At 47.2% G+C, this 143,436-nt stretch overlaps 4 protein-coding genes across 9 annotated transcripts in view; 2 read left to right on the forward strand and 2 right to left on the reverse strand.

The window, feature by feature from the left end:
* The window catches only part of MYMK (myomaker, myoblast fusion factor), a 12,550-nt gene extending 11,624 nt beyond the window's left edge, over positions 1–926 (reverse strand). The window contains exon 1 of the mRNA XM_030535311.1: positions 660–926. Coding sequence (XP_030391171.1) covers positions 660–794 — 135 coding nt within the window. The 5' untranslated portion in view covers positions 795–926. The remainder of the gene's footprint in view (positions 1–659) is intronic.
* Positions 927–7,343: 6,417 nt separating this feature from the next.
* ADAMTSL2 (ADAMTS like 2) lies at positions 7,344–63,269 on the forward strand. Of its 5 annotated transcripts, none has more exons than XM_030536051.1 (19): positions 7,344–7,982; positions 16,566–16,680; positions 19,280–19,422; positions 20,560–20,635; positions 21,373–21,475; positions 23,867–24,012; positions 24,115–24,238; positions 26,254–26,334; positions 27,745–27,920; positions 30,258–30,600; positions 33,744–34,125; positions 40,955–41,058; positions 43,389–43,515; positions 46,311–46,524; positions 50,056–50,211; positions 56,419–56,589; positions 57,121–57,297; positions 59,982–60,126; positions 62,415–63,269. In XM_030536051.1, the coding sequence occupies exons 2-19, from the start codon at positions 16,567–16,569 to the stop codon at positions 62,531–62,533; spliced, it is 2,901 nt and encodes a 966-aa protein (XP_030391911.1). In that variant the 5' UTR covers positions 7,344–7,982; position 16,566; the 3' UTR covers positions 62,534–63,269. The 5 variants fall into 5 exon arrangements, with proteins under 5 accessions (XP_030391911.1, XP_030391910.1, XP_030391912.1 ...); XM_030536050.1 differs by lacking the exon at positions 7,344–7,982 and adding an exon at positions 14,402–14,631; XM_030536052.1 differs by lacking the exon at positions 7,344–7,982 and adding an exon at positions 14,402–14,631 and having other exon boundaries at positions 20,563–20,635.
* A 745-nt stretch (positions 63,270–64,014) lies between these two features.
* Positions 64,015–112,828, reverse strand: FAM163B (family with sequence similarity 163 member B). 2 transcript variants are annotated; one of them, XM_030536080.1, is made up of 3 exons: positions 112,244–112,828; positions 67,543–67,658; positions 64,015–66,757 (listed from the first exon to the last, which is right to left on the reverse strand). In XM_030536080.1, the coding sequence occupies exons 2-3, from the start codon at positions 67,633–67,635 to the stop codon at positions 66,365–66,367; spliced, it is 486 nt and encodes a 161-aa protein (XP_030391940.1). In that variant the 5' UTR covers positions 67,636–67,658; positions 112,244–112,828; the 3' UTR covers positions 64,015–66,364. The 2 variants fall into 2 exon arrangements, with proteins under 2 accessions (XP_030391940.1, XP_030391941.1); XM_030536081.1 differs by lacking the exon at positions 112,244–112,828 and adding an exon at positions 111,231–111,349.
* A 20,035-nt stretch (positions 112,829–132,863) lies between these two features.
* DBH (dopamine beta-hydroxylase) overlaps positions 132,864–143,436 on the forward strand; it is a 23,909-nt gene continuing 13,336 nt past the window's right edge. The window contains exons 1-5 of the mRNA XM_030535590.1: positions 132,864–133,205; positions 134,620–134,766; positions 137,515–137,772; positions 138,587–138,763; positions 139,253–139,355. Of these exons, the coding sequence (XP_030391450.1) occupies positions 132,864–133,205; positions 134,620–134,766; positions 137,515–137,772; positions 138,587–138,763; positions 139,253–139,355 (1,027 nt within the window). The remainder of the gene's footprint in view (positions 133,206–134,619; positions 134,767–137,514; positions 137,773–138,586; positions 138,764–139,252; positions 139,356–143,436) is intronic.

Genomic DNA, 143,436 nt, shown 5'->3' on the forward strand with positions numbered 1-143,436 from the left:
TATTATCATGGGAAGGAACGGCAAATAGGTTTTCAGTCTAGGCTGGTACAATTTCAAGACTGTTCTGCCAGACTGGGAGGTTAATAATCATCTTTCTTGATATTTCTGTGGCATCTCCCTCAATCTTTCCTCTGCTGCTCCATGAATCCCACCCCCCTCTTTCCAGCATTAATTTACACCATAATTCAGCTACTGTAAAATCAGTAATTCCACCTCATGCTTTGCCTAAAATTACAAAACATCAACTTACTTTAAATACAGTTTAAAACCAAAAGACAGGATGGCCCCTTACTAACTGTAATGGACAAACTGACAGACACTACCACACCCTAAATGTGCAATTACGAGAAAGGATTCAAATATATTTCCCTATGATCACTGCTCCGGGTTACCATAAACTGAAGAATCTCATTCAGGACACTCAGGGCAATACCCAGTGGGAAATGCATCCAATAGTGGATATTTTTCAGATACGCGATACGTTATGTTCCCTCCCAGTGTATGGTGTTTTCATCACATACACATTAGTATTTCATAAGATTCCTGTTTGTTTGTTTTTAAATCTTTCAGCCGCTCGTATGTTTATTTCCCTGTGGAGCCTCTGCAGAAAAGGGGTAAAATAGCACATTGCCCACAAAACAAACAGAAGGAATTCTTACCGCAACAAAGAACATAGTGAAGAAATAAACCATGGCTTCCATGTGGAATCTTCGCTTGGCTGCAATACTGATGGTCGGGAGGAAGACCAGGCTGCTGATCGTTGGGAGAAGAAGCTTGGCAACTAAGGAACCCATTGGGGAATGGGTGAAAAATCACAGGAAAACGCGGAGTAATATTATTATTCGGAGGAATAAAACCTTTAAAAAAATCAGTAACAAAGCTGGTTAGAGAGGACTCGGAAGGACAGCATGGAGCAGCTCTAAGTGGGACTACAGAGCGTTGTGAAAACAGCTGTGGCAAGTGTGCTTTAAAATTTAAATGCCCTGATGCTGGGTTCGTTCTGGGTGATGTCAGCAGATGACACGTGCCAGCAGCTGAAGCGGACGATGGCACAGCTGCTGGTGGCTTGCCCTTTAAATGGTCTTACATTCTCTCTCTCTCTTTTTTAACATTCCTGAAATGCATGGTGCTCAATGGGGACAAATGTCCTGTACCGCCAAGCAAAACACCCTTTGACACGTCTCACCCTTGCCCAGCATTTTTGTAAACAGGCTGTTATGGTGTCAAGAGAGGAGCAACATATATGGATCAAGTTTTTAGTTCCCACTGAAAGTAGCAGAGTGTACATATGTGTATTGGAAAGGAGAATAGGCCTCATCTGGGCCAGCTAGTGACACAGATTACATGCTGGCACAAGGGGGTAAAGGGGCATAGGAATTCGGTTGTACCCATGCATGGACCTTGAATCCAGGAGCCCAGAAGTAAGCAGACTGCAGGTTTGCTTTTCTCCACCACCTCCCAGTTTGGCTGGGAATGGATGGATTAGCTCCACCTTCTCAACTCATTGGCCAGGCAGAGGTGTCAGCCTATGTGTATATGCTGCCGGGATAGCCCAAGAGTAAATTACTCCCCCTTGCAGCTAGGAGGAAGCAAGGGAAGACTTCTGACTCAGAGGGGTTTCAGGGAGTCACAGCACACCCCAGGGTTACTCTTGTTCATTGTCACTTTGTGGATTTTTTAGGTTTGCCATCATTTTTCAGTTAGTGAAAACCAAAAAAACATTATTTTTGGTCTTCAAATAAACAAACCAATTTTTTTTGACAAAAATGAAAAGTTTGGTGAGAAAATTTCCATTAGCTCAAAATGCCATTTTTCCATTAAAAAAAAAAGTTTTAAAGAAAAAATTGGGACCAGCTCTGGGAGGTGCGGTTTACATGCCACCCCTGCTCTAGCCCGTTGCGTGTTAACATTCTGAGTACCTTTCCATGGAAACCACTTACTTTAAACGTATGGGTCACTTTTACTCAATCTTCGTAGTAATTCCTTTCAGCTGAAATCATTGGAACTGCTCTTGGAGTCAGGTAGACGCTTGACAGAAGAAAGAGTGGCCAAAGTTGGCCCTATGAGATGGTACTAGACCAGCTGTTTGTAATGGTTCTATCTGACCTTAAAATCTATGAACCTTAAATGGACGCGGTCCGTGGAAAAACAATACACATGGGAGTTTTTGTTGCTGACCTGCAGCTTGTGTCCTTTTACTTATCTGAAGCTATTTAAGTTCTAGACTTAACAGTGGCCATGAGGGTATGATGATCCACCACCTAGAAAAGAACGTACCAGCTGCAAAGTCTCCTTCATTATTTTCCTGCAACAAGCAGAGACCTAGGATTGGCTGTAATCCTTCCATAATTTCTCAGGTAGGGTGTTAAGGCGCACTAGTCATTCAATGGGAAAACCACACAGGATTCCAGCAGGTAACAATCCGTTACATGTTCTTGTCTTGTCGTGTGTGTTCTGACACAGTTAAAATTCATCCTGTTTCTTAGTAATGCCCTAAAGCTTTGCACCGTGGACCATACAGCATTTTAACTGCTGGAGATCTGTCTTAAATAGTGGAGCAGTAGAACTTTTCTGAAGGTAAAGAACTTCCCCGGATTCCGGTATGTTGCATAAAGCTGTATGAAAGGAAACCAAAAGCCAAACAAACGTTGTGCTGCTAATCTACTCAGTGGCCTCTCTCGTTTATTATGGCTTTTTATTATAGCCCTGTGGCTCCCCTCCTAGCTTAATATCTTTTCCTTGGAACCTTGGAGAGATTCTCAGCATCTTTTCAGTCCAGCTGTTCTTGTGAAGCAGGGAATAGGAATGTAATGCTTGAGCAATAGTCCTGTGGTTGTGGGCTTAAGTAGAAGATTGTGGGTCATGCTATGAGCTACCGTCTGTTTCTTGTACTGATAGGACAGGCTTGTTATCTCCCTGGAAGAGATCTCGCTGAAAGGGATGCTTGGAATGAGAGTCTTCTCTCTAAGGGTACAAGTGGAATGAGTTTGCTGGGTTTCATCCCAGTCCCCTCTTTGTTTGCATCACAGTAACCAGCACCCAGCTTATCCTGACTGGCCATTTCTGTTCTGGAAAGGTGTTGGGGTGGCAGAGCAGCAGGCAATGCAATCTGGGACTGACGTGCATTTGCAGGGCTGTGCGGGGCCAGAGACTAGCATGGCAAGGGGTATTGTGGTCAGGTTTGAAGTGCATTGGGGGCCCAGGGAATGCTTTGGCAGAACTGTTTTCGGGAAGCTTGTTCAAAGTCTACCCACACAATGCATGTGAATCCCCTGCTTTTATAAGTAATAAACTCACCACAAACATTTTAAAACTTACTAAATCTTCTCCAGTGTTCTCCTACCAGCCAAGAAGGCAAAGCTGTAGGGTCGCTCAAGCCACGTGGTATTTCTGTTCCCTGAGATGGATGAGCATAATCCTGATAATCCTCTATCTAATCTCTCCATCCTGTTTTCATCACCATAGTTCCTAAATTGGAATGGTGTGAACACTCCTAGAAAATGAATTTCACCACAAGGATCTGGATGAATTTTTGCCACGAGTATTTGGGCATGCCAGCTACAATTGTGTTCTCCACGAACATTTGTACTAGTGCCATCACACGAATGTTAGTGGGAAGCAAATTGTGCACCTGACCAAAGTGAATTTGTTTAAAAATACGACTGAATATTTGTAGAATTATTTTTCTCCCCACAGTAGTCTTTTCCCAAGCTCTACTTGGAACCTATTGGAAAGGAAACCCAGTTGGCTGATGGATGCTGTAGGTGCCAGCCATGGAAAATGTTCTACTGAGTAATAAAAAGTACTATAGTTCTCAGAAGCAAGAAAACATTCCACAGGTTGTTGAATTTTTTTTTTTCACAGCTGCAAACCCCGGGCCTGGTGTTTGGTTTGAAGCCAGTGCTTTAGGCACCAATGGGGAAAAAAACACATCAGGTTGCACATGTGTTCCGGCGATTAACAAAAAAAAAAAAAAAGAACACCAAAGAAAACAGCAGGGCTGGGAAGGGCAGGTGGCTGGGTAACATCAGTAGTTGTAGCCCTGGGACTGCTGCTTAAAAGATCTTTGTTCAAACTACAGCCAATATCAGACAATGTGTTGGACACACAGGCCTTTGTTCCACATGATAGAGGCTACATTTTTTCTCTTTCTTAAACAAGTAGGAAATCTCAATGGATAAGCAAGTTTTCAGCTCATACATTTAATACTCATGGAAAGCAAATTTTAGATTCATTTTCTGTGAGCATTTGCACCTCTTAAACTCAGATACTAACGTGATGAAAGCAAGATGGAGTGATAGACCCTGAAATAACATGGGATAGGCATGAGAATAAAATAGGGCAGTGGTTTTCCACCTGTGGTCTGTGGACCCCTGCAGACTATGTCTAAGATTTCCAAAGGGGTGTGCACCTCCATTTGAATTTTTTAGGGATCCACAAACGAAAAAAGGTTGAAACCACTGGAATAGAGGATAATTCCTGTGCAGGAAAGGCCTCAAACTCAGCTTAGGACCAAAATATTTATTAGATCAGCGATATCAGAGGCTTAAGAGCAGTAAGTGGTTCTTTAATGTGCCTCCTGTGGCTCTGTGCAGCATATGATATTAAAACTATCAGGATGCTTTTGCTATGTTATCAAACAATTGTCACTGATAAAATAATAACACTTGGTCAGTCATTTTTCTGTAAAAATTATGTACCCCTCTACCTTGATATAACGCTGTCCTCGGGAGCCAAAAAATCTTACCACGTTATAGAGGAAACCATATTATATCGAACTTGCTTTGATCCACTGGAGTGCGCAGACCTGCCCCCCTGGAGCACTGCTTTACCATATCCGAATTCGTGTTATATCGAGTCGCGTTATATTGAGGTAGAGGTGTATATATATAATATATAATGAATTCACACGGTTGTGGCTCTGACTTCTGAACCACTGAGGGCCGAGTATCACTGACTTAGACTGTAAGCTCATTGTGGCAGGGACTATGTATATAGAATAGCATTCTGATTTTGGTTGGAGCCTCTAGGCCCTACCATGCTGCAAATAATGTAATATGATGATGATAGTGAGAGAACCACAGAGGGGCCTTTGTTGTAGAGCGTTCATCTAGATTTTAGAGTAGCAGCTGTGTTAGTCTGTGCATCCGAAGAAGTGGGCTGTAGCCCACAAAGCGTATGCTCAAATCAATTTGTTAGTCTCTAAGGTGCCACAAGTACTCCTATTCTTTTTGCATCTAGATTTGAACACCTCTACAATAGGGGATGCTGGGATCTGAATTTGGTTCAGCCCAGATTGGACCCAGTTGTTCACATCCAAGCTCTCCCCAACATTTCCGGGCATTTGAGTTCTGGAGTCTGGGCTCAGGCTCATCTATTAAGAACTACAATGTAACCATCCATGGGGCCAGTTGCTCAAACTGGCTGAGAACCCACCCCTTTGGATTCCATGGGACTCCACATGTAATTGCATGGGAGTATGGTGCTTTCGGGGAGGCCCTTAGTAACTTGCCCTGCATAGCAGAATCTGGCAGACACCATTGCTAAGGTTTTATTAAGCCTTGTTGTTGCTCAATGTATTGTGCCAAGCATAACTAACTAACTTCGGGCTGATGGGTGCAGGGCCTCAGAGCAGAAGGTGAACAGCTACCCTTCCACCAGTAGGTGGGGCTCTAAGCAACAGGAATTACTGTGGGTGATTCCTTTTGGTCTGCTACAGAGAACCACGTAGCAGCTGAATGCTTTGTGTTGAGATGCAGTCCTGCTGTACTGCATGGACTCAACCACATTTTGGGTTTATTTTGCAGTGTCTTTGTTTCCAGTACATCTTTCTTCTGTGTCCCCCCCACCTGTCAATCAGGCAGAAGATCAATGTTATTTTGCAATATGGATAGATACGTTTGGAATTTCTCTAGACTGTCCTCTGTCTTTGCAAGACAGTTGTCTGGCTTTTCCATTTCTTCTCAACTCCAGCTGTCACATCTGTTTTCTTGGAATTTTGAAGCTTTGGTGTTCCAGTGAAATTGAATCTCCGGTTGTTCCTTAGGGAATGGAGCTCACTCTCATTCTGCTTCTGTTGTTATGCGTATCACATCTTCATAAACAAAGCATTGAGGTTTATTGGGCTTGCATCGTCAATCAGAAGTATTTCCACTCAGCCAATCAGCTAAGTAGTAATTTTCTCTTTGGCTTAACTTATATTAGAAAATAATCTTTTCCTGCCTCCCTGGAGAGGGAAACCATAACAGTATCTGATTAAAAAATCTCTCATACATACATCGCTCTTCGGGGCTCAGAGCCATTGAAAGCACCAAGGTGTTTGTGGTACTTAATAAAATATAATTTACATGCATGCTCCAGCATAAGAATCACCAGAAATACACAAGCTGACAGGTGTGCCTACAATGCATTCAGAGATCCTTTTTGCAGGCACAACTGTGAGCTAATGAACCTTGACTTCTGCTCTTGCCAGTTTCTCTTACATAGCTCTGCCAATGCACCTGTGTCCTTCTTTTTTTTTATTAGTGGAATAAATTGCCACTTAAAACCTACATACCCTGGAAGGTCTGGCCTCACTCTAGGTAGCTTTAGCTGAATATCTGCCCTTTAAATCCTCCCTCTTCCCAATTCAATATGCCTATTATGCAGTCTGCTTTGTTTCCCCTTCTTAGGCACAGACCTTTTCCTGGTTCACTTTCCCCAACCCCATTCAGTGTCCTTTGTAACCATGGCAATTTGTCCAGGGGAGAGGGCTTTTTTGAGTCACAAAAGTTTTCTGTCATCAGACACAGGGTCCTTGCAATGTCCTACCCCCACCCCCCAGCAAACATCATTAAACAATAATACTCTGTGCAAACAGTACTCCCCACCTTAATAATGATTCCACGTCATCCCCCAGATTTCCACATCCTTTGGCCATTGTTCAATACGCTTGACAGCCGCTACCCAGGACAGACTGGCACTGGGAAAGCAGAGGCGCAGCATCACAGTTATGCGAGGATCCAGGAACAGGATAGGGCAGGAGACAGGAGCGAGGTGAAAGGGCAGAGCTGGGTTGCTGGGGGTGATTGGAAGGCAAGATGCATTGGCAGAGCTGTGAAAGGGTGATCGGGACTGGGTTGCAAAGGGTATTAAAAGATTAGGATTACCTACCCATGCTTTTAATCACTCATTTTCAGGAGCCCCAAATCTACCCCACAATCCTAAGGGCTAAACTGTTCATTAGCATGCCTACATGTTCCTGTCAGAGCCCTACATGTACATAGGGTGACCAGACAGCAAATGTGAAAAATCGGGACTGGGTGGGGGGTAATAGGAGCCTATATAAGAAAAAGACCCAAAAATCGGGACTGTCCCTATAAAATTGGGACATCTGGTCACCCTACATGTACAAACCACTTCCGCACAAGGCTGAAGCCACCATCGTTTTAGATTGAACTCACCATCCAGGGCCCATCGGCACTGCTTCTCTGTCAGCTGCAGGGGCACGGGACCCTCACGCACAGGTTAGGGATCCAGCTTCTCCAGAGGACAAAAGATCAGAAGCACAAATGTCTATTGTGTTATGACCCCTTTGGCACTGTTGTGCCACCCCTCCCCTGTCCTCCTTTTGAAACCCCTGTCAGGGCACCATTGCATCCTGTCTCTTCCCAGCTGCCAGAGCAGCTCATTGTGAGAGACCCTGAGGCTGCCCGGGGTAACACCACAGGCCCAGAATAGGAGAGGAGCAAAGGTGGCAGTTGAAAGCCCCCTGAATAGTGACACGAGAGTCAAGTCCCTCTGACAAGCCTATTACAAAGGCTTAGCATCTAGGTATCCCGTTCCATCCTCAAAACACCTCTCATGCATTAACTCATCAACTCTTTCAGACACCCCTGTGGTGAGGGAAGGATCATGAACCCCATTTTACAGACAGGGAAATGGAGGCACCCAAAAGCCACAGAATGAGTTGGTGCCAGAGCTGAGGAGCTGCAGGCTTTCAGGTGGGTAGGCTTTTTCTATCATTCCCTTTGCTTTGCATGGTGGAGGGAGGGATACTGTCGCCCATGATGGTGTGGCTGGTAGACACTCTTCCTGCCTGGGTCTGGGTTATGGTATGCTGCCTCTCCTGAGATAAGTAAACTCACTCAAGCCAAGAGTAACGCTTGCCAGCTGTCCACATGCCCAACACTGTGGCTGATACATCATGCTTGTTCCTGTGCTCTCGCTAATTATGCACAGCCAGAGGTAATGAACTAACATGGGGCTACTTTGACCATGCGTGGCCATTGTTCAGGAGCCTGAGTCTGTGAAGATGGAAGGACGTCTGGGCTGAGGGAGGTTGGCTGCCTCCCCACTGGACACTGAATCTGTATGAAAAGGTGTGTTTCCAAAGCATGTATGCCAGTGAGGTTGGTCTTGCTCTTGATGAATTTGCGGAGTTTTGTAGATGAAAGTCTGTTTGTGGTCTCCTCAGAGTAGGTTTATAAGCACTTGGGCGCATGCGCTCGCTTCCTCACATGTGCTCACACACACTTCTATCCTCTCTCATGCACTCACACGCTCTTTCCCCACTCTGCTCTAAGCTACTCGAAGGTAGGTGACCCAGGCCAGCACAGTGACCAAAGGCAACTTACTTTTAGTTACATTTATAGCGGAAGGGTGCATTGGCCATGCTGATAAACATATTGGAGAGCTACCTATACCAGACCTTTTCTTAAGGTCCTGTGGTTTGATTTTAAGCCTATAATTACCTTGACAGTGTTCCATTGGTCCTGTACAAATGAGGGTCGAGGCTGACCTGCGAGTGCCGTATTCATGTTATCCAAGGAGATCTTTTTTTGTCACTAGGTTTCTGTTGTTTGTACCCTTCTGGACATTGCGGCTCCTTTGAGTGTCCATCTTAGCTGCTAGATTCTGAAGTTCTCTTAGCACAGAGAGCAAAGAGAGAGCTGACACTAGCCTTTGAGAAAGGGAGATAGGCGGGCGGAGGCTGGCCTTGTGGGGGTGCCCTGGATCCTTCAGAAGAAAGACCTTCCACTCTCCTGAAAATGCATCTCTCTCTCCTCCCCTTTGCCTCACTAGTAACAGGTAAGAGCAGGTTCCTATACTGAGATATAGAAAAGTCAGCTTTGCCCAGGGCTCCTTGGGACAATCCAGGGTAGGTCTGAAACAGTGTCCCCAAAAGAAAGTGCGAACTTGTAAGAGCCCCTTAGCCTCTTTGCTAACGAAGATGCTGAAGGTAAAAAATAATGAAGGATCCTACACTGGGACCCAAGGGCCTAGCTTTAGCCTCTACCCGCCCCAGCAAAGATGAGAGATCCTATCCCCATTGTCACTTTCATCTGAGCCCTTAAGCCTTTCATACTGATGGCAGGTGGTATTTCACTATGTAGATTGAGGGCTTCTGATGTTCTCCGCTAATCTCCTATTAGCCCCTGCTTGCCTGGTGGTGAGCCCCCATGTCAGTCTCTGGGCTAGTTAGACACCACCTGACATCTGGCACTTGTGGATGCTGCATATATGTTACCAGTGTGCCACCCTGGCCCTGTTTCATTAAAAGAAAAGGCCAGGAACTTTGTCATTTTCACAGCAATAAGACAACCCTGAGCAAACTATGGTTCACAAGGGAGTTCCTCTCAATTTTGTGTAGGAATATGTAATATTTGGGAGCAAGTAAAATGAACCAGAAAAATCTGCCATAGAAAAGTGGCCTTTAAAGCCAACGGAAATATGTGGACATGCCTATAGTATACACCAAAGATCAAGGTGGCCAACTTGTGGCTTTTGATGTGTTCAGAGATACTTTTAATATAAGGCTTGTGATGATAGCAACTTAGTTGCACTGGCTTATTTGATTTGACTAAGCACATTGCAAACATTAATGACTAAAAGTATCATACGAATGTGAGGTAGGTTACTATTGTCCCCACTTTACAGACAAATAAACCAAGGCACATAGCTATTGGGACAGTGGCAGAACTGGAAAGAGTATCAAGTGTTTTGACACTTAGGGTTTAGTTGAAACATTACTATTTATTATTTGTATTGAAGTACTAGCAAGAAGCCTGAGTCATAGACCAGGACCCTAATGTGCTTGGTGCTGTACAGATATAGAACAACAAGACAGTCCCTGTCCCAAAACCTCACTCTGTCTTGATTGAGGCGTGAGTGTGTAGAGCAGCTTGACAAAGAATGTTTTTAGGGAGCACACTGATCTTCCATCCCATCTCTCTCCTTTGGAGTATTAAGCCCATGGCTCAGATTCTGGGGAGCCCGGTACTGGTTATTGACAAAGGACACAACCACAGACAATGAGAAAGATAGAGTTTGTTTCCAGAGCCCTTTGTTATGCTGGTTTCATCTCATCCCATCTTAAGTCCCTGGGCAGTGTATTCTCTGTGCCAGAAACAGGAGTTGCATGACAGGTCAAAGCTTCCTGGGAAGTGGATGGGTTACTATGAACACCTGTACAGACTGAGCATCTTAGTCACCCCCTGTATATGTGCCTTTTTTTTTAAACCCTTGAATCTTCAAATGCCCAGCTGAGCAGGAAGCTGCCATGTGGTTCTGAGCTGACAGAATCCATTGCATAACCCTGCTTTTCTGCAATACTACGTGCCTACTGCTGGGCTAAAGCCAGCATTTTGTCATGGGCCACTTATCACATCCTGGAAACCAAAACCAGTGCCTAAGTCAGATGTGTGTTAGGCATGGTCCTGAGTCATGGACTTCAAATCCGAATTGACCTTCCTCCAAGCTCAGGGGTGCTTGGATCTTGAGTTCAGCTTGAATATAGGGACTGACCTGAGACACAGCATTTGGTCCTAGCGAGCAGTTCTCCAAAGTTCACTGGGTATGTTCCAATTCTGTGTCTTGATCAGAGCTGATAGCTGCTCTGTGTGCTTCAAAGTCACAGGGAGATGGGATGCTAAGGGCTCGATTCAGCCCCTTTACATATACAGAGCACCTTGGGTAGTGTGACAGTGTGTTACAGAGCTGGAATCAGTCCCTAAGGGTCTGTCTACACAGCAACTAGACACCCGTGGCTGGCCTGTGCCAACTGACTCAGGCGTGCGGGCCTCGGGCTGCCGGGCTGTTTCATTGCTGTGTAGACTTCCCGGCTCAGGCTGGAGCCCAAGCTCTGGGACCCTCCCACCTTGCAGGGTCCTAGAACCCAGGCGCCAGCGAGTGTCTAGTTGCTGTGCAGACATACTCTAAATGACCAAAATGCTGAGCACCCCCGCCCATTGCTGAGCACCCTCAACTCACATTGAGAGTAGAGGATGCTCAATTCAAGTCCTTAGTGGGGTTAACTTCAGTTAAGGCATTTTTAAACCCATTGCCTCTGCCGGCAATGCACACGGTTGTCTTTTGCTGTCATTGGGCAGGATAGGAGATGATTTCTTAGTGTCTGCCTTTGCCTTTGTTTGCATTCTAATTATGCACAGCACCGTTTTGGAATGGAAATGCTGACAGGCTGTATAATGTACAATTTCAGAATTTTCCCTCAGAGCCGTAGTCAGCATAAATGCTATTATTAATATTGATGTGACGGGCTCATATTGCTGCGGAGACATGACATCATGTTGACAGCTATGTGGCTTGTTTACAATATGGGAAGGTAACCAGCAGACTCTCAGAGATGGCTTGTTTAAGGAGACTTACTAATAGTCACTTAAAAAACTCAGTAAGTGTCAGGCCATGAGCTGGAAGCTACACATTGCAGTAGGTCGGGAGGCTACATACCCACTTATTCTCTTGTTAGGGTCTCCCCAGGCTGTGAATTTTTCTCCATGTGATAGAATCAAGTTGCATAATCTTGATTTGGATTTCAAACATGGAAAGAACCCATCACCTTGGGACGCCACAGGGGACTGATTCCTAGACCTTCAGAGCTAAGAGTATGAGTTGCTACAGCTTCACCTAAAGACTGGCTGGGACTGGTAGTTGGCTTATATCTGTGTGGACCATGTGCAGAGGGGGAGCCTAACTCATACTGAACAACAGGGTGCATCCATCCAAAGTTGAAGGTGTTTGGAGTTGGTTCATTATGCAGGTGCAGGCCACTGTCAGAATTAGAATCTGGATCCAGGTTCACCAGGTGGTACTTCTTCCCTGGTGCCTGGGGTACTTGGATAGAAGTTCTAGTTCTAGAAACCACCACTCAATTTGTTCGCCCCTACTGAGATGCTAAGAGTTCCGTGGACTTTCGTAGAAGTGACTTGAAGTTCATTGGTGGCAGGCCAAGGGAGCTTGGACTGCCACTGTCTGTGCTGTGCATGTCCAGTGGATACAGGGAGGATTCCAGTCTTGAGCGCTATCAACCCGACACTTTTCAGAAGCCCTATATTTACTTTCAAAGTAAAACAACAGCAAACACACACCCTCCAAACATGTATGCATCAGAAAATCTGTCTCACTATTTCGTACAGATGCATCGTTGTCTCAGTTTGAGCATTGCATTTACTATACTCTCTCTAGTGGTAAATAACATCTGGTGCTTTTGTTCAAGCCCCAATCAATGGAGCTTTGCAGATTTATAACAACTGAGAATCTGGCCATGGTATATAATTAAACCCGTTATTAATTCATATTAAATGGATTATATGTTTGGGTTTTTCTTGCACACACAGAGAAAGCTAATGGACCATCTCTATTCTCCACCAATACACAACAGTCACAAACAGCCCCAGCGTGATAGAGAAAAGTCTGAGATCCTCAGCCTACCTAGATCTGTTTAGCTCCTTTTGAGGATCTGGTCCTTCATGTCTGTGAATGAAAGTTTCTTCCACTTTAATAAAAATAATTATCAAGGTTTGGTCTACACACAAATTTTGTAGGATTTCAGCTAGGAGGGTGATTTTTTTTACCAATATACTTATACCTGTACAACCCCTAGTGTGGAGGCAGTTATACTGGTATAAAGTCACTGTACATTTTGTCTTTATGGGGAAATTGACTGGCATACCATAGCTGAACAACTTTTCTGCCATAGCTATTCTGGAATAACGTACACACTGTATTTCAAAATGAAACTGACTTTATTCTGGAATAATCACTCCACTTAGGAGGCAGAGGAAATATTCTGGAATGAAAGTGATTTTATTCTGGAATAGAGGGCTCTCGCTGGGGGTGTGGTCTCTGGGATGGGGCTAGGGATGAGGGTTTGGGGTGCAGGAGGGGGCTCAGGGCTGGGGGTTGAGGTGCAGGAGGGGGTTTCGGGTGCGGGGTCCCAGCGGCACTTTCTGCGGCTCCCAGGAAGCCGCCAGGCCCCTGCATCCCTAAGATGCATGGGCAGCCAGGGAGACTCTGCGCGCTGCCCTTGCATCTGCAGGTGCTGTCCCCGCAGCCCCCGTTGATTGTAGTTCCCAGCCAATGGGAGCTGCAGAGCAGGCACTAGGGGTGGGAGTAGCACGCGGAGCCTCCCTGGCCGCCCATGTGCCTAGGGGCTGCTAGGACCTGGCTGCCACTTCTGGGATTGGCGCAGAGCTAGGGTAGGCAGGGAGCCTGCCTTAGCCCCAGGTCCCACTGCGCCGCTAACCGGACTTTTAATGGCCCGGTCAGTGGTGCCGACCGGAGCCACCAGGGTCCCTTTTTGACTGGGCGGTAGGAAGGCTTGCATGTTCCAGTGACCCTGAAAGCAGTGCCGGCGAGAGACTGAACTCCTAGTAGGGCCACCCAAGCTGGACTGCTCAAGGGGCTGTAAGCTGGCAAAGAGCAGTCCACTGGCCCGCTGGGCTGGGGGCTGAACGACAGGCCAATGGCCTATCCTCATGACAAAGCTGAGTTGAGCAACCCAGCACGGTGACGGGACGGCAGAGCCTTGTTCGTGTCCCGAGTGACGTCTGACGGCTCGGGGTAGGATTCACTTTCCGACGGCCTCAGATGCCCTTTGCTTCCCTCTGGCTGTGCTATAAATCTGCGCGCCTGGCTGTGTGTCTTGCTTCGAGAGAAGAATGTGGCTGTGCTCTCGGACAGTGTCGCCCGCCCGGCCCTCTCCTGGCGGTGGTGGGGCCGTTATTGTAGAATAGTGTAGTCCTTTCTGTCGGCCCCACCGGCAAGCCTGTGCGGCTGTCTCGCTCGGCCTGGCCTGGCCTGGCCTGGCCTGCCTTCTTCCCCGCTAGACTCCAGGGGTGAACGCTTGGCTCTGCTGGCTCTGTGTATGTGTGTGTCTGTCTCTCTCTTGGTGAGGAGAAACGCATGCGTACAGCTCCTCGCTCCACTCCTCCACCAGCCTCGCTGCAGGAAACCAGCTGGCTGCTGCTGGCCTGCATCAGGGGAGCTGAGCGGGTTAAACCCTGGGCTTGGGGAGGGGAGAGACATCTCAGGGTGAGAAGTGTGAATTCCTCACAGTCTGTCTGACAGCTATAAAACCGACTAAAGCTGACTTGGGAAAGCCACTAGGCAGCTCCTCCTCGCTGGAAACCCAGGCTCTTTGGCTGCCCTTTGAAGTTTGAGGAGAGAGAGAGAGGGAGGGAGAGAGAGAGAGAGAGAGAGAGAGTTTGTGTGTCTGCAGCTCCTGCTCCTCCTTTTGCTGCTGCTGCTACTCACTCTTCCCCCCACACACAAGCCTTTGCACCTGGTGTCTGGAGCATCTTCAGCCTTAAAACAAACCCCTTGCACCTTGCTGGCACTTCCCAGGTTTTCAAGGTATGGCTTATTTATTGTACTTTCATGGCAATGATACACAAGTTTTTAAATATATTGATTTAGAGGAAGAAGAAGAAAAAAAAAGAAACCAAAATATGAAAAGACAACCCTCTTCCCCCGCAAACCAAGCAAAAACTTGTTGAAGTGCCAGAAAAGTAACCAGCCCCTTTAGGTTCAGAGAGGCTGGTTTCCCCACCTTGATTCCTAGTTTTGGAGCTAGGTTAGACTTAGTTGGAGTCATGTTATGTGTCAGGAGACAGTTATATAACCTTGTAGAATTATTGGATGGGAAAGATGTTAAAGCTGTCTCTCTCTGCTTTGCCATTAGGACACTGGATTTCTCTCCTGTCCATAGAATCATTGATTGCGCTTCAGTTTTTGATAGGTTTTTATTTTAGCTGGGGTTTTCTCTCCTACTCTGCTCCCCTAAAGATTTGGTTTATTTTTTTGACTGAACAAAGGATAACCCCATAGCAAGTTGTTGTATTGGCTTTGGACCAGCAGTGTCTGGAAGTCTTAATGAAAACCAAGTGTAAGGCAAGTCTCAGCCACCTGTCCCCGGGACACACAGCCAAGAACTCTGGGCTTCAATTAATCAGTGGACTCAGCTTTGGAAACCATCTTCAGAATATTAAGTCAATACATGGGAGGGGGGAGCAGGAGTAAGAAAACTGATGATCCCGATAAATCAGCCACCAGCCAAATTTGTGGTGACTTTACCCCTAGGGCCACCTTCCCAAAACTGCTACAAAAGCTCAGATGGGGAAATGGGGAGAGTATTCAAGGAGTGGAAGAGACACTTTTATGCTCCAGACCTGATTGCAGTCTTTTCCCTCGTCTCCCCATGGGCAGTCTGGGTCTCACTTACCTTCCCACTTTATTGAATATTTACTTTTTAAGGGAAGTCTAGTGTAGGAGAGAGGTTTTTCCTTTCGAACATGTGGTGCTTTGATTGCCTTGAAACATGATTTCCTGAACTTGCTCATCCCTGTCTCCCACAGTGGAGCTTCCACTTCACTTTAAAATGGAATAGGGTATTGCACTGCGTTTTCTTTAAAGTCATGTCATTCTGGGTTGCTGGGTTTTCTTTTACCCTTCCTTCCAGAGATGCTGTAGGGAACAGAAAGGAAAGGCTGACATTTATGAGTTTGACTTTGGAGGATTTCTTTGCTATAGGAACAGCCTTTTTCATCTGCAGGAACTAGTGTAGAACAAGAGGAACTGCTATTGAAAAAAGGAAAAATAAGGGCTGTCAATTGTAATCCCTTTTTTATTTTAATTACTGAGTGACAATAGCAGAAAATATTCATATATTCTTGCTTTTTAAATGTCCAGCCATTTCTTCTTCTTCAATGTTTCCTGCACAGCGTTTGCAACTCTTCACTCAACTTTTAAAAGCACCAACATGCTCTACATTTTGGCTAATTCTCTTGCTGTCAAGTGCTTTCATGCAATTTTTTCAGAGCCAGATCCTCAGCTGGTGTAAATCGATGTGACTCCATTGTCTTCAGTGGACACAAGCTGGTGATGGAGGGACCAAGAAGTGAAAATCAATTAGACTGACTGCCACATTGAGAGGAGACATTGATCTCAAATGGAGCTACGTCGATTTACGCCCATTCAACATCTGCCCCTATATTTTCTTTTAATTAATTAACTGTATAGCAATTGTGGCCATTGTAAAAGTCCATCAGTCCTTTTTACAAGGTAGTGGTTCTTGCTAGTAAACAAATCCTTATTCTTGTTTATGATCATGGTTATTTTGCCTTTTGGTGATGACGCAATAAAACAGGACAGCTGATGCTGTGCCTTCTATCTGTCCCAAAGGGCAGTGGCTCTGACACTGTAGTATGGATCTCATCTCTAAAACTCTGCTGCTAATGAAATTACACCAGCATTTTGAATGGCATACATTTGGGCCTGTTGCTTTACAGAATGAAAATAATCAAATGGCTTTGGAGCAGCATCTTCATCTGTGAAAGTTCTCACCTGAAGGGGACTCTGGCCATTGTCCTCTTTGTGGGAAACATTGCCTTTGTGATATCTCAGGTAAGTGTACCAACTTGGCAGGTAAAATGCTGGTGCTGAAAGGATAGCTCCATGTTTACCTGGCAGGCTGGTTTCTGAGCTCTCAAAGGGAAATAGGTATGTCCCATGAGCCAAGGTATTCTCCAGCACACACATCTTATTTTGATGCTGTGATTTAGAACCTGCAAGCAAAGACTTTTGAACGTATGCGTTAGTTATTCCATTGGTAGGTTTTCCTTCTGCAACTTGGCTCTCATTAAGAGGGAATCTCACCTTATCCACAGCATTTACATAAAATGATACATAATTTTGCATGTTCGTTAGGTGCAACAGTTCATTCTCCCCGGTTCTTGGTCAGTTGCCAGATTTTTGGATTCCTTTTCATAGAACGTCCTTTTCCTTTCTCAAGAAACACAGAATTTATTGAGCTCCATAGCCAGGAGAGTGGTTGGAACCCTACCCCCCCAATGAAAAATTAATCTTCTAGCCCCACGGAGATGATAAATCCTATGTTTATTGAGAGAGACACTTGCTATGCATGTGTGGGTGTAGAGTGGCAATCCATTCAGATCCCAGAGCCAGCATAGGGATGAGTGTGGATGAGCGGGAATGGTGGCAGAGCCATAGATAGCATTCCCTACTGCTGCTCCCCGATGGAAGCAGTGGGCATCATCCCTGCACCTGTTAGCAGCAGTGTCATCAAAGGAAAGCTGGGGCCTGGGAACATCTCCCAGAGTGTCAGGCCATGCACCTAAACAGGATGCATTAAGTGCACCCACAGCCTTTGGAGCATCCAGGGAGATGGTTGGGAAGAGATTTTCTGTTCTCTCTTCCACTTCACCACCCATGTGTCCACGCAAGGCAGGCGAGGGTTTTGCTTTGGGTTTGAGAGGTGCTGTTTCCATTGCTTTTGTTATTAAACTGAAGAATTGCTATATTGGGTCAGACCAATGGTCCAGCTAGCTCAGTACCCGGTTCCCGACAGGGGCCAGTACTGGAACTTCACGGGAAGTGTACACAACAGGCCAGTTGGAGTGATCCACCCCTGTCTTCCACTCACAGCTTCTGGTAATCAGAGGTTTAGGGTTGCCCTGGAGCATAGGGTCCCATTCTTATCATCTTAGCTAATAGCCATTGGTGGACCTATCCTCCATGAACTTACCTATTCTTTTTTGAACCCAGTTATGCTTTTGACCTTCACCACATCCCATGGCAATGAGTTCCACAGGTTAGTTGTGCGTTGTGTGTAAAAATACTTCCTCTTGTTTATTTTGTACCTGCTGCCTATTCATGTCAGTGGGTGACCCCTGGTTTTTGTATTGTGGGAAAGAGTAAATAAAGAGTAAATAACACTTCTTCCTCACATCATTCATGATTTTGTAGATCTCTGGCGTATCCCCCTTTACTGGTCTCTTTTCAAAGATGAACAACCCTAATCCTTTTAGTCTCTCCTCAACATCCTGCGTTTGAATTCAGTATGGCCCAAGGATCAGAATATACTGAAGAGTTAAGGGTACTGTCTTCATCTGGGAGGTTTTGGGGCCCTCCTGACTCCATCAGACCTCCCATTTTAAGTTAATGGGAATTCTGACTGAGTGAGGACTGAAGGGGAAAACCTATGCCTCTGGGAAATGAGTGGGGGAGGTGTAGAAGTTGCATAAGGCCCTGGATTAGAGCTCGTTGAAAATTTTCTGACAGAATAGTTTTCCACTGGAAAATGCTGATTCAACAAAAATGTTTTGCAGGAATGCGTCGATTTCAATGAAATTTCATTAAAAAAAATCAAAATGATTCATGTTAATGGGGTCAAAACATTGAATTTCAATCTTACTGAAATGTTTCATTTTGATTTTTTGTTTCAAAATTACTTTTGCATTATATTATATTATATATTATATTATATTTATTATATTATATTATAAAGTAAAAATCAAAATGAAATGGTTAGACTGACCTGAAACATATTTTTTCAGAAAATAGCATGTCACGGGAGTTTCTGAATGTTGACATTTTGTTCCAATTTGGAACAAAAACACATTTTGAAATTGTGGAATTTCCCATGAGACGGCACTTCCAGTTCCTGCACAGATCTACCCCAAGTGTAGTGGGAAATGCTGTGTCTCTTCTGTGTATAGGGATCCATGCCATGGAGAAGCCACTCAGGTAGACTCCTCATCCCCTCTACACTGTGACTCTGTGCACGAGTGTGCAGCATGGGGCGTGTTGTGGAGAACATGGCCTGTGAGCTGCATGGATCCACCACATGGCGGAGCAGCGTGGCAGGCTGCAGTTACGGCTACCATTATGCTTGGATACTATGGTGATGGGTGCTATAGAAAACCCCAAGAGAGAGAAGTTCTACAGGCAGACTGTTCAGGGTCTCCATGCCCTGTTCCGCAGTCCGAGGGTGATCCCGTTCCCCTAATATGCTCACCTTTCCCACACTCAAAGCCCTCTCACTTGGGCTTTGCCCCAGAGGATCCAGTTTTGGCCCTGAGTAGGGTCTGCTGTCTTGCGGCCTGGTATCTCTGAGTGCAGAACTCCTAGTCATGCTAGCTTGGCAGTGTAAATGTTTAACGCCTCTTCTCTTCTGAACATGAATGCCCGGCATTGTGAATAGGATAATGCGCAGACGTCAAACAGCCTCGAAGAAGGAGCAGATGTCACGGCATACTGGTGGGGGGAGTGGACCAAATGGACAGCATGCACAAGAACCTGTGGGGGAGGTGTCAAATCCCAGGAGAGGCATTGCCTCCGGCAGAGGTACTGTCAGAATAATTAAGTGACACACGTGTACTCCATGCGCAGAAAATTGTAACACTAGCTACCTGACCTGTTAGGCAAACTGTACAAAATTCTGCTCTTGGTCACATTCTGGCAACCCCACTGAAATCTATGGTCGTTAGCCTTCGTATCCCAGAGGTGAATTTGGTCCAGTAAATTACACCATAGTAAATATGTCATGGGTGAAATGTGCTGGATTGAAAGCCCTGGATAATGAACATCTATGTCTGTCCATAGGACAGGGACACACAAGCTTGCTGTTGTGCTCCAGTCCTGAGCAGGAAAGGCCCCCTCCGAGGGTGAGAAGGCTGTCACCTTGCTCTTTCCATTCAATGAACCTGCGGCCTTTCTGCTCATGCAACCAAATAGAGTGTCTGTCAGGGCCAGTGAGACTGGGTGTTTTTATGATGTGGCTGGGCTAAAACCACCATCTCATTCCTCTCAAGCCACTAAATTAATAGAGCCATAAATTTTAGAGCCATAAGTGACCATTAGATCATCTAATCTCACCCCCTGTATAACATAAGTCATGGAAGTTCATGAAGTTATTCCTGTATTTGCCCGATAACTTGTGATTGACTAAAGCATATAATCCTGAAAAAGATCTATCTATCTATCTATCTATCTATCTATCTATCTATCTATCTATCTATCTATCTATCTATCTATCTATCACATTTCCTGTTTAAATAGAGTAATTAACAAAAATTCTGTGAAAAGAACAGGAGTACTTGTGGCACCTTGGAGACTAACAAGTACTCCTGTTCTTTTTGCAGATATAGACTAACACGGCTGCTACTCTGAAACCTGTCAAAAATTCTGTGGTGGCTTGAACTGTAACTTAGCAGTTAAATAGAAGCCTGCTCCTGCACCCACTGAACTAGATTGCCTTTGGGGCAAGGACTGGCTGTCGTATGTTCATAGCACCTAGCACAGTGGGGCCCTAGCAGACTGAAGCCTCTGGGTGCTACCGTAGTAAACTTAATAAGCAATGATAGTAATTGAAGTAAATGGCATCCAGTTTAAGGCATTGCCACTATTTACGGGAACCCCTACAAAAGACAGGGAATGTAGATTTTATTTGTCAAAGATTCTAACCATCATTTCTTTATTCAGAAGAAAGTCAGTGAGTGGGCTTGCTAACAAAACTTGCACTGGGACATCCAAAAGATACCAGCTCTGCAAAGTACAAGTAAGAATATTCTTTTCTCATGGGAAATGTTCCAAATAATATATTTTTAATCCGGGTCCCTTAATACAACAGTATTTCTGGGTAGCTGGGAAACTGACAGGCATTTATCTTGTCACATGTCCAAAACCAAGTGACTGTATTTTGATTCTTGGCTTTTCGATGGCTCCCATCACTGCATTATTTGAACACCTCACAGGACTACTTTGTGGTAAGGAAGTGGCATTGTCCCCCAGTTGACAGATAAGGGATTGAGGCACAGAAAGATGAAGTGACTAGGCCTCATTTGCAGAGTAAACCTGTAGAATAGCTGGAAATAGAACCCAGCTCAGCATCTTAGCCAGTTGTAGCTCGTGGTTGGTGGTAGCAGCTGCACCCCATAAGTGAGGATTTTGGTTGGCGGAACGGCCTCTTTCCTTGTCCCCGGGTTGTGGGACCACAGAGAAAGTTTCAAGCAGTGTCTGCACAGCCTCACAACTCCCCCGCAGCAGAACTGCCCCAGCACCGCCATGTGTCAGGTGCTCTGATGACGACTCCGGTGGGAGCAGGAGGAGTGGAGCTACCTTGCAGAAGGCACTCAGCACTTTGCAGAACTAGGCCCTTTAAGACATAGGTAACAGCCAGGCTCCATGGACTGGAGCAGGCCATGAAATGCTAATTGTGGAAGCGACCAGTTGAGGTATGCCAGAAACCTTTCCTGCATCTTGTTTTCATCAGGATATTAATGTATCCCATTCTAGGAGTGCCCTCCTACCGGAAGGAGCTTTCGAGAGGAACAGTGTTCATCATTTAACTCCCATGTGTATAATGGAAGAACGTATCAATGGAAACCTTTATATCCTGGTAACAAGACATTCTTTGTGTGTTCTATAACGCTTAGCCAAAATATTTTGATAGTTACAATGCTATATCCTTCAGGAAGACTCAGGGACACCACCTGCCCAGGCTCAAAGCAGCATTCTGCAGCCACAAAGCACTTTTTAAAAAAAAATTACAAATTAGCTCAAAGGCTGGACCCTGCAGTCCTTTCTCGGGCATTGACTTCGGTGACTCTGGACTTGCAGCTTGAGAGTTAAAGAGCTAATAGATGAGAGAACATGGAGAGATTGACTGTTTCAGCAATTAGAAGCTGGTTTGCCCAAGCAAAATGTCCAGTGAAGAGTTCAGTGTGGTCACGGAACTGACTCATTTCATTTCAGTGACCTTTGATCACATAGACACACATCACCGCTGTAAATAGCTCTCTGTTTTATCCAGTGTCACTGAAGTGAAATGAGTCAATTCAATGGTTACATAGGATAAAACTTTTTAAATTGCCTATGTGACCTTGGAGCCTACATCCCATATTCAGAAATGACTCAGGCACTGAGCTATAGATTTTTTCCATCAGACTTTGGCTCCTAAGGACCAGATTTTTAAAGGTATTTAGGCACCTAGAGATGCAGATAGGACTAAGTGGGATTTTCAGACGCATCTAGGCATTAACTCCCATTAACTTCAGTGAGAGTTAGGCACTTCTGAAAATTCCATAAAGTCCCTATCTGCAGCTTTAGTTGCCTGGATAGCTTTGAAAATGATCTTTGACCATCTGGCCCTGAGTGCGTAAGGCTCAGATTTTTAAAGGTATTTAGTTGTTGTCGCGCTCAGCATTGCAATGCCCAACTGATTTAGGAGTCTAAATCTTATTTTCAAAATAAGAGTTAGGCTCCTAAATCAGTGAGGCATTGCAACACTGAACACGGCAAAACCTAAATACCTTTAACAATCTGGGTCTAAGTCTCTTGAAAATGGGAGTTTATGTCCGAAGGTGCTTTTGAAAATTTTACCCATCATGACTGGGCCTTGTCTGGGGGTGACAGGAGAACCCTTATGTCACTGTGCAAGAGCCAGGGACATTCAGGGGAGCATTGGGAGCGCTTGCATCACCCTAACGGGGACAGGGAGGAGGTGGAGCCAGGAACCTGCCATTCCTTTTACATTAAGAGTGGAGCAAGATGCACCATCCAAAAAGAAGGTGCTGCCTGCAGACCTGTATATATCAGGGAGCACTTGTGCCTCATGCCTTCTCTTTGTCCCTCCTGCAGTGATACAAGTCCATGGAGCACCCCAACCCCTGTCCAGGTTAGGCCTGTCTGGTAGAATGTGGCCCATAATGGGTGGATAAATGATTTATAATCAATAATTTCTTTGGCCAATTTTGCCTCTTTTCTGTGGCCAGGTAGAAATTTCCACAAATATATTCACTATTGGAAATTATTCACTGGAGAGTTTCAGTGAATAATTCTTGATCTGTAGCTGGTATGTGAGATTCTGAAAAAGGCTATTTTGAAATTCATGCTGTTTTAATGGGACGTATAGGTCAGCTGGTATATTTCTGTTCCCTGACTAGTTGAGAGTAACTCTTAGAATCAGGTTTCTGGAGCAAACTTGAATTTGCATTTTGCTTTCTGTGAATATTCTTCAATAGTCACTTAAAATTCACTGTTTCAGTGAATGTTCCTGCCAGTGGATTTAGCCACCTGAATATCTGTGGAAAGCAAATGCAGTTGGGGGAGGGAGTGGAGGTGCACACAGCCCAAATGAGTTCATTAACAAATTCAAATTAAAACATGTCGAGGAGTTTGCAGTGCTTGTCCATATACAGCTGTAAATCTTATTTTATCTCTGTGTTAGTCTACCTATTTAATCTCCATAGATATTAAAGTATATATTAATATATATAGTTATTAGATATATAACATTGTGTGTACATATGACGTAGCTATATATCATGTATATTTAAGCACACATTTGTATTATACTGCAACACCTTACACAGGTGAGTAGTCTTTACTCCTGCAAGTAATCCCATGGATTGATGTTATCACTATAGTTTATAAATACACAGATTTTTCAAAGCTGCCTTGGAGATGCCTATCTGCTAAGCAGCTTTGAAAATTCTCAGACATAATGTATATATAATTGTTGATGTTTGTGCATGGTATGATTTGCAGGAGGTAAGGACCACTTTCCAGTGCAAGGATTTGCAATGCTGGGCCTGTCATGCTATCAGAACTGCAATTCCTAATCTGGCTTCCAAACCCTGTTGATGGGAGCTCCTGAAATGTGGCTAACCATGCAGTTCATCGTACCATTGATGTTGTTATCTCGCTTAGCAGACATTAGTTGACATTGGTAGGATGAATGATTGTGTTTCTCCTGTTTTGAATCTATGTTTATATCCTTTCCCCTTAGATGACTATGTTCACATTTCTAGCAAGCCCTGTGACCTCCATTGCACCACTGTGGATGGTCAGAGACAGTTAATGGTTCAGGCTCGGGATGGAACATCCTGCAAATACACTGATTTCCGAGGGGTTTGCGTGTCTGGAAAATGTGAGGTTGTTAAACATTATAGCAAAAATATTGTCAGTAGCATTCAGAAAATTACAATGGGTGCAATATTTGCCTGGCCCTCAATACTCTATTTACCATTTTTCTAGCCAATTGGATGTGATGGGATTCTATTTTCCACCCACATGTTGGATAAATGTGGAGTTTGCCAAGGGGATGGGAGTAGCTGCACTCATGTAACTGGGAGTTACAGAAAAGGAAATTCTCATCTCGGTAAGACTTTACATTACCCTTTCCCATATTTATAGCGTATGCCTTTTAACATAGCTTTTTTGGTACATTAGTTTCAGTTTCAAAATGCCCTGTTGTTTTCTGGGTTTCTTTCCCTTTTTCATGTTCTGTCTTTTTTTAAGACTGTCACTCTTATGTTTTAGGACAGGGGAAACCCTTCTTTTAAAGGATACAGGTAACCTAGCAAGGATTGAGAATTACACTGATCCAAAATCTGAGCCTCATTACACTGAATCTTGGAATTATACAGCAGAGTTATATAATGGACCAATCTCAGTTTTAAAGTTTTATTTCTAGCTACCACTAAAGCTAGGAATACATGATTTACAGCAATGGGAAGCTAGGATATCTTTGAAGAACGAGGATTCCCAGAATTAGCACAGCATAAAGCATTAGAGCCTATTTCTTCTTTCACTTATGCTGTTGCAAATTAGGAATAACTCCATTAAAATCAATGGTTGACGTCCTCAGCACAGCTCTGTTGACTTCAGTGGAGCTACACCAATTTACACCTGCTGAGGATGTAGTCCGGTAGTTACACTGGTATCAAATCAATGTAAGAGAGAGGAGAATCAGGCTTGTCATCCCAAACAATGGTGGCTCCTGAGTGACCAGCCAAGAAATGCACCGATGTCCAACTACCAGGCTAGCTTTCAAATAGCCCTTCTTACAACAGTTCCTTGTATTTGATCTGCAACTTACAGACTTTAGATGCAGTTATGAAGATCTCAAACCCTCATATATTACCCTTAATACTTTTAAGGCTTTCCGCCTTTGAATCTACCTTTCCCTTGTCCTTCTCCACATCTCAGGGTAGCAGTTCTGTACTTCTGAGGCCGTTTTCAAGATCATATTTCAGACTATTTCAAGAAAATAATTCTAGGAACCTAGGATTTTTTCCATACTGGATCTGATAACTAGTTCATTTAGCCCAATATCCTGATTCCAGTAGTGGTCAGCAGGAGTGTCTTTTCAGAAGAATTCTGGAGGGTCGCAAAGTTGTGTTAGCATGGAGAACTTTACATGGGGTTGTATTCTAGCCTGGAAAGTGAGTGTGGGAGGGTGGAACATACAGATTTATGAAAAGTCTGGGGTGGTAGAAACCAAGGGCTGTGGGGGGCAACTGCTGCCCTAATCCCACAGCAAATGGCAGCCCTAATGATCAGTACTTGATGCTTTTAAATAAGGTATAAGGCCCCCACCCCCATAATATTCATAGACAAGTGTGCCTGGATCTATATGGAAAAATAATTTCTTCCTGCCCAATATGAGGATCATTTTACACATTGATGAATGTGATTTGATTTTCCTTTTCTTAGTGTGTATAACTGTAAATCTTATTAATGGTCATAACATTATTCTGATTTAATTGCATGAGAAATATAAATGAGGTGAACAGTAGGACACAAACTATGGGTTCAGAAATACTGTTAGTATTTTTCTTAGTGCAATCAACACAACTGAAGCTACATTATAAGGCAAACGGATGCTGGTTTACAAATAGTTTTCAAGATCAGTCTCAGTGTGCAAAGGTCCAGTAAAATGTGCCTCTGGGTCTGTCTCCGCTGCAGCCTTGTCTTCATTGCTATTGTTATTAAAGCCAACTAGACCAAAGATAGCTTGCATGTGTGTACATGTGCTGCAGTCGCATCTCTGATTGCAGCGGAGACAGACTCTTAATCAGAGATTATGGGCGAGATCCTCAACTGGTGCAAACTGATGTCGCTCTGTTGACGTTGATGAAGTAACTTCAGCTTACTGCTACGGAAGTTTTCACCCCTGGAAAAGAAGCAGTAAAGCTACCTTATATGGATGGATGTTATGAGTAATATGATGGTTATTAACATCTATCATTTAAAAAAATGTAATTGGAAAGATGAAATGTTCAGAAAGACATCGTTCCTGAAAAGTGCCCAATCTTGATTGTTGAATTCATTATCTTTGTTCATATTATCGGTTACAAGGTTTTCCTTTCATTAATGTATAGTTTTCCATAGGCTATTCTCTGGTTACGCACATTCCTGCTGGAGCCAGAGATATCCAGATAGTAGAACGGAAAAAGTCGGCAGATGTTTTGGGTGTGTATAACCTCTTAGTACTTAGCTAAAAATTGTGTGTATGTGTTTGTGTTCATTTTTTCTTTGCAAGTAAACGCATTTGTTGAGAATACATTTGCAGACATGGACCAAATGCTCAACAGGTGTAACTCGTCATAGCTCTGTTGAAGTTAATAGTGCTTCACTGATTTACACGTGCTGAGAATCTGACCCAGGCAGTTGCTTTAACTCTGAACCGTTGAACAAATTATATTACTGTTGTTGCAGAGAATTGTAACAGATGCACTTTCTTGATCTCAAATAATTGCTGTGCACCTTCATTCTTTTTTGATCCCATGGAACTTCTGCATTTCAGTGAAAATACATTGGCTACAACATGCACTCAGTAAAAAGCAACCATGACTTAGATGTTTGCCTCGTTGATATTGTGGTGGAAGGTGGCTAATGCCCATGACTGAATGCGGGTTTCAGATAGGTACAGGAATTGAATGGTGTGGGCAAATTGACTCTGCTCAAGTGACTCACACATATGCTTCAGCTAGCGTCAAGTTCTGATGCTGCCTTCAAGCTCCGTGGTTATTAGAACCATGGCTTAGGTGGCAAGATTTCCATGTGCCAAGAGAAGGATAATCTGTTTTATTTTCTAAAAAATGGAACTCCTGGTGCACAGAATCACGAAACACAACCAGTTTGTCTACAGCATGTGAAACCTTTATTATTTTAACATGTATATTGGGGCCAAAGGGCTACATTCAGGTTGGGCCCCATTGTGCGAGGCCCTGTACAAACATACAATAAATGACTGTCCCTGCTTTTTACAGTCTTGCACACATGTGCACAAAATACTGATGTGGAAATAAAGTAACAATGGCAATAAATGTATTATGATATTAATGATACTGACCTTTGTAAAGCACTTTGAGGTCTATGGATGAAAAGCACTTTATATGAGATAGGTATTATTATTACTTATTATTATAAATGTTCATTATGATATTAATGATGTTTTAGGATATTATTATAAAACAAATATAATAACCTAAGTAAATGTCAGATATTATAATCATCCAGGAAGTAAAGATACTTGAACTTTGTATATGAAGCAAATAGCAATGATTAACACATAATCAGCTTAATCTGAAGCAAGAGAGATTTAGGTTAGATAGTAGGAAAAACTTTCTAACTATAAAGATAGTTAAGTACTGGAAATAGGTCACAACAGAGGTTGTAGAATCCCTGTCCTTGGGAAGTTTTTAAGAACAGGTTAGACAAACACCCATCAGGGATTATCTAGGTACACTTGGTCCTGCCTCAGCACAGGGGACTGGACTAGATGACCTCTTGAGGTCCTTTCCAACCCAACATTTCTGTGGTTGCATAGTTCTTTTTCATTAGATGAAGCTGATTACCTGCTCTCTCTGTCTTTTTAAGCTGTTGCAGATGAAGCTGGATACTATTTTTTCAATGGAAATTACAAAGTCGACAGCCCAAAGAACTTCAACATTGCAGGCACGGTGTTCAAGTACAGGAGACCTATGGATGTTTACGAAACTGGCATAGAATATATCGTCGCTCAGGGGCCGACTAATCAAGGCTTGAATATAATGGTGTGCTCTGGCTTTTTATATTTGCAGGGATAGGAATTACAGGAAGAGAAAAGTTGAATCCTACTGATTTCTTTCCTCTTGTGTGTTTCTTAACCACATTCGTACCGGTGGTCAAATCCTCTGGATGCAGCCCCAGTAGCTGAACTACATGCTGGGGATCTTTACAGGTGGTGCTTGAATTACAGGTGGGAGTGGGAAGCACCCCTACTTCTCACAAATGTTGAAATTAAAGCAAGCCACTTGACAGTCAAGGCCCTCCTATTTCCCCCCTGTAATTTGAACACTGGGCTTGGGAGGAAGTTTACGTCTCCCCAGGCCATAAAACAGCAGCTACTCCATGACTGCAGAGAGGCTGCTTCGCTGCTAATGCAGATATTTCCCCACTGAGTTTTCTAGCTGTGGCAAAACACGCAATTCAGGGAGGAGACTGTTTGAACATGACAAGCAAGGAGAGGTAAGGCAGGTCAGAACCAGATTCTCCCCCAGTATTGGATTGATAAGGCAGGGATGCCCAGAGGATTCAGGGGGCCTAGGGTCTCCGAATTGCCGCCGAAGACCTGGCACTTCAGTGGCGGGTCCTGGGGTGGAAGGACCCCCCCCCCACCATGGGTCTTCAGGGCACTTCGGTGGCGGGTCCCGGAGCAGAAGGACCCTCCGCTGCCGAATTGCTGCTGAAGACTTGGAGCGGAAGAAGCTACAGGGGCCAAGGCCCCGTGAGAGTTTTCTGGGGGGCCCGGAGCGAGTGAAGGACCCCGCTCCAGGGCCCCCAAAAAACACTCAGGGGGCCCCTACAGGGCCCGGGGCCTGGGGCATATTGCCCCACTTGCTCCCCCCCCCCACCCCCGGGCGGCCCTGTGATAAGGCCATAGGGAGAAGAGGTACAAGCAGCCTGCAGCTTGCACTTTACATGGCAGCCCCCAAAGTGGGCAGAGCAGGTCCTTGATGGGGTGGGGTCAGGACAGCTGAAAGTTGCATTGATTCGGTGGCTCCCTGGGGCAGACCCCTAAGGAATTTGTAAAGTTTCCCCTTCCCGTGTATAAACACCCCACTCAGTAAACCTACTCCCCACAGGGAAAGAGGATCTTTGGGGTGAGCCTGGCCCCGTGTTGCTGACTGACACATTGTTTTACTGGCATCACCAGTTCAGAGAGAGCACGGGAGCCTTTCAGAGGCAGATCTGGCTTGAATGAATGCTGGTTTATTAAAGTATCATTTTGGATGGATGACAAGCCTGGGCATTGGGGGTCGGGGTGGGGGTTGTCTATTCTTCTCCTTGGCATTAGTATCTCAGTCAACTGAAAATGGGAAGACAATTGGGCCATCAAACAAAAAACTGCCCAAATCTTAAACACAATATTACTGCTATTATGGGTTCCACTGCAAGGAAAGGAAAGAAATTCATCCCTATGCAGAGACCCTGCACACGGGCCATCCATCCCTTAAATAGTGCATGGGCCTCTTTACGGGGTGAATTTCACCCCCTGCACCAAATTCTGTCCTGGGTTCCCTGTACATGGCTTGCATTGAGGACACTGGAAGCCCCTTTATATCTCAGGGAAATGATTAGCAAATAGCCATGGGATTGCTGGTGCCTTGAGAATTTTCTCCAGCACCGCATTACCGGATGTTTCTTTTCTTTTCTTTTTTTCCAGAACGGATGATGGTAATAGTAATGATGGATTTCAAGGTCTGTGCAGCTTTTTATTCAGTCCCTCAGGGTTTAAGTGAGACTTAAATGGTGCACTGCCTTTGTACCAGCCCTCTGCACAGGGGTGAATTCCCCCCACCTCCGTGGGTTTTACAGTTATCAGAATTGCTGGATGACTAATTCATAGCACCTAATTCACTGGGCAAACTGAGCTTTGTTTTCTGTTGGCCAGTTGTCTGTGGGCAGCTGACAATTTTTTCAGAATGATTCATTATTACCAAAGTCTTTCCCCACACCTTTCATGCAAAGATCTCCAAGCACATGAGAGAAAAAATTGTAAAGTATCATTATTCTCAGACTGGATGAATGAGGCACAGAGGGGATAAGTGGCTTGCCCAAGTCCTTACGATCAGTCGGTGGAAGAGCTAGGACTAGGCTCTAGATTTCCCAATCTAGTGCTGTATCCACTGGGCAACACTGCCAAATAATTTATGATAACTTTCTGTGGTGCCAGTTACAATAGATATATGATCTTAACTCATTCCCTAATGATATGGCAAAAGGGCCATTAAAAACGGATAAATAGGTACTAACCAGCAGCCATTTTGAGACAATAAGGCAAAATGTAGAATTCTATGCCAAAAATACATTACATCTTGGTTAACAGTAATTTAATTTGCGTTGTTTAGGTATGGAACCAAAATGGCAAGAACCCATCTATAACATTTGAATATACTCTTCTAAGGAAGCCACATTCAAAAATTATTCAGCCTATTTATTACACCTTTTCTGAATCCGAGAGTGAGGAAAGCAGAGAGTTTGATGGAGAAGTGCCTTTGGGGTTTAGCCAGCGCAATGCAAGCTACTTCGGGAAACTCTCCAGGGAAAGGATAGATCTGGCGAACCAGGTGTTTGGGAGGCAGGACACTGAGGAAGACCTGAACTTGAGCAAAGGTCAGGAAACCAATGAAGTTTATGAAAGATCAGAAGCAATTGACTGTGAACCAAAACTGAAGGGCAAACAACCCAAAGGTAAGGAGGAGACCTGGACCTTGCAATGCTGCTCTTTTGAGTTTTTGATGAGACAAGTTCTGCTTCCTTGGTTAATTTTTTTGGAATCCTGGGAGAACTCATACAAATATCTCTGGTTATCCATCCTCTTTGCCCGGAGGGGTCTGGTTTCTGGCTGGGCTGTAAGGATGGCTGCAGTTGCACATCCTAGCTGCAGGAGGCCATGGCAGTGTTTGCCTTTCTATCTCCCTCTTCCCAATGTCAGGAGGCTGCTGCACTAGGTTCTGTGCCCAGCCCTTTCCCCAGAACCCCCCACCCCCACACAGAACCCCTCTACCCCCACCCAACCCAGCACCCCTCACCTCCCACCCAACTCACCCGCCCCAGCACCCCTTACACACTAGTACCCTCCTGCACCCGCCCAGTACCCCCCACCCCCACCCAGAACCCCCCTACACCCACCCAGTACCCCCCTACCCCCACCCAGAACCCCCCTACCCCCACCCAACCCAGCACCCCTCACCTCCCGCCCAACTCACCCGCCTCAGCACCCCTTACACACTAGTACCCTCCTGCACCCACCCAGTACCCCCCACCCCCACCCAACCCAGCACCCCTTTCACACTAGTACTCTCCTACACCCACCCAGAACCCCCCTACACCCACCCAACCCAGCACCCCTCACCTCCCACCCAACTCACCCGCCCCAGCACCCCTTTCACACTAGTACCCTCCTACACCCACCCAGTACCCCCTACCCCCACCCAGAACCCCCCTACACCCACCCAGTAACCCCAACCCCCACCCAGAACCCCCCTACCCCCACCCAACCCAGCACCCCTCACCTCCCACCCAACTCACCCGCCCCAGCACCTCTTACACACTAGTACCCTCCTGCACCCACCCAGTACCCCCCACCCCCACCCAGAACCCCCCTACACCCACCCAGTACCCCCCACCCCCACCCAACCCAGCACCCCTTTCACACTAGTACCCTCCTACACCCACCCAGAACCCCCCTACACCCACCCAACCCAGCACCCCTCATCTCCCGCCCAACTCATCCGCCCCAGCACCTCTTACACACTAGTACCCTCGTACACCCACCCAGTACCCCCCTACCCCCACCCAGAACCCCTTACACCCACCCAACCCAGCACCCCTCACCTCCCGCCCAACTCAACCGCCCCAGCACCCCTTACACACTAGTACCCTCCTACACCCACCCAGTACCCCCTACACCCACCCAGAAACCCCCTACACCCACCCAACCCAGCACCCCTCACCTCCCGCCCAACTCACCCGCCCCAGCACCCCTTTCACACTAGTACCCTCCTACACCCACCCAGTACCCCCTACCCCCACCCAGAACCCCCCTACACCCACCCAGTAACCCCAACCCCCACCCAGAACCCCCCTACACCCACCCAACCCAGCACCCCTCACCTCCCGCCCAACTCACCCGCCCCAGCACCCCTTACACACTAGTACCCTCCTGCACCCGCCCAGTACCCCCAACCCCCACCCAGAACCCCCCTACACCCATCCAACCCAGCACCCCTCACCTCCCACCCAACTCACCCACCCCAGCACCCCCTACTCCCTAGTACCCTCCTATACCCACCCAACCCAGCACCCCTCACCTCCCACTAAACTCACCTCCACACAGAACCCCCTACCCCCACCCAGCACCCAAATCTCCTCCATTCAACCCAGCACCTCCCTACACCCACCCAACCCAGCACCCCTCACCTCCCACCCAACTCACCCGCCCCAGCACCCCTTACACACTAGTACCCTCCTGCACCCGCCCAGTACCCCCCACCCCCACCCAGAACCCCCCCTACACCCACCCAGTACCCCCCTACCTCCACCCAGAACCTCCCTACCCCCACCCAACCCAGCACCCCTCACCTCCCGCCCAACTCACCCGCCCCAGCACCCCCAACTCCCTAGTACCCCCCTACATCCACCCAACCCAGCACTCCTCACCTCCCACCCAACTTCCCCAGTACCCTCTACACTCTAGTACCCTCCTTCACCCACTCAGAACCCCCCTAACCCAACCAGCGCAGCACCCCTCACCTCCCACCCAACTCACCTCCACACAGAACCCCCTATCCCCACCCAGCACCCAAACCTCCTTTCCATTCAACCCAGCACCTCCCTACATCCACCCAACCCAGGACTCCTCTTCTCCCATCAAATCCACTCCCTAGTACCCTCCTACACTCACCCAGCACAGCTCCCGTCACCTCCCACTCAACTTCCCCAGCACCCCCTACACTCTAGTACTCTCCTTCACCCACCCAGAACCCCCCTACACGCAGCCAATGCAGCACCCCTCACTTCCCACTCAACTCACCTGCCCCAGCACCCCCTACACTCTAGTACCCTCCTTCACCCACCAGAACCCCCCTACACCCAACCAATGCAGCACCCCTCACCTCCCACTCAACTCAACTGCCCCAGAACCCCCTACCCCCAGACCCTCCCTACACCCATCCTACCCAGCACCCCTTACCTCCCACTCAACTCACCTCCACACAGAATCCCCTACTCCCACCCAGCACCCAAACCTCTTCCACTCAACCCAGCACCTCCCTACACCGTCCAACCCAGCATTCCTCATCCGCTATCCAACCCAGCAGCCCCCATCCAGCACCTACACTCACCCCAGCCTGGCATCCCCCATCCCTACCCAACCCACCTCCACCCAGCTCCCCTCTACACCCTCCCAGCCTGCCCCCACCGAACCCAGCACCGTCTCCTGGCATTCCCACTACCCCAGTGCCTCACCCAACCCAGCCCCCAGCCCCTGGTTGTGGTAGGACAGGGAGCGCTGTGGCTTATTCTGTGTTCTCAGCGCTGGATAGAACGTTTGCAGCAGTGGGGAGTGGAGCAAAAGCACGATTTTCCCTTAACAAAAGCTTGCTCCTGTGACACATGTAACTGAAGAAGCTCTTCAGAACCTGCCAGCTATGAACTCCCAGTCCTCCAGTGTGAGTAAGTGTGGTCCACAAGGCTTAACTGCCTGCAAACTACTCCCATGGTCCCTTGATGCAGCTGCACAGACCCATCGCCTGTACTTTCTGCTTCTCCCATCTCCTGTGTTGAGTTTATTTTGTGGTTGTTGTTCTGTCCCCCGCTTTGCTCCAATCCAGATTCAAATGCAACCAGGTCTGCTTACCTGACAGACAGAGATGACAGAGACTTTGACTCACAATTCACCTCCAAGGAGTTCCTGTCAGAAAACGCAATCACCGACAAGCTTCTGGACAAAACCTCGGACTCGAAAGAATTAGTCCGGAACATGACCACAAACAGCATCTTTGCCCAAGGGGACCCAATCAACTCTGTGGGGTCGCACATAGACAGCCTTTACGTCGACTACGAAGACAACGAAGGGGCTGTGACGTACAGCATCAACGGCACCTACATGGAGCTGAGCAGCGACAAAATAATCAACACTTCCTCGGAGACTCCATTTTCGAACGCTACCATTACTCTGACCAGCCCCCAAGGGAACAGAACCCACAAAGCAAGGTAGGGGACACGTTTTTAATAATATTCAATCCCACTGATTTCTGTGCTGTTCTTTTACATGCATTGCACGTAGGGCAGTGCAAGTTACACATTTTGATCTGTAAGGTAAGTGGGATGAAGACATCATAACAGGTTTCTGCTAGAGGTTAGTTTGCAAAGAAAATTAAAAACTGCTGTCCCGGGAGGGAAAAGAATTGACACCTTAACAAGATGATAAAATCACTATCCTCATTAAAGGGACATTGGCCAGTGTATTTTTATAGCTTATTGTTCTCTGTCCATTGTAGCATTTCATTAGAGGACTGAATATAATAAAACCTCTTTTCCTACTAATTTTGACTGCTCTTATTTGACCCAACACTTATTTTCCCCTCTCCCCTTTCCTTATATTTCTAATGCAGCAGAAGTTGGTATGGCTCCTTTTTGTGTACTTGTGGTCAATTGTCATCCACCAGCATTGTCATTGATGTCAGCAGGGATGTGCATACAGCAGCTTCGGGGAATAACCTGTGTTAGTTAACGATTGCTCGAGAGCCAGAGGGGGGGAGGGTAACAGCTTTTGTGCAGGTCCTACAAAAATAGGTTGGTTTGTTTCTTTTATTTAATTTATTGCTGAAGAAGCACTGGTGTTTGGTTGATATTTATTAAGAATACGAAAACACTCCCTACCGGCTGCTTGTTTTGAGCTAGGTCAAATATGGGGCATGAACTACAAAGCCCCTTGAGTTGGTGTTTCCTATTGACTGTGCTGTGAAATGTTACTGGTTTTTAAACAAGGCATAGAGTGGATTTAACAATTATATGTACAGACAGGCAGGGCATGGATTAAGGGGCATTTGGGGACACACGGTTCCCCCTGTTAAGTTGTTTATTAAGAGAGCAGTTCCCCATAAGGACTAAATTATCAGCTAGTTCTCTTTGGGGCTAACAATACAGAGAAATGGTACAATTTACTGTAAAACTGGCACCAATCTTAGTGAGCACACTGCCTTCTTTACAGTTACTTTATGTGCTGGGAGATCTGGCAGCAGATGCTGTCCCCTGCTGTAGGGATGCACTGGGGCTGGGACTGTAGAGCAAGGGGCCAAAGGGGTGAATTCCTTGATCATAAAGACACCATAAGGCACTCATAAGAGGTCCTGCATTCCCCCTCACAACCACTGTTGCAGAAGCTGCTGCAGGTGGGGTCAGGGACACAAGAGGGTATGTTGGAACAGGAGATGGTGTCTGCAGCATACGCAACAAGGGAGATTCTGGGCTATTCTGGACTGCAAAGCAGCCGATAGGCAGCGCTTAGGATGCTGCCATCAATTAGAGCACCTCCAGGACAGTTCAGATTTATCCCAGAGGCTATTTGGCTCCTGGAGCAGTCCAGAATCCCCAGGCAAGAAGTGGATTCAAATGACCTTTGCCTGCCCTCCTCCTCAATTGTGCTGTCTGTGCTGCGCCCTTGGGAGACACAGGGTACAGTCGGTCTGGATGTCTGTTCTTGGTTCGGCCACTGATTTACTGTTTGACTTTGGGCAAGTTACTTCATCTCTCTCTGCCTCAGTTTCCCCACCTGTAAATTGGGGCTAGTGATGCTGACCTTTCAAAGTGGCTGTAGGTCTGTGGATTGAAGGCACAGTTGAAGTGCTCTGTGGAATTGCAATCTTCATGTCAATATATTTAGGCCCAAGAAATAACCATTAAAACAAACACACATGCTAGCGAGCTCCCTGCTAAGAGCTTTACAACACTGCTGAGTTACGTTAGGTGTTAAGTCTATCAGCTTTATTCAGTCCTTGGCGTAGAAAAGGTTTTGCAAGGACTTTCTCTTGTGCTGCCTAGGAAAACGCTGTGTGTTTCGGGAGCACTTTCTGCAAAACCGGACTAGCGTCACTTAGCGTCAGCGGCCTATAATTTAAAGATGAATGATTTGGAGTGAGCAGATGGCCCAGTGGTTATGGTGCACATCTGCAACTTGAGAGATCTGGTGCCGTTCCCCGGTCTACTGATGACTTTTTGTGTGACCTGGGGCCAGTCTCTTAGTCTCTCTGTGCCTCAGTTCCCCATCTGTAAAATGGGGATGATAGCCCTGCCCGGCCCTCACAAGGGTGCTGTGAATTTTAAACACATTCAGACAGGGGGCCATATAGGCACCTAAAATAAAGAATTCTGCATATCAGCTGTGAAAGCCCCCAGTGACCTGTGGAACTTAAAACACACTGTCTGTTCTCCCCTCCCTGCCCCAAAGACAGCATTAGTAAGGGTTAATCCTGTTGAACAGGGTGCCCCACATCACTTGTTTTCCTAGAAGGTCCTTTATTAATGTTCTCTTTTCCCCCACTCCCACTGAACTGAAGCAAAATGCTAATTTTCAGATCAAAATAGTCACTGATGGTTTAAATGAGTTACTGTTTTCTCAGATTGAGTGTTTCTACCTGGGCGTTGAAAGGCTTTGATTCTGGGTGGCGGCTGAACTGGGCTCGGCACATGCTGGGAGTGTAGAAAGATATCATTCGCACCCGCCCCGCTAATCATTGGCTGGCTCTGCACTGGGCTGACTTTCAACTGTGCCAGTTACTCGTGGTCCCCTAGGGCCATTCTGACAGCCGTAGATTGTCAGGGCACAGGGATGTCACAGCCATGCCAAATGTTCACGAGCCACACCGTGTGCTGGCAGCGAGGGGTGGCTTCGGAGTGCCACAGAGGCCCAGCTAGGCCAGAGGTAGGGCAGCTTTGTGCCACCAGGGCAGTGCAGAGCTGAATACACACAGCTAGGCTCTGGCCCCAAGCAGTCTCCTTAGGAAGCAGGCAGTGAAAAAAAAGTGAGTGCTTCATTTAAAAAATATTTTCACACATTTCACTGAAACATGGTTCTCCGGCATGCTTGTTCAAAGGGTACTTATGACATAATCGGCAACTTGGTCTTCCAACTATAGCATGTGTGTGTGCGTACCCGAGCGAGCTCTGCCAGAAAAGGCCAGACCACACTCCAGTGCATCTCAGCACATCATGTACTGCATAAATCCACTGTCCAGAGGACGGTGGACCGAACAGATAAAGAGTATAATTGATGGGGACAGTTTCTGGAGATGCTAAGGAAAGCTGGCAGAAGGCAAATTGGAATTTTGTTGTTGTAAAACTGCTGGAGCCTTGAAAGCTTTGCCTCACTTGGGTACAGACAGGAGCAGAATGTGGAGGGATTGGCCCCAAACCTGCCTTGGATGGAGATCTACAGCTATGCTGGAGAGTCACTGGCAATTGGGAGCCACTCCCCAGGGCTCCACAGTAGAGGACAGTGACAAGAGGAAGCGGGAAGCAGTGACTCTATGCAGCCTGCTCCCTTCAGATCCAGGCAGAATTGTAATCAATTGACCCAGTACTGACTACTCCTTAGGGGGAGTTGTGATCCCTGGATTGCGTGATGTCATGGCTTGCTTAGGAAGGGTGCAGCTATAGCGGAGGAAGGGAACAACTGTGTTCTATGTTTGTCCTCAGATCTTGGTTCAGCTGCAGGCTCAGGGGATAGAGACCTCTGCCAATTCCATGTGGGTTAGGAAATTCACTCTCCCGACAGAGCAAAGCAGAGGGAACTCTGTGGCCATGCTTACACTCAGAGAAGAAGTGTATTTTTAACATGTTCACTAGACCATATGTTCACATATAGACCAGACAACTGTAGTTTTAATAGGTGTTGCTGGTCCAGGTAAACCCAGCCTCCCTCTGGGTGTTGACCTCCACCAGTTAATGTGTTAAACTACAACTGCCTTATTTGTATGAGGGTTTTAACACATGTTAAAACCACACTTCTTTCCTAGCGAAGTCTGCAAGTGAAAACACAGGTTATTGGCAAACCTTATGTATATTTTCCCAGGGGCAAAGTGTGTCCCTCTTCACTGAATTCTGCTCTCTGCTGAAGCTGAAAGGGTTACGCAGTTGGAGCTGAGAACAGAATTTGGTCAGTTACTGTTCTGATTTTCTTTTGGAAGAGAAGGTAAAAAAATATGGACCTAATCCATATTAATCCTTTAGTACCAATAAAATATACAGGTATCTGATTCTCAATGAGCCCTATCTCATTAACTTCAGCGGCAGCAGGATCAGACCCATATCTGCTGGCTGATAACATCTTGGGCCTGAATCCCCACTGATCTGCTTCTTGTACAGTCGAGTTCACAAGTGCAAAGTAGGTGCAAAATGCTGTTAAATCGGAATGGTTAATCTACTTCACACTCACTTTGCACTGGTGTAAAAATCTGGACTAGAAAGCAAAAAATATGAGTCCAAATTCTTTGAATATTAAGCCTCTGCATTCACTTGTAGTTGTGGGGGGTTATTCTTCTGCTGCAGAGACCCTTGCTTGAATCCGGCAGCCAAAACAATAACAGATTCCAGGATGGTAATTTCTGCCAGAAAGAGATGTTTGCTTCTGTGGCCCCAGGAAAGCAGCTCATATGGGTGCGCCTGGCCTGTTGCAGAAAGGGGGTGGTGCTAATTTTTGTTGTTGCTTGATTCAGAAACCTGGACACAAAAGCTCTGAGGCGGAGGAAAATGAGTGACCGTAGTGCAACCCATAATATTCATCATAATTTAGAAAAAACACCAGCCTGGTTGTATAACGACTCACTGCTGTTGGCATTTAGAAGAAAACAAAACAATAGTTATGTCTGTGTTCTAAATGGGAAGGGAATTAACTGTTACCATATGACGAACTGTCGAATTTGTCTAGAAGTTGTTTCTGCAACATCGTTACTTGTAGAAGAAGCTCTTTGAGTTCCGATCACATACATTAAAGGGACACTGTTGAGGGGGGGTTCTAGTCTCCAAATGTGATACCAGCCTATTTTGTGCATGCGTGTGTGTAGGAGGAAGACGAGAGTAATGCCATACATATTCCAAACGTCAAATTCTGCACTCAGTTATTCCAGTTTCAGTCTAGAGCAGTGGTTCTCAAACTGTGGGTTGGGACCCTGTTTTAATGAGGTCACCAGAGCTGGCATTAAACTTGCTGCAGCTTGGGGCCACAAGCAAAGCCTGAGGGTTTCAGCCCTGGGTGGCAGGGATTAGGTTACAGGCCCCCTTCCTGGGGCTGAAGACCTCAGGATTTGGCTTTGGTTCCCCTGCCCGGAGCAGTGGGGCTCAACCTTTGCCCCCCTCTCCTCTGCTGCCCAAGGCAGCAGGGATCGGGCGGGCTCAGGATTCAGTCTTCCCAGTCTTCCTGGGGTTGTGTAATAATTTTTGTTGTCAGAAAAGGGTTGCAGCGCAATGAAGTTTGAGAACTGCTGGTAGGGTAACCCTTTTGAAGTCAATGAATTCAGCGACACGGGTGAAAATCCAAAGGGATCCCCAGTCACTGGAGTTATTTTGGAATCACACTGGTGTGACTGAGAAAAGAATATGGCCTGAAGAATATAGGCGGTGCTATCTTTCTCCAGATACATTATAAAAACGTAAAAGGACAGACACTGGCCACCATTTTTATAAGTCCTACCAAAAATCATCATTTTATGCTCCCTCCCCGTCCTCCCTCACCCCTCTGGCTGGCTCAACAAGCAGTAGTTAGTGAGAAGACAGTTGTTGGGACTGCGTTGACATCAATGGGTGATGCTGGTCGGCGATAAAAGCTGTTTGGGCCAGATAAAGCATTATTTATAGCAAGCCAAGGTTGTGATTTTTAAACAAAAATAGCCATGTTAATTTCAGCTCCATTTCAAACACAGGAAGCGACTGTTTGCCAAAATGACAGAGGCAAAATCAATGGGGAAAATGAGATTGTTTTTAATTCTTCTAAGAGGTCATTACTAACAATGAAAGGAGGATACGTCTAAAAGGGAGACTATAAAAATACTCAACAGTGTCCTTTTAAAGCTTTTATGTGACAGAATGGACATGAACTTTTCTCATGAATGCATAAATAAGGCAATTTCAGAGCTTCTGCTGCCTAGAAATCACACAAGCTGCATATCTTGCTAGGCCCGAGACAGCTGGAGATCAGGATATAACCGTATATACAATTTTAAAACACGCTAGCAATTTCAAGGGTTTAAACAAAGTTATGAGTGCAGTATTTAAGATTTGATTGTTGTAAAGGTGCAGTATCCCTGATGCATTATAATGTTACATTATATACCTATGCAATGAGGTTGTGATTCTTGGTTTTGTAAATGCTTGTATGTATACCAGGAGAAATTTATGATTCCTTTACCAGTAACATTACATTTGTGAATATCGTGTCCTAAGAGATGTACATTATATAAATAATTGAGCAAGCGTGACATAGAGGCAAATATGAACTTGGAATGCCTGTATGTTTAACAACCAAGGTTTGTTTTGAAAAGCAATCTGAGCGAAGTACTATTCAGCATTTAGGTTTCTGAAAACAGTAAATTTGTGGGATTTGAAAATCTCAAGTCTGTATAGGGATTGTTTGCGGTACCATATCTGAGCAGTAGTAATGAGCATGGCATAGTTGTATTTCATGTCGATATCACCAGGAAGGAGATACTGCACCTTTAATTACTGTATATTTAGGTCAGGTGTATTTGAGCAGAAAATGCAAAACTTTGTTAAATTCTGAACTGTTTCTACTTGTGGGTATTTTTATCCCATTCTCTCTATTTCTAGACAGTGGAAGCTCTGCCTCTAACCAGGCTGGGGATTCTACTTGGGGATCAGGACAGGTATGTTGTAAAAAACAAAAAACAACCAACCAAACCAAACCAAACCGAAACAAAATCCCCCCAAACCCAACCAAACCGCAACCGAATCAGTTTGAGTGTTTGATGTGACATATGAGGCTCTCCTTGTAAACGCTTTTTTTTTTTTTTTTTTTGCTTATTGCTAGAAACAGATTGAAGTTGTTAAGAAAGGGCCAAGGTGTGAGTGCTGCTGACATGTACAGGTGGAAGCTTTCCTCCCACGAACCCTGCAGCTCTACATGCACCACAGGTAGTTATCAGAAGCAGCCAAATTCAACCTCTGCAGAAGTACTGAGATCACCCGCCGAGTGAGTCGCTTTTGTGTTTGTTAGAGATGGGGAGAACCTGGTAATGTTTAGGGGCCTGATCCGAGGCCCACTGGAGTGAATGGCCTTTGCATCAGACCTCAGGTGAAGTTGCCCTGATCTGCTAAAGCCCAGACCCTGCAATCAGATCTGCGCAGAGGAACCCCGTGTCCATGGGGAGCCGCTTTCTGACCTGATAGTACTTTTAGTTCACTCTGCACAGGTGTAAATGCAGGGGAGAGGAAAATCAGGCCCTGTCAGGAACCAGCAGGCAACATTTTCAAAAAGTGCATCGGTGACTTAGGAGCCTCATTCCCATTGACACCTAGGCTTCTGAGTCATTTAGGGATTTTTGAAAATAGTACCCATCTCCACTCCACTGTCAGCTCATTCCTTGCAATGTGTCACTTATTTTAAAACCAATCCTAACAATATGCTTTTAACACTTCTAAATAGATACAGGCAGAGTCCGCACAGCACGTTTTATATGAAACATTTGTATGATTTTTTTAAAAGTTCCCTTTCACGTACTGATTAAACATTTTCTTAATTTACTAGCCCAGCAGGGCTACACTGCAGAATATGGTGCCCTGCAGGATCATAAAGCTTGCACCAAGTTTTCGCATACTGGTTTCTTGAATTGAGCCACTCTGCCAGTGAAATGATTGAAACCCATGTGCCTGGCTTTTTTTTTTCTTTTTAAACTCTAAGGCTCCGTTTCTTTCTGACAGAGAAACTGTACAGCTGTGGCAGAAAACAAAGTAACATTTGTTGTTTGAGTTTATTTTGTTTCTCTCTTTCCTGTCCTCGAGTCTGATCTCAGTTACATGGGTGGAATCTGGAGTAATTCCATTGATATCAATGAGTTCAGAATCTGGCCCCCATCTTTCCCCCTATTCCCCTCTCAAGGCACAGTTTCAAATGACTAGATCTCCACATTTCATTGATTAGAGGGATGGAGAGTAACATTGCTAATAGGTCTGGCCTGTGACCAATCCATGACTTGCCTTGAAATATGCATATAGGTAGAAATGATCATCTGATAGTGGGGTTTGCCTGTATCATTTCATACATATTACAGTAATTAAAATAATCCAGACACTTCATTGCTTCTGGAATTACGTATGAAAAAAAGAGGGGAATAAAATCTTAGGCCGGAGACTTTTTAAGGGAATGAATGCACAGATCTTTTTGTAAGCATACCAGAGCGACTGGCTATGGCCCTACTATGAAATGTATAGGGACCAGGAATGTGGACAATGGTTCCTCAGTTCAAAATCCTGGAACCCACAAAGTTCAAGTATGTCCTTGAGTTCTGTGAGTCCTACTGAACAGCTGTCTCCTAGCTGAGGCAGGCTTTCGACCCGACCCAAACGTTAGCCGGTGGGGAATGTCTTATCCGAACCACTCCTTGATCCTCACCTTTTTCTGTTGACATGTTGCAGAGGAGTGCTGCAGTGTCAGGAGTTGGTAGGTTTCTTTTAGTTTCATGCAACTTTGTGTTTCAGAAACCTGGCTGGAAGAGCTGGAATTCTTAGTACCTGTAGTCAGATTAGTTTCTTGAGCCCAAGCCATGTCCCAGAAAGGACTGAACAATATTTATTCTGGCTAACAAGGCTGGAAGGGAAAAAGTCCCAGCATAATGACATTCTGCTTTCTGTGCTTAAACAGGGGAGGAGGGATGGATTCCTCTTTTAATAATCTTGTAAGAACCAATACTAGGCCAAGTGCACTGTGTATCTCCTGCAGGCAATAAGGTGCAATTGTGGCACGAATTGTGTCGATGTACTGGGTGGAGGGAGGGAGATGGGAACCTCTTCCCCAGCCCCTTAGTGCACCCACACAAGAACTGGCCAGAATAAGAATCTAAAACTCTTTTGAGAGCCAGAGGGAGGGATCCTGCCAACATGCCTGCAGGCCTTTGGCAGCATGGTGAGACCCCCTGACCCTCTTGCACCTATGCTAGCATTGGTCGCAAGTCCTGGTGGAGGTGTCATGCTGTTCTGTCTTGGAGCAGCACTGAGAACTTCAAAGTGTGCTACCGCCAGCATCCCCAAGGCCGCCCTGCTCCGTACAGGCAGGAAGAACTCTCCATTGTTCCACTCCCTCAGTCCCATCCTCTTTCTGCCACCAGAATCCCTGATGACTGTCAGCTCAGGTCATGGCCCTTCACTTTTAATTTGGAAAGACATTTTGGAACATGCAGCTCACAAACAGTTGGGTGTAAAAATCACCAAGCATGCTTTTTGTGTGTGTGTATTTTTTTTAAAAATAGGAGTGATGTCCACATATGCAATGTGTGTTCGTTATGATGGGATCGAAGTGGATGATACGTACTGTGATGCCATGACCCGTCCCGAGCCTGTCCATGAGTTCTGTGCTGGAAGAGAATGCCAGCCAAGGTACTATATCAGTAAGGAGTTCTTCACGGGGCCATACATTTTATCTTCCTTAGAATTATTTGGAGCTGGTGGGGATTCTCTTCTAGGTTTTAAGCAGTAATGGGCCCAAGCCACCAAGTTCGGAACCTCCCCAAAGTTCCCGGGGTGTTTGGATCTGGGATTTGGGTTTGGGCCCATCTTTAATTACAAGGGCTGTCTCCTTCCCAGGCCAGCACAGCAAAGTGGAGAAGAACTCTCTGGTCAGAGCCAGATTCTTCACAGTGAGTTAGGTTGAAACATGCTTTATTGATCCTTGGATGTTTGCATTAGTCAGGGGCGGGACAACCCTCTTGCACCACAGGCCTTGCTCCTGTGGTGACATGGTGGATAGGCTGGGAAATTAGAGTTCTTTGGAGCACTGTGCAAGGGCCTTGCCTGGCTGACGGTGTAAGGGAAGGAGGCTTCCTGATCCCTCTTCCCCTCCTGCACCTTTCCCAGCAGTGACTCGCATGGCAGGACTCAGCTTTGCTCCCAAACAACAGCTCCTGTTGATGTAGAACCTAGACCAGTTTCATTCTCCACTCTTATAAGGGGAAGCAGAATCAGCCAACATGTGTTACATTCCCAGAGCTTTGCTAGTGCACAATGAGACGCATCAGCAACAGCGTTGGGTCTAAGTGCGAACCCTGGGTTCGATTCCCCCAAACTCTGGGACAGTTCAGACTCTGACCCAGTTCCTGATATGAACGGCGTGGTTCGGATCTGTCTCAACAATGGAACCCCAAATCCAAAGATCTTTTTGTTTCAGGGAAGTTGAGCTTCCAATCCAGATTCAAACGTTATGGCTTAGGTCCATCTCTAATTACATTTTTTAAAGGGTTTGTTCTTCTCAAGGTTTTCTAGAAACGCAAGTTATGGGTGGCTAGATCAATGCCTGTCAAAGAGAAAAGGACTAAAACAGGCAAGGAAAGGAATGTGAATTGTTGTACTATAGGCGGCACAAAGTGAAAAGAAGCAAAACTGTACGATGCACGTCCTGTAATAGTGCCTTGTTGCTGAAATACCACAAAACTAGGCAAGAGCGTGTCAGAGCTCTGCATAAACCTGCAAACGCATGGAAAGGGGAAGTTTAGCATTTTGGCAATTGATGCCAGGTTTATTGTCTTGGAAAGGTGTGTGTGTTTGGGAGTGTGCGCATACACTCCCCTTTTCCAATGGCAAAATCTCTCTGGACCAAGGATATTGAGGCTCGCCATGTTCACCCACCCCACTGTGCCTATGTCTTGCTAACTGGTTTAGTGTCTCCTCTGAATGTAAGTGGCACTTCTATGTGTGCAGTGTCTTTTTAGAGGTGCCCCACTCCTGGCACCGGAGCTTACATCCTGAAGCAAATGCATGATCCCTGGAGTGCGTATCAAGCACAGTGACCTTTTTGCTTGGAGACGTTAATGCTCTAGAACCATGTTGCTTGGTCTTTTCAGGTTGGCCACTCTTCTTGGAAGTCAAAACTTTTTGTGACCCCATCTATATTTACTATAAAAGCCAGGGTAAAAATGTCTCAGTGGTAAGCCTAGATAATTGCTTTGCGTGTGTGATTCAAGAGGTTGACGGAGAATTGTTTACCTTGAGGGATAATGGTGGGGAGCTCGGGAGCGGGGGGGGGGGAAGAGCGAGAGTTTCGCAACACCATGTGACCTCCTGATTGCCTTCGTGATACCCTGCCCTGGACACCATGACCCATCAGCTGAAAACCGCTGCTCAAGAACCACTTCTTTCCCCCTCACTTTCTAACGGGTCAATTTTTACATTCAAAACAAAGCATATTTCATCAAAATACCTCCAGCATCGTAGCGGTGCTTATACTCATTGATTGATACAGCCCTGTCCTATTCATGTGTTTATATAACCAAGCAACCAGATTAGCTTAGCACTGACTTCTGATGTCAGTGGAGTTAAACCTGAGATAAATGTGCCTACTGTAGTTTTTGAAAGCTATGCGGGTTCTCTCTGGTATTGGGTCAGGAAGCATGTAACCTAGGCAGCTCTTTTAAGTGTACCCCAGGGCAAAATATGAAGGTCCAGTTCTTGGAGATTCTGTGGTATCCCCACCTCCTATTGATTTCCAGGGATAAATCCCAAAGCTTGTTTAATAATGAGCTGGGTGATCAGTTTATTTCTCCCGTTTTAGACATTTTTAAAAGTATTTTCTTTAAACTAGGGGCAAATCTTGGTGCTTCTGAAGGCCTGGGATATGACATCGATACCGGCTGTAGGTGGGCAATGCACATACGTCCCTTCACAGTCCAGACATGGACTCCTGGGTCAGCAACAGTAATGCATTTATCTCAAAACTTCTGAAGTGAATCAGCCAACTGTGTGGAAATGTGCTCTGCATGTATGTCCTTTTAGGGCTAGGTTGAGACCACAAAGGTCATTTTCACATGGAACTATCTGGCTCTCTATCTCAGGGTTTTGTTCTGGCGTCTGTTATGGAGTGTCTGTGCATCTTACAGTTCATGTGAACTCAGGTCTCCAGAGTGAAATATTAGTAGATTGACGCACAGCAACACCTAATCCTACCTTGTATGGATATATCTGAGACATTTACAGCCCTGTTACAGAATGTGCCTATTGCAACAATCTCCGTAGGAGAGTTACCATTTACAGGGTCACCGACAGCCTCGAAGAACCATTGCTGAGCTCCGATAACCTTCACAGAATACTGTTTTCCTAATCCACTATTAGCTCATATCTACCGCACATCTCCCATTCAGATTGTGAATACTCCAGTTAGAATCTTTCTCGCTTCCTTGCAGGTGGGAAACGAGTAGCTGGAGTGAGTGTTCCCGCACCTGCGGGGAAGGATACCAGTTTCGCATCGTCCGATGCTGGAAGATGATCTCCCCTGGTTTCGACAGCTCTGTCTATAGCGATCTGTGCGAATCTGCTGATATTACCCGGCCGGACGAACGCAAAATCTGCAAGAACCCAGCATGTGGGCCTCAGTGGGAAATGTCCGAGTGGTCAGAGGTAAATCCCCAGAAAAGTATTGGCAGCTTGTGGGGAGACAGCAGGCAGCAGTTACTAGGGATCAGTCCCCACATGCTATGTACATGATTGCCTTGCTTCGAGATCCCAAAAGAAGGGGATGCAGAGCTGAAAACTGAGATGCAAATCCACTGTCTTCCACACAGAGCCACATAAACCAGGACTATCTTAACATTGTTCTTAAAACCAACCCCTGGTGTGGCGCTGCTGGTGCTAGCAATGGCAAGAGCATTCCCGTGGACCAGCCCCTAGTGTTTTAACTACTGTCTCCCAGACCTGCTCCCAGCGTTCCCATTTGAATGAGGCCATCATGCAAATGGGGTCTTGGGGTGGAGATGTTTCCACAGTGCCTCTTTGCACCTCACAGGACATGGCTTGCGTAAATCCCCACAAGCTTCCTTTAGCTCACTGATGGAAATGATTATGTCTCTCCTTTGCAAACCTCTAGCCAGGGATGACCTCAGACCAGGTCCTGAGACATCTGAACCCCTTGAACTCCAGGGAGTTTGGGTCAAGCCTGAGAGCATCTCTGCTCCTAGTCAGAGTTTTAGATTTTGAGTCTAGTTCTCAAACAGGAGGACTTTTCTCCCACAGGAACCGTGTTCAGCTGCACAGTGGCTGTGGGATATAAGGACGGCCTTACTGGGTCAGGCCAGAACCTTAGCGTGACTGACACCTGTCTTTCCTTCATCTTTCCTGACTTTCCTGTGTGCTGACTATTGAAAAGGGTGGTGAGGTCTGATTCTGCATTTGCTCATGCCTATTCTCTTCCACTAGGATAACAACTCCTGCGAATCCCGCTTCTTATCTGGCACAATGAAATCTGAAAAACACTTGTGCCTCATACATTTCTGAGTGCCTGAAAAATAACAATAAACATGTGGAGAGGAGGCTGCATCTCATAAACAATGATATTTTCTTATAGACGTCTCTTCTTCCTATCAGATTTCACTGCACCATGCAGAACATTAAACGTTCATAGTTCTGCTGTAAGCACATTGCCAAACCACTTGCAAGATGTTTCTGTGATATGTCTAATGTGGAACAGTTATTCTCTCATCTTAGTTTGTCAGTTTACATGTAAAAACCTTTGCGGAATGGCAGAGGCATTCTGGACTGTTTTTAGCTGTGAAGTTGTTCTCAAGATGGGTCAGTCTCTAGGCTTCATAGATCCTTTTCTCTCTCCTCCAGTAGAGATCTTTTGAATTAATTTACAACCACTCCATCCTGTTGTGTGCCAGAGAATATCTGCCAGCATTCCAGTATTTAACTTTCTAACATAAAACTCTTTAAATGATAAAACCAGTGTCCTTTCTTTGGGGGCCCAGGGCCAGATTTTGGTCTCAGGGTGAATCTGGAATAACTACATTGACTTCAGTGGAGTTGTCATGGATTTACACCCAAGTAATAGAGAGCGGGCTCTCACATGGATTTTCAGTAAATGTGTAAAACACACATGCAAGAGTGCAGTCATGCTCACACACACTGATGGAAAATAATCTCTAACTCTTAAGGGTTTGTTTTTTTTCCCAATTTTTAAATCTTGACGTCACAGTACTGGTCCCTCTGCACAGGAGTGAAAAAAAGCAAAGTCCAATTGCTGAAGGATCCTAAGGAAACACAGGAGTTTACCCTTCCAGTTCAGACAGCTGATCAGTGAGTCAGATATCCTGCCTTGCTCAGTGGCTGATAACTCATGTGTCAGAGGATGTCTAAGCAGTCCCATAACACAGCTGACAATGATACACTGCTGCACATGGGGAGGGGACTAATTTCCTGCCTGACCTGGGGGCTGATTAGTTTGTGTCCTGAAGTATGAGTTTTGGCTTTCCTTAAGATACGTTATTGCTGACAAATTAATCCAGGCCCCTTTCTAAGCAAGAACAAACACAGATCCAGGCCAAAGTGTCTGCTGGTGCAAATGACCCAGCTCCACTGACTTCAATGGAGCTGCATCAGTTTACACCAACAGATAATTTGACCTCTTTTCTCCCAGGAGACACTTGAAAGGCCTCTTGCTGATATTTTAAGGGCCATCTTTACACTGACTGCCAGTGGTAAGTAGCTTTTTCTCTGTAGTGGAAAGTCTGGTGGGCTCTTTTATTTTGTAGGCTGTTTGACTTTTCCAGTTCAATAGAGAAAAGCTCCCCGAGCATGTGCTGATGCTGTCGTTTGACTAGCTTAGCAAACCGAAGTGGCGTATGTTATAGAATTCCATCTACTCCTCCAGCATGTGCTGGGGACAGATTGCTGAGACATCCCCCGGAGTAGGTCTTCTGGAGCCAGCAGCAATGCTAATCTAGTTTGGATCAGCACCTGAAGCTAGGTGCCAGATTGGCTTGGATGATAGCTAGAGAGATAAAAAAGCACATTTCAGAGATCTGAGGATGAACGTATCAGAGCATGTGTGTGAGCACTGGGCTGTTGACTCTTTTGCCTGCTTCGTGTTGCGTATTGAGCAAATTTGTATATGTGACGCTGCTGTCATTCAAATCCACTTCTAAATAATGTCACTGGTTGGATGTTGCCAGATTTACTCACGTTGTAAAAATCCCAGTCGCTACGGTTTGGAGACAACACTTTCAAAGACAAGGAACCTAGCAAGCCAGTTCTTTTTAGAAAGCGAGTGAGCGAGTGAGAGAGATTACACACCCATAGCTTCTGGGCACCTTGGTTTTTTGACCTGCAGGCTCCAGATGGACGTGTGAGTGCACGTGTGACTCTGAAAGTCAGGCCCAAAGCATCCCCACTGGGCTCCTAAAAAATAGAGGCTCTTGCTCCCCATGGCCACTTTTGGAAAAAGTTGGCCTTCAGGCCAAATCTTGCTCGCAGCTACATGTGCATTAATAGGAAGGGAGCCACATGAGTATACATGGGATGAGGTTGCACTGACGGAGCTGAGAGAAGAATTGGCCACCCTGAGTGGGAACAGGATATTAAGACTGGGCAGAGGGAGGTATTTTAGCACATTCTTTGCTGCCCCTCGAACAAGAGCAAAGTGTTTCCTGAACTGCAGCCAGCTGGTGGACTGGCTGGCTGGCCGTGCCCTCTAACCCAAACACCTTGCCCCCCTGAAGATACTTTGCACGGGGCCAGTAAGTTAGGTGACAGCTGTCTGGGAGCTCTCGAGCACTCTGGAGAGTATGTGTGTACCGTGGAGAGGAGACGTGCCACTTATAGCCCTGCCTGTGCTTAGCATGAAGGCAGGATGTAACCCTTCCTGTACATTCAAATTTGTCTGCCTATGCAGCACAGGGCTCATTTTGCCATCTAATATTTTATAAGCAGAATAATACAAATGTTTTCCCTGCATTTTTAGAAAGTTTCATGTTAAGAAATAAAAAAAGGCTAACATAAATCACACCTTAAACCAGATGCTTTGGCTGCTGCCTGGGCCGCATGTGCCTCCTCCTCCATGTCAGGAGGGCGAGAGCGGAAAACAGCTGCATTGTATGGCCAGGGCCGTACATGGACTTTGCTGACCCTGTCCTGTTTCATTCTGTGCCCCACCAGTGTTCGGCCAGGTGTGGCGAGTGGAGCCTGGTGACCAGGGATATCCGGTGCTCGGAAGATGAGAAGCTGTGTGATGTGAACACCAAGCCGCCGGCTGAGAAGAACTGCACCGGGCCCCCCTGCGACCGGCAATGGACCGTGTCTGACTGGGGACCGGTGAGTGACCTCTGAGGGGGGAGGGTTGGGAAGGAAGGGAGCAGTGGATCCTAGTTCATTGATTGTATTAGCTGTTTGTGAGCAGCTCGAGGAGAGAAGGAGACCATTGTAAGTAATGCTTGATTGTGTCATTTACAGTTCACAGGCCAAATTCTGCTCTCAGCTGCACGGCCAATCCCAGTGACCTCTGTGAAGCTGCGTGGGGACAGAGTTTCCTCTTCCCACCCCTATTATCCTGACAAGAGTTGTGAGGTCTAATGGTTACAACAGGAGAGCAGGAATCTGGACCCTTGGGGTCTATTACCAGTGCAGTCAGTGACCTATGTCAGGGTGACCAACCTGAGCCAGAGAAGGAGCCAGAATTTACCAATGTTCATTGCCAAAGAGCCACAGTAATACGCCAGCAGTCCCGCATCCGCTCCCCCGCTCCCGCTTCCAGCACCTCCCGCCCACCAGCAGCTCCCCCTCCTCCCCCCATCTCCCAAACAGCTGTTTTGTGGCGTGCAGGAGGCTTCAGAGGGGGAGGAGTGAGGGCACGGCAGGCTCAGGGAGGGGGTGGGAAGGGGTGGAGTGGGGGCAGGGCCTGTGGCAGAGCCAGGAGTTGAGCAGTGAGCACCCCCAGCACATTGGAAAGTTGGCGCCTGTAGCTCCAGCCCCGGAGTCGGTGCCTATGCAAGGAGCCGCATGTTAACTTCTGGAGCCACAGGTTGGCCACCCTTGTTCTATGCGTCCTTGGGCTAGTCATCAGTGGAGTGACAGCAGGGCTACAGCTTTCCTTCTGTGCCCGTTTCCCTTTCAGTCGGACGCCTTAGTAATACTTTGCACTTGTCATCTAGGGCCCCAAAGCACTTTGCAAGGGCTCAGGCATCATTAGCTACATTTTACAAATGAGGGACCTGAGGTGAATGGTGGCAAAGTGATGTGCTGTGACCAAAGCAGAACAAAAGCCCTGGTTTTCTGAGTCCAAATCCTCTCCTCTAACCACTAGACTATGCTGCCTCTGAGCAGTAATACACTGCCAGTGTCATACTTTCCTCACCAGCGTGCTGGGAGGATTAGTATCATGAGGATGGTAAGGCACTCAGCCCTGGGAATGCGTCTCCTGCTGCCACCCTTCCGGCTGGGAAGGGCAGGGGACAAGCATTCCGAAGCCATTGGTGACGGAGGAGTCACTTGTAAGGGGCATGATCCAAACCTCTCCACCCAGTGGCTGAGCATCTTTTCCTTTGAAGTGCTCCTCCTAGCCCAGCGTGCCCCGAGAGAGGGAAGGGGAGTGGTGGGGACACGCACAGTGTGTTAAGGGCATGGACAGCAGCAGCAAGCCTGAGGAGAACAGTCCCTCCCCATTTGGTAGCACACATTGAAATTATTGGAGTGGTGCAGCTCCAAATATAGTCGTGTCCCGTGCAGCAAGACAGTCGTGAATCAAGGCAATAAACTTCTCGGGCGCCGAGAAGCAGCGTCTACAGCATTAGCAGAGGAAAAAGGCGAGTGCTCCGAAACCCAAATGCTCCTTTTGTGTCAGGGTCTGTGAATTAGTGGGGTGGCAGCAAATATTCTTGCCACCTCAAAACTCTCAGTTAAGCTGACCTGGCACACGGCTTCCCACTGTCTGGGGATTATATTGAACTTGTTATAGTTTGGAGATCTGGCCTTGGCAGAGACTTGCAGGCTTCCAGTAACACCCTCATCTCCAGCATGAGCAAAATACTGGCTGCAGAGTTCTCGCACCATCTCCGGTGAGCCAGTCCATTAAAGGGAGATGGAGTGTGTGAAGGGAGGTGATTACGCCTGTCATCACAGTCCTGGGCTTGGGGGAGGAAAAGCTGCCAGCTCAAATTTTGCAATCCACAAGTGATTTGTTTTGCCCTTGGGCCCTCCTGGTCTGGAAGGAGAGAGCCCAGGAGCCCTGTGTAGAAGTGCAGGTCCCAAGGCCAACAGACTGGCCCACATTCCCAGCCTCTTCCTGCCTTTGTTAGGTCCATGTGGCTGAATGATTTCCAGGTCTGTTCAGGCCCTTAATTTACAACACTTCCCACTAACTGCAACTACACTGACACCTGCTGTTATCGGCTGCTGTTCAGAGGATGAGAGGCAGCCAGTGGGCTCAGAGCCACTGTGGGGTGGGTGGAAAGCTCTATCCATCTCCCTGTCCCGCAGTGTCTTGCTTGAATAAACAGCTGAGCGGCTCTGTTCCAAAAAACAAAGGAATTTATGAGCCCTTTATGTGGCTCTTGTGCAGACTCTCTCCTTGAGGGGGCAGGGTCCGCCAAGGGAAGGGGGAGAGTGTGCAGCCAGGCTATTCCTCACAGCACTTCGGTGGGTGGTGGTGGATGGCAGACGGTTTTGCCTGCCCCTGAGATGTGCCAAAGCTGGAAGGACGAGCAGTCACCACACAAGATTTTTTTTTTCCTCTGCCGGCTCAAACGTACAAAACTAGCAAACCGCACATGAAAACCAAACCCCTGCAGCAGCCGATCCAAGTGATTTTTGTCATGGAAACCTCTTGACAATGAATATGGGGCCTTCACTTCATCCTGCCTTTCCTTTGGCCTCCTCCCTTCCCTGAATGTGCAGCAGACAAGAGCCAGGCAAATGATTATGCAGTGATGCCAGCCTCCTTTCTTCGCAAACTTTCCAGACTTTGGTCCAAATTCTAACCTCTGTTCCACAAGGGCCCTCCCATCGACCTGTGTAACTGAGAGCAGAACTCAGCCCTGGGAGATGAACAGGTGTGTGTTATTTATCATGGTTCAGTTTGGGCAAACCTATTTCAGCCTATGGGTTGCTCACAATAATCTGTTCACCCTATGTGATTGGCTGGTACCCAAGTCACCTGGTGCAGTTTCTGCTCTCCAGTTAGTTGACTCTGAAACCCACTCAGTCCTTTGCAGATGGCAGTGCAGATGCTCCAGATGTGAAATTTTATGCGAACATGCATTCGCACAAGTGGTAGTGAAGTGGCCTCATTCTTCTGACCAAAAACTAGCTCACAGTGGAGGTCAATCAAAGGGCTTACAGATATCAGCAAAGAAAGAGAATTCACCATTTTCAGTCCCATCCGTACATTTTTTGGGGGGTAGTATTCACCCTGGTACTATTCAATCAGGTGGTCAAGTGACAGAGAGATGCCTTTGTAGTAATAATCTCCAGTTCTTTCTCCCTAGAATGATTGCCCTTTAAGAGCAGTGGTGAGCAGTGTTTATCTTACACGGTTTGGTCTGTCATATTTAGCCGAGCTAGCTGTGTTCTCACCCTCTCTCTGTCTCAGTCGTATCTGAGTGAGTGAGAACCTGTCAAGCTCCGAGCTCAGATCTATTGTTTAGGTTCCGCTTCAACTCCGAAGTAAAAGAGGAATTCACTAGGGAGGGTTTTGGAAGGAGAGGAGCATCTTTGCTGCTGTTACTTTAGACCGTTCTCTTGCTCGGCGTGAGTGGAAAATGAGGGCTTGTCTACATCAGAAAGTTGCAGCGCTGGTGAGGGAGTTACAGCGCTGCAACTTAGGAGGTGTACACATCTGCAGGGCACCACCAGCGCTGCAACTCCCTGTTTGCAGCGCTGGCCGTACTCCCGTTTTGTCTCGGGTGTAGAGGATCCAGCGCTGGTGATCCAGCGCTGGTAATCAAGTATAGACACTTACCAGCGCTTTTCTTGACCTCCGTGGAATAAGCAGGTATCCCAGCATACCTGAGGAAGCCTCTGGTAATCAAGCTGGTCTCCTTCCCCGGCTTGCTCTCGCGTTCCCCGAACCCCGAGCAAGCAGGTCTCCTTCCCTGCGGTTTGCAGGGTGGTTCGGGGAATGCGAGAGCAAACCACAGCGAAGCTGGTCTCCTTTCCCGGTTTGCTCTCGCGTTCCCCGAATCCCCCTTGAAGCCGCCCAACAGCGCTGCAGTGTGGCCACATCTAACACCACTTGCAGCGCTGGTTGCTGTAAGTGTGGCCACTCTGCAGCGCTGGCCCTATACAGCTGTACTAATACAGCTGTAACAACCAGCGCTGCAAAATTTTAGATGTAGACATGGCCTGAGTGTGTCACTACCTACACCAAGGCTGCTCTGTTTGTGAGACTGACCAGAGGAAGTGATGTGGTGAACATAGCTGAAATAATGTGGAGTGTGAGAGAGATAAAGCAATAGACCAGGTTTTCCATTCCAATCATTGAGAGCTTCTGGGTGTCTTACAACTCGTAGATCAATGATCATTTAAGGGAAGTGGCTTGCTTGCTTAATCAATAGATCCAGGGGCAGTACGGTGACTATTTAAGTGACACAGACGTATCACCTCTGACCTCCCCATCTAGCAGCCAACATATCTTCCTCTGCTCAGTCTTACATTGGTGAGGCTCTTAGTTGGGAGATCTCTCATGACAAATGAGACCTCCCCAGCACACAAGCCCTGGGGTGCAGGAATCTCCAGTGTACAAGGGCAGAAAATCATGGCCCTCTTTTGAGTTTACAATCAGTTGGGTGTGCAAAAGTGGATGTGCAAACTTGGAGCGTGACTTGTAGCTAGCTGAAAATTTGATCCACAGATTCGAGGCTCATTGTGCCTGTTTTTGCTTTATCTCTCCCCAGACCTTTCCATAGCTTTGATGTGATTTTTCCAGTTAAGTGAGGGGTGCACTGCCGCCTCCATGCACAAGTGAAGCCCATCATTAACATTGTAGGTGGTCCTGCTGCAAAGTTCTGATTCAGATCTGGATTCAGCACCAAACTTCCTCTTGGTTTAGGAGTGTTTTGATGCAGGGTTCAGGTTAAAGAGCATCTCTAAGGATCACACCCTTGTTTTCCCAGCTGCAGCACAAAGGTCTCCCTGTGCAGGTGGATCTGATCCTGAAATCTCTGCTCAGTTCTTCCTCAGGCAAAATTCCCTGTGACTTGACTGTGAGAGGACTTTAGCATTTTCCATCTGCTACATGAAGGTGACAGGATGTCTTATCCCTGGCTCAATCACCTCTGGGTATAATCTTTGCTTGACATGGCCAAAGTTCTTACCTTTCAAAACAACCCTCCACCCTAGCCCCCAGAAAAAAACCATTCTTAATGAAAAAAAGGTGCTGTGTGGTTGTGTCACATGGACCTTGTTCCCAAGCTATTTTTATACAGATTTTGATTCATTGGCATTGTCTAAAAATAAGTGGTCTCCACGGCGACGGCTGCACTGTGAGATGTAGCGCATCTCCTTAAAGAACCGCAACAAAAGCAGGTGGGAACTCTCGGTGTTTAAAATATAGCTCAAGACAATACCTGTGTGGGGTTCCTTTTATTTAAATGCAGGGGATATATTTATAACCATTTACCTTATTTTTCATGGTCTCTTTGAAAGCTGCCACCTGTTTCCTCTAATGCAGGCAAAACACTTGGCTTTCTATATTCCCCTTATATCCTCTCCCCTGCCAGTGAGACTTGAGTTTAGGGGTGACCAAACTCCATTTCCCAGGGATGCATTGGCAGCCACATCCCTCATTGTGTGCCATATTCCTGACTAGTCCCATTTTGTGCTGCTCAGTGAGCATGGGTGGCAGGGTCCAGCCCGTCATGGTCATATGCCATCAATGTCCTTACATTTTAAAAATAAATGGCTACCACCATAATATTTGGGGGCCTCTAACTCAGGGGCATACATTGTTTCTTGGCTGAGTCCATCAGGAAGCAATGCAGGGGATTGGTTTTGTAAGGAAGGATGGTCTTGTGGTTAAGGCTTTGGGCTGGGACTCTGGACCAGCTCTCTGTGACTGGGGGCAAGTCACTTAAACTCTTTGGCCAAGATTTTGTGAGGTTTTTTTTTTTTGGGTGCCCAACTTGAGACATCTTAAAGGGTCATTGATGTTCAGAACGCGCCAGGGGAATGAAGACTGTGGCTCTTTGCCAGGCTTAGTAAAATTCCAGGGTTGGGTCAGTTCCTGGTTAGCCTGGGGTAACTCATTCCATTTGTTAAGAGCTGCCCATAAGGCAGCTGATTTTGCCCCGTCAAAAATGTACACACACGGTCCCCGCCCCAAGGGACTCACATCTGAGGTCAGATTGAGACACACAGGAATCCCGCCCGCTCTGCTGTGGCCCCGTCGAGATGACGGTCTTGTGGAAGGCTTCTCAACAGCCATGTGTTTGAAGAAGGTATCAGGGAGGAGCGGGGCTGCTCCCAGGAATGTGGGGTATTTGTACCCACCCATTACTCACCAGCACCTCTCTGCTCTTTTTGTTTCAGTGCAGTGGCAGCTGCGGGCAGGGGAGGATGATCAGGCACGTGTACTGTAAAACCAGCGATGGCCGTGTGGTGCCAGAGTCCCAGTGCAACCTGGAGACCAAGCCGCTTGCTATCCACCCCTGTGGGGACAAGAACTGTCCTTCCCATTGGCTGGCACAGGACTGGGAACGGGTAAGAGCCACCCCACCTCGAGGAGTGCCTGTTCCAACCGATGGGTGCGGCTGTCCCATCTATATGAGGGAACGAGCCTCGGGAGGGAGGGCGCTGAAGGGGTCTTGACTCCTGGGTCTGTTCCCCACTTTGGCCTGCTATGAAGCATGTCTCCTGTCTTGGCCTCAGGCTCCCCAAGTGGGGATAATGCTACAGCTCTCAAGTGTCCCAACTGGCCTCATTGCTAGGACTTTGGGAGGTCACTGGTGTGATTCCAGCCCCTGCTCCGCTGTGGTGTTGACAGTGGGTGGTGGAGGGCCTATGTGGGATCCTGGGCAGCCTGGCCGCCATTTGGGTGTGTTTTCCTCTCAGCTGTGGGGAATATGCCTGTGGAGCAGCGCTAGGAGAAATCGTTCACTTGGAGGCCAGGAGTGAGCCCAGGCTGGGAGCGTACCAAGCTCCAGGCTCTTCTGCCTGAGGTCACACTACATTGGACGTTGCTCCAATGCTTCATTTTGGTCTCTCTCTCTGTCTGGCTTCTGTCCTTGGCAGTGCAACACCACGTGTGGCCGGGGGGTGAAGAAGAGGATAGTGCTGTGCCTGGAGATTGTCAACGGGAAAATCAAAACACGGAACCCCACCGACTGTGACGTCACCAAGAAACCAATAGAAGAAACCACCTGCTTTGAGCGGCCTTGTTTCAAGTGGTACACGACTCCCTGGTCTGAGGTAAGGTGCAGTCTGTAGGAACTGGAATTGCTGAGGTCTAGGGTGTATTCTGGGGCAGCCGGGGATCTGATTAGAGCAGGGGACTAATGGATGGGAGGCAGCAGCATCCTGGTGAGAAGTAGGAGAGTGCAGTGGATAGGGCACCAGATTATGAGCCAAGAGACGTGGGTTTTGTTCCTATCTCTGCTGTGTTAGCTTAGACAGGTTAGTTCCTCATTCTGTGCCTCAGTTTCCCTGTCAGTAAAATGAGGACAATGGCACTTGTGCACTTTTGTAAAGCACCCTGAGCTCTGCTGCTGGGAAGCAGTAGCCAAGCGTTCAGTAACATCATTGCTGATGGGCGCTTTGGCAGGAACCCTCAGCAGAGCCCAACGGCTTACCTCACCCGGCGGAAGAGGCAATCATGTGGCTCTTCCTGTGCAGAGCACGTGGAAACTGCTCTTTCTGGAGCTGTAAAACATTTTCAAATGCTCACTCTGCCGACATCTCAGTGGGGTTCATCATATGTCTGTTATGTTCATAGGACACCAATCTCCGGGGTGGTCAATCTAGGGCCGTTCATGGGTGCTACATCCACCCTTTCGCTAAAGATGCGGGGGCAGGGGGAGTCCCATTCCTTTGCAAGACTGTTTGAATATGTGCACTGTGAATGAGTGACACCTGCTCATCAACACAGCAATCCTTGGAAAACGTGCCCCCCCTCTCCCAGCCCTACCCCCACTACGAAAGAGCCAGATCCTTTCCCTTCTATGTCTGGCATGGCGAAGCCTGAACACCTTAGGAAGACGGCGCACAAAATGAATGGTTCCAGTTTAGCTCACATGGCACGGCCGGCGATGGCTCAGCCAGAGAGGCGTGGCGCGATTGCCAAGAGCTAATTAGGAGGCGGCTACTGGTGCCAAGGCAGCCTTTTGCTGTCTTAGCAGCTCGGGGCGGAGTGCAGGTCCTGCCAGGATGTAATCAGTCCTTGCTGTGCTTTTGGCGAACAGCAATGAAAAGAAGTGTTTGGGTTTGGGTTATTTTATTTTTGTAATCGCTTGTAGAAGTCTGGCTTAGTCTGCAGGGGCAGCTGTAGTAATTGTGTAATGGGACAGAGGGAGGAGCTGTAAAAGGGACGGGGGAGATATTGGCAGAGAGTGGGGCTGGGAGAATTGGGGTCAGCACATGGCGCTCGGAGCAGGAAAACACTTCCCGGTGTGCACTCTGCTGATGGGTCAGTGGAATAGGCAAAGATTTCCCTGTGTGGTACTGGGTAAAGCATTGCTGGTTTTGCTTGCAGCGTTGTTGCAATGATGCTGGTCCCAGGAGATGAGAGAGAGAAGGTGGGTGAGGTAATATCTCTAATTGGACCAACTTCTCTTGGAGGAAGGAACAAGCTTTCGAGCTTCACAAGGAAAGGGACCGACTTCCACCAATGGAAGTTGGTCCAATAAAATATATGATCTCACCCACCTTGTCTCTTTGTTGATAGTTTTGGGGCACTTCCAGTAGGGCGCCATCTGTGTCCCCATGTCACTACTGCTAGTATGAATCCCCCATCACCTCTCTGCAAAGAGAGAGCATGGCCTGAATGGTGCATGGAGGAGGAGCTGACCACTCGTGCATGAGATGGTCCCTGCAGAGCAGGGTTGAAGCACATTGGTAGGGGTCACTGCTGAGACACTTTGCCCTGCTACAGCCTGTCTTGTGGTGAATGAGGGTGAACCAGTCACTGGGGCTATTTCTCGGGCATGACATGTATGAAATCCCTACATATATCCCAGGAAATCGTGTAACAAGTCAGCTCCCTAACCACGTGAAAACTCAACACTGGACCGGACTCTGGTTTCGATCTCGTGTCAGGGGCAGCTGGTGTTCTGCAGCCGGTGGCCAGAATTCAGATCCCAAAAGCTGGGTCTGACTGTGGGGGTTCCTGGCCCAACTGCTGCAGATGAGCGTCTGTCCTGCCTGGCAAGTTGTGTTTGTTGGTATCATTATTTACACAGCACAATAACCGTGCGTGGTGCTTCAAAGGCAAATCACTAGTCACAGGTCCCTGTCATTATAGTACAGCCTGTTCCTTCAGAGGGCCAGACAGCTTGTTGAGTTTAGTTTTTAAAACCAGTCATTGGTGTGGTCTGGAATCAACACAACAGCTTCCACTGCAATTCCAGCGTGACAATGCATCCAAACGTCAGTAAACAGAAACAGGCCGTACTCAAGGTGGTGTTGGCTTTGCCACATCTGAACGAGGCCCACGAGCCACAGGCCCTGTTTCATCTGGCAGCCCCAAAACTGAGGGGACTGGGAGGTTGGGGCTGGGTGTTGCCCAGCGTGCTGTGCTGCTCCCCTTGGCTACATCAGCCCCAGGAGTGAAACCCGCCCCCATGCAGAGGGTCAAAGCAAGGCCTAGATGCTGCAGACGTGGGATGTGCGTGGTGCCCGGCGGACGGATGGCTGTGCTGTGCTGTGCTGAGGGAAGTCGGGCAGGTTTTTGGATTGGTTTCACAGCCACCAAAGATTTGATTCAAAAGAAAACTGTTGCACTAAGATGGAGTTACTTGATTCTTTCTGAAAGGAGAGCAGTGAGTCGCTGTGCACCCCAAAAACAAGGCTCGCCAGTTTCTTATCGAGGTTTTCAGTGCACAGGCCTTGGAGGCCTGCTGCCTCTGCCAACAATATCTCTGTCTCGCTCTGTTCCTCAGTGCACCAAAACCTGTGGCGTTGGCGTGAGAATGCGAGATGTGAAGTGCTACCAGGGCACAGATATTGTTCGTGGCTGTGACCCGCTTGTGAAGCCTGTTGGTAAACAAACCTGTGACCTGCAGCCCTGCCCCACTGAGCCACCAGGTGAGGAGAAAGAATCCAAATTGTCTTGCCAAGACAGGGTTTGGGGCTGTGTTTTCAGTGCAAGCCAGTAAGGAACAGGAGCTAGACTAAGGCCTTGTCTACATGGGAAAGTTTTTAACCATTTATACAGACTAAACCAATATGGTTACACAGGTATCGTTATACTGGTATAATCTCTGTGGGGACACAGTCCGCTATAGGAGTGGCTTGTATTGGTTCACTTATATTGCGTGGGAAGAGGCTTAAAGCTAAACTGGAATAAGCCATTTTCACACTACTACTTCTCAGGTGCATTGATCTTCCAAGGTGCTGAGCACCCTCCACGCCACTCCTGTGGCATTTTTCAGAACAGCAGAAATCTGGCCAACACGTTACTTCCCTTCATTGTTACACAGTGCTCGGGGCACTTGTTATATGCCTCGTAGCTGCCCTCCACCCCAGAGATGGCTGCTTTTCAGTGGCAATGTATGTGTATTGTTTGTACAGTGATTTGGGACCTACGCATGTATCCTTATTCATGAGGAACACTAGCTACCGTGCAGTAAGCTGCAGCAAAGGCAGTCTGGATTTTTTTTTTGGACAGAGCACAGGACTGGGACCCAGGTCACTTGGGTTCTGGGCTGCTGGGTGGTGTTGGGCAAGTCACAGCAATGCTCTGTGCCTCAGTTTCCTTACCTTTAAAATGTGGATAATGATACTGACCTTTGTAAAGTGATTTGAAATTTACTGATGAATGATGCTGTTTACAGGGCTTTTCTGGATTTATTAATTTAAATTTTGGGGGTTGTTTTAGCTATTTTTGAGTGTACTTGCCTAGCAATAATCGGGGGGGGGGTTCTGTTTGTATATACACATAGTACTGTTTCAAACCACACTACATTAAAGTGCACTAGGACACATTCAGTGCACGCCAGCAGGGTCTACATGGACCAATTAGCACACTTCAGAAATCAATCACACTTTAGAACTCCTCCCCCTGTAGACTCCATTACTACTCCCTGTAGACAAGCCCTTCAATACAAGCTAGGATGCAGAGCCAGCCCCTTTATAAACAAACTGCATGGGGAAAGGGGTGAGGTCAACACAAACTGAGTCACCCTTTCCAGTGTTATTCTGGGGTTTATTGGTTAAATACCAGTTTCAATTTTTGGTAGCAGGGGTGTTTTATAGAGATTGATCAGTTATATCAGAAGTCCAAGCTATATATGAGGAGTAGTATTACTATATTGTATTTTTTCCAACTGAAAAAAAATCTGCATTCAGCCCAGCAAATGCATAATGGTGTCAGGTGCCCATTAGTGTCCGGCTAAGTTGGCTTCACACATGCTATTCCTGCAGACGGCCATGTTAAGCTAAGAGGTGTCTCTCAAAGGAATAAAACTGCGGCCTGAAGCCAAAAGGTAACTGTGAACAAGCTAACTCTGGTAGCGTGCGTCTCTGTGAATTCCCACTAACCTTCGAGTAAGGTTCAGCTGTGCCATTATTTCCATGAGTTTGGTCTCCTAATGTACTGGGGGATTTGTAACCATCTCATTATCTGAGTGCAGTCTGGTGGTTCAAAGAAACCATGAGTGTTAGTGAGCATTTAGTTCTAATGCACTAATAGGATTTGGGAATTAGAATAGTCCTGCAGCTAAAGCACAAACCTAGGAGTCATATTGAGTTCTGTGCCTGATTCTGCCATGGCCTTGCCGTGTCACCTCTGGTAACCCAGCTCCCCCATCTGTCACCCAGGGAAAGTGATGCCTGCTCGCCGTTGTGAGGTTTGCAAGGTGCTTGCAAGGGGTTTGGTGGGGGCAAAGTATTGCTAAAAAACCCAGCAATTAGGTAGGATGCTTGTGCACCAGCAAGTCCTTCCGGCCATCTGAGTGATGGATCCTGGCTCTGCTCAGCAGCCTCATTGTGGGAGGAAGGTTTCCCATTCATTTGTCCACTCTCCCACCTGCTCCAAGCTTCCTCACAGCTCCCTTTATTGGGAGCGAATGTCTGCTCCACCCGGATGGAATGGGATCGGGCCTCCTCCCGCCGTTCAGCTGGTTTCTCACACTGATTTTTTACCATCATACTGCTGCACTCCTGATCATTTCAAATGTGTATTATGACACGTACATTACTGGCCTTATGTTATGTGTCTGTACAGCACCAGACATGGTGGGGTCTTGGTTGTAGAGGCAAGGAGTTAAATAGCGTGGGAAGAAATGAGCTAATAACATAGACTGTAACTTTTTTCATACTGTTCCCTTCTGACCTCACTCATATGAGTGCCAATATGTGTTTCTCTTCTCTAGATGACAGCTGTCAGGACCAAGCTGGAACGAACTGTGCTTTGGCAATCAAAGTGAATCTCTGCAGCCACTGGTATTACAGCAAAGCCTGCTGCAGGTCCTGCAGGGCTCCCCACTCCTAGTGGAGAGATTAGACTAATTACTGCAGCACTTGGGAGACGGAAGGAATTAAGGGTAGACTCATTTTGAGCATCCAGCATTTGGCAGGAGAAGTAACATACACCAGGGTGATGCTCCCAGGTTTGACGTAACCACTTACCGATAGCTCATCGTACCGGCATTATTAAGCGTTAAATGTGCCGCAAACTTGGGGTAAGGATGTTTTTTTCCACCACTGCACAACTGCTATTCTGATTCCTCATAGCGGAGGGAAATGGCACCAACATTTTGTTTCAAAGCTGACGTGAAAGCTTCGTTACTACTGTACATTGGTAGCATGTGATTATCAAAAGCTGTACATAGAATCTTGTATATTTGATTCGCTCTTAATTCAAAACAGTCACTTGTTTTAAAAGGTCTGTTCTTTGTTTTCTGCAAGAGTTTCAAATTGAGAACGTCAAAGTGTCAATCATGTGAAATTAAAGCACCATTATGTTTACCTTAGCAGAGGCTCCTATAACCTGTTTTCTAATTCATCCCACAAATCTGCTTTCTAGCCTTAATTTCCTTTATGTTTGGGAGCTGAATTTCATTTCCTAAATGAGCGTAAGCCAAAGCCTTTTGTAATATGTAGGTGTATACTTTTTCAGAGAATTTTATCTTATAATCAAACTTTAGTTTCATAGGCCTTATAAAAATCATATTGCTGACATATTGTATATAATAATGAAACATAACTGCACTTTATATCACAAAAAAGATGTGCTCTTTTTAATATATTTGTTTGCAAACAGTGAACTTTATCCCTATAATCATTGATTTGTAATCATATGTATATTTTAATAAAATTGTCATATTTATGGTGGTATCTAGTTTTATTCTTGAATTTTTAGCGTGTCTGTCCCTGGATATTGGCGCTGATGAAGAGGTATTGGATAGGCGTCACTGTAAGCATAGGGCCTAATCCTGCAACCAAGCATCACTTACTTTACTACAGGAGGAGACCTAGTGAAGTCAATGGGATGTAAGCTCTTCAGGGCAGGGACTCTGTTCATACAGCACCATGCCATGACTGGGGCTCCTAGACATTATGGTAAATACAACTAGTAAGTAATAATCATATGACTCTGTGGATAAGTTGCCCCCATGGTGCACCTTCCAGGACTGGGGCAGTACTTTGTACCTAACTCACTGAATAAATGAAGGGCATGATTTTATGAATGGCCTTCTGTCACCACTTGCCAGCCATAAATTTGCAAAGAGAAATGTTTGCTAAGCTATAGGAAGAGGGGAGGGTTTCCAAAATAGCTGCATGTTGGCTTCACTTTGCTTCCATTGCCATCAATGGTGGAGACTCCCACTGACATTGACAGGGAGCAGAGGGGGCTAATCCTGAGCATGTCTGGAAAAACCCCTCCTCTAGGAGACAACAGGATTAACACAAGGCAACGTGATTCCAAATGCCGCCAATAAAAGAAAGCTGAGCCTCAAATCATGGCAAAGAGTCATTTATTTTTTTTATTTGCTTTTTTTTTCCTCAGTGAGTCCAGAAGTCTTGTACAACAGTTCACCATGTGAAGGTTAGTGAAACAGATGACATTGCTTTCTTAGTTTCAAAGATCTACTGGAAAAAAAGAGGAAAGATGAGATATAAGAACAGCTACTGGAAATGCAAAGAATCCAAAGGGTAAATGCATCTGAAACAAACTCGAATAAGACTCGCACAATGGAAGAGACCTGTAGAAGCAGCCGCAGTTACATCAGATCACTTAGAAGACGGAACATTCCCAATGAACACATTTACAGCAATGCATCCCCAGGTAGGGAGCTCAGTAAGGAATAAATCCAGCATATTTAACTTGTTACAAACCAAGACAAAAAAACCCAAGATGGTCTAAGCTATTAAGTCGTAAAGAATGACGAGTACTTTAGAAGGTCTCCCATGGAATTAAATAAAGCTCAGGGTCAAAAGTATCATTTCCAGTTCAGCTGCATACAGTGGTTATAAACAACCGCTTTCCTTGCCGAGAGCATGTCTGTAATGAAGAAATCTGAACCAGAGCACGGTGCCGAGATCATCAGAGTCTAGTTGCAGCCAGTCCATGCTCTGTAGCTGAACGAGTCGTTCTGCAATTACAGAGCAATGCTGTTAGCCTGACTCATGCACAGTGCCATTACAAAGAGACGGTTCATAGAACAAATTGTATGCACCAGAAAAACAAGCCTTGAGAGAGTGAGCTGCAAAGGACCTTTCGATAAGCTTCTGTCACTGCTGGTTACTTCTTCTGCTAAAGAAATTGTAGATAGTTTGTTATTTATATGAAGAAAATGATCCCTGTTGTGCTTTAGCCAGGGAAGTGCCTTACTACATCAGAATAGCAGTCAACTGCCCTCTAAAGTTTCCAGAGAATTTGGTGATTATGGATTTGCAGCATTCGGAAATTACAAGCCTGAGCCTAATTTCAGTGCACGCAGGCAGCAGTTCACTTCCTCCTCACGTTAAAGTAAGTAAACCAGGCTATAGACCTGCTGGGGGGTCTAGGTCTCTGGCTGCTAGCATTCCAACAATCTGGCAGGGTTTGAACTGTTATCAAAACAAAGGAAACCAATGGTGCATTTTTACTTTTTGCAGCGAGCATGACCTTGAAAACTCGGACAAAGCCTCTTCCAGAGCAATCCCTGGGCAAAGCCCCATAAGGAGAAGGGAATGGGAAAACAGCTAATCGAGGCCGTGCCCTGGCCATTAATGACTGCACAGCAGCCCTGTTCTGGGCCATACGTGGCCTTGGCTACTGCTGCAAATTAGTAATCCTAGTTAGCTGAGCACCTGTCAGTGACTTGTAGTTGAGAATGTGACTGTTGCTTTGTTCTGAGTCTAAAATGTGACAAATTTCCAGACGGAAAAAATAAAATGTCCTCTTTATTTTTGTTTAGCCCTCATTTCCCTAATTTAGAAAGAGCGTGTGGCATTGCTGGGGTTTTTTGGTAATATTTGCAAAACCCAAACTGCTCAGTGCACTGTTCTCCCGTTACATAAAAACCTGAAAGTTCTTGCATGTGCTATTTAAAAAAATACTTTCCATAGATTCCAGATGCCTGACACATTTCAGCTCTGGAGACCTCCACTGAAGGAAGAGACTTTACAATAGTTGTGCATCCTTAACCTCAAGGCACTTCCCTTCAGCAAAGAGGGAAACAGAGAGCGTCTGTTTCCTAGAAAGCTCATGGAAAACTGTTAGGATTTACTGACCAATAAATTAAGCTGATCTATGAAATTCTCCCCTATCTAGAGAGAGACTGCACAAGATTCTGCATGACAAAATCCCAGTTGGTCCTGCTTTGAGGCCATCAGTGGTGCAGAGACCTGGTGGCAGGTCCCGTGTGGGGGGTGAATTTCATCCACAAAGAGAGGCTGTCGAGTCCTATTTACCTGTGCAGTGCTCGTCCACTTTGTGAGCCATTGCAGGAATCCTGCCTTTAAGATTGCAAACTACCCCATAGCAATTGTCGATGATGGGTATGGAGGGGCCTTTTTAGGTGTAGGAAAGGATGCACAATATCAAAATCTCCTCAGTATAAAAAGAAAACATTTTCAATGTACAGCGCTAGAAAACCTACCACATACAAGCTGCAACCTCTGCAACCATCTCTCTCTCTGGTAATTTTTGCTTACCATTTACCTAGTGATTTAATATATTTATATGCCTATCTAATGTATAAATACATTCATCATTTTAAAACACTTCCATGGATTTTAAAAGTTTCACCGCTGTTAAAAGCCACAACGGCATAGAAAAAGCCTCACGCTGAGGCGTCATTTGCTGGGCAGCCCACGGGCATGGGGCTTCAGCCACTCAGACGTCAGTGCTTATGCTCCGACTGCGCGAGAAAGCTTCTCGCATGGCTGACAGCCGGTTGGGGTTCAGAGCTTGCAGGCTGGTCACGTTCACTGGCAGTTCAATATCTTCCTGGCTGATGGTCTTGTAGCTGACCCGGTCGCCTCCATTGTGGATCTCATCCGGTTGCTGCAGAAAGAAGGTGGGTGGCTCATAGTGGGTACAAGTTGGGTAGACAGTCCTGCACTGGGAGTGCTGGTTGCTGAAGGGTGAGGAGGAGGAGGTGTAGAGCGAAGGCCCATTGGTCAGCACTACGTTGCGGTTGCTGTGAAGCGGAGGGATGTGGGAATGCACGGCAAAATCTGGCTCCTCCTCATCCTCTTCAGATTCCTCCTTCTTGCAGCAATAATACTGAAAAGCCAAGGAAACAGGAAACCATCGATTACTTAAAAGGGACTTGCGCCTACAGCCGTGTCACTCTAAACAGTAATGGATTTGCACATGGATTTGGAACCTACCAACGTTTTCAGGGCAGCTTTGGTTCAACCTATGAGAAAAAGATGGGCCATTTGCAACATCCTGTGCTGGATTTGAGTGGGGCTTTTGGACATTCCCAAAGTTCAGGGTTGTTCAGTCCCAGGCCCCATGTCTCACTCTGTATTCTGGATAAAATACTACTGACTGCGCTGTAGGGCACAATCTTCAAGGGTGGGACCAGAGAGGGCTGAACAGGACTTCCCAGCACCAGGCTCCATCCGCCTCAGAAACTGAGCCCCTCCCCCCACCACGACATAAAGTTTGAGCCAATTTAGTGAAGGGTCAGAACTTAAAGGGCTGAGAGCCTGACTCACAAGGGCCAATAAACACTTCAACCCACATTCATTCCTGCTGTGCTTAGCCCGTCAGCTCCCTGGAGCAGGGACCTGTCTGTGTTCATGGGTCATAGTTTTGCAAGGGCACCTGCACAGGTGCTGCACCTTATGTCGCTCCAAACACTTCAGTGACTGGAGTTCATCAGGAATGAACTTGTCTCCATTTCCCCCTTCAGAAGCAGTTCCTGTCCCCTCTCACCAAAAGCCCCTTCGATCTCATTTCCCTTCTCCCGCCCCTCACTTTTCAGATGCCCTTGGACCAACTAGTCTCTGTCACGCTGAAACAAAGAAGCATGGGCTGACGTGCAACCCCGTGAGGCGTACCTGAAGCCTACAATAGCAGAGAACTGCTATAATGCAAAGCAAAATGACAGTCGCTAATATTCCACCTGTGATGACCACGGTCCCGGCTGTCATTCGACCTCTTCTCCATTAACAACCTGGAAGACAGAACAGGCGTTCAAACACAGGGTAAATGGGCAGTAGCCTCATACAAATTTTTACTGCAGCCAAGCAAAAAACAGGGGGAGAAGGGCAGCTCAGCACCTACCAGCACACACTGGGCCCCAGGGGCATGCAGGGAGCTAAGCCCGACTGAAAACCCAGCTCTGATGGGTTATACCCTTCTTTGGGGCAGGAGCCCAACATTCAGCACCACCCCACTCTGTGCTAGTGGGGCAGGTTGAGTAGTGGCCATTCGCCAGCCCGGTGTAAAGGGATGAAGCACCTAGATTTCCTGCAATAACAAATCCAAATGCCAGCAGAGAGAACGGCGCCATCTGAAGCCTCTAGACCAAGTTCTGTACAGTTTCCTGTGTGTGCGTCTTTGACACAAGCCCATCAAGCCACTGACCATGCATGCGCTGACTGGCGATTCAAGCTAGCAAGGGATCGCCAGCATGGCTGTGATGAATCTTCCACTTTGTCCACTTTTGTGCAGCCAGCTGGTTTTTTTGGCTGGTGTCTGCTGTCCATGCGCGTGGGAGGAAGGCATACTAACAAAGAAGTGCATGGCCCACTGCTTATTTGTGTTCTGGCTGACTGACAGTACACACACCAGGCTTAATCCTGCTGTCCCTTAAGTACACACAGCTCTGTAGGGCAAATCCTGAAGTCTTTCCTCCAGCAAAACGCCCAGCTAAGTTAATGGAACTGCAAGATTTGGCCACTTGACTTCTCTGGGGTTGGTGGGTGGGTGGGCCTCAGGATCAGGCCCATTATCAGGGTTGCAGGGCAGGCTTGCAGGCTGCTTTTCCTGATGTCAAACAAAGGCCTGTAAAATCCATCTGGAACCAATCTGTGCATATCTGCTTGTTTCACTGTGATGTTGTCTTGGCAGCAGCTAGCAGGCTGAACATGATGGAGCTGGTATCACCCATCACCCTGAGTCCAGCCAAGTGCCACCTGGCAGATGTATGAAGGGAGGATGGAAAAAGTAACCACACAGTAGATGTAAGATTTAATGTGTGTCCCGGCCGCCAATAGGTAGGAAAAAAAATGTCTATGACTTGGAGTCTAGGGAAAATTTTAATGAGTTTCTGGGCTGGTTAACTCCATATAAAAAAATCGTATAATGAGACAACGAGCAAAAGCCTGTGCTCAGTGATGCCCTTGACGGTTGTGCAGATCAGAGACTTTCTTGCAGTGTCTTACAATATAAAACTCACTAGACACACATTGGAAGCTCCCCGTTCATGTGGTTCTGCTGAACAAAATGCAGGGCCTTTGTATTTGCCTCACTCCGTTTCAGCAGCGTATGCGCCTCATTTGCAAAGGAAGCATAAAATATATTTCAGATTCATGGAGGATTTGGTCAAGGCTAATCTATTTTAATTGTCCTCTAAGTCTAAGGTGTTTTAAAAGTGGCCCCTCATGAGTTATGGCCCACAAAAAGAGCTGGCTCACTGTTAATTTCAACAGGCCTACTCAAGGATGCATCAGTGTAACCGTTGCACAGTCTAGCCTAACACTGGGAAGTACATTGTTGACCGTTACATAGAGGCAATGCATTGGGGAGGGGCCATGTGCCCCTCCAGATTTCCTGCTGGGCTTGTAGTGAGCATGCTCAGTAACACCGCTGAAACTGGCTGGCCTCATGCTGCCCTCCCCCACTATTGGCAGGGATGGGGCGGCTCTGCTTTACAGATGAGCTGGCGTATTAATAAAACAAAATAATGATTATACATCCAATCCTTGATAACTTGCACTAATAACTGGGAGGGGAGGGGGCGCCATTGCAAATTATGAAGCTTTGCAAAGCCCCAAGGAAGACTCTAACAAACCACGTCTCAACCTTGCAATAAAGCACCGCCCAGCAGATAACACAAAACAGAAGAGCCCCATAAGCATCTTGAGTGTGACAGAGAAAAATGCCAAAGGCAGCTGTGCCCTGATCCAGGAGCCAATTCTGCAAACTCTTACCCACACGTAGTGCTCGTGACTTCAGCGGCACTGCTTGGCTGACGAAGGGTTACAGGACTGGGTTGTTTCACTAGGGAGTGTAAAACACACTGGCAGGAAAGTAAGTCAAGCTGATGCAGGGCATCGTGAAGCACATGAGAAAGTTAATGCATCAATGGGTTGGCCTGGTGGCCCAGGGGAGAAGACAACCACATGGCCTTCATTTATGGAGCCAAATGAATGGCACCTGCAAGAGGACAGCCAAGGAATGGCTGGCTTTCCAGCAGTTACAGGTCATAGCTAGGCCGAGTCATGCTTGTCCGCTGATACCATCACAACCTCTGCTCTATATGGTGGAGCAGTTGAGCCGGCAATGGTGGTGACAAACCATAGTTGCATAATGTATAATATGATTATATTTATATTATACAAAAGGGGGATATATTTTTGAGAATCACCCTTGTCCAAGCCCTCAAAGAAAGGCCCTGATCCTGCAGGGTGCGGCACACTTTCAAATATCAATGAGGGCTCTTCAACATCCCAGAAGACGGGACTCATGGGAAGGAAAAAACAAAAAAACAAAAAAACCTTCTGCCTTGTAATTAGACTGATGTGGTCTCAGCAGGACATCATAGACAAGTCACATTCTGTCCTGTGTACCCATCACAGTGACAGGCTCTCGCTTGCGCTAAGATTTGTAGCTTCAGTTATAGAGAGAGCGGAAGCGCTTTATACAGTAAAGAATTTGAATCGTGTCAGTTTGCCTTTGAGCCTGTGATCTATTTTCCTTATGAAAATAATGTGGATTTTAATTTGGAATAACTAGAACTACTAAATGTTCTCCTATGACGAACTGAGAAATAGCCCCGTTCATTTGCAGAGCTTCAGTTTGCAAAAACAGATGCATTAAATTATGTTACTCATGCCTTTGTATGAACAATGCAGAAATGTGCGTGCATGCACGCCCATGTGCTGTTCCTATAATATAAATGTTTACCTTTGTATGAGTAGAGGGGACGGACACACACACACACACACACACACACACACACTCTCTCTCTCTCTCTCTCTACATATAGCATTAGAGGAGAACATTTACCAGTGCCAGAGAGTCCAGATTCCAATACCATGTTGTTTCAGGCCTGGGGATGGATTCAAACACCCATTCTAGGGAGCAGCTTTGCCTCAAGAAATGATGCCAAGACGTGGTGTCCCAGGCTGGGGGTGGGGAGACGCAAGCTGCCCCCGCCCCGGGCCATTTCCTAGTTTGCTCTGGTGAAAATGAACATCTTGTTCAAAGCTCTTTGGAACCGTTTTTGCCAAGCCAGGCCTTGGTGCCATGGCAATGATGGATTGCATTTTGAATACTGGAAAGACTGCCTGGGCCTGGCACCTGCCTGCATATTTGCCTGACATCAGTATATCACCAGTTTCCTTTGACTACTCTTTTTTCCCTCGCTCGTTGGTGTGTGGTTGGTTTTTTTAAAAAAGTTTCCACACAAATCCTTTCTAATGATGATTTGCTCCCTTGCGCTCTCGCTGCGTGAAGGTATCTGCGTCCTGCAATGGTTTAGGGCTGGCATAATGAGACGGTAAAATACTGAGCAAGCGCCTGAGCTCTAAGCTACCAGGTCATGCTTTATACACATAGCACAATCTTGTGAGTGCAGCACTAGGTGAGAGCAGGTCAGGAACATCCATTTCTTCCACTAGGCTACTCACTAGCCTCCTGCAAAGTGTCCCTTGTAAGGTGACTTGGAAACTAGAGTGAGCAGAATGGTCACGGAACAGGGGCTCAGCGTTTCCTCTGTTTGGGTGATGAGGAACGCTGCTCCTGATTCCCTTCCTCTCTCTCAAAGCAACAGGGAGAGAGAGAGAAAACTCCAGGGACAAGAAATGCAACCTGTCAGTTCTGTTCCATGAGAGCCTAGGTGGATGAGGGAATATCTTTTAGAAGACCATCTGCTGGGGGTGGAAGGTGCAGGCTTCTGAGCTACACAGAGCTCTTTTTCAGGTCTGGGGAAGGCAATCAGAGTGTCTGAGGTCTGTTACATAACAGTCACTGGGGCTCCTCCTATCCCCACTGATGTCAATGAATCACAGAATCATAGAATATCAGGGTTGGAAGGGACCTCAGGAGGTCATCTAGTCCAACCCCTTGCTCAAAGCAGGACCAATCCCCAACTGATTCCCTATGTATGCATGGCTGAATGCATAGGCGCCGACGCTGTGGCTGGCTGGATGCATAGGTGCCAACGTTGTGGATGGCTGGATGCATAGGCGCTGACACTGTGCATGGCTGGATGCACAGGTGCCGACACGATCCACTCAAGTCAGTGGGATGCCTTTGCCTCATTGACTTTAATGGGAGTTGGCCTGGACTTTACCTATTAGAAACTGTATTAGGTGCTTACACATGGGAGCATGTGTCTTGACCTAAAGGCGATGGTAGATGCCCAACCAGGAACCCATGGAAACAAATAGGGGTTACTCAGCACTCAACAGCCACAGCAGTGCTGGAGTCCCAGAGCTGGCTGCTGATCAGTGAGCAGCTGGTGGGAGGCACTCAAAGGAAAGGGTTTGCAGAGGTGTGAGCAGCAGGTGGGTGGGATGGGGGGCGCTCAGGCGAGGGGGCAGAGTTGGGTGGGAAGAGGCAGAGTGAGGGCAGAGCATCAGGGCAGAGTGGGGGTACAGCACCCAGCGGGAACAGGAAAAGTCAATGCCTGCGGCTGGATGTGGCCCTTAGCTTATAACACCGGTAAGTGGGGCACTTAGATTGGCAACGTGTGTGCAGCTATTAGTGGTTCCAGTGGAACCCCACTGCCATGGACTCCGCTGCCCCAGAGGGTGTTTCAGTCTGTGATGTACCAGGGTGTAATCCAGACCACTGGGGGCTGTGTCTTGGCATGCCTTGCAGTGACTAGCTGTTGTAGCTTCCAACCTGGACTGCTCACAGCCTGCCACCACCATGCAGGCCACTCCCACATGAGTTTGCCCGTCACACTCTGGTTTTCAGCAGCCTTGCTTATACTGCAGGGTGACCCCCAATACACTCCCAGTCCAGGACCTTCTCCCCAGAACTGTACGTCCTGCACTGTCCAGCCCTCTCCCAGACAGCCCAGAAAGATTCAGTTCATTATTGTGCTAAAGAAATAAATATACAGCAGCTTAGCACGAGAACTGAAGTTACCCAGACACTTTAACCTAAACACACTGGATTAGGTGACACAATAAAACAAGTTTATTAATTACAAAGAGAGAGATTTTGAGTACAAATAATAAGGCACACAAATGAGAAATGGTTACAAGAAAAATAAAGATAAAATAGTGCCTGACTTAACAAACTGTATTAGATTCAAGCAAAATTTCTCACCACATGCTGCCTGACCAAATGCTTCAGGTCATGCCCCCTCCCCAAGTCCAACCACCATTCCCTTTGTCTTCTGAGGTGCAGGGAATGTGATGGGCAAGCAGAGAGAGGGAGGTGTCTGCCCTTTCTTTTTATCGTTTCAGTCCCCCTCTTGAAAAAACATTTCCAGCTGGGAACTAGGAGAAAAGAATCCGTGTGGAAGGCTGTTCCCTGCTGGTATTTTTTTCACCTGTTTGAGCTGCCTTTGTGTTCCATTCTGGCTGGTCAGGTCTCCCCCCTCTGCTGTGTACAAAGATTATTACAATCGTGTGTTGAGTGTGAATACCGGGGTGCATTCCGTCACACATACCATGGAGGGCTCTGCTGGAAAACCTCAGGCTCACTATGCATTTGGTGGGGGCAACGCTGCCCGGGCCAGGGGCAGCCTCTCTCTGCTCCTGCCCCACTCCTTCCCCTGCTTGACAAAGAGCCACATGTGGATCTGAGCGGTCAAAATTAGGGCTTATGGGTCTGATCCGAAGCCCAGTAAGTTGATGGAAAGACACCCACTATCTCCACGGGGCTACGGAGCTGGCTCTTATGTTTATAATGCGGGGGTTGGGTCAGCAACCTCTGAAGCAGGTTTAAGGCCAGGCAGGATATTGGGGCTAATACCAACAACCAGCTTGAAGACAGCAAATCCAGTGTCTCTGTGAGCTAACAGAGTCTCTCCTTCGTTCTGCTCATTCGGGTGCCCTGCTAAATATTTTCCTGTTACCTAGACAAATCATCTTGGTTAAGGTGGGACTCGGGCCTGTCCTGGCAGCTGGGACAGGCTTGGACACGCCACAGGAGCGCCGGTGCTGCCAATTTCCATTTCTGAGCCCTCCTGAACCCTAACTCAGCTCGCCTCACAGCGGGACTGAAAAGCTGTGAGAAGAAAGTAAGGGTTTGTTTGGTTTGGATGCGAACCTCCCTAGCATCACAGACACAGGCTGGTGCATGCACACACACACGTGCATGCACACACCTCCCACCCCCCCCCAGAATTCTGGACAGCCTCCCACCCACGCCTCCAGCTCAGAGCACAGTGCCAGCTGGCGGCACCTTGGAATGGCTGCCTGCACGTGAGTAATGAAAGCGCTACTCGGTCTTCGGGTACCTGGAGCCTCTGGGAAAATTAAGCAAACTGCATGTGGGGGGAGAGTGGGGAGGCCTGCCCAGCTGACAAGAGCCCTGTGCAAACCAGCTTCATGCTCCTCATGTATAAAACATCATAATGAACCTGTCTTGTGGTTTTTCCTTCCCCACCATGAATGGCAGCCCCCCTTTCTCTCCAGAATGAGCAATTGACCAAACAGACCAATGTAGCTGGGCCAGAGTCAAAAAAGGCTGACAGGTCTGAGTTTATTACACGAGCCTGCCTGGGCTTTGACGTGAGACCGCGATGGAGATGCATGCGCTACAGCATCAGCTGGCAACAGAGAAGCCAAGGAGTCGAGAATTTCAGCACAGGCTCCAGGCCTGGGCTTGCTGACCCAGGGCCCTGCTCAGAAGAATGCCACGGCCCAGTTTGTAACAATCCCCCCAAGGGTAATCATTGGCTTAAACAAAACAAAAAAGCCAGCTGGCTCATTGTCTCAATCCTGCTATCCCAGTGGAGCCCGATCCAGAGGGAATAAAAGCATCCCTGTGGGAACTCCATGCAGCGCAGCCTAGCCACTTCATCTCCCATCATTGCTCTGGCTGCCTCCCCATGCCAGGTTTGCAGGCAGATCAGCAGAAACCTGGGGCTGAAAGCTGCTGACAGATACAGCAGCATTAGCATGGATGTTTGACCTCTCTCCCCAAAGCTGAGCTCATCATCCATCAATGGTCCCGGAGTCCTAGCCAGGTTTGAACCCCAACTGGAAGAATCAAGTGTTATGATACCACTGGAAGTCAAGCAATGTTGGATAACACTTGCCACCAGTTCCTCTGTCATCTTACCTGCTGCTGGGTGAAATTCTCGGCCGCTGTAAACTGATGCAGCTCTGTTGGCGACAATGGAACTGTGATACTTGACATCAGCAGAGAAGCTGTCACCTCCCTCCTGTATCATACATGTATCTAATCTATAGCTGTATAAATGGAATAAAAATGCTTCTGCAAGCTTTACCATAGGTGGTGTTCCACCTATAACATACTTCGGCTGGCACTGGTGTAGCTGCATTGACATCTTTGGGGTGGCAGAGACGTTACTGAGAGCGGCCCCCAGTGTTTGCATGCATACCAGCCAGAACATGAACATCTCTGTCAGCCCACTCGCCTGCAAGAATATCGGCTCTGTTATAATTATAAATCTTTAGCAGCCGCCTAGTGCTGCGAGCATAGGACTAGGCACAGGATGAACTATGTAAATTACCCAGAGCACACCTGTTCTGAACACCTCCTTCAGAAGTGCTTTAACGCAGCTGGCCTGCAGCAGGTTAACACAAAACCACTCCCTGCCCCCAAATTACTACAGCACCAGAGGAAAATCAGCCTTATCTGTTAAGGATTTGTTTGGATTCCAAAGAAAATAAACCGACAGCGCATTTGCAGTCCTGTTAACGTTGGTAAGTACTGGCTGGCGAAAGCAGTATCATATTTTATGCTAGTGCTGAACAGGGCTGTAGGAGAGAGTGTAATTTATAGTGCGGCTCTATGCTGGGCCTGCAGGCCTTCTGGCATGATGTTTCCACAGGATGAGCGCTGGGCCAACTCCTGACTTCCCGCACTGGTGTGAATGGACGCCTTACCTGAATACAGCCTGCGGGGGACATGCTCCAAAGCACCCAAGTGACTTAGGAGCCTAAATCCCATATTCAGCTGTGATGCACCCACACAGGAGTCTAGTGCCACTGAAAAATCAGTGACCCTTTGGGTATGGCACAGTGGAAAGCTGCATATTGGGTTAGGAGCTGTGAGCTCCATTCCCTGCTCCTGAGGCTGCCTTCAGTGCCAGAATGCTGGGCCAAAGGCATCCCTTGTGCAAGTCTAGTGAAATAAAGGGAATTACACCAGGGATGAAATCGGTCCATTGTCTTTATAGCCTAATGGCAGAAAAGGTCTATTGCATGGAGTAAATCGGGGTGCGCCAGCTGTTCCACATTGCCAGCCCCCTCCAATCTAGCTGGGATGCCCCTCCTCTTCTCTAGCAATATGGGCAGGGCATGATGGTTGCAACCTCCTAGCGCCTGTCCGTGTATCTGCGGCAATCTGTCTGCTTGTCTCCTTGGCTTTCCAGCAGTGGAGTGGAGGTTCCATGACCCAAGCCAGGCCAATCTGATGTGGATTGCATGTTCTCCAGCCCCCTAATCATTTTTGTTGCCCTCCGCTGGACTCTTTCCAATTTTTCCACATCCTTCTTGTAGTGTGGGGCCCAAAACTGGACACAGTACTCCAGATGAAGCCTCACCAATGCCAAATAGAGGGGAATGATCACATCTCTCGATCTGCTGGCAATGCTCCTACTTATACAGCCCAAAATACCGTTAGCCTTCTTGGCAATAAGGGTACACTGTTCACTCATATCCAGCTTCTCGCCCACTGTAACTCCTAGGTCCTTTTCTGCAGAACTGCTGCCTAGCCACTCGGTCCCTAGTCTGTAGCAGTGTATGAGATTCTTCCGTCCTAAGTACAGGACTCTGTTCTACCAGCACTGGGAAAGGAGGGGCCATCAGCACCCCTGCTGTCCCGCACCATGGGCAGCTAGGACGGCTTAGCTCAGATACGCGCAGATTCACACAGCTGCCCAGGCACTCTGAGCAGTAAAGGGGCCAGCCTAGATTTTACACACACCTGTTCAGTCCCAGCCCGTCCTGTCTGGGGAGGTCAGGCCTGCAGATCTCACTGGCTGAGCTGGTGTAGTGCAGTGGCAAGTTAGGGGCACATTGGGAGATGTTAGTCTGACAGGGCCTGGATGCCCTGCACCTCCCAGCTGGAACAGTCACAGGCCCACCCTCCAGGCTCTAGGACCTATGTGGATGTGGGGAAGGAGAAAGGGGAATGGGGACAGTAGGAGGTCAGGGCTCCCCATCCTGGCAGTGTGGCTGTATTACAGCCTCCCTGACAGAGACACGGCCCTTAGTGAGCGTACTGGTTGTATTACATTTTCTCAGGTACACTCTGCACAGCTGGCTGTGGCACAGAGCATCTCCTCTGCCCACCTCTGGGCCCCTGTCTGCCCAGTCCTCACTCCTTCTCCACTGGGGATCCATCAGACCCACAAACAGGCTTCCAGCTCCTTGGGGTCTTGGGGAAGGGGCAGGGCAGGAATTGTTACTATGGGAGCGGCTGACCCCCTCTTGCACACATGAGGGGGGTAGCTCGTGACTTTTCCCCAGCAATGGCCACAGGTCAAACCTCAGGGCCAAGTTTGCCCTTGTTCTCACCCACGCAAAGCCTTGTGTGACTCTAAGTGAAAGGGGGATGTGTCTGGCAGCCTCTCTGCAGCTGGACATTGGTCTCCTCTAACTTGAACAGTCAATGGTTAACCACAATTCATTTTTAAAGAGTAAACATCATGTTGCGATTGTTTATTCAGGGTAGAGACTAATTTACTGTCTCTTACAACTGGGTTGCCAATAGCAGCATAAACATTGCCGCCAGCAGACCAAATGGGCCAAAGTTTTCAATAGTGGCTCATGATTTTAGGTGCTTTGCTTTCTGGAGTTTCCAACTTGAGACTCATTAAAGGTGCCTGATTTTCGCGTGTGTGTGTGTGCGCGTGTGTGCGCGCACGCATGCGTGCATGCTCGGCTGTTCCTGAGATGTGTCATACGTTGGGCCCACAGAATCAGTGGACCCTTCTGAAAATCTTGGCCATTGGCTGTCCGTAAAAACTGGGCCAAATTCAGTTCTTGATTCATCGGAGTTCGGGATGTTCAGGGAACACAGAAACATGGTGCCCCAAGGGGGAAAATCTGCAGAGATCCAATTTGGAGATGAGAAAGTGTGAGAGGCAGATCCCAGCAATTCGGTGACATGCCGGAAGATTCCATAGACTCGTTTCATCTCCTGTGTGTATATATATTGATTGCTTCCTTTCAGGTCCGATGCAGCTTGTGTCACCCAACAGCCTCTCTTTCCATAAAGAGGTATGAGAAATAATCATGGGGCTCTGTAAGGATCACAGAATCCCTAAACTCAGCATACCCGAGGACTGATTCTTGTCTTACCAATTTCAAAGCCGGTCTTTCTCCACTGACTTCCTGACTGACACTGGTGGAGGGGGAAGGAGAGTCAGACCTTTGGGGTCATCCTGCCCAAATAATTGTCTTGTGATGGCCAACCTGCCAGACCATCCTCCTCATTTTATCCCTTCCCTGCCAGTTCACTCCATCGCCCTGCCCGGGAAGCCTATGCCCTTGCGCTCTCACAGGCTGGGCTTTGCAATGAACACTCTCTCCTGGAAGGAAAGGTAACTGATTATTTAGGGACGGTCACATATCATCCACTCATGAAAGGACATCTATCTCCTGTGGCTGAAGCAAAGGGATCAGGAGTCCCGAGGTCTGGAGTCTATCACATGACTCTGCTGCTGACTCGCTGGCTGATTTCAGGCCAGGCACTTCACCTTTCTGGACCTCAGTTTCCCCATCTTTAAAAGGGGGATAAAGTTATCAAGCTGCCATTGTAAAGGGCTTTGAGATTCCCCAAATACAAGTAGAGTCTACGTATTTTGATGCTGATGCTGATTCCTTTTCATTCACCCCCCATTAATTAAACTACCATTCCCTCCCTCATGGCAGCAGTAATGAAGGATAGTCCTCTAATGGTCCTGCTTCCCTCATGTCCTGTGCTTTCGAACACAAAGCCACATGCAGCCAGCCATGTATACAGCATAGCTAGCAAAATCCCACATGTCAGGCACTTTGGAATTCTTAGGCACCCCTGAGTTATAACTGGGGCCATTTGGAGTCTGCCGTTTTTTAAAACATATCATCTTATGAACAGCATATACCTGGAAGCTTTAAACTCTCCAGTGTGTGAGGGGGGAAAAAAAGAACAGAAAAGTGCAGCGTATGGAGGCCCACGAGCAGAACAGTTTCTGTCTAGACCGCCTTTACATTTGTTCCTAATTTCATGCTCCACAGGCTCCCAGATTCATATATTTAGTAATAAACACACTGGTAAAAGGAAGTGCTTTGCTGCGGTCTTGAAGCTCTGGTCTGAGGAATACAGGCACTGTGAGGCACTACTCACAATGTAACTCCATATGGCTCCTTCCTCCTCATGATGTTCTATTAGGAGCCCTAGAGCTACTGTGGATGCCTGAAGACGCTCCCTGTCCAAATACATTCCCCCATGCGACAATCTGACCTCAATGCAGCCACTCTGTCCAGTTTGTCGGGGCTCCCCCAGGGGCTGTTGCTATTTGGCAAGCCTGTCTCCACCCAGGCTCGCTGCTCGGCTCTGGCATTGATCAGAGCCTGATGTAAAGGAAAGCCCTGGCCTGGTCCATGGCTGTGAGGTGGGAACAGATACCGAGAGTGAGTTAAGGGATTGTGACACTGTCCCATGGCTGGTGTGGAGAGATCCCTGCTTCTGGGCTGTACCTTGGAGCTTCACAACAACTGCCGGGATAGAACTTCCCGATCCCTGTTCCAGAAGTACAGGCCACAGAGCAATTGTGCAGTAGGAGAATCTCCTGCAGCTAGTATCCATAGAGCATGTAATGACACACAGTAACTGCTCTGCCTCTGGCCCAGCTACATGGGTCTGTTTGGTCAATTGCTCATTCTGGAGAGAGAGGAGGCTGCCATTCAACCAGAAACCAACTTCAGACAGAGGCCATGTGAGCTCCCCGCCCCTGGAAGACACCTTCCCTTGTTCCCTCTCATCCTTGCACATTTTGAGAGTGTCTCCAGTCAAGAGGAAGAAAAGAAACTAATGGATTTGCAAATGGAAGAAAACGTCTTTCCCCTCAATAAACAATGCTCGTCTGCTGAAATTGGGGCAGATGTTATTTCAGTCTCAGGTGTTTAAAACACTCTGGAAAATCCTGCCTGCTGAGAGAATATGAGAGACACAAGGTGGGTGAGATCATATATTTTATTGGACCAACTTCTATTGATGGAAGGTGCCACAGAGCTTCACAAAGTTCTTCAGGCCTGCGGGAGGAAATCAGCGTGTCTGAGCTCAAGACAACTTGGGAGAGATTGTTAGGATTGATTTCCTTCTCCTGTGAAGCTCGAAAGCTTGTACCTTCCACTAACACAAACTAATCCGATAAAATATATTACCTCACCCACCCACCTGGTCTGCCTTAGATCCTAGGACCAACACCACTGCAAAGAGAGAATATAACACAGTTCAAAATGTCAGAGATCACACAGTGTCTGCATCTCAGCTCGTTAGATGGCTAGCCACTAATATTTGCATAATATTCAGTGTAGGAACAATTATGCACTAGCAAAAACCAAGGCTGGGTTAAGAACCAGCTGAATGAATCAGACCATAAGGTCACTGCAGAGTGAGGACCGGAGTTAGAACTAGAATCCAGGGGGCTTACGGACACTGGAGCACATTTCCTCCTTATACCCCCACAGACCTGCCTTCTTGCTGGGTCCCCCTGAAAAACCCAGCAGTAGCAGGAAATTTTCTGAGCCACTATTAACAGAAAACAATTATTTTTAAAAAATTGAACTTCTAAAGCAAAGTCCCAGCTCCTCACCAAGACTCTGCAGAGATTGCTGAAAAACAACCACCATAATAATGCTAATACACAACACATCTCCGAACATCTGCGTGAAAAACACCGAAATTACCCCAGGCACAAAGAAAACAGCATCAGAACAAAAAAGAGAGCACAGCGTCAGAGGAGGAAGAAGTCTCCTCGGAACCATTAGGTGCTAAAGGGCTGGATTAAAGACAAACTCATTTAGAGTTCATTGATGTCAATGGGAGTTTTGCCATTGACCCCAATGAGCATTGGACCCGGTCCTTCAGTTCTGAACAGGGACTGAGTGGGAAAGAAGGGGGAGAATGCAGAAAGCAGGGCTTGGGCAAAGGGCGAGTGGGAGAGGCCGGGGCTTTCACAACCACTGATGCCAGTTAACGCCGAGCTTGTGGACAGCAAGACCCAGGAAGGCAACAGCAGCTACTTAGCCTTTTCCTCCTCCTCCTCCTGGATGTCACTGAAGTAAGTGCCTGGACAGGGCCACCCAGAGGATGCAGGCGGCCTGGAGCAAAGCGGGGGAGCTTCGGTGCTTGTACTCACCCGGCAGCAGTCCAGTCTGTGGCAGGGGGGCGAGGGGCCTTCAGTCACTCCAAGTCTTCAGCAGCACTGAAGGGCTCCCCACCGCCAAAATGCCGCCGAAGACCCGGAGCAACTGAAAGGCCCCTTGTTGCCAAAATGCTGCTGAAGACCCGGACCGCCACCGGGCCAGGGCTCGCGGGACCCCTGCAGGGCCCGGGGCAAATTGCCCCACTTGCCCCTCCCTGTCTGGGCAGCCCTGTGCCTGGAGTCAAGTTTTGCCATCAGTCTCAGCCAGGCAGTCTGGCTCTGGTCAACGGGGCGACTCAGGTGTGAGTCTGAGCTGCATCCAGCCAAAAGCAAGGAGTATGTTTCACGGCTACTGTTCATTACTGACACCGTTGCTTGGCTTTGTTTGGTGAGTGGGCGGGGGTTGCTGCGTCTGCCCACCTGGCTGAAATTCCTCTGTGTTTGGCTGCAAAAAAAACAAAAAATGTTCAGTTTCCAACAACCACCTGAACAATGTGGTGTGGAAAAATTTAGAAGGAAAATGAAGCTTTTTTCATTGTTGTCAAAAAATAATTTTTGGGGGAGGGGAGTCCTCCAGCTCTCATCCCGCCCTCCAACATATAAAAGCAAACTGTGCTGAGTGTGAAGTCCATGGAGACAGGATGTGTGACAGAAACCACCACCGCACTGGCATGACCTAACCAGGCTATCAGGTTTCGATACTACAGTCCCCAAAGACTTTTGCTTGGCTAGCCTGTCGGACTGCATGATGGGACAGGTTCTGCTTTCCCCACAAAAGCCAGGCTCCCATTCACTTCAAGGTGGGGTTTTGTTCTTATAGGGGTTCCTGGAATCTGCCCTGACTTGCAACCTGGGCAGCCCCCTGCCCCCTCCGAACTGTTAGCCTCAGTGCCTTTATTCTGCACCAGATGAAGCAGGGACGAAGCCAACGTCAAGCTTTAGAAACAGCAGGATGTAGTGAGATGGGGTCTCTGAGCCTCTGTAGGGGAGGCCCACCGGCATGGAGCTGTTGGCTGCTGCATGCAGGTATTCGCTGTTGATGGATTCCAGCCGCCTGGAGTGTGGACACCCTATGGGCCAGCCCCAAGCATGACGGACTGACTGGCTGAAAACAAGCATCTGAATTTACAGTGCCACAAAATGCTGAACTGCTCCATTGATTTTTGTCCCAAGTCATGACGTGGTGTCTTTCATTACCAGTCTGACGCCCAGCCAGCTGTCCCTTGACAGCGTTGCTGGCTTACGCAGGTGTCTGCACGCAGCTCATTTCCAACGGGCAGATGAGCTCAATGCTAACACACCGGCTTGAGGTCATTTACTATCACCATTGTGCTGGGCTGCTTGGAAGAAGGTTGTGTCTGGTTCATAACCCTTCCCGTGAAGGCCCAGGAAGGGAGGATTTACATTTTTTTTGTTGTGGGGGGGGGGGAAGGGGAGTGGATAAAGAATTGCAAAAAAGCCTGAAAGAAAACATGCTCTGTGAACACTTTGGGAATATCTGAAAAGAGCCCTGCTGCCTAAAACCTGATTGTTCCTGTCTTCATGTTTCTCATCAGTTCTTTCTTTCTGCTTATATATCTAATTCTCAAGGTATCCGGTATCCGAGAAGCTGAGTAGTCTGCAAACTTTAACAGTCTAGCCTCAGCACACCCTCCTTGATGTTATCTCCGCTGTCCCAAATGGGGAAACTGAGGCACGGATGGTTTTTGTTTAAGGCCACCATTTTCAGACTTGGCCGGTGTTTTTGGGGTGCCCTAACTGAGACTCCTTGGGCCTGATTTTCAAAAGTGCTCAGAGCCTGCTTGTTGGTGTTATAGTTTTAACCCATAAATATAGCTGAGGCGTGCATGCTACTTGGGTTACGAATGAAAGCAGTGCTTAACCATCAGCATGCTGAGCTCTTAACATCTGGACTAGAAGAGCTGTAGGGGTTAACCCTCGCTGCAAATCTTGCTGAAAGGTGTATCAGAACAGATGTGCCCTCAATCACTAGGCACTTCTGAAATTTGGGCTGCCAGCATCTTGTCCAAGGGTCACACTGGAAGTCTTTGGCAAAGCTAGGAGTTATACCTGTACCCCCCTGATTCACAAGCCTGGACACTAACCACTAGACAACAGTGGCTTGTGCTGATGGAGAAAATTCTTTTGCTCAGTTCCCTGAGTGATGGCTTATTTGGCTCAGGGTGGGGATGTCTGGAAGGAAGGGGGATTTCTACAAACTGTGTAGCAATGTGGGAGATGTGGGTTTAAAAAGGGCCAATTATGTAATTTAGATGCCTAACTTTAAATAACTCCGATGTTATGTATTCTCCTAACAAATATCCTTATGATCACACCCACAAGTTGTTCTGCGTTACTGATTATTCCAGCTCAGAGCTTATTTTATTTTAAATGTAAAATAACCCACCACCAGCAGCAATAACAACCTACCACACTTATTATGTCGTTTAACCCATAAACATAGCTGTGATATGGATGCCATGTGGGCTAGGAGTTATTATGTAGCTTCATCCCATAAACAAGCAGTTGTCTGCATGCCATGAAGGGTAGGAATGAAAGTAGTGCCTGATACTCAGAGCACTGGGAACAAATAATCAAGTTACTGCACGTGCCAAAATGTATTTTTCAGTACAAAGTGGCATTATGCACAAAAGCTCTGGACTGTGGTGTAACTGTGAGATCAGAAGTCTGGAACGCAGAATGGCTGGGTCCTCTGCTCAGCAGGTGACTCTCGTCTGCCTATACTCTGTCTCGCTCTATTAGAAAGAAGTGGAGCTATTTCCTGAGTGCAACCTCGTTCTATTGTCCAACATGTTCTTCAATTCAATTAAGTATCAGAATACCCCCCTGCCCCAAATCCTCACCTCTCCCTGGAAGCTAAGAGCCAAATGCCGTAACTTCCATGAAAACCAGACCAACATGAATTTCCCTCATAAAGGGAAGTTGGCTGCCTTCTACGCAAGGCACAGTTCAGACCTGGGATATGAACGTGGCAGGCCAGTATAAATCACGAGTGCTTTTCTAATTGGGAAAGCTGCTTTCAACCAAAGCAGCCCACAGGGCCAGGTCTCCCATCCAGAGTCCTGCTGAAGCAGGGAAAAGAGGCAGCTTTCCAACTGGTAACAGAAAACAGACCCTCACCAAACTGCATGCGAAAGTCAGAAAGGAAAAACAACAAGAGCACAAGTGAACTTCACAGGCCTAGTTGCCGGGCCTGATTTCCAAAGCAACAGAGCACCCATAGTCCCCATTCACTTCCGCTGGATTTGTGGGTGTGCCGCACCTCTGCAGTATTAGACTTTACATGCCAGATTTTCAAAGCAGCTCAGTCTGTTGGCCACAGCTGTCCCCATGGCAGCTGCCGGGTGCTGAGCACCTTTGAATGTCTGGCCCCAAATGTGGGTGCCAGGCTGTTGAAAATCTGGCCGTCACTGAGAAGGGGGAATGAGCTGCTTACAAACACCTCTTTCACAACAGAGTGGATACTTACTGCACCCCATTATTTATGTGGCCTTGACACGCCTGTCTTCCTTTAACTTGTGTATCTGGCCTCCCTTCTTTTAGTGATCTTGTGAGGAAAAAAATAACTCGGGTGTCAACAACTCTCTCTCATTTTAATTTAAAAATGACTTGCTAGGCTGTGTTATTGGGAAACACCATAACCTAGAATAATTTTACACCATTTGTTCCAGTGCCTTTCCAAGGCTAAAAATATTCCTTCTCATCTTGAGGAGTAGGGAGATCGTCTGGCCCACCTTCACTGCAGGTAATATCACATCTCCTGCCTGGCAATGCGTATCTCCAGGCAAAGAAAGCCCCAAGAGACAATGATGCTAATGCAGTTTGAGTGGAACCAAAGCTATCTGCCTTTCATGGGCACCACACACAGGGTGTGCCGCTCTGGACGGCAGCTGAGGCCTCATCTTGACTGGGGAAAGATGAGGCCTCATCTTGACTGGGGAAAAGTCTGAATATAACTCAGGCTCAGCTCATGTGATCTAGCTAAGCCCAACGCAAACCTGATCATGTTTCCTAGGAGACATGTGCCTGTCTAGGCACAAACTTCCAGAGTGCTGGCTTTGCTAGCCTTGTGTAAGCACGGGCAGGTACACGTGGCTGGAACAGGCACGTCTGTCTTCCATGCCCTCTGCGGGAAGTGCTCTGGCCAGCCAGGTGATGCCATCAAAAGACATTGTATAGATACAAGACACTGCAGAGCCAGAATTCAGGGCTGATTCTTGGCAGTAGCACCGCGAACTCCAGGCTGCATTATCCAGTCCACTTTCAGCCTGCATTATTCCATAAGATTCAGACCATTATTCCTCAAAATCTCAGGCTGTGGACCTACAGTTCCGTGCCACATTAACAGGCAGCAAGGAAACTGAAACCGACAGGTTTCAAGCTCGCTAGCAGGAATCATGTCATTTGCCATTCCTTGCTGGCTCACAACAGCACGGCTGGTGGGGGGACCGGATTTGGTGGTTCAGTATCAACAGCTGTTATTCATGTACTGTTAGAGGCAAGCTAGGTGTTTCATGAATAGGAGGGAGAAGACAGAATGGAAGGCAAGTCTCACTTGATTGGCATTCGCTGATCCAGTCCCGCTCATGCCTACCTGGGCTATCTGGCCACCAGTTGGGGATGCTGATGCCTGGGGGTTTGGAGTGTTGCTAATTAGAGCTTTCCCACTGCGCCGCGATGTGCATCTGTGGTTCTGCTGCTATCTCAATCGTCGTGACTGTCTCCCGAGCCATGGGCTGCCTTCTCAGCTACATTAAGGCACCGCCGCACACACAGGCCCTCCTATTGCGCGCAAATGCTGGGAGTGGCAGGGGCTGCAGGGACAGTTGTGCTCACCAGTGGGGAGACAAGGGGGAGGACTGGCAGTGAGGGGAGGAGGAGGAAGCAGGGGAAGCTGTGGCAGCAGGTGAATTGCACAGGAAGTCGTGAGTGGAGATAGGGGGATGCCAAAGGCGTCTCCCTCCCTACTTTGGGAGCGCACTGCTCTCTCCATGCCGCCTGGGGGTGCACACTATGCACGTGCGGGGAAGCGGGGACAGGGTCATGGCTTTTCTGTCTGCAACACCTCGCAGCATGAAGCAGGCTGCCCTAGCCTAACCCTCTTGTGTACCAGGTCCCCGTGCAAGCCAGGGCCCACATCAGTGACCTTAACACACTAGTCTTCTCTGTCCTGGGCACCTCAGCCCTGCATCACTGGGCATTTCGAAGGACAGAGCAGTGCCCCAAAGAGACCTGGGGAATGCTTCCCTGCTGTGCTTCAATCTCTGTAAAGCGAGGCACAAAGCCCTGGCTAGTCCTGACGGCATCACCACTGACACTGGTCCCCAAAGAAAAGCGTAAATGACAAGCAAATCCTGTTCCTTTCAAACTCCATCAGCGAGCAATGAAGTGCCCAGCCCAAGAGAACCAGGACAGGGCTGGCAGGGAAAGGAAACACATTCTCCAGCTTCTAAGAGGGGAATCAATGACAAGGGGGGGAGAGAAATGCTTCCCTTGAGTGCGAGGCCATGCTCAACATGCACTCACAGCGACAGCTGTAAAGACTCCTTCAGCTGATCCATTGGGCTCCTTGGGAGAGCCACGCCGAGAACCAGCAACGCTGTAAAGAACACGAGGGCTCAGCCTGGGTCCTGGGAGAGAGGAATGAGCCTGGGTGGGCAGGTCTAAGAACCCAGCACGAAGCACGGCTCCCGGTCTGGGCCGTGGAGCCTTGTGGTTTCAGAGCTCCGTTCAGGGTTTGAGCGGACTCTTGCCATGAACAGCTGTGCTGGAGGTTGGGATTTTTAGCAGTGCTTAGGAGCTCGAGGCATCCAAATTCAATGGGGCTGGGTGTTTTAACTCCTCTAGACTCTCCTGCTTGAGACAGGAAGAGGCTGATATTTGAGGTGCAGTGTACGGGAGGGAGCTGTCGAAGATTCCAACACATGGGTCCAGCAGTGCAGATACCTGCCAGGCATCCCCCGGGCTTCTACGCAGCAGAGGCTGCTGATTCAGACAAACTATGGGCAAAACACCGGGCCACGCTGACACCCTAAAACTCAGGGCCTGGACACAGTTTCCAGAGTGGCCAGGTTAATAATCTGTAGCTCAGTGGTTCTCTAGTTTTTAATCTGTGGATCACCAGAGCTCCTCAGAACCCCTGCTGCTTTCCTGGGGAAGAAAGTTTGAGACTTAAGCAGTGGGGCTGCAGGACAGCATCTCTCTTTCAAAGGCATCCACAGAGTGAAAAGCTAAATCATGGCTCTACCACGCTCCCCTTACAAGCAGATTGTCATTGTGCAAATAAAATACTACACTCACACTATTAATTTGATTGGAGACGTAAGAACTAAGCAGCAGAACAGGTGACAGGTAAGAGCCTGAGTGCCTGGCATAGGCGTACTGCAGGTTGCATGAAAATCAGAGCCAGCTTCCATGGCACAGAGACTGACACCTGTCGCAGGGCCCTCTTCTAGCTTGGACACCAGCCCCGAAGCTCTGCAACAGCCTGGATGGCAAACTGAGAACACACAACTCTAGATCAAAGATGGCTATTGGACTTGAAACAGGAATTAACACAGGCCTGTGTTAGGCAGGAGGTCAGACTAGAGGATAGAGTGGCCCCTTGTGGACTTAAAACTTTATGACGCCGTGAAAAAAACACTAAACAGGTGATGGACAATCTGGAAGAGACTTAAACAACTCCCTATCTGGCATTTTGCTTCTACAGCAAAGGACGTATTTGAAAATGCCACAGATAGCATAAGGGGCCAGCAGCAGAAACCTGAGGCCAGATCCTCAGCTAGATGTGGCTTCATTTACTTCAGGTGAGCTACACGGATTTGTTCCAGTGGAAGATCTGGCCCATTGACTTCAGTGGAACTATATGTCAGTTTAAGAACACAAGAACAGCCAAACTGGGTCAGACCAAGGGCCCATCTAGCCCAGTATCCTGGCTCTGAGAGTGGCCAGTGCCAGAGCTTCAGGGGAGTGTACAGGACAGGGCAGTTGGAGTGATCCACCTCTGCCTGCTCCTCTTGGCTTCACCCACCTGGTGAGGGTCTGATTCGTTAAAGGTAATTATCTATGAAGCATTGGTACTGTGCTTTATGCAGCGCATCCTTGAAATAAGATACAGTACTTGCCTCCAAGTGCTTCGTTCAAACGCAGACAGAACTACTCACGTGTAATACACACATCACGCTCAAGATGGCAAAGAATCTTGGGAGTCCTGCAGGTCATCCTTAAAGGGCTTTGCAGAAGGAGTGTGTGTTTCAACCTACAGTAGCTTAAAAAAGCCTTTGCTGTGCCTCAGTTTACCTTTAAAATGAGCCTTACAATGGGCACGACGCTTCTCTCCTGAGTCAGGCAATAGTCTCACTGAGATAAATAAGATTTTTGCTTGAGTAAGGAGTGCAGGGTCAGGCCTGGTGCTTTGCCTATTTTACAAAATGCTGTAACACTTAACTGAGGTCTGTGCATTGCTTTGAGGTTGGGTATGAGAAGGACAATGTACGAGCCCAGTATTATAATTATAATATAGGCGAGATCCTTTCAGGATTGTTGAAGTGATGGAAAAGCTCACAGGTAAATGGCTAAGCCTCTCCATGTCAGAACACAAGAGACCCGTCCATTGATTCCCCTCCCCCCATTAAAAGAAGGAAAAGAAAAGACTCAGAAGAAAAGGAAAGCCCTCCAACCCTACAGTGCCCTTGTGAACATACTTGCAGCTAGGATGGTCTGAACCAAAATCCTGGACCTACGCAATTCTTCCCTCCGGTCTCCATAATGGGCTGGTACAAATACAGATCATAAAGCAGGCCCCCAAAATCATGAGGTTTTTTTTTTTTTTTTTAAAAAGACCTCATGATTGTTAAGCCATTCTGGAATTTTTTTAATTTGCCTTCTTGTTTTCAATCTTTTTCTCTGCAACCATGAGTTACAGAAATGTACTTTTAAAAAAAATGAATGTGATTCTCACTTGACTCCAGAAGCAGGGGCTTTAAAGAAAAAGCACAAACTATTGAGAGAGTTCTGATAAAATCAGGAGAGTTGGCAGTGCTCTGATCTGCACGTTGTTGAACTTTGGCAAAGCTTGGAGTAGAGTCCAAATTTCTTGGCTCCAAAAATCGGTAACAGAACACCCCTCAACTTTGGGGAAGTTTGATCCACCTTGGAACTTCTGCAGCTCAAACCTTTTTCTGCTTACTATATGCCCCGGCGCTCATGCATGATGGACTGGGGAGAATTTCCAAAGGGACACTGTTCTTCAGGCAGGACAAGAATTTAGGCCTGATGAGATCTATTGATCCCCCCGGGTATCTGGAAGGAGTCTGCTGGGGGGAGGTCAGGCCGTAGAGGAAACGAGGCAGGACTGCACTCAGTGGGATGAGGAGCAGGGGTGAAGGTCAGAGTTTGCAAATGCTAATGGACAGGAAACAGACGACTCTGGTAGCATAAAGCACCTTGGTCTACAATCTGCATTTCTTGTGCAGCCAGTTTTGGTTGCATAAGGATAATACGCTTAGGCATCTTATGTTAAACTTGGGGGGGGGGGTCTGAGGGCTGTTTTTTAATTGCAAAGAAGTGCCAATCTTTGCTGAATATCCCGGCATTTGTCAGCTTGCCTTAACGCCCTTAATGTTAGTTAAACAGAATCTTTTGTCACTAATGTATTATTATAAACCAGATATAGCACAGAAATGAATATCTGACAAGCGTCTCATTTCTCCAGCAGCACCAAGCAGCTTTACCATCTAGTGAAAGCACTTATCCATTTGTTTTATAAATAGATGCAACTTTATTCTGAACCAATTCACTTTCCAGCGTGCAACGGGAAGGGCCGCATTGGGTTCTGTGCACAATTCACTTCTTTAATGCGTGTGTAGATCTGCAGGTCACTGACCATGCAGCAATTCCATCTTCTGTGTGGGACAGCTGTGGGGCATGGCCTGTTCTTCGGGCCAAGTGACTCTCACAGGTTAAAGGCACCAAACTGCTCTCTGCCTGTCTGGCAATACATTGCCACTGACCAGGATACCGGCTGCCTCAATTCTTGCAGTAAGCAGCGACACTCAGAAATCCAAGACCCAGCAGCAGGAGGTGGAGAAGCCCTGGCAAGAATTCAAAAGGCTGTAGAACTGAGGCTGAAGACAGTGTCATCGCTTCAGAGATAGGGATTAGATTAGCAGCGCAATCTGTGTTACTGGAGGTTTACAAGATGCAGGCAGGGCCTCTGGAGTTCCTGGATCGACAGATGCCTTTGCTAAGGGGCTGTGTTGTTAGGAAAGGCTGCCCCCTACAGCGAGCAGAAATCATGACCAGAATGGGAAAACAAACGCCGGCTCTTTCCCCAGCAGAGCAGCGTCCGGCCTGGGCTTTGTGTCACTGCCTCTGCTCAGCTAACACGACTATGTTCAGCAAAGGATTGATTGCACTTGCACATCAGGGCATCAGTTCCAGACAAACTTAATTCTGTCTCTGGTTTATTCCCCACCAAATTAATAGACAAGTGAAAAGCCTGCTTCTTCCAGGAAACGTCCCCGTAGGCTTTGTGCCACTTCTGAACTGCTATCTACCTGCACAGGTGTTCGCAATGCACTGAACGCCACGGCCCCTAGCTGATCTCCTCCTCTGCCCCTCTTCCTATTGATCACGAGGAGCGCTGTGAACGCTGATCGCTAGTGAGGCATAAAGAAACAAGCAGAAATGATGAGAAACATTTCCTAGGGGTACAACCACAGTCTATCTAATTTGTCCACCTATGGTATTTCAAAGGCAGCTGTCACTGTCGTATCTGAGGGCCAATCTCCGCTGAGGGGTTTTAGCCAGCGGGGTAGCTTCACTGATGTAGCAGTTGTCATAACCTTAGTCCCAGATTTGGACCTTAGCGTCCAAAATATGGGGGTTAGCATGAAAACCTCCAAGCTTAGCTACCAGCTTGGACCTGGTACTTGCTGCCACCACCCAAAAAATTAGAGTGTTTTGGGGCACTCTGGTCCCCCTGAAAAACCTTCCCTGGGGACCCCAAGACCCAAATCCCTTGAGTCTCACAACAAAGGGAAATAATCCTTTTTCCCTTCCCCCCTCCAGGTGCTCCTGGAGAGATACACAGACACAAGCTCTGTGAATCCAAACAGAGTGACTCCCCCTCTCCGTTTCCAGTCCTGGAAACAAAAGCACTTTCCTCTTCACCCAGAGGGAATGCAAAATCAGGCTAGCAAATCCAACACACACAGATTTCCCCCTGATTTCTTCCTCCCACCAATTCCCTGGTGAGTACAGATTCAATTTCCCTGAAATTTCCCAGTAAAGAAAACTTCAACAGGTCTTAAAAGAAAGCTTTATATAAAAAGAAAGAAAAATACATACAAATGGTCTCTCTGTATTAAGGTGACACAATACAGGGTCAATTGCTTAAAAGAATATTGAATAAACAGCCTTATTCAAAAAGAATACAAATCAAAGCACTTCAGCACTTATATTTATGCAAATACCAAAGAAAAGAAACCATATAACTTACTATCTGATCTCTTTGTCCTTACACTTAGAAACAGAAGACTAGAAAGTAAAAACTACTTCTCCAAAGCTCAGAGAAAGCAGGCAGCCAGAAAAAAAAGACTTAGACACAAAATTCCCTCCACCCAAAGTTGAAAAAATCCGGTTTCCTGATTGGTCCTCTGGTCAGGTGCTTCAGGTGAAAGAGACATTAACCCTTAGCTATCTGTTTATGACAGCAGTATCATTGCAATACCCTAGGCATACATATATCACCCCACGGTGGTTTTTGCTGGTTTACACTGGTGCAATAGCTAAAAGCTGTAATGTTATTTGCCTGTCCTATCTATTAAGGAATGCAAGCAGTGAAAATTGCAACTGACTTTTTATTTTAGTACGCTCACCTCTAAAAGCCCCGTCAAAGTCCCATTAATCTCTGTGTCAGACTGGGACGGAGATGGAATTTTTCCTCTCAGATCTGAAGTAGACCGGCCAGGCTATACTTTCCAATCTGAGTCTGACAATTCACGCACATCTGGATTTCCTGTCCTTTTAATGGTGGCTGTTAGAACTGGTCAAAGCAGTGGGAAATGTGAATAAAATTCTCCTCAAAATGTTGATGAGAAAATGGGACAAAATGTTCATGAACATTTTGACCATCTCTAGTTGCTTTATTTACTAACTGTTCTTCTAAGCATTTTGCACTTAAGTTACTAATATATACTCTGAACCTTCACCTAACAAAGTTCCATCCAGCACCAAGCAAATGGGGCCCAGACTTGGCAGGGGCTTCTAGGTGCTACTGTAATAAACAAATACACAATAATATATTGACATAGACAGAGGCGGCTGGTTTTTAGTTTTGCAAAACCTCTGGGTGCTTTTTACAAGTAAGACTGGTGTTAAGAGCTGTCTGAAACTGGGATCCAAAATGCATCTGAACCCACTACCAGTGGAGGTTGAAGACGAGGTTACAGATTTGGCCCTTCTAGTTTCTTATTGCAGCTGAGCTCAAGCAAGGCAGTGCAACCAAGTTGGTGCGTTAGAGCCGGGCAGGTCTATTTGCTGGTGATTAAAGGGACGGCAGTTCTGGTGCAGTCTGGTCCAGCAGTGGGCACGCGAGGAGATGCTGCACCCCACAGGGGATGTTCCAGGGTGGCAGCGTATTGGCAAGAGGACTTGCCCTGTGGAGAGCACGTGCATGGCACTGGACTGCCCCTTCAGCACATGCAGTGGGTGTGGGTCGGGGGAAGGGGGGATGGGATATGACCATTCCTTCCAACCCTAACTTGCCCCTTTTGGACAAACCAGCAGCTGTGGACGCTCTAGCCCTGAGCAGCCAGTGCCCTTGGGTGAGCTACAGACATGGCCTGTCTCTGAGCAGGGGGCCCAGTGTGGGCATGAGGGTGGGAAGGCCCCATAATCTGGCCCTTTAAATGAAGCTCCAGCCTCAGCCCGCAGTGCTGCAAAGTTTGGGCGTGCCTGGCTTAACCCTACAACCCTTGCTGATCATTCCTGTCAGACCAGAGTGTGACCCTGGGTGGCAGAAGGCTCCAGTCCTGCGTGAGAGTCACATCTCTGAGAACAACAACAATCAGCAAGAATCCTCGCCCAACCAGCACAGACCAGTCCGAATGGAGGGAAAGCAACAAATTGTAAGTTAGAAGCCAAAAAATCTGTGGTAGCAAATACGGGCCTTTGTCCCCCAGCTCCTCCTGTAATCCTACCCAGTCAATGAACAAGAGCCAGGCTGCTAGGGCTGGGTCCTAGCAGAGGGCTTTTCAGTTATGGAGCCGGCGGATGGGGTCGCTGCCAGATGCACGGACAGGGAACGTGGCCTTCCATTAGCAAAATGCTTTAAGTGGAAATCCCGCATCACCTTTTTTATTCTCTTGCTCTTGAGGGCAGCGCTTTGGGCTTGGGAGCTGGGGGAATGTGTAAACAGCCGAGCGTTGCCGTGGTGGGGTGAAAAGGGGAAGGGATGCACACATGTGCTTGTAGGTGGCTTAGCAGTGCACTCTCTGCTGGGAAATACGGGCAGTGTGATCGACACTCACCGCTCTTCACCGCCTCTGGGATAGGACTTCATTTCTCCAAGGGCTCCTTAGAATTGGGCAGCTCAGTGCTGGGCAGTTTTCCCTCTCAGTGAGGTGCCTAGTGTGATCTGTATGTGCATTATTGCCTCTAGTTTGCTGGTTCAAATCTGGGCCTGGTCAGCAGTGCTTGGAAGATTTTACTATCTAGCGACTGTTCTGTGAGGCTCTGAGAAAAGCCTTGGTGGCCTTGATCCCAGTGGGAAAGCTTGCCCCTGTGCCTTTCCTGAACCTGTCCCACGTGCTTCCGATTCCAAGCCTGTACATCTGACCCCTTTCATGACCATTAAATTCACTCCCACCCTTCTTTATTAAAGGAAGTGACAGAGGCATGCGCTCGCAGATTTATCTGCTGTGGCAACCAATAACATCTTCTTCTGAACCACCACCTGCATCTCCTTTACTGTCAACGTAGCACCTGTTGTCTCCAGCCTCCAGCTTGGATGGCTCTTCTGAATTCAAGATTGCCCTTCGAGAGTCCCTCCTACCTCCCTTTAGCCACAGAAACCAAGCACACAATGAAAAGGTTGTTTGAAAAGTGTCAATCGCAGAGGGTTTCGCAGGCTGCCTGCACCTGTACAAAATTGTGAATGTGTCACTTCCGCGCTCCCTGGGCTTTGTGGGAGGATTCTAACAGAGGTTGGAGGAGATGGCTACGTGGTCTAACGGCCTGATTCTCCTCTCACTTACACTGGTTTTACACCTGTTGTAATTCCAGTGGGCCTAATTCTTCTTCCATACACACTGGCTGTACATTTAAGTGTGTGCTGTCTGGGCAGTCAGGGTTGGATCTCCAAAGCCAGCAAGGGGATTTGGAAGGCCATTTTCTCTCAAATTCATGGAAAGCCCTCCAGAGATCCCACAAGACTGTGGCTTTGTCTCTGTATCCTTAACCAACATTCTCACTTCCTTCATTGACTAGCATACTGTTTGATGGCTGACTGCTGCATCTCAGTGGTGCTCTCTGTATTTATTTATATAGATCTACAGATCTCAACAGAGCATTTTAATGTCCACTGGGCTTACAAAAGTTATAGCAGGGGCCATTTGATTAATAATATAACTGACATTAGATATCACCTCTCGGCCCACACTTCAAATGACACAGTGGCACATTTTAAGAAGTTCTTTTTCAGCACTAGTTTCTAGGGTGACCAGATGTTCCAATTTTATAGGGACAGTCCCGATATTCAGGGCTTTTCCTTATATAGGGACCTATTACCCCCCCACCCCCGTAGCGATTTTTCATACTTGCTATCTGGTCACCCCTACTAGTTTCTGACACCTTCCCTAAATGTAAAATGTGGAATATTGTTAGAACTGGTGATCTGTAGACCAAGAAGGAACATCTTCCATGTGCCCACTGTGCACTAATATCAACTATTTGCAAGAAGTACTCTCCCTGCTAGCAAAACACAGTCACTTCTGGGGTGCAACATGGAAGCTGTTTAACATCACACAGCAACATGATGCAGCAGTTCAGAAGTGAAGGACTCCACATCTGACTGAAATGGCCCATCCAATTTAGGTAGCCAAAATGTGTTGAAATTTAACTACGAAATCAGGGTTAACATGCCTGTTGGTTCAGGACTAATTTTATTAGCAAAGCATCTCTAATAGATAAATATTTAGCCTAGTCTTAATTGTATGCAGTGAGAATTTACCCACTGCTAGCCTATCCCTTAATCTTTGGCTTGCCAGAGCTGATTTCAGGACTTAAGCTGCCATTTGTATCTGAACCAGAAACAAATATTTTTAAAAGGCAGTTTATGTACAGTGCTACATTAAATTATTCAGTAATCAGGATACCACAGGAATAGTGCTGATGTCTGCAGAATAGGAGCTGGAGCTACCTACAGGCTATGATTGAAGAAACCCCCCCCCAGCTAAGGCCAGCTCCAGGCACCAGCACAGGAAGCAGGTGCTTGGGGTGGCCATTGGAAAGGAATGGCATGTCCGGGTCTTCGGCAGTAATTCAGCGGTGGGTCCCTCAGTCCCTCTCGGAGGGAAGGACCGGCCACCAAATTGCCATTGAGGAATGCAAAAAAGCTGGAGCCAGCCCTGCCCCCAACAATCCCCTGCCTCCCCCGCAACCACTCGAACAATCTCGTCTGAAAGATTAATGTGGAAATAATTATCTCTTTGTAACGATAGCATGCTGCATTTTTTTTAACCTGCAGTCGGCGTTTTGACAGTGGCATTATCGTGTTAGACAACAAAGCCGGAGAAAACAAGACAAGGCTACAAAGCAAATTCATTTCAGGAAGCATGACGCATCACAACTGATCCTAAAGCAGCATTCAGCTTCTTTACTGGTAGGGTGAAAGAAGAGGATTTTGTTTAAGTTGCAGCCAGGACAAAATGATCAGGTTTGAGGGGGCCAGAAAGAATGAGCGTGGGTTTGGTTGCAAATCTCTCTGTGTCAGGCTATGACTTCACTAGAAATGCAACGGTGCTGCAGCTGCATTGCTGTAGTCCGGACACTTACTCTACAGAGATGGAAGGCGTTTTCCTGTCACTGCAATAAATCGACCTTTCCAAGAGGTGGTAGCTAGGTCGATGGAAGCAGTCTTCCATCTACCTAGCAGTGTCTATGCCAGGGCTTAAGGTGGCTAAACTACATTGTACAGGGCATGAACTTTTTCACAGCCCTGAGCAACGTAGCTAAGCCGGCCTAATCATAGAATATCAGGGTTGGAAGGGACCTCAGGAGGTCATCTAGTCCAATCCCCTGCTCAAAGCAGGACCAATCCCCAGACAGATTATTGCCCCAGATCCCTAACTGGCCCCCTCAAGGATTGAACTCAATTCTGGGTTTAGCAGGCCAACGCTCAAACCACTGAGTTGGTCTGTAGGCCAGTCCTCTGGTCACTAATTTTACTTTGTAAGACAAGACGAAACTCTGTCAGGATTCTGAGGCTGAGATGCAGTGATGCCACGATTAAGGATGTAAGTGTGTGTATAAAGGAGGTACTGATGGAGAGTGATTAACAGAGAGCTGTTCTGCCATCTCCTACAGCAATCATTTTAACAAGACTTCGTCCTTTCATCTGAGGAACTCACAATATTTTAGAATCATTAGTTAAGCCTAACACCACACTGAGGAGTTTAGTCAGTTGTCAAAGGTCACAAGAGGAAGTGCTAAAGGTGGGAATGGAACCCACTCTTACTGCTCACCCACATTTAAGGCTGATTAACAGTAACTATGGGAAGGAGGTGCATGCACAGGACTGGGAATAAGGAGATATTAGTTCTTTTCTCAGCTCTGCCACTGCTTCCCTGCATCCCTTGGGCAAGTGACATAGAAAGCCTCCTCTCTGCAGTGGAGCAGCCCCTACCAGCTTTAATGGGAGCTGGATCAGAGCTAAAATTTTCAAAAGAGACAGGCCAGTGGAAGTCATGCGCCTAAACACCTTTGAGGATCTGGTCATTAGGGCCTCAATCTCATGGGAAGTTAATGGGTCTCCTAAATCACTTAAGTGCCTTTGAGAAATGCACCTCAACTTCTTAAACCTCTCTGTACCTTCATTGCCCCCCGAATCAGGAAACGGCACTCTAGTCCCCCAGGGCCATTGTGAGGAGTACACCATGAATGTTTGTACAGTGCAATGGGATCCTCAGGTGCTATAAAAGGGCAACGTCTCTAATGATTGTGGTGTCTAGATATTGCAGTGCCAAGTGCCTGAGAAATGCTGAGATAGATGAACAGTATCTGTGACTGGGTTTGTGGAGGGGCCCCAGTGGCAGACTAGGTTGCCATTGTGCTAGGGGCGGTACAAACACAGAACAAAGACCGCCCCTGTTGCACGGAACAGACTATGTAGTTACACAGTAATTTTAGAGCAGAAGCAGGGTGCTGGCCCTTCATGTGTGGAATGGTTTAATATCAGCTTTGAAATCTCTAGCCTATATCACTTTACACATTCCTCGGCTGATGTTTTTGTCACTTTAATCCTAAGCATTCTCCCCTTTCACCTGTGTTTACCCCACAATGGCACTAGCTAATAAATCCCCATGAGAGCTCTGTCTATAATCACTCTTTTATTGTGATTAATGCTCCTCGTTTGTGCCAAAATGTAAATAATCCTTAGCACCAGCCACAGGTTCTGCCTCAAAAGGGAATTCTCTGCTTTCCATCCAAATGTGCAAATCTCTGGGCAGCACACCCTGATCTGAGCCCTTTGCAGTGCCTGGCAGTAACCACAAAGCTACATCGGCTCCATATTCTTCTCCTGAGCATCCTTCTCAGAGCAGCACCTGCTGAGAGACTCTGGCCACACACAGCAAACCCCTCAATTATGCCAAGCTGCTGAAGACTTCCAGTGAGAATGAAGCAGCCTGTGGCGAAGGCAAGGGGAGGAACGTGGTTCTGGGGGACCCAGTGATGGTTGGACTCTATAGAAAGGAACGGCTCGTGAGACTCCTACAGGGAATGGCAGACCACGGGGGGAGGCCCACGCTTCTGAGGGTGTGTACCACAGAGGCAGCTAGAATCAAAGGATAATAACGAGCTCTCTCCTATCTGAGCAGCACAAAGATCCTCACAGCTGCCTGACTCTAATCTCTCTCAAGCTGGTTTTACCTCTAATGACTTCAAGAGAATTAGCTCCCCCGCCCCCATGTATATCAACGCGAGTGAGGTCAGACTCAGGGTCTCACAGCTGAACAATGTCACAGCCTAGCTCCAGGAACCATCAGACGGTGTTGTCTCCCTTAGGCCAGGGAAGAGTTCCCCTCCACCATGGGAGCGCTGCGCTGGCTATGCACAGCCTGATTCCTGCCCCTGTGTGACACCCGAGCCGTGCAGAGGAGCTGTAATGTAACCGAGAATCTGGCCTATAGAATTTAATAGCAAATCTGATCCTTTCTATAGGTTTTTTTTTTTAAACTCTCCCACAGAGTTTTATTGCCCAGGTATAATGCTCCATTAAATTCTGCAGGACAATCCAAAAAACCTACAGAAAATATATCATGTTTCTATTACATTTTATAGGATTTTTCCATATGGGCTTGAAGAAACAATGTATAAGCTCCACTGTAGGTGTTGCTGTTAGCAGCAGCATTAGAAGATTCTAGTGGAAGGACATATCCTCCACATTGTACGGAAACCCAGAAAACATCGAGAGGCAACTGAGAACCTCCCAGCTTTCCCCTCAAATGACCCCCGAGTTTTAACAAAACACTGCTTTCCATAACCGCCACACTGCAGTCCTCGCTTCCCACAAGCACATCTAGCAGGGGTAACTGAAAAAGTTAATGGAAAAAGCATGAATTCAAAGGACAGTAATGTTCTCTCGCCTAAAGTTATTATTTTTTAAAGGAGGGATCCAGCTGCAGCTGAGCTTTCTGAATTTTCAGCACGCTGAACCAGGCTGTCTTCAAAACAAAGCAGTGGGGGAATGCCTGCCCCAGTGTATTGCAGAAGGGAATACGCGCTTTGTAATACGAGGCAGTAATGTCATTTAATATGACTAAATCACGCCTAATGAAAAATAATATTTGCACAGCTCATCAAAGCGACGGTGGCACTTACTAAGCACAACTCCAGGCTTGAATTTAAATGAGTGGGGGTGGGGTGAGGGGCGGGAAGAGAGAGAAAATGCTGAATCATCTGGATGGAGTTGTGAGCTATAGGAGAGGAGAACTAGGTGTTGGAAGGCCTTTCGACCTCTCCTGGATGGCTGTGAGCTCAGCCTCCATTGTGGAGGAAAGGGCATTAAGATGCTGTATGCCAGGCACTTCAGCACTCCCTAATGGTCCACTAGCAGGAATGGCATTGCAGACATATTGACTGGCAATGGGCAGACTTCCTGACTGCCATGGGAGACTTAGTGACCATGACTACAACAGGGGAGAGAGGAGGACACACTGCAAACTATCACTCAGAGAGGCAACATGAAAGCCCTAAGGCTCCCTATGGCCCCAGCCAGAGGCTACTTGGTCACCATTGCTTGCCAGAGCCACTGTGGCAAGAGAAAGCCTAATGAGTACAGCCCTTTCTGGCATTAAAGCAAATGAGAAATGCCACCATCTTGTTTTCAAGGTAACATCCACTGCAAGGCCAGTGAGTGACATCTCCACGTGAAGGAAGGTCTGGAGGGTCCTCTTCAGCCAGAAGAATGGTGGCCACCACATGAAGGCCTCAGGGGCAAGGACAGCCCATTAGATGGGGTATTAGCCTGGGGCTTGGGAAAGCTGCATGCAGTCCCCTGCTCTGCACGTCACCTAGTCTCTCTGTGCCTCAGTTCCCCATCTGTGAAATGGGAATAATAGGCCTGCCCTGCCTCATGGGGACACTGGGAGGCGCTCAGATACTCCCACATTAGGGTACTGGAGAGATGTACACAACAGCTTTAACAACAACACTTATTTCTTATCTGTCAATGTTATCTAACTAATCAACCCTCACAACCCCCACCACGCCTACCTCTCCATGAGCTGGGCAGGTATCATTGGGCAACAATCATTTTACGGAGTGGAGAACTGAGCCCCAGAGAAGGCAAGTTACTTGCCCAAGGCAACAGAGAGTGCAGGAAAGACAACTCAGGTCCACCTAGCTTCCATTGGTATGCTCTGAACACGCCCCTATCTCACACTGATGTGCTTCCATAAAGGTACGTCTTTTATCTCCTTGGGTGGGAAGTCTGAGAGACTAGCTGTTGTCCACCTAAAGATGTGAACCACAAAGAAAAGTCTCGAAGGTCTCTCTGAATCACATGTCAAAACACCAGTCCCCCACATCCCTTCCCTACAAGCTGCAGGTGCAGCTAAAAACAAACAAACACAAATAAATAAATCAGACCTGAAAACAAAAACAAAGCAAAAAACGGACTAGTGGTGCAGAACCAGCACTAAGAGAAGCTAGGCTTGCTCCTGACGACAAGCTGAAATGAAACGTTTTCCACTGCCTGGGTCTCGGCTTTGGAAACCTAAACAGAGGGAATCACAGCAAAAGAAGAATCTGATTTCTTCTGGGCAGATGATAATTCACAAGATGTTAGAGAGGAGATTCAAGTCATGCCACAGATTTTCATGCCCATCAATTCCACCCCTCAACACTCGAACAGCCATGCATGGCTTAAGTAGCAGAGACTTATTTTCATACATCAATGTCAAAGCAGGTGTTAATCCAAAACACACACAATCAGCCTAAATGCCTTAAAAATAAGATAGGCCTGCTTTTATTCCCCCCTCCCCCACCATCGTTTAGTCATCTCCCAAATTAAGGTTTAAACAGCCTGAGACATTAGCATCAGAGAGCGCTGTTTCCGGTATTACCAGCTAAACTATTACCAGAGATAAGCTACTGCAGTCTCTGCTAAAGTAGGAAATAAAATCCAAAGCCAGGGAAAAAAATAACTCCCCCTATAATTTCTTCTATTAACAATCCCATTTGAACTTTCTCTGGCCCAGATGCCAGCTCCAGACTGCCCCGAGGAGGACTGTAAATCTACAGCCTGTACAAATGTAATGAGATTTAATGGTAAGTCTCAGATGTGTTTAGCTTGTCCCATTTCAATAAGCAAAACACATCTGGGCACCGTAAGAGCCCGTCTCAGCTCCTGAAGAGGAGTGCGCACAATGTAATCTGCTGGAGTGCAGGCTGAGAGAACAGAAAGCCTTAATTATTCAAGAAGCAACACAGAAAAGCGGGAGAGAAAGACGCGAACAACATTTTCTCCCCCCCCCTCACCCCCCCTCCCAAATGATCCATTTTGTTTGACTAAAGAGAAATAGCTACAGGAATTCAGCTCATGAGGATGGGGCTGGGAAAGGAGGAAGCTGGGAGTTACTAACACTGCATGGCTGGTTTGGTGGCAGTGCAAAAGATCTGGGCGCAGAAGCTCTCTTGTGTCCATTGCTCCATGAGCTGTGTCACACAGGGGGCTCTAGATGGCCACAGGGCAGGGCAGAATGTGACCATCCCTTGCTATTTGAATGCTCGCATTGCAGCGTTGGCCTCAGTGCTGCCGTGGAGAGCGACTTTGAAAAAGGGCTAAGAGACTGTGCCAGGATTTCTTAGTTCCCGCCGGATTGTCAAAGGGCATCCTGGGGGGCTGAGGGGAACCAGGTCTGCTCTCAGGTCCCGAAGCTTAACTCACATAGAATAATGGGCCCCTGGTATTCTAACGAAGTCTCTCCACTCCTCCAGATTCTCCTAGAATGTGACTTAACTTGCTCTACAACAGTGGTTTCTTCATTCCTGGCAATCAGTTGGAGATGCTGAAGCATACAGAGGTGAAATGACTCAGACAAAGTCACAGAGGCAGATCTGAGATTAGACTCCAAGGCTCCTGACTCTCACTCCTAGGCCCTGTTAGGGCATGCTACCTCCAGAGAAGGACGTATTTACAGAGCCGTTGTAGGACTAACATAAGCAGATGTAGCAGGAGCCTTTTTTTTTAATTTTTTTTTTGCAGTCTCTCAGGCATAGTGGCAAAGAACTGTAACATTTTTATCCTGAAGGATCCCAAAGAACATTCCAAACAGCCATCTCTGAGACACACTGCACACCACCACGAACAGGGATTTTGATCAAGCAGATGTAACCTATGCTAGGTGAATATGGATCTTTGTCCCCCCTCTAGTGACTGCTCCCTGTAGATGACAAGAATCTACTACAGGTGCTCTTTAGCAGAGTTATTCCTTTAGCTCAAACAGTATAGACCTTTCACACTCAGGGTACGTCTATAATACAGGATAAATTCGAATTAGCTTAAACCGATTTTATAAAACAGATATTATAAAGTCGATTGTGTGCGTCCACACTAGGCACATTAATTCAGTGGTGTGCGTCCGTGGTCCGAGGCTAGCGTCGATTTCTGGAGCGGTGCACTGTGGGTAGCTACTGTAAAAGAATGAGGCCAATAACGTCGATTTGCGTCCGCACTAACCCTAAATCGATATAGTAATATCGATTTTAGCGTTACTCCTCTCGTTTTGTAGGAGTACAGAAATCGATTTAAAGAGCCCTTTAAATCAATATAAAGAGCAGTGTAGTGTAGACGGGTGCAGCGTTAAATCGATTTAACGCTGTTAAAATCGGTTTAACAGTGTAGTGTGGACCAGACCTCAATCTCCTTGGCTTACTCTGCATGGTACAAAGTCGTATTCTTTGAGCAGTGCCCAGGCCCTAAGAGATTTACGGTTCATGCAAATCCAAAAGGCCATTTGCTCAGGAAGGAGGAAGGGTTGAGTCAGCCCTGCTGTGATTCAAGCATGTGCTACAAAGGGACTCTGGGTGTTTCAGTGCTTGCTTTTCCCATGGGCAACAACAAAACCATCCACAATAATGCACAGCGTAGGGCAAAACCATGGCTTGGCGCTGAGACCAAATGGAGAGAGGAGCTGCTCACAGCCAAGCAGCAGGGAAATTCAATCTGTGTGTAACTTCACTGCTACAGACAGGCCCAGACCAAACCACCCCAGATCTAGATACCCCAAAATTCTGGGGAAGTTTGGATCTAGAACCATCTCCAGACAGAAAGCCAGGCAAACTCTGCATTGCTCCGTATGCAGGCACAGGGCTGTGTCAGGGCCAGGTGGTCTCACGGCTCTCTGCAGTTCTTTTGCAGAGATTTCACGCTCTGGTATTGTTCTTTCTGCGCTGAGCCACAGGGACGATTCCTCGCAAGCTAGTTCTAACACAGGAATCAAGGCACTTTTGGAGCTGTGCTAGCTGCCTGCAAGACCTTCTGATGGAAGGAGGCCATCAACCACTCGTGGGGTCAGCTCTGAAAACCAAAACCCAAAGGTGAATGTATGTATAACCAAATGTGAAATCACCCTGGTTGGCCAGTAGGGAGATGGGAAGAACCAGGAGCGCGTTCTTTCAACCCTGCTAAGCTTTGGTGGTTCTATTTGGATTCTTGGAACAGCAGCTCCAACAGAAACCAAGGCCCCTTTGTCCTGGGGGTTGTGAATATACAGTCCCTGCCCCAAAGAGCTTCTAGGCTAACTAGCAAGACAGACAAAGGGTGTGAGAAAGGAAGCACGATTATCCCCATTTTAATGATAGGTCACTGAGGCACAGAGAGATTAAATTGACGTCCCCAAGGTCAGACACAAAGTCTGTGGCAGAGGCTGGAACTGGACTAAATCCAGATCCCAAGTGCGATCTAATGGAACCCAGATGCAAACCGTCACTGCAAAACCAACATACCTTTCCTGCACTGGGAATACTTAAAAAAAAAAAAAAAAAAAAAAAAGGGCAAAGAGAGGAAATGGGGTAAAGAGAGGGGCAGTGATGTCACTTTCCTAACAGAAAATCTTCCCTTTTGGATGGTCGGTTCAGCATAACTGCAATTGCAATTTGCACATTTCAGTGAATATGTTTGGGAACTAGAATGGTACTTGAATGCACTTCACTACAAACTGAGTAACTATAAACTTGCTCCTTTGTAATCACAATGAATAGCAACCCCATTTAAGTTAATGCACCATCTTTTATTATAGTATCCAGTGCACATTTCTACTGTGAATGGTACCAATTTTCAAGTCTTTATATCTTAAGAAATTCTGATCTGCTTTAGCCTTATAGGCCATTGGTTAAAAGTCAAAGGGAGATAAATGCGTCTGGATTTGGTATTATGCTTCTGCATTCTTCTGAGAATTTCAGGGCATGTATGTTATCCAGCAATCTGTATATTTACCTTTCCTTCGACAAGTGAGCTCCCTTTCACTAATTTTGATACCCCTCTGAGCTCTCTTTGAGAAGACCCTTTCTTCTCAAACAGTTCCAGATTTGAGATGAGTAAGGGGATCAGATTCTGTCCCTTGCCAATATAAATGGAACAGGTAACATTAATGAGTCAGTTTCTTGGTCATTAAAATCAAATCTAAACTGGATGACATGGTCTTCAGGCAGTCACCTAGCCAAGCCACTACTGATCATTCTATATATTAATTTATTAAATGATATAAGAGCTCTTTCTCCCCAACTCACTGGGGAAAGGAAAGTAATCTCAGCTTTACTTTTTTTCTCGATGTGCCCAGCACTTTCAGTGTTCTTCAGATAATGAGCTACTGTAGCTCAGGCTTTTTTGATGAACTTGTAACTCATGGACAGTTTGGATTCCCTATTTAGAATCTAGCAATTCAGAGGGCCTTGTCTCCTACTCATCAAAGAGATGATCTGTGGCCATCCACTTCAAAGAGGAGCCAATTATCATGGATTTAGAGGAAATTTGAGACCACACAGCAAACTCCCACTTGCTTTTCAAATGAGGCCTATTTTTTAGGGTGAGGACCTCTAAGGGTTGTCTCACTGCCTAAATGCTTGAGATCAGACAGTAGTTAATGAACCATGCCAGGGAGAGGTACCCTATTGCCAGGCAAAATCCAAGCAGCCAAAAGAGGCCACCCTGAGTACCCAGAAATAAACCCGTAGGCTGTGTAGGGTAAGAAGCAGCGTTTTCAGAAAGCCAGATCCACAGCTGGAGTGTATCAGCATCGCTCCATTGGGCAACAGAACTATCCTGCTTTACACCTGCTGAGGGTCTGGCTCTACAAATCTGATACAGGCTTTGTGACACTACCAGCATTTCAACAACCAGATCTTAAAATGGAGTATTTATTTGTGGGTGGAAGCAGGGGTGGATTAGGGTTTTGTGGGACCCTCAGGCCAGAACAAGTGGAGGACCCTCAGGCCAGAACAAGTGGGGGACCCTCCCCACCCCTTTCACCTGCAGTCCCCCGCTCCCGCTGATCGCTTCTGCTGGGGAAATGGGGTCAGGGCACAGAAGCTTGCCTAGCTCCGCTCTCCTGGCTAGTGGGGAGTGGGGTTGTGGCATGGAGGCTCGCACCGCTCTGCCTGGCTGCTGGGGAGCGGGGTTGGGGTGCAGGGGCTTGCCATACTCTGCCTGCCTGCTGCTCTGGTTGGACCCCGGTCCCCATCTGGAGTGCTGGCTGGAGCAGGGCAAGCCCCTTCAGCCCGATCCTTCTTCCCAGCTGGAGTGCCAGGCAAGTGGAACGGGGCAAGCTCCCGTGCCTCCACCCTGCTCCCCGGCAGAAGTGCCGGGCAGGCAGAGCAGGTCCAGGTGTGGGGGCACCCATTTTTACTGCCTGGGCCCCGTTGGCCCAGTGGCTAATCCACCACTGAGTGGCAGAATACTCAGGTAAGCTAGGAAACCTGTTTGGACACAGATAACTCTGCCAGTCTAGCAGAGTGGTAGATACCCCCAACTGGCAAGTCCAGACCAGTCCTTAGACATAGTGTCAAAACTGCTATAATAGTCAGGCAAATGTGGCACTATTTCATACTAGTCTCAACTGCATGAAATTACAAATGGAAATGATCAGGCTCACCCTCACACCAGGGTAAACCGGGAGTAATTCCACTGAATGCCATGGAGCTATATTGGTGTGAAGCTAGTGTAGGTGATGCCAGAATCAAATCTCTACTCTTCTGCAGAATTCGGGAAACATTTTGGCATCTGGATCAAGGAAGGGGCCTTGTTTTTTAAAATATTCCTTCCGCTCCCCCTATTTTTGTGAATGAAGATTATTAAAGCTTCATCCATTGAACTGGGAGTGGTGAAAAATTAAATAAACCTAACGGAAGTACTGGGAGCAAAAATCAGTGTTATATCTCCAAAACGTGCTTCATCTAAATGATCTGCTGGTGCCTTTTGGCATTAAATTTGATGAGTCTATGATCCAAGCCTGGAGATTTGTCAGTGTTATGTTATGGATGCTCACTGTGGCATTGCCTGACTAGCCTGGCTCGGTGGTAGAACCTAATTCTTCCTCTCTCTCAGGCGTAGTAAGAAGTGGTAAATTAATCCAACCCCAAAAAGAGATGTTCTTCTCCTCAAACCTCGTGTCCTGGGGACAGAATCAGATAAAGGGCTCTCTGCACATGCTACAAGCCTTAGAAGGATTGCTATGGCTTCTACAGTATCTCCAACTCAAGAGAGGAATATGTCTTGTCATATGTCTGTCACTAGTCGTTACTCCAGCTGAAAGTGTGATCGCTAGTGGTTAGAGAGGAGACTGGACTTCAGGACTCCTGGTTCCTGTCCACTGCCCAACAATCCAGGCAAGTCTCAATCTCAGTGGCCCCCAGTTTCTCTATCTGTAAAATAAGATTAATAATCATAGAACCAGGGAATTATAGGGCTGGATGGGACCTCAAGAGGCCCTCTAGTCCAGCCCCCCATGCTGAGGGAGGATTAAGTATATTTACTTCCTTCTAGGATTTTGCGAGGCTTATTTAACATTTCTAAAGTGCTATAAGCACCTTAGATGAGAGCTGCTACTGTATCCGAGTGCAAAGCAGTATCAGGATTGTTTCTTGCCTTAACGCACTGATGCTAGTATTACTGTGCTGCCTGCAATATCACGCTTGGACCCTGGACAGACTCCACTCTGTCCCTAGATATGTCCGAGAGCAGCATGCTCCCTTTCAGAAATATATGAACCTGCCCGTGGGCTGATCCAACCATCACTGAAGTAAATGGGAAAACTCCTCTTGACTTCCATGCTACTTGGATCAGGCCCTTGATCTGGCTAATGCTGGCTGCTGCTTGCCCTTGGGTTTCTAATGACTCTTTTCTGAAGTGTACTTTGAAAAAGCAATTATCGCCTTGCCATTAAGGCTCTCCCCTCTGCATGGCCAGATCACTTGATAGGAATCTCTGTAAACAACCTTCAAACAATAGATCCACATCTTGTTTACTGAACATTTCTGAACTCGACAGTAACACATCCAGATGTCATCTGCGCATACCGTAGGCCTAACTATTTCTGGAAACACACCAAAGGCAAGTTGGAGAACGTCAGATATTGTCGTAGAGAAAGCGTGACAATATTCCATCTCCTTGATAAAATCTGTGGAGCAGAGAAGGAAGCCGGTGCTCGTAACAAGAAGGAAGAGCCACTTACACAATCCTGTGCTGACCAAATGCATCACCATACCATTCCAGCTTAGAAGCTGTCTGTACATCTCTAGTCTGATTGTAGGAATGTACACAAGGGACCCACTCTCCATCTTGGAAGCAATCGGTATGTTACCAAGCAAATGAAGGTGCTGATCCTGCTGGAAAGGGCTCGGCAGGTTCTGCTGAGGCTCTATCATAGGGCACTCTTTATCCAGCTGCAGATAAGGAAAGTGAGAGCGGCACTGCAGAGAGAGGTCCATGAGCTGAGCAGCCCTCAGGGAGGAACCATGGGAACAGGCAGGCCTGGGGGAAAAAACTAGGCTAATTCTGTGGTGCTTCATTTCAGAATGAAAGCAAACCCAAGAAAGGGGATAATTTCTGATCTCCCACAATTTGCGTGGTCTGTTTGGAGGTGGGTGGGAGGAAACTGCCTGTTCATACACACATAACAGGATATTGAAAAAAAGACCCAGAAAACCATTCAAAATAAAAACTCTGAAAAGCAAGAGAAAATGGCATCGGATCCAAGAGAGTAAATAAACAGCTTCCCCCTCAGCCTGAGTCATCCTTCTTCTTCCTTCATGTTATTCACTCTTTACAGAGAGGATGATTCGATGCCCCTCTGAGAGAAACTGCAGGCAAAAAAACCCCACGTAACATGCTGAGAAATGGAGGAAGAAGAAGTATGTGATACCATGACCCTAACCAGACAAAAGTCTCCCAGGAGTGCAGGGAAAGGGCTGCCAATGACACAGAGCATTACACCAACTCAAGAAAGAAAATAGCATGCACAAAAATGTAGGAAGGTGGGAAGCAAAATCCAACTGACTTTTACTCCCAAGCACAACAATCCCAGCCCAAACACAAAGCCTACTAAAAGCCTAGAAACTGTGATGTACTGAAAACTGTGTCATAATTGCAGGCTGTCGCTTTAATTTGTAAAGGGGCTTTCTGGTCCTGTGTGCATGCTAGGGGGCTCTGTAGGGAAGCCTGTGATCAGAATCTATCTGGGGACAGCCAGCCAAGAGTAAGATGGAGGGAGTTGTACACTCGCTGTTATTAGGGAGCAGCTTGCTTTGTCTCTCTCTGGTTTTAGGTTTGTGTGTATTATTGTTCTGCATTTTAAGAAATAACGTAGTGTTAGGTTGCAGCCTTCTAGGAAAATTATTTGTTTTTATCTGTGTTTGTATGCCATGAACATAACAGACTCAAGCAACATTTACCTGAACTTGTTTTCTTTCTCTCTTTCCGGAAGCTGACTTCTCAGTACTGAAGCTCTAAGTAGCTAGGAAGACACTCGTAACAAGGAGCCAACAGCTCCAAAAAAAACCACAGTAAAGTCCTAATGAGGAACAACCAATGTATCAGTGAAAGAGATGAGAACACTGGGCCCTCTCACTAGAAAAAAAAATTCCAGCTAGCCAGGCTGCACACGGTTTGTCGGACCTTGCCAACCAAGGCAGCAGCTCAGCAACAGGCAAAGCGCTGTCAGGCATCACTTTCAGTTTGGTGGATCTTGCGGGGCTGTGTGGATAAGCCTATGTGATCTCTAGATGGCCCCTTCTCCAGCACGTGGCCCTAATCACATATCGTCTTCTTCTGGAGCCTGCCCTCATGATTCTGACAAGAGACACCTCTTGCACTCCAGTGGACTCTCTCTTTAGTATTGCATGTCACCCAGCCTCCTGTCATCACCTTGATAACTGCGTGGTCTGCTAGAAATATTTAACCTTCGTAATGGCCAGAAGGAGAAGCTAGTGGGCCTGGAATCAGTATTGGCTGGTCATTTTCTCACTAGACCCTTCAGGGAGCAAGGGGATGGGGCAAGATTTTTGGGAGGACCTGATGTGTCTCAGTCTTCTCGGGCAACCTGATGACTTCTATGCTACTGCAGTGATTCCATAGCTTTAGAGGTTCCTGTGGCCTGCTTGTAAGTTCCTTATCTTCAGAACTTCTACAGCACGGGCTCTGCAAGACAGGTTTTCCTGCCCTGCCCTGTCCAATGTACCTCAGTCTCGATCTGGAGAGACCTCCCCATATAGTGTGGACGAGAGTTTGGTCTACTACACGAATCACTGAATCCCGGGTCTCTCTGCTGAGGTGTATTGGTTTAATACATTGTTTCCCCTCAGTCAGGGGTAAAGACAAACCACACTTATCTGCTGGGAGGGGGGAGTAATAAACAAGGAAACAGAAGAAAAGGTGAGCAAAATACATGCCGCATACTGATCTCATGACCCCCGCCCCCGCCGCCCATCCTTTCGTAAAGATTTTAAAAGTTGCATCTTTAAAAACCAAATCTCCCAAGGCACCAGCCACCCACATGCCATTATCTGTGACACTCTTATGAGGGTATGGCACAACATAGCAAGTCATGGCTATTTATCTATAGGAGATCGTTGCCTGTCAGCAATTTATAACCAAATGCGAAGACCCGCGGTTTGATTCCATGCTCAGTTTTGTAGGTGTGACTTCTATTAAACTGAAGTCAGCGGCAAAACTGCCTCATGGAGGCAGGATGGGACCATAAGTATTTAGGGCAAAATTTTCAAAAGTGCCCATGGGCCAGATGTAGAAAGGTATTTAGGTGCTTGGTGGAATTTACAAAGCACCTAAGCAGGTTAGGTATACATGGTTTTGTACATCCCACTGAGTACCTATCTGCACACAGATGCTTTTGAAAATCTGACCCAGGTTATTAGGAGCCTAAATCACATTGAAAATCAGAGTCACTTTGAAAAATGTTACTCTGTCTGTAAACGCCTTAGGGTAGAGACCTTGGGCAAGATTCTGGTCTCAGATCCACTGGAGTTTTGGGTGGAGGGTTGCAATTGTTTTGGAAAGGGAACAGGATTGGACCCAATGACAGGAATGATTCAAAATGCTTAATTTAAATGCCAACATGAACCAAAATGAATCCGAGTTAATAATCACAGCAGCTGTTAACTTTTGGACATGAGTAGGCAATACACTCAGGAAACAGTTTTATTTGTACTCTGAATTCATGGCTGAGAAAACACAAAGAGACAAGTGCATTGTTGCTGTTTCCCTTTTTTTTCCTCAAAAATCAGCTAAGATATAAAGTGATTGCTTTGTGAAAGGGATCACTCTATATCCAACCTATCAGTCCTCATCCACAAAGGAAACCTACACAACACTTTTGAAAGACGAGCTGGGCAGCTTAAACGCATAACTTTGCTAGACACTGAAAAATCCTGGTATTAATAAAGACACTGGATTCATGCCTTATTAAAACAATCTGTAATCCTCTAACCCCCTTTTTGGCTATAAAGAGGACAGGGGTCACTTCACCTTGTATGGTCCCTTAGAATGTGTGTTAACTACTTATGCTAAACTATCTGTTTCACCTCTGTTTAGCTGTGACACTCTGAGTACATTTCCCAAAGCTGTCGAAGACCTCTGTGTAGCTCAAAAGTGTCTGGGTTACTAACAGAACTTGGTCGAATAAAAGATATTACCTCACCCACCTGGTCTGTCTCACTCAAAACATGCTTAGAAAAGACGGATACTTGATCTATTACCTTTCTTGCATCCAGCTCTGTATTTCTCTGTCATATTAGACTTATGTCTCTTGCTTGCAGTTCTCTCACCTGTTTCTCCACTGGGGAGCAGTGAAGTTTGGTTAGCTTAATATCTTGGGGTTTGGGACAATTTATAGAAATCCATGTGACTGCAACTGAGGTCCCAGGCATGCAGAAATGAAGTTCTACCTGGGGACAAATGCTCTGCCTGAGTGGGTGGTTCCTACTGGAGTGTCCGGGCAGATCACTGTCCAGAGAGGGAATAAAAATCAACTTCAGATCCACTCTGACCCCTGCAGCTGTCACTAGAGAGCACGAGAGGGGCAGCACTAGTCCTGGAGCAGCTAATAATGGGCCTTGTGTACTTACATAGCGGGTTCCCCTCTCGCCACCCTGAGAGCCGATTTAACGACCGTGCATTTTAAGACTCAAAGTACAGACACTGACCAGTGTCAGCACAACACAAACCACTTTGAGTTTTTTTATTCATTCAGATCTTGGGGGTTGGATGGGGGAGGATTCACCAGTTTCCTTGACACGTGCTAACCAGGCAGGATAGCAGACAGTGTACAATCCTCTCTCCCTTGTCCCTGTTCAATCCATGCGACACCTGGGGATTCCCCTCACCAAACTCCCTGCTGTTCACAACTATGCTGCAACAAGGCTAGAATCTCCTCGCTACCATCCTTGCACCTACTCCATCAAGCCTTGTGGATTAGCTGTCAAATCGAAAGGAGTTCACAGGAGCAGCATCACTCCCTCCACTGGCATGAGAGCTGTTTAAAAGAGGAGGGAGCAAAACCAGTTTTGGATGGAGGAAGATATGTGGGGGGAGGGCTCGGGGGTGGGGGCCGGAGAATGAGAAGCACTATGGAAAGAACAGCGATGGCAAAGGACCACACATAAGAATGATGTGTGGATGGGGTGGAGAAAGGAGGACACCCAAACTGAACAGATGCTTTGATGGCAAATCAAAGAGCCTTTGAAACCCCCCCACCCCTCCAAACTCTTACCTTTCAGCATTGGAATTGTGCCTTGATCTCTGTCAGGTGAGGACCTCCTTTCGCAAAGCCTCCAGCTTAGAAAGCACCAATGCAACCACCAAATAACTAGAAAACAAAACCACCTAACTGCACACGAGCCGTCCCGAAGACTGTGGTTTTAATTTGGGGGGAGGGGGGGCGCACGCTCTCTCGCTCTCCACCCAGGCGCTGCTAGCAGCAGCAGGTCCCGCCAATCAAAGCAAGGCCATGGTGGCTATGGAGCACGGGGTCCTCCTCCAGCCCCTACAAAGTTCAGTGGGGAGCGCGCCAGGGGTTGCATGAAAAGAAAGGCGTGTAAAAAAACCCAAACAGCAAAACCCGCCCCGAACAAACAGCAGCGGAGGAGCCGGAGCCGGAGCAGGCGCTGCTGCGGCTGCTGCTCCCCGTGGTGCTGATGCGGAGGAGGAGGAGGAAGAGGAGGATGCTCCCCGTGGTGCTGATGCTGAGGATGGCCGCTGCCGCCTGAGCGCTAGTCCCGGGCATGGAAAGCAGAGCTGCAGGCGCGCGCCAGCCGAGTCCTGGGGCGGGGGGGGGAACCAAGGCGCACGCGCTGGGGGCTGCAAGCGCGGGGTAGCTGGAGGAAGCGGAGGGGCAGCCCGGTGTGCTCCGGCGCCCCTCCCCCTGGCACCTGTGCAAAGAGAGCAGCAGGAGCCCCTAGCTCCAAGGACGGTGCTGGCTTGTGCTAATTGCAAAGGGGAGAGTGTGTGTGTGTGTGGGGGGGGGGGAAATAGGGAAATTGCTCCTCCTCCCAAAGACCCTGAGTAGTTGCCCTGCCCTGGGGGTGCTGTCTCCCCAGCCTCCCCTGCTCACCACAGCTTGCTAAATAACAGACTGGCACTGTTCTGCAGTGCAACAGACCTGCCTGGCTCTGAAGCACCTTTGGGTGGCTTCTCCTCTCCCCTCCATTCTGCAGCTTGGAGATCTTCTCTTTGGGTGGCTTTTCAATTTGCCCTGCCCCACACACAGCTACCCCACACCTCTCCCCCACGCACAGCTACCCCACACCTCTCGGGGGCTTGAACCCCCATGCAACTGCAGCTTTGAGAGCTGCCCCTCCTTAGGGAATTCACAAGGCACTGGGTAGTTTGGCTCCACACCCCATGGCCCTGAAGAAGTGGAGGGGCCTGGGCTCTGATGTTAGCTCCCACAGCCTCCAGGTTGCCTGATCTGCCTTTGCCCAAGGTGCACTTCACCTGCAATGCTGTTCTCAAAAGTGATTGTGCAAATAGCCTCTTCAGATTTAACAGACCCACTCCCTGTGTGAATTCACTCAAAGGGGCCATTGGAGTTACTCTGGATTTACTCCAGTGTACCTGAGGCACTGTCTACATAAAAAAGTGTTACCACTTCATCTAAACCAAATGGTGAAAGTGTTACAATCCCATGAGCGTCTGTGAATTTATAGTGGTACAAAGGTGCTTATACTGGTATAACTAGTCCCATATGGGAAAGGGAATAAGCTTATAAGGCATCTTTATACCAGTATAACTGCATCCACACTAGGGGTTGTACTGGTATAATTATTTCAGAAAGAAAATTACACTATGGTACAAAATTTTGTGCAGACCAGGCTTAAGAATAGAATTTGGCCTGTTTCAAATTGGTCACTAAAGTTCCTTTATGCTTAGGGCTCTTATTAGCCCTGCCTGGTCAGCACCACTAGAGGAAAAGGAACTGGATTCCATTCCTTCTTGTCCATTAGCAAAACCACTGACTAATTACAGGGCCCATTCACTTGCACCTTTACAAATCCAGTGAAGTCAACAAGGGCAGAATGTGAAGATGCTTGTGTCACTGAAGGCACAATTTGGCCTGCGGATCCTTCATTATTGATAATGTGAAAGGAAGAATCCAGCTTGAATCTCATCTCCCAGACTGAGTTTGCAGGGCTGGCAGTTAGGAAAATCAACATTTTTTACTTAAAAACCAAGATCTTTTTTACCATAGAACGCCATGATGCTATTCAGACAGTGGGTATTTCACATTTTAAATTGCTACATCAAATGCAGTTTATCATGAACTGTGTTTTTGGAAACGGTTCAGTGAAATTTATTTCTCCACCAGAGAACTGAGTTTCTTTCCCTTTCCTAACATGGTGAGAATTTCCTGCTATACTCTCTCAATCTGTGCTACAACCATGACCCACAGCTCTTTAAAACACACATTCCTATTGCTCAGCTGCCTGTTAACAGGGGGGACAATGTTCTCCCTTTAAACTTCAAGTGCAGGACTTGTCCTTGGTTTTCAGTTCCACAGGCAATTAAACCACACTTTCCCCCTGCCCCACTCTTCCTGCAATTAACTCCCCATATATCTGTTCCAGTGACCTCCCTCTCTATCCACCTGCAATCTGTGATTACATCCATCCTTTGCAGCTCTCTGTGCTCAATGGTTGGATCACAATGGGATAAGAACTAAACACATACTATGCAACATTAGCAATGATGACTCACAAACTTTGATTAGTGTAAAGATTGTTGTGGCATCTGAAAGCTGTGGCTCTACAGAAATGTAGCCGGGCATAGCAGAATCCAGGCAAAAACTTAAAATTTCAAGTTGCTCTTATTTAGTATTTCTATTAGACATACACTCGGAGATCCCGGTCACAACTGGGGCCCCACTGTGTCAGGTGTGGTGCAGACAGGAGCACACATGATCTTTGCACCCCCCCCCCACCAAGATTGCAATATAAGAAAGCACAATCTACAGCAGTTTTTACGAAGTACTCCAGTAGGCCACCATGATTGTGACCCTCTTTCTATGAGGTGCACAGTGTCTTCAACTCCCACTGGGAACTGAGGCTGCTCAGCATTACTCAGGAGGCACTGCCAACCTTGCCTAGTCATAATCTTTGTCATAAAAACCAATTGCCAAGTCACCTTGATGGCTTGAAAATCATCCAGGTGATTGAGTTGGAAGGCGCCCTACTGAAGGCCAGTGGCATCCTCCAAGATTGTTTTAATTATCCTTGAAAAATGAGTTGGTTTGGTTTTGAGTATGTCCACTGATGACAATTCTTGACTTTTCCTTAGCTAGCTTGAACTTCCACTGCCTGGACTATTCTTACAGCGGCCGTTGTTCCTCATATTTCAGTTAATTTTTCCCCAGCTGGAGTTTTAAGCCCATTACTTCTCATTCTGTCCTCGTTGACTAACAAGAGTAATTGGCCCCTGTCCTCTTTATAGCACATCTACTCTTTTAAGATGGTAACACTTACAACTCACTTTTTAATCTGCAGAGAGGGGACCAGTTGCATTTATTTAATTACTCCCTAAATAAACCAATTATTGCCAGAAATGTCAGCACACTTTGCACACAGTTCAAATGCCTGTGCAAAGATTTGCAGTATAGACCATTTCTTTTGTTGACAAGAAGTGAAAGAATCAAGCAGGAAATAGCCAATTTGTACTGGAAGAGTCCATATGTGATTTGTTTTATTGATGTTATTGGCTTATATTGAAGTTACTACAGCATGGTTACTTATCAATTTCATTTGACGTTTGCTTGGAGTCAGGCTAATGTGTGCAAAGAATATTGAAACATCAAGCCAAGAAAAAATGATCTTGGCTCTTTTTTACTTGGGTGAGTCAAATGTCATTGCTGAATCATTTATCACTGCAGCTTGGTTCAGATATGGGAAAAGTTCTCATTTGGGGCCATTCATTTTGATTTAGAGGGTTGTATTCTAGTATAAAACCCAAACAGCTTCTTTGCTTCCTGAACTGCTGTTTTAATGTACGTCTAAAAGCAGTTCTCCAGTGAGCTGAGTACAGGACTGGTAGCAAGAGCCACCTGGGTTATAGCACTGGTTTGGGTAGGGATTGCTTGGGTAGTCTCAAGCAAGCACCATCTCTCTGTTTCTCAGTGTCTCCACCTGTAACACTGAGATATTAATACTCACCTCATTGTATAGGGATGCTGTGAGGATCAGTTAACTAGTTTGTGAAAACTGCTAGAATAATCTGCACTGTGGTCGTGTCCAGGAGCCTCAGGCATGGACCAGGTGCTGTACAAACACAGAAGAAAAAGACAGTCCCTGCCCCACAGGTCATACAGTCTAAATATCTGTAGACTAAAAGTGCTGAAATCTCTCAGTGCTGTTTAACCCAAGCCTGGTAAATCACACCTTGGCAGTCTAGATACCATTTGATCTCCCAGAAGGTGGGGATCCATTCAAAAGCAGCCAGTCGGCTTCACATTTCATCTAAAACCCTCATCATCTGGAAAGTTTCTGATGTGCCCCGAGACCAGCAGATAAACAGAGTGGAGATAGGCAGGAGCACCATTTTGCATTACCGTCCAGCAGGTTTCAGATTATACAAACTGGATGCTAATCTGTTTCCTTCTAACCGGCGGTAACAGATTATTTACAATCTAGCTCCGCTGCTACATTCACACATTCAAGCAGCATCCCTGCAGCCACAAGTTCTGGGTTCATCAGATGCATTGTGCAACACAGCACCAAACTGTTACAGCCCTGTCTGAGTCCCCTCTAGTGCACAGTCACCGGTCTGTGGCAATAGGTCCCAGCCTTTGGAGCCCACGTGCTTCCAAGCCAGCTACATTTGGGCAGGGTCCAGACGCCATATCAGAGCTCTGGTTGAGCTTGTCCTGCTGAGAGTTCATCAGGCAGCTGTGCTCAGATCCAAATATTGGACCCTGAGCGTTTCAAAGCTCAGGTCTGAGCAGCACTGATGCAATGGTCCAGGCATCTCAGATCCACTCCTGGAGCACAGACTCCTTGTCTGATACCACTTCTCAGAAGTGAGACCCCCATGGTCCAGGTGCCCTCGGCACCAAGACTACTACTGAACTCCCCAAATCTCGTCAGCTGCTCAAATGCACCTTTTCCCAGAGTTCCATCTCCCTCATGGATACGCTAGGTCATTGTTTAACCCTTTAAAGGCCCATGACCATTACAGCAAGGAAGTCAAAGGCTTTGCAAAGTAACTTCTTAAGCGCACACACACACACACTTCATTCCTAGAGAAAACAGAGATACTTACAGCACCATGCACAAACAACAACCCTGCAGCAAAACCCTTCCCTACAGTGTCCCCCGCAGCGTGAGAGAGCCTTTGGGTTTTGGTTAGTCCTTCCAGACTCCCCAGACCCTCCTCTTCTCCTGCTCAACCTTCAGGTTCTCTCTCCCTGCCCCTGCAACAGGCTCCCCAACCTTTTCCTGGGTCTAGTGATCAGCATGTTCCTCCCAGCTCAGAGAGCAGGTGTCTTTTTAACAGCAGCTTCTAACCTCTTCCTTTGTTCTCCTGGCCTGCTGGGGTCTCCCTCAGCAGCCTATGTGGGGAGAAACCAATTTCTTTTAGCTTGGCCAACCTCTTTAGCATTGCCCTACTAGAACAAGGAATGAGTCATTCCACAGTTACTGCTCTTTCGATGGTCATCTAGCTTCTTACTGACAGGGGGTGTGAAGTCAGGGAGGTGTCAGGCATTATAGGAAGCCACCCCTTGACATCTCTAGATAGTCCAGTTGCACGTTCTTCAAAATGGTGCTCCAATGTCAAATGAAGGACACAATGTGATATAGGCTTCTACAGACATAACAATCCATCACACAAGCACCATCAGCACGGTAGAACTAGAAGAAGAGTGTCCCCCAGCAAGGACCTTGGATCATCCCTTCAGGCCCAAGGTTGCCTGTGTGATTGGAAACTTGACTGGAAAGCTTAAGTGAGTGGAGTTACACTAGTGTAAAGCCATTATATATGAGAAGAGAATCATGAGCTGGGGCATATTAACAAGGGTGAGTTGACCAGCCATTCCTGTAGGCTAGCAAAATTCTTCCCCTAAGCAGAAATACCACACCAGTCAAACAACACATGAAATGACATTATTGAAAATATGCTGCTGTTCAACCACAGGAGGCAGGAATTATCAGGTGAAATTCTCTGGCCCGTGGGATACAAAAGGACATACTAGATGATCAGAATGATCCCTTCTGACTTTAAAATATATGAATCTATCCTAAACTGATAAAAATCCTTTCTTAGTTAATCTAGGACTGAATGTTAGAACAGGTTGGGAAATGACTTTTTAAATAGAAGTTCAATCAAAACATAATGTGTTGCTAAATTTATCACTGAAACTTTGCAATGAAAACAGAAATATTGTTTGCAAAAAAAAATCACCCCTTTAGATTAAAAAATATTTTTGTTGGAAAACTAAGTTCCTATAGAAAATGTTCAGCACTCTCCAGTCACTAGCTCTACCTAAGGTACTTATATGCCCCCAATTATGATAGTATCCGAGTGCCTCACAATCTTTAATGCAGTTACTCTCTCACACCTTGGTGAGGTAGGGCAGTGCTGTTATCTCCATTATACAGAAGGGGAACTGAAACACAGAAAGGTTAAGTGACTTACCCAAGATCACACAGGAAGTCTGTGGCAAATGAGGGAATTGAACCTGGTCTCAAGTTCCAGGCTTGCGTCATAACCACTGGACCAACCGTTCTCCATAAAACATATCACAGTGTGCTACAATTAGGAAAACTCAGATTCAGATCCAACTGCCATGACCCGGTGTCCTTTGGATTGCTATGAATCCATCTGAGATACACCCTTGGCAGGAATGAGGAAGAACCCAAGTTTGAATGCTGCCATCTGCAGTGGAATATTAAAGCAATTTATAGTTTTCATATTTACTTCCAATACTCTGCAGACCTCACTTCCATGGTAACTCGGTGGATGATAATTATGCCACTTCTGTATTCAAGCATCTTTCAGCAACACCGGTTGGTCACTGGACACAGCTCAAATCAAACAGATGACCTATCTGGGATAGAGTAAAACACAACTGGAGCTGAAACAGAGCTAATTTTGAGCAGCGAGAACCCAGCACTGGTAGATGTTCACATAGTCTTCTGCTTTGCCTGCTGCAACAATGACTCAGATTTGGTTTGTAGAACTCCAACGTGAAAAAACAGAATCAGCTTTTTGTAAACAGTCCATATCCGTAATACACACACACACACACACACACACACACACACACACACACACGTGCATAGATATAGGTTACATAATGCCTGTTATTACAGTACAATATGCACCCCTGTCTGTATAAGCATCAAGTGGATTTTGATTTAGTAGCCAGGTACGTTAATTAAAGATGAATTTTCATAAGGAGTCAGTATCTGTAAAATATCCATCCATTATGAGCTTGGTGTTATCATGATGAATTCACCATTGAAAAACCAAGGCATTATATAGGTACCTCAAATAGAATAAACATTTTAAATCCGAGGCTCTGATTTTAAAAAGACAAAACATTTTGGTATGTAAAAAAATCTCCACACTTTTACCTTCATGTAAAAGGACCTGAATACTGAAGCCCAAGGCACAACTGAACCAGGGAGTGTTTTGACTTAGTATGAACTATATAAAACCCGACTAAAGCCCTCAGGATCCAGCCCATTATAAATAACTGTGTTAAAAGACCAGCATAGACCAATTATGTGCAGACAGTTCAGTATGAAGACTGCTCCTCCACCCTTAAGATCTGTGACATATATTAGCTCATTCACCCATGAGCTCTAAGATGAACCAGGAAAAACAGTGGTGTGGAAGTGAAAAACATTTTCATCAGCCCCATTCTATGCACTTCTGTGTCGTAAGTTGAGCCCTTCAAAAGCAGAAATCAGTTCTGCTCATTTCCACAGTAACTCAGATAATGAAAATACTGTGGGCTTGTCTACATCAGAAAGTTGCAGCGCCGGTGAGGGAGTTACAGCGCTGCAACTTTGAAGGTGTACACATCTGCAGGGCATCACCAGCGCTGCAACTCCCTGTTTGCAGCGCTGGCCGTACTCCCGTTTTGTCTCGGGTGTAGAGGATCCAGCGCTGGTGATCCAGCGCTGGTAGTCCAATGTAAACACTTACCAGCGCTTTTCTTGACCTCCGTGGAAGGAGGAAGCCTCTGGTAATCAAGCTGGTCTCCTTCCCCAGCTTGCTCTCGCGTTCCCGGAACCCCGAGCAAGCAGGTCTCCTTCCCTGCGGTTTGCAGAGGGGTTCGGGAACGCGAGAGCAAACCGCGGCCAAGCTGGTCTCCTTCCCCGGTTTGCTCTCGCGTTCCCCGAACCCCGAGCAAGCAGGTCTCCTTCCCTGCGGTTTGCTGGGTGGCTCCGGGAACGCGAGAGCAAACCGTGGCGAAGCTGATCTCCTTTCCCGGTTTGCTCTCTCGTTCCCGGAACCCCGAGCAAGCAGGTCTCCTTCCCTGCGGTTTGCAGGGTGGTTCGGGGAACGCGAGAGCAAACCGCGGGGAAGCTGGTCTCCTTCCCCGGTTTGCTCTCGCGTTCCCCGAACCCCCCTTGAAGCCGCCCAACAGCGCTGCAGTGTGGCCACATCTAACACCACTTGCAGCGCTGGTTGCTGTAAGTGTGGCCACTCTGCAGCGCTGGCCCTATACAGCTGTACTAATACAGCTGTAACAACCAGCGCTGCAAAATTCTTTTGACTACAGTTAGTCAAGTGGATGACACTCAAATTTTGCTGGCCTCGCTGGCAAAAGAAAGAAACATTTCTAGGGAGAAAACTAATAGAAAAAAAGAACTTTTCTCTTGAAACAGTACCTGAGACCACAAGTTCTTCTAGACCTTTTTGACAGGAATGAACAGCCACTGTTATGGCATGGGATTGCATTTGTTATGTGGTCAAATTTGCTCATGTGCAGAGGATACAGAACAAGACCTGTGCACCAGTTAAGCCTGCCAAATAGCTGTGTCTTCACTAAGAGATTTTGCTGGCACAACTATGTCAATCAAGAATTACACCCATTCATCTCTCACCAATATAGCTATTCCAGCAGAAGTCTGTAGTTCAAGGCTTGTAACACAACCACTGCATCATCCTATCTTTTGCCTTTTAAATCACTGCGGGAACCCTGGGGTAGTGGTGGCAACTGGGAGCCTTGGGAGAGGGAGGTGCTTGCCCCAAGTCTTTCTGGTACTCCATACCCACTAAAAGTCTCTTGCCGGTGCTGCGTACTGGCGGTATCACCCTACTAGCACTCCTGCTGATAAATCTTCTGGGAGAGGAATATAGAGTCACACAGGCACTGTGAAATTCAGTCCTGTGCAGAGGGCCAGCACCAAGCCAATGCATCGCTCATTTGCCCCAGGGTTTGTGTTGTCAGCACAGTAGGCGTTCTACCTCCTACAGAGAGAGAATTGTAAGATTAACGTGCCCTATTGCATCAATCCTAGGGCAGAAAGAGGCTCTCACTTAGGCCCTGATTCAGCAAAACACTTAAGATGGTCATTAACTTAAGTACATGCTTAAGTCCATTGATGTCCCTGGGAATTAAGCACGAGTAAATGCTTTGCTGAATCGAGACCTAACAGAAGATGTGCTGCGTGACATTCCACACAGTCTTCCAGTCACTGTCTGTGCACAGATGTGCAGAAAAAGAAAAATGTGCGGGCCACAGGAGGCCAGTGGGTGCAGAAACAACACCCCCCTCCCAGCCCTCATGACAACCAACAAACCCCTCTCAACAGATTTGCAAACCCACTGTTTCAGGAACATGGCAGGACTAGAAAAGACCACGGTAGAGAAGATGGTCTCCACATAATCCTCACCTTCTCAAACTCACAGGGATTTATCGCTTGTCCTTTCAGGGCCCACACCAGCCTGGGTTTCTGTCTATCTGCCCTAGGTACATGCCCCCTATTCCCGCCGAATCTGAGCGCCCTCAGTCTTTAATGTCTTTAACCTCACAGGGAAGGAAGGAGTTCTATGAAACTCATTTTCCAGCTGGGAATTGAGGGACAGCAGCCTGCCTTCACTGGAGTGTTAACTCAAGTCCCAGACAGGCACAAAACCCCTTAACTCTAGTGTGCTGGAGGTTTTAAGTGTGGCTGGCTATGACCCCAGGAGGTACAGCCTACAGCTGGCATCAGCCCAGCTCGTCAGCTGCTCACCCAACACTCTGCAGCCTGCGTGTTCCTTCACAGGCTGGCTGCTCTCACTCGGGGTAAGATAACTCAAGAGGAGTTAACACTGCAGTGGAGACAAGGAATCATTGGCAAAGCAACAAATTGAACCCAGGTGTCCTGAATCCTAAGCTAGTGCACCAACCACTGGGCCAGCCTTCCTTTGAGAGGAGGCTGTTCAGCCTTTCCGATGAGGAGCTATGCCCTCCCTTCACAGAATCATAGACTTTGAGGTCAGAAGGGACCATTATGATCTTCTAGTCTGACCTGCACAATGCAGGCCACAGAATCTCACCCACCCACTCCTGTAATAAACCCCTTACCTATGTCTGAGTTATTGAGGTCCTCAGATCATGGTTTAAAGACTTCAAGGTACAGAGAATCCTCCTGCAAGTAACCCGTGCTCCACCCTGCAGTGGAAGGCAAAAACTCTGCCTCTGCCAATCTGCCCTTGAGGAAAATTCCTTCCCAACTGCAGATATGGCGATCAGCTAAACCCTGAGCATGTGGGCAAGACTTATCAGCCAGACACCCAGGAAAGAATTCTCTGTAGTAACTCAGATCCCACCCCATCTTTAACATCCCGCCATTGGGCATATTTACCGCTAATAGTCAAAGATCAATTAATTGCCAAAATTAGGCTATTCCATCACACCAGCCCCTCCATAAACTTATCAAGCTCAGTCTTGAAGCGAGATATGTCTTTTTCCCTCACTGCTCCCCTTGGAAGGCTGTTCTAAAACTTCACTCCTCCAATGGTTAGAAACCTTTGTCTACTATCAAGTCTAAACTTCCTGATGGCCAGTTTGTTCTTGGGTCCACATTGGTACTGAGCTTAAATAATTCCTCTCCCTCCCTGATATTTATCCCTCTGATAAAGCAATCATATCTCCCCTCAGCCTTCTTTTGGTCAGGCTAAACAAGCCAAGCTCTTTGAGTCTCCTTTCATAAGACAGGTTTTCCATTCCTCGGATCATCCTAGAAGCCCTTCTCTGTACCTATTCCAGTTTGAATTTATTGTTCTTAAACATGGGAGACCAGAACTGCACACAGTATTCCAGATGAGGTCTCACCAGTGTCTTGTATAATTTCCTACCCTTGAGTGCAGACGCAATCACAGCAGGCGGGCAACCATGAACTAGCAGCTAGTGTAGTACTTATCGGTGGTAACTGGTTTATCCAGGGAGCTGAAGGACTAATCCAGCCTGACTGGGTAGGAAGTTTTCACAATACAGTTCTATAAACTGAGTTTCCTTAAACAGGAAAGGAATAAATTTAGGGATGCTGTTTCCCGGCACCCAGAAGCCAGTTCTTAGGGGGAAAATGACACCCTTCACTGGTAACGAGCAACTCATTGCACTCAGGATCTCAAGCCAAATGCAAAACTTTCCCCCAAGGGCCCTAGCCATAGAGCAAAACAGCCTTCCCCTGCTTTTATGTATTTAAGCCAAATATGCCTGGAGAATGCTTCTACCTCTTCCTATTGCTTTCAGCTATTTTAGGTGTCTGTGGAAATCTTTCTTGTTTATATAACAAAGTCACAGCCCAGTGTTTGCGATACCATATCCATGGTAACCCTAATATAGCATGCACAGAGACGTAGGATTTCATTATGTGGATAAGCTGAAGGAGGATTAGGAAGAGAAGGGTTGGGGGGGGGAAGAGAATCATCTCTAGGATGCATTGGAAAGATGTCTCGCCATAAGACTGGACTTGAAAGCAAGGTAACAGCAGCGTTTCCTGCTACACTCTGGCCAATTGACATCCTTCATTTTCCGCATAAGAGCCTTGGTGTCTTCACAGGACCCGCACAGGAGCAGCAAGTCATCTCAAGCAAGTCATGATCCCTCGAACGCCCTTTTCTGCTGTCTAGGAATCACAACGCGTCTGAGAATCAGGCCCTGGCCGTCAGGGCAAAAAGACAAAGGAGAAGGATAATAGAACTAAAGTGCAAGAACTAAAGCATCCCAACACAACTGGGACTGGCCAGTTCAATCCCATCCCGACGTCTTTACTCCGACAAAGTGTCCCTTGGAAATCAGTGGGGAGTTTTACCTGCAGGGTGGAGCCGGTTATTTTCTTTGGGACAGATTCTGACACCCGCCCCCCAATGCTGAGATTGAATGGAGAGGGGGACGGAGCAGCTAGGATGAGGAAGGGTGTCAGAAGCTAGCCCTTAGTAAGCAACAAATCAAAGGAACAGCATCTGCCTTGCTAGCACCAAATTACAAAGTTTGTCAATTCTCGTGCTCCAGGGCACAAACAAATCACCAGCTGAGGCTAACGATTTGCCCCCTCTCTTTGTTTGGCTCCTTCTAATTATCGGAGTCCAGCATTGGCCAGCGTGAGAGACAGACTCCCAGATTAGATGAGCCACTGGACTACTCTGCAAAAATTTGGCCCTGCCAGTCTCTCTCTTCCTTTCTCTGCTCTTCCCCTCTTCTGGTCCTTTCTTCTTACTAGCGCTCAGCCCTGCACCTTGCCACATCTTCCAAAAAGCAATAACCAGTAGAGTCAGCGGCGTGGTATGTACGCCCCTGGTCTATGATGCTAGTGTCAGTTCTCTCTGCTTATCCATGTGCTGTTCTTTATCCGCCCAGCACCCTGAGAGCCAGGTATATGTTCATCTGCAGCCAGGTCTCGTTGTGGCACTTGTTACTCGTGACTTTCTTAAAATAAAAAGTTTGCTTGTTCAAGAAGCCGCCTGTAGATCTGTAAGCTCAGAGGGGTGACGTGTCTCGATTTCACTGCCAAGACGGGAGTGCACAGAGCCAGAGGCAGCCGTTCCATTGTAACAAAAGTGTGTCTAATCTCCAGAAATAAGAAGAAATGACATAAAATAGTTTCCTAAAACTTTATTTTCATGTGGCCTGTGATGAGACACACTACTGAAAAAAGTACTGCATGTCATATCAGCAAAAGTACTGCATGTCACTGTCTGGATGAAGATCTGATTACACAGTGTATAGTTTTTATTACAGTATTTGTATCATGATAGTACCTAGGTTCCCCAGTCATGGACCAGGACTCCACTGTGCTAGGCACTGTACGAACACAGAACAAAAAGGCAAGTCCCTGCCCCAATGTGCTAACGTTCTAATTATAAGCCAGGAGACAGCAGGTAGATACAGACAGATGGGAGCACAAGGAAACAGTTAGGCAATGGTCTTAGCTTAACCACCCACTTAACCATCGTCAGCTTTTATATACGCACGGGCAGAGGGAGACCGTGTTGTTCAGAGCATTGGACTGGGAATCAGGAGAACAGAATTCCATTTCCAGCTGTGCCACTGCCTTACTTTGCTTCTTGGTGCCTCAGTTTCCCCATCTGTATAATGAGGACAACAATACTGACCTTCCTTTATAGAAACACTGATTTCAAAGGATGGAAAAACCTGTGTGAGAGCCAAGCACCATGCTATATAAAGCCTTCCTTCTCCACAGGGACCAGCCCTACAGTGTTAGCTTCTTCTCCTACGTGTCACATCTCTCTCTTTGCTCTCTTGTAATTTGCCTCTTCCTGATGTACAGCCTGACTCAGACTCCACATAACCTGATCAGCACTGAGGTAAATTTGATCAGGGCATTCAAGCATAGTACACAATCTTGCAGTGAATGTGAGCTGTGAATGTCAGAGGCCCTCAGGCACTGAGACCTGCTTTTTCTCTGTGTCCCATCTTTAGCAAAGCAGATGGTAAGTCCCCCCCACCTTTCCAAATTTAATTTACATTTACGTTTCTGTTGCATTTGATTACAGCTGGAAGGAGTGCTGCCTACTCCAATCCCTAATTTAGTGCATCAAGAGCGTTTAAACCTACTTACCTGTAAGTAACTCTTTGTTCCATGAAAGCAGTTTTGCCTCTTGCTAGTGGGGTACATGGAGCAATGCAGAGATACTGCTTTCTCAAGGTCCCGAGGACAAACGTCTTATGGAATTGATTTCATGGCTCTGGAAGTTGAATCTTATCTCTGTGGAAGGCTGGGTTTTCATCCAGGGGTGCTGCTGGCACTGCACGCTGCAGAGGCAATGGTGGAGTGGTCTTGGCATGTCTCCAGAGCTCAGAGGTTAAACATACAGAGTTTAGGGCGATGATTAAAGTAACTCTCTCTGGGGCAGGGACTGGCATTTACTGCATATTTGTACAGCACCTAGCACAACAGGGCTCTGACCGGTCTGAACTCTAGAGACACTAAAAATAACTTCATTCACTACAGGGTATTACAAGTATTACTGAGCCTTGCAATGCCCCCAGCACATAGGGTTTTCTTACTGCCACCTGACAAATTGACAGAGGGCCTTTAGAAGGTCCCTGGCCTTGGAGATCAGCCAGCACTTGGTCTTGGCCACTTCATAAGGCTTGTCTGGCTAATTGTTTCGGTTCCCAGGTTGGTTTCCTCTGGTCTGGGTTGTTCGGAATTATGATGGTTCATCGCTAGTCCCTGGCCCCTCACATGGCCCCGATGTGCCATGGGGAGTAGGGCAGGGCAGCTGCTGGGGGAGGAAGCCTGGCTGAAGTGCTGCTGTGCTCTGGCGAGCTCCTGCTAGCATTATGTCCCCTTGGGGGCTGTTACTAGCTGGTACCTTCTGACTTGCTCTGGGGGCCAGATTGCCCCCCGGCCAGCTGAACCCTGAAGTAGTGGGGCATAGAGCCCGCTTTGCCTCCCTGCGCTGCTCAGGTCCTGCACTTCATGCAGCTTGAGCAGATCCAGAGGCTGAACCATCACCCCAAGGCCTCTTTTAGCTGCTTCTCCTGGACACTGATTTAACCCCAAGGGATTGTGATATTAGAGATTGACCAGCAGCTGGCAATTTCACAGGCATTTTGGGGAACCACCGTCATCTCGGTTCCGTTTGATTCGCTTCCTCTTATCCTCTCTCCCTGACCTCCAGCGCTCAGCCCTGACTCTACTGCCTACACATAGCAAGGGATTGGGCTGAGTCTGGAAGCTCACAACCTTCAGCGTCTCTCAAATTGGCCTCACAGCCTGCTCGCCCGTAGCAAGGCATGTGTGTCAGAATCAGGGATGAGCTTGCAATCTTCTTGAGACTGCCTTAAAATAAGCAGCCAGAAGCAACGGGCAGAAGGATGAATCCTTGCTCTTTGCCTGGATTTATGAGAAACTATTCAGGATAAGTTGAAAGAAAGTATTTCCCCCCCCTTCAAATAAATTCTGGCTGCTTATCTCCAAAGTTCAGCTGCTTTCGAGCTAACTAGCTGGTATTATGCTGTTGTGCTGCCAATGCTTTCCGGGGAGAACAGCTCAGGACCTCCACCTGCACATGATAAGAGGCTGGGAGGTTTCGTTCTAATAGATTTTAGCCTTGCACACTCGGGAGAGGGGAGGGAGAATTGATTAGCTAAGGAGCCTGTTTTTTTAGCCTGGTAAGGATAATTTTACCTCCTGCCTTGTAGACAATTGAGCTTCTTATCCCATATAATTAGGAAATGGTACCAAGAGAAATGGAGAAGCGTGCACGTCTGTGGGTGGGTGGAAGGGAATTAAAAACAGGGTGAGGCAAAATCTGTTTTCCAGTCTCTCAGAGATGAGAGTCAAGAGAGAAGTTGGTGTGTATGTGCGTGTGTACACGCAAGCAAGAGTTATTTTGCAGCTTTCAAGTAATGATCTCAGAGCATCACAGGAACACAAATTAAGTCTAGAGCCCTCCCCACCCCTCATAATCAGATTCAGATCAGTAACAGCTCCCTATTCCCAACTGGAGAAACTGAGGCACGCACAACATATCAGTGGCAGAGCCAGGAACAGGCCCAGATCCTCAGGCCCTTCCTCTAGCCACCACGACACACTTTCTGCCTCCTAAAAAGTAAAGCTTGAGGGCCAGATACCCAGCTTGCATAGCACAACCCCATTCAAGTCGCCTGATTTAGACCAGTTAAAAACCTGGCCCACAGAAAAGCCAGCGAGAGCGGTGAGATCACAACTGAACTCTTCTCATGCCTGACCCACTCAAGACCATCCATAATCACTTCCTTCCTGGAAAGCTTCCATGACGTGCTTTTTCATAATGGACACACAAACTATGAACTAACATCTTCAATCTCTCCAGTCATTCTCCCCCACTGCTTTAAGACATGAGCCTCAGAAGCCTGGGGCACAGAGACTGACACAGCATAAGCCATCGGAGAGGGAAATCTACACATTCATTTGTTGGAGAAATGTATTTCATGGGGCGCTCTGTGTGTTAGCCTCTTCTTGACCTTTGTTTGAGTATATGCCGTATTAGAGACCAAAAGCTCTTAGCACTGGGTCACCTAACAAGGATAGATGCTTTGGATCAATTCCAGACTAATGGTTGCATCGAAAAACAGTAAAACCTCATTCAATTAAACTTAATGGTGCGAGAATGAATGATTCACCAAAATACTGATGCCCCAAATTAACTCTAATCCCTTTCATTACACAAAAGAGCAAGTTCTGGGAATCTGGACTCTCCCTGGTGGCATGTCCCTAAACACTTTTAGTGACACTGAGGATCCAGACAGGACTGGGTTAGCCCACGCATACATTCATCTGAAAGGACAGTTTTGCAGCCATTAATAAAGCTGGGAGAGTCAGAGCTTAAAGCAAGGCAGTTGCTGTGTATCAGAGCTCCAGGCAGTTCATTATCATTCCAATTAATGTACACAAAGTTAAGAACCAAACCAGAGCACATAAAACCTTTAAGGAAAGGAAGAGAAAAGAGGAGGAAAATGTACCTGTCCAAAGTCACAGCTGCTCCTAGAGCAAAGAAATACCAAATATTTAGCATCTTTAAAGCATCAAATGAGTTATGCCCTCTCCATCGGATGCAGGCATAGGCTGCGTACAGAGGGATTGCGATAATTTCTCATGCATGGGGCACACAGGGGATGGGAAATGAGGCCGGAGAAAAAGGGCTGGTGTTTTCCTTCAAGCTCTGTTCAGGATTGGGACCCCTTCATCCTAGATTGTGTAATACAGAAACATGACAAATGCTAACCTCTGACACCCTTCAGCAGCGCACTCTTGCCTTGTCTTCCTGAGCTGCTGAAACTCAACCAACAACCATAATAAAGAAGACGACTGGGTTTACCCCAATCAGCAGGTGCGAAGGAAAGAGGCAGTTTTACCAGTGAGTTTGCTGGGGCCACTCAGCAACGAGGAGACTCTTTCTCACAGTCCTCAGAGCCATGCATAGTTAACAGAGCAGCACTTTCCTCTTCCAGACGAAGGGCTAGATCCTTAGCTGCTGTATATCAATGTGCCTATGCTGATTTACATCAGTTGAGGAACTGATCCCAACAATCCACACGGGGTGGATGCTCCTACGCCCCAACCTACGTGGTAACTTTCCAGCACAGGGCTCTGCATCAACGCCATCAGCACCCCTGCAAAGTCCTGCATGTTGTGGAACAGGCCAGCAGCCACAGCCAAGGGCTGTTAATTTGGGCATGAAGCCACAAGGTGCTGGACACATGTTCAAAGGTATTTAGGCTTTGCTTCCTCAGACCCCAGCTGATCCAACCTTTACTAAGCACATGGCCAGCTAAGCAGGGGCAAGGGGACCCACTTCAATTTACAACCACCGTTGGGCAAAATAGTTGACACAATGCACAATAGACAAGTCCCAGTTGGATAAATAAAACCTAGCCCTCTGGGACAGCACAATGCTTCTAACATGAGCAGTCTCTTCCCACGGGGGGGCTCATTACTAAGACTAAACAAACGCCAGCCATTCTGTGCTTTTGCTTTCTGTCCTTCATAACGAACAAACAAACAAGAAAAGCTTGGAAGCCCAGGAAGAAGCTACATTTTAATGGGTCTGAATTTAATCCCCTAGTTGAGCTGGTTGATTAAATCAGCCTTACAGGTTTGAATTCCCTTTAAACAGGGAGTTTGTACTACAGACACCCAGGCAAACCCAGCTGCTTCGTGCCACCAGTTCCCAACAGCTGTGCCAAACTGATGCTGGGCCTGATCCAAAGAGCCGCTGCTGGGAAATGTAGCACTTCAGGTACCCCAGGCGGTGGGAAGTTCTCTAGTGCTGAATTTCACATGAGAGCAGAGACAGGGCAAACTCAAAGCGCCAAGCGAACCAGGGGATTCAACACTTTTACCCCAACCCCGAAAAAAAAAGAAAAAGAAAGAGAGAGTGCTCCCGCTGCTGGCCTCGTGCTGCTAAATTATTTACTTCCCGAACGAGAAGGTGGCTCAGATACACTTCAGGCTTTAAGGAGCAAATGCAAGTAAAAAGCAAACAAAAGGGAACATTCCGCTAAACTCGGGTTGTCGGGTCACTTGTTTTCTCATTTTTAAATGGAGCTTTAATGTCGAAGAGAGGCAATGTAGTGGTTGGAGCAGGAGACTGAGAGGCAGGACTCCTGGGTTCCAGCTGGGCTACTGGCTTTAGCAGTGTGACCTTCCTGTGGCAAAAGGGGATAATTGTACTGACCTCCCTTCCAGCGGGATGGGTGGTTTGGTTAGTAAATGCTCCTGGAGCTCGCAGAGACATGACAGACACTGTGTGCTTATTAATACTGTCACTTCAATTCTAATCATTCTTCTCGGCTTTCTTTGACTGCTATCAAGCTAGCAAGACTCCGCTGTGGTTTTTATCCCATCCACACTGGGAGGCTCTATGGCTTGTTACAACAGATGGGTTGTGCTCAGTTATCAAAAGAGAAAGACATTATCAGGGCCGGTGAGATACTCTCACACTGGGGGGGTCGACCCAAGATACACAACTTCAGCTACGCGAATCGTGCGGCTGAAGTCGGCGTATCCTAGGTCGATTTACCTGGCCGTGAGGACGGCGGTGAGTCGACCGCTGCCGCTCCCCCGTCGACTCTGCTTCCGCCTCTCGCCCTGGCTTGTGTGTGGGTACCACCCTCCTGCTCTCCAAAATACAGCATATTGGGGGACATGCTAGATCGCTGCGCAGCACTGGTACCCCCAGTATCTGTGCTTCACTGGAGGAAGCAAGGTGTTTGCCTGAGTAATGAACCTACAAGTCATCAAAGGGGATTGAACTCAGAAACCTCAGCAAGAAAAGCAAAAGCCTCTACCACTTGAGCTAAAGGAATCATTGCTTTATTACTTAATAACTTATCCTTGCTGGAACTGGCTGTCTAGAAACGTGTTATATTTTTCTCTCTCGCTCTCACACACACCTCTTATTTTCTCACCAAATTACCCAAACCAAATTTTCTCACCAAATTTAATTAAACCAGTTCAGCTTTGTGTGTAGAAGCTCCTAAACTGATTTAAAGCGGCTGTACAGTGGTTTAGTTCACCTCAGTAAACATATAGGCGTCAGCTTGTGCAATAGAAGAGTGTCTACACCAGGTTTTGCTCTGGTTCAACTAAATTGGGTTGAGCTGGGCTCCTCTCAGCCTGGCTGTTTTATGGGAAATGACTCTATTAAGTGGAGAAGGATTAAGAGGAAAATCAGTTTGGCAAGAGTTCGACTCAATCCCCAGCAGCAGAAGGTGTGCCTAGAGTCAGGCCATGCCTGTGCAGCAATTTGTGAAATTAACCATTCTCCAGGCATTGCTTTCTGCTCATCTTTCTGGTCAACTGAGAGAAATATTCCTTGATTCAACCCTTTAGAGACTATGCTTTCACAAGCAGCCCTCTCCCAGGAAAACAGGAGAGATTCATTAAGGGAGACACTAGGAAAGGTCCTGGGAACAAGTGGTGGGTTGGGCCGCACAACATGCACGGGCTGTCGTAAGCATTATTATTCTGTGATGGGGCTACATTTTGAGTGGTTCCATAGCTGAGCCTGAAAGACAGTTTTGTGTGCTGCATGCACATATCAAAACCGCATGGCATTTGTGCGGGAGCAGCCGGCAAGATGGCAGATTCGCAAGGTTCACACTCGCCGGCTATGGCTCATGGCAAGGATGGGTGTCCTCAGCCAGACAGGAAACACCCCAGCTGGATCCCAAAAGGATTCCACGTTGGCTTCCCCAGCTGGGGGGCAACCTCATTATATCCCCGTCCCTCATCCCCTCTACACACGGCTGAGCCCATCATGACTAGGATGTGGATCCTCAGAGATGGGAGGGAAGCAGTTTAAAGCAGGAGCAGTCGGGTGTCTTTGGGGCCTGCCTAGAGATATGGGAAAGCCAGCGAGATGAGAGAATGGATAGGAACCTTTGGAAGAAGCCATGGGGACTGTTTGAAGGTCTCACTTAAACCAATAGGAAGGGACAGCAGGATCAGGCCCTAACAGAGTTGTGGGAGGGGGCGAGGTGTTGTAGGGTGTTATCCCAGAGTCCTTTGCAGAGGGGTGCATGGCTGGCTGCAGCACTGGGCAAAAGGCAAGGCAGACAGGAGAGAGGATATCAGTGCGGGGCTCAGCGAGAGCAGCTCGAAGGTAAACAGCACTTTTCAACCACGTCAGATGATTTAAGAGAGAATAAAATCATCCCAGTCTGGTTCAATTCCCATTGATGATGTCCATGTACAATTAGAGCCAATTAGGGAGAGGCAGAGAATGACAAGTGTTTGGCCAGAAGGTGGGGGTGGGGGGATTAAAACAGCAATCAAATTTCCCACCCACCAAATGCAATTAAGGAGTATCACTTACCCTGCTTGCCCAGGAGGGCCAGCACATAAATGGCAAAAGCCGGGAGCGCGAGCATCTTTCTCCTCAGCATGCAGACCACCAGGAACAAGAGCTCCCCCTGCCCAAGTTTCAGGCTCCGGGAAGTGGCCTCCATGTACTTCACCATGATTATGGTTTTCCTGGTTATCCTGGTGGTGGCTCTGCAAGGCACAGCTCCCCGGGAGAATTATTTCCCTTACAAGGTGCCCCTGGATCCCCAGAGTTCGCTGGAGCTCTCGTGGAACGTTAGCTACCTGGAGCAGGTGGTGCATTTCCAGCTCTTGGTCAAGGAGCCGAAATTCGGGCTGCTCTTCGGGATGTCGGACAGGGGCGAGTTTGAGAACGCGGACCTGGCTGTGCTCTGGAGCGATGGGCACCGCTCCTATTTTGGGGTAAGCTGCTTGCACATTGCCAAGGTTCCAACCTTGGCTGCCTGTCCAGGAAATCCCGTCCTGGGGTAAGTTTTGCTCTGTAGTGGGAAAGGATTGAACTGTACCTAGATCTCAGTGGAGTCCAGGGGAGTGTGGGCTGAGTGAGACCTTCAGGTTTCGTCTGTACGTTTAGCTGTGGGTGGTTAACAGGTGCTTGGAGATTTATTCCAGAAGGATACAGGGCTCAGATACCACAGTGATGAGTGTGATATAGGATCTGAAACGGAATAGAATAGACTAGTTAGACTATCAGAGGAGCTCTCATTACTTGACCCCAGTGTCTTTGTTATATTTATTTCCAAAGTACTGTAACAGGCGGCTGTATATCAGTGGCTACACCATGCACACATGCATGATGCATCAACAATTTGGTTTGCTTGTGCGCTTCTGTCAATCACATTAAAAATTAACCATAACTCCAGTTAATGACATCGAGAAAGTGCAAAAGTGATCATCCAGAAGGTCTGCTCTGCCAGCCTCAATAAGCCCAATGCAAGTCAGATTTGAAGCTGTAGTGAAGCTCAGCAGGACTTTGGAAAATACAGTTTGATTGCCTGCTGCTAGCAGCGTAGCACTAAAAGAAATTAAACATGTAAATACATTTTGGGTGGACAAAAATGCCAAAATGCTAGACAGGCAGTTGGGGAGTTAATTTCTGATTTTGCTGTTTGATTTTGGTATTGCAAATTATGCCACCCATGTGTAATGCTCAGCACCTTACTCTTAGAGTTGTCCTGCTGCGTTCATGGCACGATTTGTAGAACAGGTTCTGACTGCAGATGATTAAGGTCTACGAATGTGAACAGCGATTTGCTGGGTCATTCCCATAGTCCTCCAAGGAAAGGTTGTGTCTGACCTTAAGTCACTAGCAGCTGGTCTACGATAAAAGTCTGAAAAAAAATGTTTCAGCACAGACAGGTGCAATATCTTCTTAAATCCCTGCAGGATTTTCCTACCTCTGTGCTGCTTGTCAGAAATCCAGCCCTTTGTTTAAAGGAACATGGATGTTGTTGACATACAAAGTTAGGTACTTTTCAAAAGTTACTAACATCAGCTGTGTTTAGTAAACACCACCCCCATACACCAAACGATGCATCTTGCCTCCCTACAAATCTTTCTGTGCCATACAAATTCTGAGTCAGATTTACTCCTCTTGTCACTCTGCTGTTCTACGTATTCCTGGTGAAATGACGCTGATCGAGATATTATTTATTGTATCGCAGCAGCAGCTAGAAGCCCTAGTCACGGACCAGGACCCCAGAGTGCCAGGCCCTGTACACACACAGAGCAAAAAGACTGTCCCACTAAGACTGAATAATGCTGGCAAAGCATCATGTCCTAACTGTTTATAAGGATTTTTCCCCCTCCTCTGCAGGATGCATGGAGTGATGAGAAAGGGCAGCTTCACATGGATTCCCAGCAGGACTACCAGCTTCTCAAAGCGCACAGAACCCCCGAGGGACTCTACCTGGTCTTCAAAAGAGCCTTCAGCACCTGTGATCCAAAGGACTACCTTATAGAGGTACTGCAGGGCCTAGCCATGGGCAGGGGCAAAGTGCCAGCTCGATATTTCTCCTGTTCACAGGATGGGCTGGACTCTGAGTGCTGTGCCATCCTGGTGGATAGTCTCACTGGGATCACTTATCACTGAGAGCTCAGGACTGAATTTGATAACAAATAGGTGAAATCATGGCTCTGTTGAAGTCAATAGAAAAAATCCCATTGGCTTCACTGGGGCCAGGATTTCACCCAGTGTGCGCTTTGGTGATGTTTAAATACCTGTGGTCTGGGAACCAGGTTAGAGCTCTGGGTCAAAAGTCAGCATGACTAGTGCTCTGGATTGAAAGCTAGAGCACCTGGGCTTCTAATCATGTTTACACTGGTGTAAATTAGGAGTAACTCCACTGAAATCAGTGAGTTATACTGGTGTGAAACAGGTGTGAGATCAGAATCAGGCCCCTGCCTGTGGCAGTGACTTGCTGTGTGACTGCAGACGTGTTGTCTCTCACCCCTCTCTGATTCATTTGTAAAACAGAGATGCTACTTAGCCCATGGGGGGTAGAAAGGGTTAGTTCATGGTGAGGAGGAGATCCTTGGATGAAAGACTTTTGCTTTGGCTCCAAGGAGCTAGGTATGTGCAAACTATTAGTGTTGGGCTTTGCATTTGTGCCCTTGTAGTGTGGAGATCCTTGCATTCTCCACTACTGTTCATGGGTTAATGGTCTAGACTTTCTCAGAAGACATTAGAGGCATGACAGTATGTCTCGAATCCAGAGTCTGACCATCATTAGGGAACACGGCAAAACCTTCCTCTGCGAAAAAGCCTTTCTACCAATGGCACTCACAATGCTGACACCTTTTCTACCCTTAATCCCCTACCACCTAGGGTGACCAGATGTCCCGACTTTATAGGGAGAGTCCCGATTTTTGGGTCTTTTCCTTATATTGGCTCCTATTACCCCCCACCTCCATCCTGATTTTTCACACTTGCTGTCTGATCGCCCTACTACCACCCCTCTGAACACGCAAGAAATTAAGAAAATCTTTCAAAAAAAATTCCCCCAAGCAAACCAATAACCTCACCCCAAGCAAAGATTGGAACCCAAAAAGGGGGAAAATGCCAGAGAGTTCATGAAGTCCAGTAGGGCCTTTGCACTGGGTACCGATGATATGGGGAAGATGCTCAGATACCCTGGTGACTAAGGGCAGTATAAAGATGATTAGATTAGACAGAGAGCTCTCTACCTTTTCACCCACAATTCAATGGTTTCCTCCCCTCCCCCACTAAAACCAGTAACTGAAAATCAATGGTTCATTGGTACGATGCCCAGTTTTTCATCTGTGCGGGTCTACTTCCCACATGCTATTTGTAGGAGAACATTAGACATCCATCCCTTTTAAAAGGAAGCGCTTTAAATAATGTTTACACAATCCAATACAACTCTTTATAAATCTCCATAATATATTGAGTTTATCCGGTTCCCACCATCCGCTCCCATTAACTATGTTAGCTCTATTTAAATACATCTTCTGCATCACTCCACATCACAATGTGGAGCCAGATTTTTTCAGAGTTGCAAAGAGGGTATTTCATGCTGAAGTACAGTCACAAAAATACTTTTCCAATGAAATTGTCTGGTTTTGGGTTCATTGAACTTCTGTGAAATGGCAGAATTTTGGGGGAAAATGTTGTACTCTGGATGTCTAGGAGGGACAGGTGTTGTGTCATCAAGAAGGAGTATGGTCCAGTAGACCAGTGGTTCTTAACCGGTGGTCCAGGGCCACCTAGGGAGGCTGCCAGCAGGTTTCCAGGAGGCTATCAAGCACGTCCAGCATTAGACTTGCTGGACTCAGGGCAGAAAGCTAAAGCCCCACCACATGGGACTGAAACCCCTCGGGCTGCAGCTGAAGCCTGAGCAATGTAGCTTCACGGGGGCCCGTGGTGTGGAGCCTTAACGCCAGCCCTGACTTTATATGCAGAAAATCAGTTCTTGGACACAAGTGAGCCATGGAGTTTTTATAGCATGTTGCCGGGATGGGGGCATGCTCCATGGTGAGAAATCTCCAGTCTCCCCAAATAGTGCAACCTTTTGAGGGAGAGAGTGTGTGTGTGAACTCATGTGAAAGGAATTTGTGAAAAATTTTGCATAGATGTGTGTGTGTGTAAGAAAATTGTTCATACTTATTCCCATCTCTGCCACTGATCCAAAGCCCACTGAAATCAACAGGAGTCTTTCCACTGGCTGCTAGTGTCTCTGGATCAGACCCGCTAACAGCAACTTTGTCTCTCTCTGTGTGTGCATATGTGCAAGTGGGTGAGAGAGAGAGAGAGAGAGAGAGAGAGAGAGAGAGAGAGAGAGAGAGAGAGACCCTTGTTTATGAAGAGAGAGCAGTATATTTCACTGTTAACATATATGTATTAATTATATCTAGAAATGAGCTGGAATTGCCATGAGCTGATATACTCTGAAGAAAGCAATTTAAACCATCTAACTTAGTAGAGAACTGCCTCATTAATCAAGGATTAATGCAGTGAAATAATATTCCCCTAAATCTGTAATGTCATTCTAAGCAGCACCCTGCACAACATGGCAGTGACACAGACACTAACTAACAGTGGGCTCTCAAATTTGCCATGCCTGGAGAAGTAGCATCACTCTGCCTGACTCACCCCGGCTCTCAGGGTATTAAAATCTACACAGGCAATTTCAAGCTCTTCTGTTCTGCAGGTGCCCCCTGCTATGCCGGAGTCCTTTGTCTCTCATTTCAGGATGGCACTGTGCATCTTATCTACGGGATCCTTGAGAAACCCGTCCATTCTCTCCAAGCCATCAACATCTCTGCCATCCACAAGGGGCTCCAGAGGGTGCAGCTACTGAAACCCAACATTAGTACCCCGGAACTGCCCAGGGACATGAAGACCATGGAGATCAGAGCACCTGACGTGATCATTCCCAGCCAGGAGACCACATACTGGTGTTATATGGTGGAGCTTCCGGACAGCTTCCCGAGACATCACATTGTCATGGTAAGGAGGAGAAAAGTTTTTCTGAAGGAGAACAGGGATGTTTTCCTTATAGCTAATCTGTTAAAGCTTAGGCAAGTTGTCTCCATTCCCTTAGCCTCTAGTGGAGGTGTTCCTCTGTTCTTTCATTCATTGGCAGTATCCTGGATAAACAGTGCTCCCTGTGCTCCAAAGCCAAACCTTGAGGTCCTCCTCTTTCTCAAGGCTGCACCTTCCAGAGGTATCAGCCACATGGCAGCTTCCCCATGGCTTGGTATCCCCACACCCACCTTCTTCCATGACCTCTCTCCTAATGGCAATGTCCCCTAGGGTTCCCCCTATTACTGGCTGCAGAATCCAAAGATCAAAGGCTTCTCAGCAGGGTGGCAGGAGGTGGGAACTGTGTGGACAGGAGCACTGCTCTTTTCTCCTGAATTGTTGCAACAGGAACTACAGCGATCGCTTGTCTGGAAAAGGAAAGTGTAAGATGTATTTTTAGTTTCTTGTCATATGATGTAGTGGTTGGAAACACATTCCACCTGGATACCGTTTTCTTCACTTCCAGTCTTCAACCATTGTATATCATTGCTGGACATTGTTGAACAGCTTCCACAGTCTGCACCAGAGGTGACTGCATTTCAGTGGTGGGTAAAGCCAGACATCTATATCCTCGGTATCTCCATCTAGACACACGTAGTTTGTAAAGCGTCGTGAAATATTGTATGTGGTTACTATATAGAAACAGAGATAGTATGGTGATAGGAACTTCAGATAATTGTAAGGTCATTATCACCCATTAGTAATACTTGTGCCTTCTTCTCGGATGCCCCTTTTCTAGTATGAGCCAGTGATCACGGCAGGCAATGAGGCTATAGTCCATCACATGGAAGTCTTCCAGTGTGCTGCAGAATTTGACAGCTTTCCACATTACAATGGGCCCTGTGACTCCAAGATGAAGCCGGACCGACTGAACTACTGCAGACACGTGCTTGCAGCGTGGGCCATGGGCGCTCAGGTGTGCAAATGAGAGCTGTGGCTGGTGCACCGATTCTCATGTTCATTTCAGCTGCTTTTCTTTTGTCTCACTTTCTTTCGTATCGGCGATGAATCAGAACCAAGCCCCGGGATCTGAACACCCCTGACATTTCATGGTGCTCAAAATCTGGATCTCAGTATTGGGGTTTGGGCTCATTCTTGTTTAATATCCCCGCCCCACCCCCCCAGACCTTGGGCATAGGCAGGATCCTTAACTGGTATCACTGAATGGCCAGAGCTATGCCAGTTTGTACCAGCTGAGGGTCCTTCCCATATGCATGCAGTATAAAAGAATACTCTTCCAGAGTGGCAGACACCTAGCCGTCCACACATTTGTTTGGGATGAGACACAGTTGTGGGCCAGAGAATGATCTCCCCCTTCCATACTTTCCTCTCTAGCTTTTTCTGCATGGCTGCATGGATCAGCTGCACACAACCCGCTCACATTCTCTCCTCCTCCTGCTTACAGGCCTTCTACTACCCAGAAGACGCAGGACTTGCTTTTGGCGGCCCAGGTTCCTCCAAATATTTACGGCTCGAGATTCACTACCACAACCCTCTGGTGTTTAAAGGTAAGCAAGCCTTCAGGGGCTTATGGAAACGGGGCCAGAGACTCATGTACATGCCAGTATCTTGAGCACTGCCTGATCCAAGGGGAGGAAAAAAAAATCTATAAAAACTCTTTATCTAATTCTCCCCAGGCACCAATACACAGAGGCCATGGAGCCAGAACACTCCCAGGCTGTCCTCCTGTTGGTAGGGCAGGCGGGATGGCATCCTGCCCTCCCAGGCTCATTCATCGGGAAAGGAACCCATGTTTCCCTAAAGGACTGGCTGTGTATACCTGCACACACACACACCCAGCTCAGGGAGAGGGGTGCCAGCCTGCAGCCAGACATCATTGCTTTAAGTAAAGGCAGCTGAGGCGTAGCAGGGGAACATGGTCAGGCAGGGGAACATGTCATGGAAAGCAGCTCCTACCCAGATCCCTGCAGAGCCTCCTCCCAGCAAAGCACCCTAGTGGGGCTGCCAGTGGGATGTAGGGAAAGCAAGCCCTCACTTTTACAACCTACTAGCTAGACTCTGCTGGGTTCTGCTTTCTCTGCTCATGTCAGTAGAGGGCCCTGTACTTTTAACCCAGCTGAGGCCAGGGAATACGGGAGACCTCATGCAAAAGGCCCTACCTGTGAGACTTCCAGCATTGTTCACAGACAGGAGAGGTTTGGTCTGGATCCCCATCTCCCCAGCCTTGTCTGGCTCGGCTTGTGCTCTCCCTCGTATGAGCCCCTACGTGCTGCAAACCTGCCACGCAGTCTGGCACCATGCAGCACGACTGGCAGGCTATGCACGGTTCAGGGCTACAGTAGCCAGCAGTGGGTACAAAGGGACCTTTCAGATCTGGACTGAGAAGCCTTGGCAGAGCGGTTGAACTTCTGCATTCACCATGCCTGGCTCAAAGCAAAGTTCTTAGTCCCCCAGATTGGAATGTTTCCATCTGCACCTTTATTCATAGTCTTTCCAAACAGAACGTGAAGCCAATAACACTGGGGGTTTCAGGCAGCTATTTGCCTAACCAAATACAAGAACATCAAGACAGAGACACACAGAAATTCTGCACAGAAGCAAGGTTGCAGAACCACCTCTTAAGTGTTAAGAGGTCATTTTGGAGTGGTGTCCCAGCTAGACTAGCCTCATTATAAACAGATATCCTGGCTTGGAATAGATAACGAGCATAAATGGTTAATACTGGGCACTTATCTTACCTTTCAGGTGAGGATCTAAAAATGCTCAGACAATTAATTCAGCCTCCCAATCCCCCTACAGGAGGCAGGTCAGCATTATTACCCCCAGTTCACAGATAGGGAAACTAAGGCACAGAGTGGTTAAATGACTTGCCCAAAATGTCACACACAGGGGCAGAAATAGACCCTAGGAGTAATGATTACTAGCCCCAGACAAGGCAACCTCAGAATTAGGCTACGCAGTCTTTGCCCCACATTTATAGGGCCCTCTGACCATGGTATTTGAGCTCTTTGCCTCTGTGAGGTAGGGCAGTGCTGTTACCCCCATTACACAGCTGGGGAACTGATGTGCAAAGCGGCTAAGGGACATACCCAGGGTCACACAGGAAACCCATGGCCAAGCAAGGACTTGAGCCCAGATCCCTCAAATCCTAGGCTAATGCTATAACCACTAGAGCATCCTTCCTGCCTGTGGGGAGTGAAAACATCTATCTTTCCCAGGTCCCCTTTCTTGTTCTCCCCATCACTGCTCTCAAACACTGGGGCTGAATTTCATTACCGAGGGAGATGTCTGGGTGGGAGTGGGATGGGGGAGACATTTTCCAAGCGAATAAATAGCATTTCTTGTTTGATACCTTTGACAGTCAACACATTTTGTTTTAAAAACTCTGCTAAGTTACCAAATTTCTCCATTTACATCAAATCAACTCACTTCATGAATATCCCAGAGTATTTTTAGGAGGCCAGAGCATATGTACGGCAGATCAATCATATCACATTCCGAGACTTGAGAAGCAACACGTCTATAAATACACAGCTCGCTCTTTTCATGATTTTAACCGCTTTTTCCTTTTAACCAATAACACCGCCCCATTTATTCTGATCTGTTTGATGAATCCAACCCAGAGACAGAGACTCATAAATAAGTATGAGCCCTCTCGGCCCTGGCTAACCTGCCTTTCCCTTTACAGCTCACACCTGAAAAACGTGCCAAGGGCTGGGTGTGGCTGGGGGGGACCTTGGTGCTAACTTTGTTTTCGCTGTTAGGAGATCCCAGAAGTCCTGTCGCCCATGCGCTTGGTCTAATCCCCGTTGACCATGTGCCACAAAGACAGTGGCATCTTCTCCATCCTCATCAGAACTGCTTCACCAACAGCCGCATTCTTCTCTGCCCTTCCAGTAGCAACGCAAACAGGGTGCATAATGCAGCTGATTCTACTTGAGTCATATAGTGGGGCTTTAACCCTAAACCTTCAGAGCTGAAAGCACGAGCTTCAACTACTTACGCTAGAGGTCTAAGTCCTTTAGCTGGAAGCAGTCATCAATGCCTACATCTCTTATGCAGCCCAGTCACCGGAAGGTGGGTTACACCAATATCACTCCCAGACGGGCTGGAGATTTGTCGCTCTTCTAGCCACATAGCTGCCAGCGTGGCTGCAATTTCTGCTTTTTATTCCCATTGTTGGAGAGAAAAAGTCTTCATTGGGGAAGGGCTCCGTGCTCCCATCCGGACAAACCCACCCCAGAAAGGCTCCCCAAGCAATCGTCTGTATTTTCAACCATCTCTCCAAAAGGACTGGACAAAGTCCCTTTCTATGCCTGTTGACCTTGCTGGCAAAAGAGCCAGCAGGACTGTGCCATGCTTAGTTTGTGTCCCTCCACCCTTTGGGGCGAAGGCCTGGTCTACACTTGAAACATTTGCTGGTATAGCAATGTCATAAGAACATAAGAACGGCCACTCTGGGTCAGACCAATGGTTCATTTAGCCCAGTATCCGACTGTGGCGAGTGCCAGGTGCCCCAGAGGGAATGAACAGAACAGGGAATCATCAAGTGATCCACCCCCTGTCGCCCATTCCCAGCTTCTGGCAAACAGAGGGTAGGGACACCATCCCTGCCCATCCTGGCTAATAGCCATTGATGGACCGATCCTCCATGAATTTATCTAGTTCTTTTTGAGCTTGGCCTTCACAACATCCTCTGGCAAAGAGTTCCACAGGTTGACTGCACGTTGTGTGAAGAAATACTTCCTTTCGTTTGTTTGTTTTAAACCTGCTGCCTATTAATTTCATTTGATGACCTCTAGTTCTGTATTATGTGAAGGAGTAAATAACACTTCCTTATATACTTTCTCCACATCAGTCATGATTTTATAGACCTCAATCATACCCCACTCCCCTTAGCCATCTCCTTTCCAAGATGAAAAGTCCCAGTCTTCTTAATGTCTACTTCTATGGAAGCTGTTCCACACCACTGATCATTTTTGGGAACCTTTTCCAATTCCAATAACGTCGCTCAGAGATGTGATTTTTTTTAATGACAAGCCTCTACTGGCAACCCACCTAGTGTAGATGCAGTTAAATCAACAACAAGTCCTTTCACTAGCATAGTTTTCTTTGTTTGGGGAATTGGTATAAACGATACTGGAAAAAGCCCTGTTTTCCGGTAGAAGCTGCATCCCCATGAGGAGAGTTTACTGGTAGAGCTCTACCTGCAAAGTTTTTCTGGTGTAGACAAGGGCTAGGCCTCAGCGTGGCATCTCATCACCGGTCACGTTCCCTGGCCTGAGGGGAGTGAAACACAATCACGATGCAAGGCTAACACACAGCATCACACAGTTACCGCTGGAGGGTTTTTCTGAGAGAAGCAGCAAACCCAACCCAGTGCAAATGTTATCCAAACCCTGTAGCCTCACAAGTGTCTTTCTGTTGGGCTCTGGTGAGATGGATTGGTGCACAAGAACTGCTGGCAATGCTCGGAGTCCCTTTCTGCTTTTCCCAGAGCTGAAACTCTTTCTTCACTCAGATCAGTTTGCAGAGGGTTAAGATAGGATCAGTAACTGGGGGACCATTGTGCAGTGACATTTCACTAAGAAAGTGCCAGGATCTTCTCTGTTAATTACAGCCTGGGGG

Source organism: Gopherus evgoodei, chromosome 16 (assembly GCF_007399415.2).
Source record: "Gopherus evgoodei ecotype Sinaloan lineage chromosome 16, rGopEvg1_v1.p, whole genome shotgun sequence".
NCBI lineage: Eukaryota > Metazoa > Chordata > Testudines > Testudinidae > Gopherus > Gopherus evgoodei.

Bases quoted from the DNA above. Each gene is read 5' to 3' on its own strand.
- FAM163B (XM_030536080.1), bottom strand. From the start codon at position 67,635: ATGACAGCCGGGACCGTGGTCATCACAGGTGGAATATTAGCGACTGTC. The intron at 66,758-67,542 runs GTACGCCTCACG...TTGGCTTTTCAG, and splicing joins TCTGCTATTGTAGGCTTCAG to TATTATTGCTGCAAGAAGGA.
- ADAMTSL2 (XM_030536051.1), top strand. From the start codon at position 16,567: ATGAAAATAATCAAATGGCTTTGGAGCAGCATCTTCATCTGTGAAAGT. The intron at 20,636-21,372 runs GTAAGAATATTC...ATCCCATTCTAG, and splicing joins ACCAGCTCTGCAAAGTACAA to GAGTGCCCTCCTACCGGAAG. The intron at 30,601-33,743 runs GTAAGGAGGAGA...GCTCCAATCCAG, and splicing joins GAAGGGCAAACAACCCAAAG to ATTCAAATGCAACCAGGTCT.